The sequence below is a fragment of the Cibotium barometz genome, chromosome 14, assembly GCF_041138505.1.
Source record: "Cibotium barometz isolate CiBa-2024 chromosome 14, ASM4113850v1, whole genome shotgun sequence".
NCBI lineage: Eukaryota > Viridiplantae > Streptophyta > Polypodiopsida > Cyatheales > Cibotiaceae > Cibotium > Cibotium barometz.
Window position 1 is genome coordinate 20,312,371 of NC_141059.1, and position 144,179 is coordinate 20,456,549.

At 41.7% G+C, this 144,179-nt stretch overlaps 2 protein-coding genes and 1 long non-coding RNA gene across 9 annotated transcripts; 1 reads left to right on the forward strand and 2 right to left on the reverse strand.

Annotated features, from left to right (window-relative positions):
• The first annotated feature begins 35,232 nt into the window (after positions 1–35,232).
• On the forward strand, positions 35,233–40,100 carry LOC147631769 (uncharacterized). The gene is made up of 2 exons (XR_015267347.1): positions 35,233–35,398; positions 39,749–40,100. It is a non-coding gene; the product is annotated as an uncharacterized LOC147631769 (long non-coding RNA).
• A 30,806-nt stretch (positions 40,101–70,906) lies between these two features.
• On the reverse strand, positions 70,907–113,748 carry LOC147631770 (pentatricopeptide repeat-containing protein At3g03580-like). 7 transcript variants are annotated; one of them, XM_086808305.1, is made up of 4 exons: positions 113,611–113,748; positions 112,802–112,977; positions 73,988–74,181; positions 70,907–73,885 (listed from the first exon to the last, which is right to left on the reverse strand). In XM_086808305.1, exons 2-4 carry the CDS (start codon positions 112,826–112,828, stop codon positions 71,107–71,109), a joined length of 3,000 nt encoding a protein of 999 aa, XP_086664431.1. In that variant the 5' UTR covers positions 112,829–112,977; positions 113,611–113,748; the 3' UTR covers positions 70,907–71,106. The 7 variants fall into 7 exon arrangements, with proteins under 7 accessions (XP_086664431.1, XP_086664434.1, XP_086664432.1 ...); XM_086808308.1 differs by having other exon boundaries at positions 70,907–73,597; positions 73,988–74,199; XM_086808306.1 differs by having other exon boundaries at positions 70,907–73,880; positions 73,988–74,199.
• LOC147631771 (uncharacterized) lies at positions 94,472–97,019 on the reverse strand. Its single transcript, XM_086808928.1, has 3 exons — positions 95,605–97,019; positions 95,194–95,509; positions 94,472–95,063 (listed from the first exon to the last, which is right to left on the reverse strand). Exons 1-3 carry the CDS (start codon positions 97,017–97,019, stop codon positions 94,638–94,640), a joined length of 2,157 nt encoding a protein of 718 aa, XP_086665054.1. The 3' UTR covers positions 94,472–94,637.
• Positions 113,749–144,179: the final 30,431 nt, after the last annotated feature.

A 144,179-nucleotide genomic window follows, 5' to 3' on the forward strand; every position in this document is an offset into this window, starting at 1 on the left:
TTTATGCATAAATAGATGCATAAAAGAAATTCTTTTATATTAAAACAGTGATTTTCATCAAAAATAATTTGTATGCATAAACATATGCATAAAAGATATTTTTTATATTAAAAGTGGGATTTTCATCATAAATGATTTTTATGCATAAACAGATGCATAAAAGAAAATCTTTTATATTAAAAGAGTGATTTTTATCATAAATGATTTGTATGCATAAACATATGCATAAAAGATATTTTTATATATTAAAAGTGTGATTTTCATCTTAAATGGTTTGTGGATATAAAAATGGATGTATCGATGTGGATGTGGATGTGGATATGGATGTATGAATGTGGATGTGGATGTATGGATGTGGATATGGATGTGTGTGTATGAATGCGGATGTGAAATTAGATGTATGATGTGGATGTACAAATGTGGATGTACGAATGTAGATGTGGATGTACGAATGTGGATGTGTATGTAGAATAATGAATGCGAATGTGTATGTGAAATGATGTGTTGTCGATATGAGTGAATGGATGAGATGTAATGACATGTGAATTGGGATGCGAATATATGATATGTAGAATAATGAATGCGAATGTGTATGTGAAATGATGTGTCGTCGATATGAGTGAATGGATGAGATGTGATGACATGTGAATTGGGATGTGAATATATGATATAAGATGTGAATATATGATATAAGATGTGAATTGGGATGTGAATATATGATATAAGATGTGAGTGAATCTGAGGTGATGAGATGGAAAATGATGTGATTGGATGAGAATGAGTACATATATGAATGGAATGTGGAATAAGTAATGTGGACTGATGAGGGATAATGTGGAAAGACGAGAGTTCAATATAGAAACTGTATTTGTGACTTGTTTGTAAATGACTGTTTTATGTCAAGAATGCTGGGTAAGCATTTTGACCGTCTTGTGATTAAGGTCGTGGAGACCTAATAAAGTTGCAACTGCTGTGAGACGGAGAGTCAATGGAGGACGTCTCGCGTAGCAAGGTCGGCCGAGGTCTTGACCAGCCTCGGTTTGATTTAAATGGTGAGCTTCTGGTACGGTGGATGAGAGACCAAGGAAGGGGGCCTTGGAACTCTTTTCCCTCGTACACAGGACAAAACCTAACTAAATTCTAAATTGGATCCCATCACTACAGTGGTTGGGCGGTTGGCTAACCCATGGGACTAGGTTGGACTGATGGATCCGTAAAATGAGACTCAATTCTGTTATAATACGATAGATGAAGTAAATCTCGAATAGTAACTGTTCTATGTATAAGAATCAACGGCTGTGCCTCTCGATGGGGAAAAAAGGCGTTGATCTCTATGATCGAAGTGCAAGTTTCTTCCTTGATCTGACCAAGTGTTTTTTTTTGTTCAGTCAGATCAGTTTGGTCAGTAATAACCTTGACTACGTCAGGGAAAAGTTATCCTAGTGGAATCGCCCGTGCTTTCTGGGCAAAGGAAGTTTTTTGGGGTTCGGTTTTGGAAAAATCGATGGATTAGTCTCTTGTCCGGATATCCGTGGGCGAGGCCCCGAGTGTGGGACCCTACCCCGCGCAAGAAGTGCTACTTCTGCTGCTAGTACCCCTGAATTTGTTGCGCGGTGGGGATAGGGATCTTACAGTTGGTATCAGAGCGAATTGACTAATGAGGATCAACCAAAAAGCCAAAAATGTCAAAAATTTATGAAGTAGCAGTATAAGATCAGAATTGTGTGATGAAATTCATACAAATTATTATTTGAACTGAAATTCATAAATTAGTAATTGGGTCTTTAGATGGAAGTACCACAATTGTATGGAATCCCTGACTTGCTTGAGGCCTAGACATGATGGTCTTTACCTTATAATTCCAAGGACCATGACTACCCGTATATACCGAGGGTATAACTACAGCTCTTTACTGGCAGTATATATGAGTAAGTCTAAGACTTGAAATTATAAGCATTAATGCTATCCAGATGATGAATTCGAATGTGGTGGATATGATTTTTAAATTCTGGTTGTGAACTGATGAATTGATTTGGATTCTGATTGAAAAATGATGATTGTTGAAATTTGGTTGAAATGTAATAAGCCGAGCAAAACCACAATGAGGATGAATGGGACGAGTCCCTGTGATAATGTTCGTAGCTAGAATGACATTAATGACTTCAGCAAATCACTATAAGTTTAGTGGATTGTGTTGGCAAATTAATACTGTTAACTTTTGATCAGTGGATCAAGTTAAGGGTTGATAAATTAAAAATCCCCATGGAAGATTGTTTAGATAGAAAAAATCTGTCTGATGGACCATTATTGTGTTAAAGATATGAATGAGATAATTCTAAATGAATTGTTAAACTGATAATGCGTTCTATATGAGCATCTTTATCCCTTGACTCTGTGGGGAGCCGACCTATTTAGAGAACCCCGGAATCAGTTGAATCAAAAATCGAATTGAATCATAAATAAAGAGACTTAACAAGAATTTTCGTATTGATAAGAACATGGATCGAGGTCGTCATGGTAGAAATGTTAACCCCCAACTCAATGAAGAAGAGCTCGACCTGGACGTTCGTAAAACTCTTCATAGTTTGCAGCCTGGACCTTTCAAGGGAGAAGGGGAAAACTTGGGTGAGGCTGTGGAGAAGGGGATCGAATCAATGGAAGAATACTTCGATGTCACCAGGTACAATGAGAAGAGCAAAATGGCTCTTGCAAGGCTAAAGATAGTGGAGTCAGCTAGAGTGGCATGGAGAAATCACTGCAAGACAAATCGTCTCGACCGAAATACCCAAACCTGGACTGATCTCAAAATTTACCTAAGGACGAGGTTCTGTCCTCCCGGCTTTTTAGAAACAAAGATGAACGAATTCTTAGAGTTAACCCAGGGAGTAGAACTATTAAAGCATATCACCAAGCATTCGCCCTTCTCCTCAAATACTCGCCTCCGCTGGATGAAGAACAGCTGATGGCCAGGTTCATTCGGGGACTGAACGAACCTTTTAATATCCTGGTAAAGAATGCCAAGCCAGTTTCCATGGCCGACGCAGTTCGGATGGCGAAGGATTTTGCCAAGGCCTTTGATGTCAAAGTCCCGCCAAAGCCAGCACCATCACCTTTCAAAAGGTTTTTATTCTCAGAAGGTGATTCCAACCTTCCTCCACCTAAGAGATATCAGGGTCAAACCCAAGATATGGGAAGTTCCAAAATGGAAGAAATGTCTTTTTCTATCGAAAAGGCCCCTGAGTGAACAGGTGGTGAGCGTTTTGGTTGCCAATGATGTCATAGATACTCTGATGAAGGAATGATTGGAAATTAAGATTCAACCAGATACTTGGAAGTTTATGATCAGTAACACTGTGTTTTCATTAAATGACTGAATTAAATATATTTGAATCTAGGAAAAAGGCAATTTCATATTGGGTGTGTAAATCTGGAGTTAAATTTGCTTGAAAATCCAGCTAGGGGGCCTGGGAACTCTTTTCCCTGGTACACGAGACAAAACCTAACCAAATTCTAAATTGGATCCCATCACTACAGTGGTTCTGGGCGGTTGGCTAACCTACCGGACTAGATGGGGTTAGGCTGGACTCATGGATCCATAAAATGAGACTCAATTCTGTTATAATACGATAGATGAAGTAAATCTCGAATAGTAATTGTTCTATGGATAAGAATCAATGGCTGTGCCTCTCGATGGGGAAAAAAGCGTTAATCTCTATGATCCAAGTGCAAGTTTCTTCCTTTATCTGACCAAGTGTTTTTTTGGGTTCGGTCAGATCAGTTTGGTCAGTAATAACCTTGACTACGTTAGGGAAAAGTTATCCTGGTGGAATCGCCCGTGCTTTCTGGGCGGCAAAGGAAGTTTTTTCGAGTTCAATTTTGGAAAAACCGATGGATTAGTCTCTTGTCCGGATATCCGTGGGCAAGGCCCCAAGTGTGGGACCCTGCCGCCCTGCACAAGAAGTGCTACTTCCGCTGCTAGTACCCCTAAATTTGTTGCGCGGTGGGGACAGGGATCTTACAGAGGCCGTACAAATGGAGTTACGTAAATGGAAGCAAGCTTTAAAAATATTTTGGATCACTGACCGAAGAGATGTTCATTCAAGAACATCTTTTAAAACAATGAAACGAACTCAAAAAAGAAAAATCAAGCAAGCCCAAGAAGAAGCTAAGGCAAGAGAGGCCAAGGCCAAATAGATACCCAGAAGAGGATATTGCATGTGAACATGGCCTCACTAAACCTCCTTGATGAGGATGAACTGGACATTGAGCCAACACAACTTAGGGTGGAAGTCTCTACGACTAAAAGTCATACAACCAGCATTGCATTGATAGATACAAGATTAATTCTAAATGTCATTTAAATATTTCTCATAGATAAAATAAATTTATCTAAAATTTATCTTTGAATTTAAATAAAATATCCATTAATTCCAATATGCTAGGAATTTCTCTTTCCCATCTAAATGGTTGAATTCCAAATGTCATAGGAATTCCATTTTTACCATTTAAATATAATTACCATATTTTCTCATTTCTTAATTATTTAATTACACATAAACTTAAAAATTAGTGTTCCATTGAATGTGACAAAAACCATTTTTTTAACCTAGGATATTCAATCCTAGAATATGATAGGAAGTCCTCTTTTCACATTATGCATAAGAATGAATTATGCATCAATTTCTTAAAAAATTTACCATAGCTCCACTGCTATTACTCGTAATTTTTAATTTTTATGAAAAGAATAAGACAGTAAAATAATTATGATAGTATAACTATCTTTTAGCATTAAATCTAATTTATGGATTTATCCCATAATATTACCATATTTTTCAAGCATATAAGTATAAAAACCATTTTCTTAAACCTCTAGCTTCACAAACCTAGAGTTTGATTTGTGAATAGAGAATTTCTCCATGAGAAGCATTAATTGAATATAGAATAGGTCATAGGAATGACCATTCTTCGGGGGAGAGAGAGATATGCTTTTAAAAAAAATATTTTAATTTAAGCATAAATGAAAACTTTGTGTGTTTAATCACTAAAATCTATTAGAGAGCTTCAATTGCATTAAAGAGCCATTCAATTGAATACTTCTCAAGCTTGAGAGGGGTTGAGAAGTGAGAAACATTTAGAGATTAAGAAAAAGACCATAAATCACACTTTATCTCTTATTTTGTTTGATTCTTTAGTCTAAGGAGAGGCCCCCAACCAATCAATTGGTTTAGTATGTTGATGAAGACTCTAAAGAAGGTTAAAAAGAGAGAGAAACTCCATTCTCTCCAAATTGTAGAGGATTTTTAGAGGATAATAGAAAATATCATTATTTCAGTATAATACCGGCATGGTATGATTCATATATTTTTTTACAAAGGGCTAAGGATCTATTTATACGTGAGGGAGGCCTCTAACCAAGTCCAACTAGTTTCTAGAATTTTTTAGGTTCAGTTTGGCTGAATTTGGACAAGATTTGGACCTAGTTTGGCTCCTTTTTGATTTGGTTTGATCCAGGAGAGAGGAGAGAAAAAATATCTTATTATTTTTGAGTTTAAAACTCCTCCACACATGTGAAATGGGCGCCTCCTTGAAGAGCCCCCTTCTCCTTACCAAGGTGTCAAAAATGTATCATTATACCCAAAATATCTAATTTTTAGTAATATTCATAGTTTTTTACTAATAAACCTTGTACTGAGTCAACTCTTCATCTTATGTGGGCATTTACTCATTTTTGGGTATTTTTCTTTTATAAATTAGATTTATCTCCTCCCCACACTTGGATTGATCCTATTGGCCCATAGGAACCTTAATTGGACCATAATCCAAAAGTTTCTAAAAATCTAGACCCTTAGGCTAAGGTCCTTTATACTTATTTTCAATTAATTCCAATTGCACATTGGAAAGTTCTTTTTGAATTTTTGTTTCAGGGGAAACCATTTTAGACACTAGGAGGATTTTTATATCCAAAAATATCTCAATTTTGAATTACCTCCCTCTAGACATTTTCTCTCTCCAAGCCAAAACAGGGTAAAACAGAATCTTTCTTTTATTTCAGAGAGGGGAATAATTATAAGATCAGAAGGGGAGGTTCTTACACCTGTACACCTCAAAAGCTAGAGGGAGGAATCTTACAATATGCAACCTGTATTTGATGACACAGGTGCTGAATCACATAGCTCAGTGGCCTCTTCTAGATCCAAAACCGGAAGAATGGATGCAACTGGCAATACAGATAGCACCACCACAACTTACCTCCTCTTAAGAAATGCAGAAAGGACAAGCCATATTAATGGAAACAAAGGAAATCATGAAGGAGCTCAAGAAAGGGAGAAACAATAAAAGTGAAAGGAAAATGAGAGGAATTATGCCTGAGGTTGCTGACCCAGGAAACAGCATCACACCAAGAAATATTGGGGTAGCAGGAAGCAACAAGTCTCAGCTTATCAGCATCTCCAGAGGAGACGACAGCATCTCCAGAGGAGACGACAGCACAAACACATCATCAAACCCCCCCTCTAAGTCCAGCACAATTGATTTTCAAAACCTTTCCCCTCTCATAAATTCAACAATGTCAAACACATCTTCTTCTGATGAGCTTCATAATAAAGAGACTCAACAGGAAAAGTTGCCAAAAGCAGAGCACCAAGGCCATAAAGAAGCTGCGCAACTGGATATAGGGAAATGATAAATAATTGAAGAGACACCAAGCCCCAACAAGAGGCAATGTCTCGATGATGCAAAGGGGATTCCAGAGGTATCCTTCCTACATAACATGGAATACAACAAATTCTTTCATGAAATTGTGGAAGGCCTGGAAGGTCTCTTGCAATTGCCACACTCTGGACTGGAAGGAGCAGCCAAAAACAAGTGCTTCTCTTGGGAACAAGATCAGAGAGTGTGGCGATGCCATCTTCTAACAACTCATATGATTCATGATGATAGAAATGCAACGCAATAGAAGCAAGTCCAGGATGCAACCAATCAAGTTCAAACACTTCAAGAGCATCTAACAGCAGCATAAGCAACACACAAAGATGTAATCCTAAAAAGATTAAAGGCTGTCAAGGAGCAGGAAGTGAGATACCGAACACTTAAAAATAATAATCTTGTTCTTAGTCAAACCTTAGTACAAAGAATCAAGGAAAATACAGACTTGAAAGCGCAGCTGGAACAAGCAAAGGAACATATTCAAAGAGAAGTGGCACATAACAAGGAGCTCTAGCATACCTCCCAGGATAAGGAAGAAGAACTACAAGAGAACCTGAATTCACTATCCACAACCCTTAAGGAGGTTGAACAAAGAGTGCTCCAACTCCAACAAGAAAGAGAACAAAGAAATAAAGCAAATGCAAAAAAAGTACGAGCACTCAATGAGACCATCAGCACCAAAAACTTGGAAATGTAGAAGATGATGGAAACACACAGAGGCACTGCTACAAATTACACAGTAGCTCCAAGCAAGTCAAGACTTGGTCGCAGAAAGACTTCAAAAGATTGCATAGGCTTAAGGAATGGAAGCTGGCCAGACGAGCAAAGGAGGCAGCAACAAGTCAATTTGAAGAATTGGATACCAAAAGAATGGTATGAGAAACAAGTATATCAAATCTTCTCACCACCAAGGACTCTCACATACAGGAATTGGAGCACTACCTAGCAATCCAAGAATGAAACCAAAGACAAGAGCCAACCGACGAGCTATGACTACTCCTTGAGCGAGCCTCAAAGATAGGTTCATTTTGCTAGTAACTCCTCGGGCCCCTCCTCAAACTTTGACTCTCTTTTTGTCTACACTAACACTCTCTTTACTACAATATGATATCAATCTATCTGATGATCTGGGCCTAGGAGAATCAACACTTATTAAACAAAATACATAATGTGATGTTGACCCTACTGTAATCATGGAGATTTTTGGGGGGACCTAGTATTGACTGATCCTAAGGATATTTTCTTCTAGCCATTTCACCCCATTGTGCTCAACCTTCGTAGTTGGTATCGGGTGCTACAAAACTCAGACATCCTGGACAACAGTGTCGACAAATTAGACCTGTTTGTTCCAGATGATATTCCGAAAACACTGGCAAATTATGAGGTTGTAGCTCGCAGTCATCACTGGTGGATCATAATCCATGGGTGGTTAGAAGTATATAATACTCACCAACATTTAAATCTTTGTGAGTCTACATTATATCATCCTTTTGGCATTCTTAAAATATATCAAAATATCCACAAACATCTAGAAGCCATGTTGGCCACCGTACTTTACAATTTTGATAAAATACATATTGAGTATCCTAACATATCTCCGGAGGATATCACTGAGCTATAAGAATTTATGAAGCTCCACAAACCCAACCACCCACCCCCTAGTTCTGGAGTGGGTCAAGAAGAAGCATCAAGATCATCACCTAATCCAACTTACCCTGTATATTCAAATGTTGTAAGTAAATTACTTAATCCATACCCAAGTGCTCCACCTACTACTGACAACTCTTATGTGCCGATTGTATATTTTCTAGACTTCTTACTCAACCTTTAGATTTTCCCACTAACACTCTCGCCCTTGAGGAGTTGCCGGCACCCAACCCGTCTCCACCACGGCTAACTCAAGAGGTTAGTCACACACTACCACAAGATACTCTTGAGCCATTTACTGATAATTCTATTCTTGAGTCTTTGTCTGCTGCTGCAAAGTATGATGGATTAATTATAGCAGAGAATCCTCTACTCAAGCCAAAGTTAATGTTCAAAGTGTTAATACAAATAACACCTTTTGAACCTACTCAATGGATCCTGCCAGAAGCCTATTCGGATGTTACTCCAATGAAGCAGCCATATGTACATACCCTCTATGAGCACCAAAGCCAGAATTAGAAGAGTTATTGCCCTTGGCTAGAGAGGGCACGTTATGGTCAAATGTGGCATGACATACAAAGCTGGCAAACCCACACTTGGCACATCTACTTGAAATTAGATTTTTTACATTCATGATCAGTTACTACTTCCGCAGGTGGAGAAAGGCTAATCCAGTCCATGCATACATGCATGTCACATTCAAAGATATGGTTGACACTGGGTTTGAGAGATCACACGCTACATTCAGAAGAACCCTCAACAAAAAGCTTCAATCACATTGGAACTTCTACCGTCGAGGTCTTTAGACCTCGGTGATAAAGTAGGGGGGGATCTTAATCCCATTTTGGATTAAGAAATATGCTTCTCCATTTAAGGACATTAATAAGTGTCATGCAAAGGCACTATAAAAGTTGTACATTATGAGATATTGGCCACCCAAGGCCTTAGTTAAGCAAGTTTTGGGCGAACAAGTGTGAATAAGGGCCGATTGTATATAAGGCATTTTCTCATAATGAATGGACACAATCCCCCTTTGTGCTATGAAAGTTCTTTCTTTTACCTTGAGAAAGAGTCCTCTAGCACATGTGCCTTCTCTATACTTGTATGCTTGTATGCTTGTGTGGACGAGTGAGAGAGTGATTGCCTTGTGTGGTGGTGTGAGCAACTCTACGGTGAAAGCTTGGAGGATTGAGATTCTCAAGTGAGTTTGCAGACCTCAGGGGGGACACAAGCTCGAAGCATTGGTAAGTGTCCTATGACAGTTGTGTTCTATTGCTCTTTCCAAAGGTGAATGCATTGAGTTCCTTCTTGGAGGTGCAGTAGCCCATAACATCGTAAATGCAGCACAGTGAGCTGGCACTTGATGCCATGCTCCTGCAGTATTCATTGAATTCGCCTATAGTGAATTCTCCTCCTCGATCCCTCGAAAACTTCTTCACCTTATGTCCTGTCTCATTCTCCACAAATTTATGCCATTGTTTAAACTTACCAAAAGCTTCAGCCTTATCACACGAAGGAAATAAACCTACATCTTCCTACTGTAATCGTTAACTAACAGTGTAAGATTCCTCCCTCCAATTTTTGAAGTGTAAAGGTGTAAGAAACTCCACATCTGTTCTTGAAAATATTCCCTCTCTAAAATAGAAGAAAGATCTTGTTTTACCCTGTTTTGGCCTAGAGAGAGAAAATGTCTAGAGAGATACAATCCAAAATTAAGATATCTTTGGATATAAAAATCCTCCTAGTGTCTAAAATGGATTCCCGTGAAACAAAAAGTCAAAAAGAACTTTCCAATGTGCATTTGGATATTAATTGAAAATGTGTATAAAGGACCTTAGCCTAAGGGTCTACATTTTCAGAAATTTTTGGATTATGGTCCAATTAAGGTTCCAATGAGCCAATTGGACTAATCCAAGTGTTGGGATGAGATAAATCCAAAGAATAAAAGAAAATACCCAAAAATGAGTAAATTCTCACATAAGATGAAGAGTTGACTGAGTACAAGGATTATTAGTTAAAAACTATGAGATATTACTAAAAAAAATGAGATATTTTGAATTAATGATGCATTTTTGACACCTTGGTAAGGAGGGGGAGACACTTAAGGTGAGCGCCTAATTCAAACATGTGGATGTGTTTTTAATTCAAAAACATTGTGATATTTTTATCTCTCCTCTCCTCGATCAAACCAAATCAAAAGGAAGCCAAACTAGGTCCAAATCTTGTCCAAATTCAGCCAAACTGAACCTGGAAAATTCTAGAACCCAGTTGGACTTGGTTAGAGGCCTCCCTCACCTATAAATAGATCCTTAGTCTTTTGAAAAAAAATCTATGAACTATACCATGCCAGTATTACTTTAAAATAATGCTATTTTCTATTATCTCTTAAAAATCCTCTACATTTTGGAGAGATTTGAGCTTCTCTCTCTCTTCAACCTTCCTTGGAGCTTTCTTCTCAACATACTAACCAATTGATTGGTTGGGGGCTTCTTCTAAGATAGAGAAGCAAGCAAAATCAAGTGGTAAGGTGCAATTTCATGATTTTCTTTTCTATTCTCAATGATCTCACTTCTCAACCCCTCTCAAGCTTGAGAAGTTTCTAAATTAAGTGTTTATAATGCAAATCAAGCTTTTCTTAAGTGTTGTAATGAATAATTAAGAAAAGTTTACATTTATGCTTAATTAGGATGCTTTTTATGTTTATCTCTCTCTCCCCAAAAGAATGGTCATTCCTATGACCAATTCTCTATTCAAATGATGCTTCTCATGGAGAAATTCTCAATTCACAAATCAAACTCTAGGCTTGTAAAGCTAGAGGTTAAGAAAATAGATTTTTATACTTTTATGTTTATAAAATTATGGTAATTTTATGATTAAATCCATAAATTAGATTTAAGGCTAAAAGATAGTTATACTATCATAATTATATTACTAAGTCTTATTCTTTTCAAAAATATTAAAATTTATCAGTAATAATAGTAGCGGAGCTATGGTAAAATTTTTAAGACATTAATACATAAACTCATTCTTATGCATAATGCAAAAAGATGACTTCCTACCATATTCTAGGATTGAATATCCTATGCTAAAAGAATGATTTTCATCAAATTCAATGGAAAACTAATTTTTAAGGTTTATGCATAATTAAATAATTAAGAACAGAGAAAAATACGATAATTTTATTTAAATTATAAAAGAGAAATTCCCATGACATTTGGAATTCAATCATTTAAATGGGAAAAGTGGAATTCTTTGCATATTTGAATAATGGATATTTTTATTAAAGAAAAGAGAAATTTTAGATAAATTTGTTTTATGATAAAAGAGGAATTCTCACAACATTTGAATGTAATCATTTAAATGCAAAAAGAGTAATTCCCATGATATTTGAGATCCAAGAAATTAAATGGAAAAAGAGAAATTTTTAGCATACTTCAAATTATGAGTATTTATCAAAAGAGGAATTTTGAGCATTATTAATTCTATTGAGAAATATGAGTAAAATTGATTTTTGTAAATCCCATGAATTCTTTTGTTCAAAAGAAGAATATTGAATATAATTCACTTGAGAGAGAAAAGAATATGAAAATTAGCCGCCGTCGAGAAAAAGAACCTTTATCTAGGCCAAGCAATTGGGATAAATTTAGAAAAAGTCCCATTATCGATATTAAAGTAGAAAAAGCTACTAAATGAGAATAAGATGTGAATGGGATGTGATAAAATGTGAATGGATGTGATAAGATGTAAATGGGATGCGATAGGATGTGAATGGATGTGATAAGATGTGAATGGGATGTGATAGAATGTGCATGGATGTGATAAGATGTAAATGGGATGCGATAGGATGTGAATGGATGTAATGGGATGCGATAGGATGTGAATGGATGTAATAAGATGCGAATGGGATGTGAATGGATGTAATAAGATGCGAATGGGATGTGATAGGATGCAGTGTAATGTAAATAAATGTGGATGAGATGTGAAGTAAATGGATGTGGATGAGAATGAGATGAGAGGATATGTGAAAGGATGAGATGTGAAGTAAATGGATGTGGATGAGAATGAGATGAGAGGATATGTGAAAGGATGAGATGTGAAGTAAATGGATGTGGATGTGGATGTGTATGTGAAAGAATGTGATGTAAATGAATGTGGATGTGAATGATGAGATGAGAATGAGATGTGATGTTATGTGATAAAATGTGATGTGATATAAATGGATGTGGATGTGGATGCGATAAGATGCGTCCTCTTGTTTTCTTGAAGTGTGCTTCAAGGCCACGATCTATTATTGCAGCAACTGAGAGAGCAGGTTTCTCTTTATTTGAGGCACATAGAGCACATCAGACAGCTTCTTTTCTTCACATGTAGCTACCACAAATGAGAAGGTTCTAGACCCTTCGACTGGACATTTAGCATTATTACCGACAATAACATTGATGGATTCCTGTAAAGGCTGCTAGGAACTATACCAGTCCTTTTTGCTGGTCATATGTCGGGATGCCCCACTATCCAAAATCCATGAACAGTTAACAACTAGAGCCTGAGTAGATGAGCATACCTCTTCTATGGCGACCTAGAGTTCCAACTCAGCTTGGGCATTTTTAGCTGACTCCTTTCCCTTCCATGAAGTCTTCATGGTGCCATTCTTCTTATCAGCCTGCTTCTTTCTGTAGTCTTTGATAGAGTGACCCTTCTTGTCACAGTAATAGCACGTACTAGTAAACTCCTTCTTCTTGGGCTTTTTCTTCTTGTCTTTAGAAGTTGCCCCACCTTTGCCTTTTGCATTGGCCGTAAATACAGTGTAAGATTCCTCCCTCTAGCTTTTGAAGTGTAAAGGTGTAAGAACCTCCCCTTCTATTCTTGAAAATATTCCCTCTCTAAAACAGAAGAAAGATCTTGTTTTACCCTGTTTTGGCCTAGAGAGAGAAAATTCTAGAGAGAGATAATCCAAAATTAAGATATCTTTGGATATAAAAATCCTCCTAGTGTCTAAAATGGATTCCCCTGAAACATTCAAAAAGAACTTTCCAATGTGCATTTGGAATTAATTGAAAATGTGTATAAAGGACCTTAGCCTAAAGGTCTACATTTTCAGAAATTTTTGGATTATGGTCCAATTAAGGTTCCAATGGGCCAATTGGACTAATCCAAGTATTGGGATAAGATAAATCCAAAGAATAAAAGAAAATACCCAAAAATGAGTAAATTCTCGCATAATATGAAGAGTTAACTGAGTACAGGGTTTATTAGTTAAAAACTATGAGATATTACTAAAAAAATGAGATATTTTGGATTAATAATGCATTTTTGACACCTTGGTAAGGAGGGAGAGACACTTGAGGTAGGCACCTAATTCACACATGTGGATGAGTTTTTAATTCAAAAACATTGTGATATTTTTATCTCTCCTCTCCTCGATCAAACCAAATCAAAAGGAAGCCAAACTAGGTCCAAATCTTGTCCAAATTCAGCCAAACTGAACCTGAAAAATTCTAGAACCCAGTTGGACTTGGTTAGAGGCCTCCCTCACCTATAAATAGATCCTTAGTATTTTGAAAAAAAATCTGTGAACTAAACCATGCCAGTATTACATTAAAATAATGGTATTTTCTATTATCCCTTAAAAATCCTCAATATTTTGGAGAGATTGGAGAATATCTCTCTCTTCAACCTTCCTTGGAGCTTTCTTCTCAACATACTAACCAATTGATTGGTTGGGGTCTTCTTCTAAGATAGAGAAGCAAGCAAAATCAAGTGGTAAGGTGTAATTTCATGATTTTCTTTTCTATTCTCAATTATCTCACTTCTCAACCCCTCTCAAGCTTGAGAAGTTTCTAAATTAAGTGTTTATAATGCAAATCAAGCTTTTCTTAAGTGTTATAATGAATAATTAAGAAAAGTATATTTATGCTTAATTAGGATGCTTTTTATGTTTATCTCTCTCTCCCCAAAAGAATGGTCATTCTTATGACCAATTCTCTATTCAAATGATGCTTATAAAATTATGGTAATTTAATGATTAAATCCATAAGTTAGATTTAAGGCTAAAAGATAGTTATACTATCATAATTATGTTACTAAGTCTTATTCTTTTCAAAAATATTAAAAATTATCATTAATAGCAGCGGAGCTATGGCAAAAATTTTAAGAAATTAATACATAAACTCATTCTTATGCATAATGCGAAAAGAGAACTTCCTACCATATTCTAGGATTGAATATCCTATGGTAAAAGAATGATTTTCATCACATTCAATGGAAAACTAATTTTTAAGGTTTATGCATACTTAAATAATTAAGAAAAGAGAAAATTGTGGTAATTTTATTTAAATGATAAAAGAGGAATTCCCATGACATTTGGAATTCAATCATTTAAATGGAAAAATTATAATCTCTCCAGCAAAATGTCCTCTAGCTATCCCTGAGTGTGCTTCATCTAATATTGTGACGAATTCATCTTCCCGCATGTATCTCCTTACGACATTGTCCTTACCTAGCTTTCATAGTTCTCCCCCACAATTAATTGATAAGGCGCAGCTAGCTTGACAAGCCGACCTATTTTATCTTTGTTCAAGGGTCATTCTTGTGCGAAAAATCATAAGTCATTATTGCAGAAAACCATAATATAGATAATCTGATATTTCTTCGCTCCATTCCGGAACCATGTCCAGTTTGAACAAAAAAGCATCAGGGAGGTCATCTCATCAATACTAGTTGCCAGTTCCCCATTTAGAATTTTGGACATATGATCGGCCAACACATGTTGTGTTCCCTTTCTCACCGTAATTGTGAAGTCAAATTAAAATAGTAATAACAACCAGCGTGTGTGATTCTTCCCGTGGTGCAATTTTAAGGTCTTTAAAGTGTTATAATATATGCCACTTTTTGCACCCATAATAACTACCACTTAAAATGCTCAATCTTGTAGATCAAAAGAGTGGTAGATAGTGACATTAGCAGAATGTGGTGGTTAGTCAAAATTTCAAATCCAATGGTTAGATTTTTAATGATCTCTTTTCCAAATTTCTTCTAGGCTATCAGAAAGCCTGTAAATATTAATAATCTAATTTGTAAAATTACATTTTTGATGTAAATCATCTAAAACCTATAGGGACTAGTGTACTTGTAATGGTGCATCTATGAAAAAAAAATTCGATCACTTTAAGTATGAAAATATCATTTTATCAAAAAAAATTTATTAATTTTTATTAATTAGACTAATTTGTATTAATTTAAGTTATATTGGGTTAATTTGAGTGCATGTGTATTTTCTATTGGTTTCTTGATCTCATTTGAAGTACCTTGCTCCCCCAAATTTTCTCTCCAAGAATTGTCCTAGTCCAACATAAATAAACTAGACAAAATTGGACACCATGATCTTGCAACAACCCTTCTATACATCTTGATCTCAACCAAAGGTGAAGTGTCGTCACTCAGAAGAAAGCCTAAAGTTTACCTCCATTAGTGTACTTATTGGCTTGTAGTCTGTTATACCAAATGCTTCAAGATCTGTGTTTCATACTTCTGCTGAGACATGAAGATCTTGTCAGCAAACCTCGATCCCCAAAAAATAACAAGATCCCCAAAAAATAACAAGATCCCCAAGTCTATCATCTCAAACTCAGAGCCAAGCCTTTCTTGTGTTTGCTGAATCAAGTCTTCATGGTGGCTGCCAGTGAGATAATCAGGTCATCCACATAGAGAACAACTATCACATATTTGCCATCCTTTCTGAGTACATACAAGTTAGCATCATATGCACTTCTAGAAAAACCAATATTTTTGAAAAAAGTATCTATTCATTGGTACCATGCCCTTGGGGCTTGTTTCAGCCCATAGTATAAAGCCTTCTTCAACCTACAAACCTTATTTTCTAATTTGGGTAGCTCAAACCCTAGTGGCTGAGCAACATACACCTCCTCCTTGAGATGTCCATTCGAAAAAGCCGATTTTACATCTATTTGAAAAAACTGGCCACTTCTTATTAGTAGCCAAGGCAAGTACTGTGCGAATAGTGGCCATTTGAGCTATTGGGGCAAAGGTTTCACTGACATCAAAACCTTCAACCTGTGAAAAACCTTGTGCAACCAGCCTAGCATTGTATTTCTCTAATGAACCATTAGATTTATACTTAGCTTTCCACACTCACTTGGTGCAAATTACCTTTCATTTTGGTGGCCTATCTACCAGCTCCCAAGTGTTGTTTTTGATGATGCTGTCATACTCTAACTGCATTATTGCCTTCCACTTTGGATCTTCCAATCCTTCTTCTACATTTGTGGGCTCCTTCACTAAATCCATTGTCTCAGCCCATCAAGGCCATATTGACAATGTGTTCAAAAGACCTTCTCTGCTCCTCTATTCTTTTTTATCTACGTAAGCCATCTGTTGAAGTTTCTCTGCTCCTCTATTCTTTTTTATCTACGTAAGCCATCTGTTGAAGTTTCTACAACATCAGGTTGGGGGTTGCGATCATCAAAGAGCTACCTTACCTAGGTAGGAAGTGGTTGTCCTTTAGGTGCAGGGGCAGGCTGGTGTGATTTTTGAGAGTCTTCATCATCCAAAAACTCCTCCTCCTTCAGTTTTTCGGTGCTGCTTGGGCTAGGCACATGGTGGATTATTTCTCCATTTGATGATAAAAAGAATGGATTCCTGTCCTCCATTGAATGTGGATGCTCCACAAACACCACATCTCGGCTGATCATTATCTTCTTAGCCTCTGGATCAAATAGTCGATAAGCCTTCGACTCTGTACTGTATCTAAGGAAGATACATTTCTTGATTTTGGCAGCAACCTTAGTTCTATTTGCATTTGGTATATGCATGTAACATTCACAACCAAATGTTCGAAAATGAGAACATGAAGGCTTCTTACCCGAATAGGACTCATATGGTGTAATTCCTTTGAGCGGCTCTGTGTAGGATCTGTTGAGAATGTAATTTGCAGTGTTGACTGCCTCCATTTGATGATAAAGTGGACGGATCCTTGTCCTCCACTAAATGTGGATGCTCCACAAACACATCTCGGCTTACCATTATCTTCTTAGCCTCTAGATTAAATAATCGATAAGCCTTCGCTCGAGATGTGTTTGTGGAGCATCCACAAACACATCTCGACTTACCATTATCTTCTTAGCCTCTAGATTAAATAATCGATAAGCCTTCGACTCTATATTGTATCTAAGGAAGATACATTTCTTGCATTTGGCAACAAGCTTTATTCTATTTGCATCTGTATATGCATGTAACATTCACAATTGAATGTTTGAAAATGACAACATGAAGGCTTCTTACTCGAATAGGCCTCATATAGTGTGATTCCTTTGAGCGCCTTTGTGTAGGATCTGTTGAGAATGTAAACTGGAGTGTTGACTACTTCAGCCCAAAACAAGCTTTGTTCTATTTGCATCTGTATATGCATGTAACATTCACAACTGAATGTTTGAAAATGACAACATGAAGGCTTCTTACTCGAATAGGTCTCATATAGTGTGATTCCTTTGAGCGCCTTTGTGTAGGATCTGTTGAGAATGTAAATTGGAGTGTTGACTGCTTTAGCCCCCAGAAAGAGTCTGGTAACCCTTTCCCTTTCATCATGCATGCACCTTGCCATTTCCACAATTGTGCGGTTGTGGGGTCCACAACTCCATTTTGTTGAGGTGCAAGTGTAGCAGGTGAGCTGGCACTTGATGCCATGATCCTTACAGTATTCATTGAATTCATGTGAAGTGAATTCTCCTCTTCGATCCGTTTAGAACTTCTTCACCTTGTCCTATCTCATTCTCCACAAATTTACTGTTCAAACTTACCAAAAACTTCACCTTATCACGGAGGAAATAAACCCACATCTTCCTACTGTAATCTGCGACTAACAGCATGAAGTAAGGAGATCTCCCAATGCAACAGTAGATTCTTCTTAGTCTTTTTCTTCTTGTCTTCAAAAGTTGCCCCAACTTTGCCTTTTGCATGGCCATAAATGCGGTGTCACCACCATCACGGGTCTTGAACCGCATCTCCTCCTCAAATAGCATAGCACTAAATTCGTCAGGCGGTATTCTAACCTCGGTGTTTAGTGCCGTAACTAACCCATCATACTTTGGCGATAGAATTCAAATGCATCTCCGAGCCAACTCTTTGCTGGTCTTTATGATTCCCACATCAGCCATCTGGTCTCGTAGATTTTTGATCCAAGAGATAAACACTCCTGCAGCCTCTCCTTCAGCAAACTTTTCAGCAACAAGTTGATTCTCTAGGTTTTGAATTCTAGTCTGATTCAGGGTCTCATACTGATTTCTCAGTATGGTCCAAGCCATGGATGCCTTGTTGAATTAGAGAGTAAGAACATAATCACTTACAATGGCACAAAGTGCATCTGCATTGTGCCGCTTCCATGCCCTAAGAAGAGCAGCATCTAGTGGAATCATTCTTGTGTTATCATTGGGATCAATGGTTTTCATTGGTTCTTGGTCCGTTCCTAGATCGATCTCCAGCAGCTTATAGGAATCAAGGATGGCATTGATTTGAACTTTGAAAGAGTGTAATTTGTCCCATATAATTTTCCTTCAGTGAAGGCAGATGGACGGATGCGCAGCACACACTGGAATAGCCGCAGAGCACCGGACCCTGAAGGAGACATCACTCCAAGCTACTTCTATGCAAAGAAAGACTAGACTTTGTTTATTATTTTTGCTAAGAGCACCCAGTTCTCTGATACCATGTAAGAATATGGCACAACGAAAATAGATACAACAAGAGAAAGTACAGTAGACAATGCGAGAGAGAATAGAGAGAATTTTAAAGTTTTGTTTATACCAAACAAGAGATAAGTACAATATGATGGTGTTGTCCACCCGTGTGCTCTAGTGTAGAGCTTAGATGGTGACCTAGACAGACTCTGGATAGAGGACGTACTAAGTGTATAGGGAATATATGCTCACAAGCATTGGATGCCTTTGCTTGTGTGCCAACTATGTCCATTTATAGTGCTATAGGTAGTGCGGTGGATGTGACCAAGACGTGGGCGGCTACACTGCATTGAGACGGCTCATCGCTTGGGTATTCATAATGTGTCCCCACTACCCACTGCCCACTAATGATGAACTAAGTTCTCGAGGGAATATTCCAAGGAATATTACCTATACCATTTCGGGCCAGGGCTACACCCCAGACCCCAGTTAATGCTTGTACCCCCTGATCATCTCCTAACCACCATCAACGGTCACAACTACAACCCCTTCTAACATCTAAGCTAGGGTTCCCACTAAAGATATGTGCCCCAATGGCTTCTCCTCATAATAGGGGCCATACAAATTTGCACCACACATCAATGTGAGATACATACTGAGAGGCGAGCATTGAATATATACTAACACCCCCCCTCAATGTCCACCCGACTAAGAGTTTCTTGGCCCAATGCCAAGTCCATGAAGATGTCGAGTGAGCTGGTCCTTCCCAAGTGCTTTGCTAAAGATGTCAGCGCAGTTCTTCTCCATAGAAGAGTACTTGAGCTCCATAATCTTATCCTTGATCACTTGCCGCACATAATGATACTAAATCTCAATGTGCTTTGTGTGAGCATGAAACACTGGGTTCTTTGTAATGGCCATGCAACTCTAATTATCACATCCTAAGGTCGATGGTGGCCAACCTCACTAGAACTCCCATATCTACTAGTATTCTCCTCAACCATGCTGCCTCACAAGCAGCGAAACAAGCGGCCTTGTACTTTGCTTCAGTTGAAGAAAGTGCCACTGTGGTTTGCTACTTACTAATCCAAGAGAACACACCGGATCCAAGTGGGAAGCAATATCCAGAAACTGACTTTGTGGTGTCACAATGTCCAACCCAATCAGAGTCACAATATCCCACTAAGGAGTCACCAAATATGTATGTAATTTCATACTCAAGAGTACCTTTGATGTACCTGAGCACACACATTGCTGCATTCCAATGACTTTCCCTTGGTTTGTTAGAGAACTTGCTCAACACACCAACTACATAGCAAATGTTTGGTCTAGTATTGCACAAGAAAATCAAAACTCCCAAAAACAAGCTTCCTGTACATCTTGATCTCAACCAAAGGTGAAGTGTCCTGAGAAGAAAGCCTAAAGTTTACCTCCATTGGTATACTTATTGGCTTGCAGTCTGTCATACTAAATGCCTTCAAGATCTCTGATGTATACTTATGTGCTGAGAAATGAAGATCTTGTCAGACTCCTAGCCAAACCTAGATCCCCAAACAGTAATGCAAGAGTCCCAACTATGTCATCTCAAACTGAGAGCCAATCCTTTCTCATGTTTACTGAATCAAGTCTTCATGGCTGCTGCTAGTGAGATAATCAGTCTTCATGGCTGCTGCTAGTGATAATCAGGTCATCCACATAGAGAACAACTATCACATATTTGCCATCCTTGTGTTTGCTGAGTACATACAAGTTAGCATCAGATCCACTTCTAGAAAAACCAATATTTTGGAAAAAAGTATCTATTCGTCTATTTTGGTACCATGCCCTTAGGGCTTGTTTCAGCCTGTATAAAGCCTTCTTCAACCTACAAATCTTATTTTCTGATTTAGGCAGCTCAAACCCTGGTGGCATACACCTCCCCCTTGAGATGTCCATACAGAAAAGCTGATTTTACATCCATTTGAAAAATTGGCCACTTCTTATTAGCAGCCAAGGCAAGTACTATGCAAATAGTGGTCATTCGAGCTGTTGGGAAAAATATTTCACTGATATCAAAACCTTCAACCTATGAAAAACCTTGTGCAACCAACCTAGCTTTGTATTTCTCTAATGAACCATCAAATTTATACTTAGCTTTCCACACCCACTTGGTGCCAATTACCTTTCGTTTTGGTGCCAGTCTACCAGCTCTCCCAAGTGTTGTTTTTGATGATGCTGTCATACTCTGACTACATTGCTACCTTCGACTTTGAATCTGCCAAAGCTTCTTCTACATTTGTAGGCTCCTTCACTAAATCCATTATCTCAGCCATCAAGGCCATATTGACAATGTGTTCAGAAGACCTTCTCTCTCCTCTATTCTCTTTGATCTATGTAAGCTATCTGCTAAAGTTTCTACAACATCAGGTTGGGGGTTGCGATCATCAAAGAGCTATCCTTTAGGTGCAGGGGTAGGCTGGTGTGATTTTTGAGTCTTCATCATCCTTAAACTCCTCCTCTTTCATTTTTCCGGAGCTTAGGCTAGGGACATGGTGGATTATTTCTCCATTTGATGATAATGTTGACGGATCCCTATCCTCCACCACTAAATGTGGATGCTCCACAAAATACCACATGTCGATTGACCATTATCTTCTTAGCCTCTGGATCAAATAGTTGATAAGCCTTCGACTCTGTATTGTATATCCAAGGAAGATACATTTCTTGCTTTTGGCAGCAAGCTTAGTTCTATTTGCATCTGTATATGCATGTAACATTCACAACCGAATGTTCGAAAATGAGAACATAAAGGCTTCTTACCCGAATAGGCCTCATATGGTGTGATTCCTTTGAGCGCCTTTGTGTAGGATCTATTGAGAATGTAAACTAGAGTGTTGGCTGCTTCAACCAAGAAAGAGTCTGGTAACCCTTTCCCTTTCATCATGCACCTTGCCATTTCCACGACTATGCGTCTGCAGTGCTCCTCAACTCCAGGTGTATGTGCAGCAGTTGACTGGTGCTTGATGCCATGCTCCTTGCACTATTCATTGAATTCGCCTTTGAATTTGCCTGAAGTGAATTCACCTGAAGTGAATTCTCCTCCTTGCACTATTCATTGAATTCACCTGAAGTGAATTCTCCTCCTCCAGAACTTCTTCACCTTACGTCATGTTTCATTCTCCACAAATTTATGCCACTGTTTAAACTTACCAAAAGCTTCAGCCTTATCACGAAGGAACTAAACGCACATCTTCCTATTGTAATCGCCGCTTCCATGCCCGAAGAAGAGGAGCATCTGGTGGAAGCATTCTTGTGTTATTGCTGGCGGGGTCAATGGTTTCCACTGGTTCTTGTTCCGTTCCCAAAACGGTCTCCAACAGCTCATAGGAATCAAGGATGGCATTTATTTTGAACTTCCAAAGAGTGTAATTTATCCCATCTAATTTTCCTTCAGTGAACGCAAGTGGATGAATGTGCAACAGGCAGCAGCACGGACCCTGAAGCAAACATCACTCCAAGCTACTTCTATGCAAAGAAAGACTGGACTTTGTGTATTATTGTTGCTAAGAGCACCTAGTGCTCTGATACCATGTAAGAATATGGCATAATGAAAACAAATACAACAAGAGAAAGTACACTAGACAATGCAGTAGAGATAATGGAGGAGAGATTTTTAAAATTTTGATTGTATCAAACATTGGATGCCTTTGCGTATGCCACAGCTATGTCCATTTATAGTGCTACAAGTAGTGTGGTGGATGCGTCCAAGATGTGGGCGGCTACATTGCAGTGACGTGGCTCACCGCATGTATATTCATAATGCATCCCCACCGCCCACCACTCACTACTGATGAACTATTCCCTATACCATTTTGAGCCGGGCTACACCCGGGACCCCAGCTAATGCTTGTGCCCCTCATCATCTCTTAACCATCTCAATGGTCACCAACTACGACCCCTTCTAGTATCTAAGCTGGGGTTTCCACTAAAGATATGTGCACCAATGGTTTCTCCTCCATAATGGGGGGAGTACAAATGTGCACCACACATCAATGTGAGATACATGTTGAGAAGCGGGCATTGAACATATATTAACAAAGTACATACATAATGATGAAAAACTAAACTAATTAAGATTTAGATTAGGTTACAAGATTGAGACTTGTACTCATAGACAAACTTGAGAGCTTGCTTGCTTTAATTGGTTGAAAGTGACTGCTTTTATATGACATGCTTTAATTGGTTGAAAGTGACCGCTTTTATATGACATGCTTTAATTGGTTGAAAGTGACCGCTTTTATATGACATGATTTAATTGGTTGAAAGTGACCGCTTTTATATGACATGCTTTAATTGGTTGAAAGTGACCGCTTTTATATGACATGCTTTAATTGGTTGAAAGTGACCGCTTTTATATGACATGGGTACATCTTTAATTGGTTGAAAGTGACCGCTTTTATATGACATGCTTTAATTGGTTGAAAGTGACCGCTTTTATATGACATGGGTACATCTTGGTTGAAAGTGACCGCTTTTATATGACATGCTTTAATTGGTTGAAAGTGACCGCTTTTATATGACATGGGTACATCTTGGCTTTGTTAGCTCATGTGGGATATCTCCAGCTTGCTGATGTGGTAGCTTGCTCTTACACTCACTTTGCTCTTATAATGGAGAAATTATTCTCGTGTTTTTTTAGCAAGGGAAAATAAATTGCTAAAATGTACCATGTTATAAGGATCTCCCAAGTGGTATCAATGTTCTGTAAAGGCGGTGTATACTACACCTGAGGGGATCATGCCTCAGGAATATCCTGAAGTGCACACCTGAGGGGATCATGCCTCAGGAATATCCTGAAGTGCACACCTCTGAGCCATACATCTTTGCATAGATGATGATAAGATCATAATCCCTACCCTCAAAGAACATCTGTGGGCCAAAGTTGTTAAGATATGAGCTCAACTAGTGTGGATATGGATGATAGCTCCACACTTATGCCACTGGCAGGGTTGGTGAGGTTATGGTTGATATGATAGCAATAGTTTATAGGTTGTGTGGACTTTGGTTTACTAGAGTTATGGCATAGTTATAGCGCCAGCTTATATAGCTAGGCTCACACTATGGCATAGTTATAGCGCCAGCTCATATAGTCAGGCTTACTAGAGTTATGTGTGGACTTTGGTTTACTAGAGTCATGGCAATTATAGCACCAGCTCATATAGTCAGGTTCACACTATGGTCCCATACTTTCCCTTATTAGTGTGCATATCCACTCGTGTGTGTGTGTGTGTGTGTGTGTGTGTGTGTGTGTGAAGAAGAAATCTTGCAATGATTTCTTCAATCTACATATATGTGTGGAAAATTTTGGGTGTACATAACCCTCTGGTTGTTCCATAAACACTTCTTCTTGTAACTCTCCATTCAAGTGAGCACCAATTCATGATACGAAGATCTCAAGAGGTAAGCAAAGGAAGCGATACACAAGTATGGGTAATTTCATGGTATCTCAAGAGGCAAGCAAAGGAAGAGATACATGGGTAAGGTTATTTTTATCTCTTTCCCTTTGATTCCAAAGAAAATCTCTATAGATAGCTAATAGTTAGGGATAGTTAGGGACAACAATAGTCACACAGTAGGAGGGGGCAGTATCATATCTTAAATAAGGAGCCCTCTTCGGTGAAGAAAGAGTGCTATGTATAGTGTGCGTGCTAGCCGTTTGGGAATTCTAATAGCCTAAAAATCGATTCAGAGTCATTTTAGGACCTGTATGGGTCTATAAGGTTTTCACAGACACTCTATGGAAGTGTTGATAGTAACTATTTAACTTGTGTAGAGCTTTTATGCTTATTACACACAAATAATTAGGCATTCTATTAACGTAAAGTGCCTACAAAGAGTTTAGGATCTATATATTTATGGCACAATATGTTGATGTGATTGGTTCACATAAAGTGACTATATAATCAGTTTATAGTATTGTGTAGGTGATTGTGTATGTATTTATCAGTCAAATTACTGGAGATTGCATGAGTATAACTATAGTTGGTAGTCTATCTAACATTGTGAGTGAGAAGTTGGACAAGAGTAACTTCTAAGCATGGAAGCTCAAGATGACAAATTTCCTCGTGGGAAAAGGATATTGGGAGTTCATTATAGGTAATGAGAAGGAATCGGACCTTCCCAAAGAAAATTCCACTCCATAATAGGTGTAAGCCTTCAACAAGTGTGAGAGGGCCAGTAAAGTCACATATTGCTCTCTTATTAACCCCATTTTGGGTTAACTTAGCATCTCTCTATTACAAACGAGTGATAGCACATTACATGTCATGAAACGACACTATAAACGTTGTAATCATGAGAATAACTGGCTATGACACAAAACTATGTAACTTGGAAGCTTCTAGTTCATCTTTTATTAAGTTTTGGGTGCCCAAGTGTGAATATGGGCTAGTTGTATAAATAACATTATTCTCATAATGCAAGACATAATCCCCCTTTGTGCCAACTAAGTCTGGTCTTGTCTCCTTGCTCTCTTGTGTCCAAGGTTTATGAGAAGGAGAGTTGAGAGGAGATAGAACTACATTCTTGGTGCATGCTCCTCTTATGCTTGTATTCTTGAGTGTGAGAGCAGAGAGGAGTGAGTATTCTTGTATAGACAAAGGCAGCCTCATGGTGACACCTTGAGGAGAAGGCAAGAGAGTGGTTCTAGCTACCACTAGCAAAGCTTCGAGTCTATCGAGATACGGGCTTTAAAAATCGGTAAGTTCCCCATGACAAGTTAAGGTGAGCATCATCCATTGCACTAGGAGAGGGATGGTGTAGCTTGTAACATCTCAGATGTATGCCACAACTATAACATTATCCATTACACTAAGAGAGGGATGGTGTAGCCTATAACATCTCTATTAGTGTGTGGGACTCTATGATTAGTCATATTAGGATGTAGCGATACCTAAATATATGTAGGATACCTTGTAAGATGTAGAGACACCTAAAGATGCATAGAATACCTTGTAAGATGTATATCACAACTGGAAAGGTACAGTTAAATTAGAAGTTACATAATGTGCCAAAGGGAAAGCTATGCATCAATGATTGTTTATTGAAGGTTAAAGGGCTTGCTGATGCCCGCGGCTCTACTTGAGCATGACTTGGTGGTGTCAATTACATTGAATGGGATAGGAATAGATTATGAGTTGTTTTGGACTTCTATCCAAGGTTCTATTCCTATGATGGTTCTAGTTGTTCATGGGTTATACATAGTTACACCGAGGTGGTTTAGCCTTCGAGTCATTTCCAAGCAACCCCCCATCCATGCGATGGGGGTTTTTTTTTTGGCAAGCAATTGCATGTGAGTGGTTTCCAAAAAATGGTGAAAGGTTTTAAAATAATGGGGGGATTTTTTGGGCTACATACCTCTCTCTCTCTCTCTCTTTATACTTCTCTCTCTCTCTCTCTCTCTCTCTCTCTCTCTCTCTCTCTCTCTCTCTCTCTCTCTCTCTCTCTCTCTCTCTCTCTCTCTCTCTCTCTCTCTCAAAAGGAAAATAAAGTTATTCCAATAAAATGATACAACCCAATCAAAAGCAAAATAAAATTATTCCAATAAAATTATACAAACCAATCAAATCCAAAATAAAATTGTTCTAATAAAATTGTACCCCAAAACATCCTTGCACATCACATACACTTTGCAGTTAAACTTGTAACATGAGTTGTCCACCACTAAACTAATTCAAGGTAAGTCTGTTATCTATGTAGACATTTGGTTACCTCCCCTTTTGTCAAAATTGGTTGGTGGATGAACATATTTTCATTTTAGCTCAATCCCATGACTGTCATGTGTATAAAGTCTAAGTGCTATTTTTGCTTTCTGACCCTTCCCAAGAAGTCTAGACATGAGCATGAGGGATGCATTTTTATGTGCACATCATAACTTCCCACATGAGAACCTTCTCCAAACATTTAAATGGGAAAGCCTCATGTTTGGAAGCTTGAAACACTTGCACTTGTGTAACTTGTGCATTAATATCTTTTTAAAGGGTTTTTTTGAAAACATTATACTCATGAGTAGAGCATGTCCAAAAAATGACAAATAAACTCATAAATTTGAGATTTTTTTACAAAATGTTACTTGAAAAGTAGACAGCAAAAAATGACAAAATTTTGGGCATTGTATATAAGTTTGACATGATACAAAATGACAAATAAACTCAAAAATTTGAAAATTTTTGACAAAATGTTACTTGAAATGTAGACAACTTCTTGAATAAAAGTATAAACTCATGCCATAATTTGGAATCTTATATTAACGGTTGGAATGTCAATAAAAAACCATACTCTACTCAGTGGAGCTTCCACACTACTTATTCTTCACTACTACTGAGAACTCTTATAGCACAAAGGGGGATTGTGTCCATTCATTAAGAAAATGCCTTACATACAATTGGCCCTTATTCACACTTGGGTGCCCAAAAACGTACTTAACTAAGGCCTTGGGTGGCCAATATCTCAAAATGTACAACTTTTATAATGCCTTTTCATGACACTTATTAATGTCCTCAAATGGAGGAGTATATTTGTTAATCCAAAATGGGATTAACGACGCCTCAACAAAATAGAGTTGTGGAACGCCGCAACTGCACAGTCATGGAAATGGCAAGGTGCATGATGAAAGGGAAAGGGTTACCAGAATCTTTCTGGGATGAAGCAGTCAACACTACAGTTTACATTCTCAATAGATCCTACACAAAGGCGCTCAAAGAAATCACACCATATGAGGCCTATTCAAGAAAGAAGCCTTCATGTTCTCATTTTTAAATGTTACATGCATATACCAAATGCAAATAAAACTAAGCTTGCTACCAAAAGCAAGAAACGTATCTTCCTTGCATACAGTACAGAGTCAAAGGCTTATCAACTATTTGATCCAGAGGCTAAGAAGATAATGGTCAACCGAGATGTGGTGTTTGTGGAGCATCCACATTCAATGGGGAGGACAGGGATCGGTCCACTTTATCATCAAATAGAGAAATAATCCACCATGTGCCTAGCCCAAGCACCAAAAAACTGAAGGAGGCAAAGTTCTCAGATGATGAAGACTCTCAAAAATCACACCAGCCTGCCCCTGCACCTAAAGGACAACCACTTCCTACCTAGTTAAGGCAGCTCCTTGATGATCGCAACCCCAACAAATGGCTTACGCATATCATTTGAAGAGAATATAGGAGTAGAGAAGGTCTTCTGAACACATTCTCAATATGTCCTTGATGGTTGAGATAATGGATTTAGTGGAGCCGACAAATGTAGAAGAAGCTTTGGTAGATCCAAAGTGGAAGGCAATAATGCAATCACAATAATATAGCATCATCAAAAACAACACTTGGAGCTGGTAGATCGGCCACCAAAATGAAAGGTAATTAACACCAAGTGGGTGTGGAAAGCTAAATATAAATCTGATGGTTCATTAGAGAAATACAAAGCTAGGCTAATTGCACAAGGTTTTTCAGAGGTTGAAGGTTTTGATGTCAGTGAAACCTTTGCCCCAACAGCTCGAATGACCAATATTCGCATATTAATAAGAAGTGGCCAGTTTTTCAAATGGATGTAAAATCGGCTTTTCTGAATGGACATCTCAAGGAGGAGGTGCATGTTGCTCAGCCACCACGGTTTGAGATGCCCAAATCAAAAAATAAGGTTTGCAAGTTAAAGAAGGCTTTATACGGGTTGAAACAAGTCCCAAGGGCATGGCACCAACGAATAGATACTTTTTTCAAAAGTATTGGTTTTTCTAGAAGTGCATCTGATACTAACTTGTATGTACTCAGAAAGGATGGCAAATATGTGATAGTTGTTCTCTATGTGGATGAACTGATTACTAGCAGCCATGAAGACTTGATTCAGCAAACACGAGAAAGGCTTGGCTCTGAGTTTGAGATGATAGACTCATAATTGTTTGCAGATCGAGGTTTGGCAAGAGTCTGACAAGATCTTCATTTCTTAGCAGAAGTATACAACAGAGATTTTGAAGGCATTTGGTATGACAGACTACAAGCCAATAAGTACACCAATGGAGGTAAACTTGAGGATGAGATTGCGGAGCTGGAGTACTATTCTACGGAGTAGAATTGTGCCGACATCTTTACCAAAGCTCTTGCGAAGGACCATCTCACTCGACATCTTCATGGACTTGGCATTGGGCCAAGAAACTCTTAGTTCTTCGGACATTGAGGGGGGATGTTAGTATATGTTCAATGCTCACCTCTCAGCATGTATCTCACATTGATATGTGGTGCACATTTGTACGGTCCCCAATTATAAGGAGAAGCCATTGGTGCACATATCTTTACTACGAACCTCAGCTTAGATGCTTGAAGGGGTCGTAGTTGTGTGACCATTGATGGTGGTTAGGAGATGATGAGGAGTACAAGCATTAGCTGGGGTCCGGGGTGTAGTCCTGGCCCAAAATGGTATAGGGAATATTCCCTCAAGAACTAAGTTCATCATTAGTGGGCGCTAGGCAATGGGGACGTGTTATGAATACGCGGGCGGTGAGCCGCGTCAATGTACCGTAGCCGCCCACGTTTTGGATGCATCCATCGCACTACCTGTAGCACTATAAATGGAAAAAGTTGGCACAAGCAAAGGCATCCAATGCTTGTGAGCATATATTCCCTATACTCTCAGTACACCCTCCATCCAGAGTCTATCTAGATTGCCACAACAAAGCTCTACACTAAAGCGCACGGGTGGACAACACCATCATATTGTACCTATCTCTTATTTGGTATAATGAGAATTTTAAAATTCTCTCCATTCTCTCAATTGCATTGTCTAGTGTACTTCCTCTTGTTGTATCTGTTTCCATTGTGCCATATTCTTACATGGTATCAGAGCACTAGGTGCTCTTTAACAACAATAGTACACAAAGTCTAGTCTTTCTTTATATAGAAGTAGCTTGGAGTGATGTCTAGTTCAGGGCCCGGTGTGCTACTTTACTGCTATTCGAGTGCTACGCATCCATCCACTTACCTTCACTAAATGAAAATTAGATGGGACAAATTACACACTTTGGAAGTTCAAAATTAATGACATCCTTGATTCCTATGAGTTGCTGGAGACCGTTCTGGGAACGGGGACCAAGAACCGGTGGAAACCATTGACCCTAGCAATAACACAAGAATGATTCCACCAGATGTTGCTCTTCTTCGGGCATGGACGCGGTGCAATCGAGATGCACTTTGTGCCATTGTTACCAGTGTAAGTGATTCTCTTCTTACTCTGATTCAACACACAACCAAGGCATCCATGGCTTGGACCATACTAAGAAATTAGTATGAGACCCGAAATCAGACTAGGATTCAAAACCTAGAGAATCAGCTTGTTGGTGAAAAGTTTGCTAAAGGAGAGGCTGCAAAAGTGTTTATCTCTTGGATCAAAAATTTGCGAAACCAGATGGCTGTTGTGGAAATCATAAAGACCAGTGAAGAGTTGGCTCAAAGATGTATCCGAATTCTACTGCCAAAGTATGATGGCTAGGTTATGGCACTAAACACCCAGGCTAGAGTACCGCCTCTTCTTTTGAAGAATTTGGTGCTATGCTATTTGAGGAGAAGATGCGGTTCAAAACCCGTGATGGTGGTGACACCACATTTGCAACCAATGCAAAAGGCAAAGGTGGGGCAACTTCTGAAGACAAGAAGAAAAATCCCAAGAAGAAGAAGTTAAATGGAGTTGTGGAACGTCGCAAACCGCATAGTCGTGGAAATGGCAAGGTGCATGATGACATGGAAAGGGTTACCAGACACTTTCCGGGCTGAAGCAGTCAACACTACAATTTATATTCTCAACAGATACTACACAAAGGCACTCAAAGGAATCACACCGTATGAGGCCTATTTGGGTAAGAAGCCTTCATGTTCTCATTTTTGAACATTCGGTTGTGAATGTTACATGGATATACCAGATTCAAATAGAACTAAGCTTGCTGCCAAAAGCAAGAAATGTATCATCCTTCGAGACAGTACAGAGTCGAAGGCTTATCAACTATTTGATCTAGAGGTTAGGAAGATAATGGTCATCCGAGATGTGATGTTTGTGGAGCATCCACATTCAGTGGAGGAGAGGGATCCGTCCACTTTATCATCAAATGGAGAAATAATCCACCATGTGCCCAGCCCAAGCACCGAAAACCTAAAGGAGGAGGAGTTTAAGGATGATGAAGACTCTCAAAAATCACCACATCCTGCCCTTGCACCTAAAGGACAACAACTTCCTACCTGGGTAAGGCGGCTCTTTGATGATCACAACCCCCAACCTCATGTTGCAGAAACTTCAGCAGATGGCTTACGCAGATCATTTGAAGAGAATAGAGGAGTAGAGAAGGTCTTCTGAACACATTATCAATATGGCCTTGATGGCTGAGATAATGGATTTAGTGAAGGAGCCCACCAATGTAGAAGAAGCTTTGGCAGATCCAAAGTGTAAGGCAGCAATGTAGTCAGAGTATGACAGCATCATCAAAAACAACTTGGGAGCTGATAGATCGGCCACCAAAATGAAAGGTAATTGGCACCACGTGGGTGTGGAAAGCTAAGTATAAATCTGATGGTTCATTAGAGAAATACAAAGCTAGGCTGGTTGCACAAGGTTTTTCAGAGGTTGAAGGTTTTGATGTCAGTGCAACATTTTCCCCAACAACTCGAATGACCACTATTCACACAATACTTACCTTGGCTGCTAATAAGAAGTGGCCAGTTTTTCAAATGGATGTAAAATCCACGTTTCTGAATGGACATCTCAAGGAGGAGGTGTATGTTGCTCATCCACCAAGGTGTATGTTGCTCATCCACCAAGGTTTGAGCTGCCCAAATCAAAAAATAAGGTTTATAGGTTGAAGAAGGCTTTATACGGGCTGAAACAAGCCCCAAGGGCATGGTACCAACAATGAATAGATACTTTTTTCAAAAATATTGGTTTTTCTAGAAGTGCATCTAATACTAACTTGTATGTACTTAGAAAGGATGGCAAATATGTGATAGTTGTTCTCTATGTGGATAACATGATTATCACTGGCAGCCACATGAAGACTTGATTCAGCAAACACGAGAAAGGTTTGGCTCTGAGTTTGAGATGTGATAGTTGTTCTCTATGTGGATAACATGATTATCACTGGCAGCCACATTAAGACTTGATTCAGCAAACACGAGAAAGGTTTGACTCTGACTTTGAGATGACAGACTTGGGGCTCTTGCATTATTGTTTGGGGATCAAGGTTTGCTGACAAGGTCTTCATTTTCAGCAGAAGTATGCAATAGAGATCTTGAACGCATTTGGTATGACAAACTGCAAGCCAATAAGTACACCAATGGAGGTAAACTTTAGGCTTTCTTCTCAGGACATTTCACCTTTGGTTGAGATCAAGATGTACAGAAGCTTGTTGTTGGGAGTTTGATTTTCTTGTGCAATACTAGACCAAACATTTGCTATGCAGTTGGTGTGTTGAGCAGGTTCTCCAACAAACCAAGGGAAAGTCATTGGAATGCAGCAATGCGTGTGGTCAGGTACATCAAAGGTACTCTTGAGTATAGGATTACATACATATCTAGTAACTCCTTAGTGGGATATTGTGACTCCGATTGGGCTAGAGATTGCAACACCAGAAAGTCAGTTTCTGGATATTGCTTCTCACTTGGATCCGCCGATGTGTTTTCTTGGATTAATAATAAGCAACCCACAGTGGCACTTTCTTCAACTGAAGCAGAGTACAAGCCCGCTGCTTGTGAGGCAGTATGGTTGAGGAGGATTCTAGCAAATATGGGAGTTCCAGTGATGTCAGCACACGACCTTACGATGCGATAATCAGAGTTGCATGGCCATTGCAAAGAACCCTATGTTTCATGCTCCCACAAAGCACATTGAGATTCAGTATCATTATGTGCGAGAGTTGATCAAGGATGAGATTGTGGAGCTGGAATACTGTTCTACAGAGCAGAACTGCGCCGACATCTTCACCAAAGCTCTTGGGAAGGACCAGCTCACTTGACATCAACATGGACTTGGTATTGGGCCAAGAAACTCTTAGTTCATCTTCAGCGGGTGGACATTGAGGGGGGGTGTTAGTATATGTTCAATGCCCGCCTCTCAGCATGTATCTCACGTTGATGTGTGGTGCACATTTGTATGGCCCCCATTATGAGGAGAAGCCATTGGTGCACATATCTTTAGTGGGAACCCCAGCTTAGATGCTAGAAGGGGTCGTAGTTGTGACCGTTGTGATGGTTAGGAGATGATGAGGAGTACAAGCGTTAGCTGGGTCAGGGGTGTAGTCCCGACCCAAAATGGTATAAGGAATATTCATTAGAATATTCCCTTGGAAACTAAGTTCATCATTGGTGGGTGGTGGGCAGTGGTGGGGACGCGTTATGAATACGCGGGCGGTGAGCCGCGTCAATGCAGCATAGCCGCCCATGTCTTGGACGCGTCCACCGCACTACCTGTAACACTATAAATGGACATAGTTGGCACAAGCAAAGGCATCCAATGCTTGTGAGCATATATTCCCTATACTCTCAATATGCCCTCCATCCAGAGTCTATCTAGATCGCCAGCTAAGCTCTACACTAGAGCACACGGGTGGATAGCACCATCATATTATACCTATCTCTTGTTTGGTATAATCAGAATTTTAAAATTCTCTCCATTCTCTCTTTGGAATTGTCTAGTGTACTTTCTCTTATTGTATCTGTTTCCGCTGTGCCATATTCTTACATACTTAGGAGAGAAACAGCTAGCCATACTATACATATTCAGTCTATACGTCTATCAATTAATTAACCACGCTGGTAAGCCTGTTTAATTAATTAGAAACCTTAGTATAGCTAAGGTTTATAATCGTAGATACACGAAGGTTTCAAGATGTTGTCTCTATCTCTCTCTACAAGATTCCGTCAGACAAGATTTCGTCTCTCAAACACCGTCACACAACATTCCGTTTCTCTCTCTCTCTCTCTCTCTCTCTCTCTCTCTCTCTCTCTCTCGATTTGGAAAAATCCCATCACTCAAACAAAAAAACCAAAAAAAAAAGTTATGCCATCATCTCTCTCTCTTCAATGCAAGCCTTTCTCTTCATTTCTCATCTTCGCAAGCGTAACAACACACTTATGTCTCTATTGAACATATTCGCACTCTCTCTCTCTCTCTCTCTCTCTCTCTCTCTCTCTCTCTCTCTCTCTCTCTCTCTCTCTGTGGCTTAGCCCGAACTGGTAAATGAGAGGAGGTAGAGGCCTTTTAAAGGCCTCCATAGAAGTTTCCAAAACCTCCAGAAGCCTTGCAAAACCTCCATGTGTTGGGTTGGGAGGAGGAGTATTTCGAAACATGAGAGAATATATTTAAAACCATCCTAACAATTGAGTGGAATACATATAGCTACAAAATTGGTTAAAGCCCGATTTTCCACATCCCTTATCATCACACGCTCAGTAGGGTTTTTCTTTTTTGGTTTGGTGTTTTCTACCACAAATTATCTCAAGATGACCATGGTACTCATTATTGTACATGGTGGGTTGCCTGAAGGATGGTATAAGGATGATGAGTATATTTTGAAACATGAGAGAATATCCAAAACCACCCAAGTTAACTATAGCAAGACTTGGGCAAAGGGGTAACCATGTTGTAGTCACTTACGACACAAAGCTCAACAAGATTAGAATCCTTAAGTGGTCTAAGGCACAAAACGATGATGAATAGCCGAAGAGGTTACACCAACAGAAGGGAAGCAAAAGTGCTTGCACCACCAACACAAGGCTATAACATTGGCTGAAGTCCAGGTAACTAACAAGGTAGATGAGCAATGTTTCATGATATTGAGTATTTCACAATCCAAAACCATTAGAACCTTTGATTGTACCCCTCTGGATATGAAGTTGTGGGGAGAGAGAGAGAGAGAGAGAGAGAGAGGATCATGGGTTTAGCAAGACTTTATCTATAAGGGGCCTATCTATGTGTGTGTGTGTGTGTGTGTGAGAGAGAGAGAGAGAGAGAGAGAGAGAGAGAAACCCATGAATCTCTATAAGAGGACCTATCTATGTGTGTGTGTGTGTGTGTGAGAGAGAGAGAGAGAGAGAGTAAAAGAGAGAGAGAGAGAGAGAGAGAGAGAGAGAGAGAGAGTAAAAGTGGAACAAGGCTAAAAACACTAACATACTTGTTTTTGCAAGGTTACAAGCCTCGGCGTCGGGCAGCCTACCAGCAGTGGACTGCGGGAGGACTTCTTCCCATTGCCATGTCACCATATGAACGACCTCAGCGGAGAGCTCGACACCCATTGGATGATGACTGCAACTGCAATGGACAACTCTGTTGACTGTATTTCTCTCTGTTGTAAGGTCAGTACACCCGACTCTACGTGGGTTTTCAAGAGAGTGTTCTTTAACCTAAAGTCTGGAGCAGGCAATCATGTCAGTGTCCTTTCCAAATGGACCTCTCAATTCTGTATGAATTTAGTGAAGATTGGACTGAGAGTGGAATGCCCCTTTCTTCCACACAAAACGCAGCGGCCTATTACCCAAGGGATGCCCTTTAATCACAGTTCTACACCTTGAGGATTGGCTGCTTTTTTATCACACACCTTCTTTTCTTTCTTCTTTTTTTTTTGTCTTGATGATTGGGTGATTGAATATAACTGCTTACTTATCTTTATCATTATAATGAACTCAACCCTTAACTTTCAAGTCCAATGGATTTCCCATCTGGCTGTTGCGCCCTCTTATCAACATCATCATCACTGCCATCATCAGCATCATCATCTGCAGCAACGACAATATCATCATCATCATTATCTGTTTTGGCTTTATCTTCTCCCTGTACAACATGTATCCCTCGATCACATGTTGAGACACTGGCTACAGCTATGTATAGAAATGAGAAGTGGGTGCTTTCTGTGGCCTTTGGCATGGATCCATTCTGTGACAATCGACCAAGCCCAGTACCCAACACCTTGTATGAGATGTCGCCAACCTTGGGGAAACTAGCAGAAGACGATTGCAGTAGTTTGGAAGGCATGGAAGCTTCATTAAGCAAAAAAACAGGCCTGCCATACAATTCGGAGACTTTCTCTCAGCCTGCAAGCCTGCATGGACATGATGGATTGGATCAGCTGCCACCTGAGGCAGCGAATTATGCTACATTTGCTTCTATTTTGAAGCATTATGGTAAAAGGAAAAATCTTTCTCAAGGTAGGCTTTTGCATGCTCAATTAACCCAGCATAAACATGATCTTAATACATTTATTGGAAACTGTCTCGTTGAAATGTATGGCAGTTGTGGAAGTGTTGAGGATGCTCAAGCAGCATTTGACAATATAGATTCTCCTAATGCATACTCATGGAATATATTGATGAACGCATATGCGCAGAATGGGTTTTTGGAGGATACACGAGTTGTGTTTGGTAAAACACCAAATCCAAATATCTACTCATGGAATACACTGCTCAAAGCATATAGCACAAATGGGAGTTTGCAGAGGGCCAGTAATGTTTTCAGAGAAATGCCTTGTCGAGATGTCGTCTCATGGACCGCTATGATTGCAGCACTTAGCAAACATGGCCATAGCAAAGAGTCTTTGCAGCTTTTTCATGAGATGCAATCACAAAATATAAAGCCAAACAAGGTTACCTTTGTCTGTACTCTTGATGCATGTGCCGACCAGGGAGACTTGGGAGAGGGGCAAGGTATCCATGCTGCTATTATCGACACCCATTATGAGAAATATGTTGAAGTGGGGAACGCTCTCATTGATATGTATGGCAAGTGTGGCAGTCTTGATGATGCTCGAATTGTGTTTAGTAAGATGTCTCATTGTGACATAGTCACATACAATGCCTTGCTTGGGGCTCTTATTCAGAATGAGTGTAACAAGGAGGCGTTGAATTTTTTTTGTCAGTTGCAATTAGAAGGTTTCTTTGCAGATAAAATCACGTGTCTTTGTGGGTTAGATGCATGTGCTAGCTTGGCTGCTCTTGACGTCGGGGAAGAGATTCATACAATTATCATCACCATCGGATACGAGCAAGATGTTGTGGTTGGGAGTGCCCTTGTCAATATGTATGGGAAATGTGGGAGTCCATGCCATGCATTGAGTGTGTTCAACACAATCTATCAGAGGGATGTTGTCTCTTGGAATGCCATTATTGCAGCATTTTCCCAAAATGGGCAAGGGGCAGAGGCATTAGAGTTTTTTGATCAGATGCACCTTGAAGGGTTTAAACCTAACAAAATCACTTTTGTTTGTGCTTCTGATGCATGTGCCAGCCTAGGTACTCTAGATAAGGGGCACGAACTCCATGCCATCATCATTGACATGGGTTACCTGGAAGATATGGTGGTAGGCAATGCCCTTGTCAACTTGTATGGCAAGTGTGGAAGTCCGGCTGATGCTGGGATCATGTTTGAACAAATGCATGATCGGGATGTTATAACATGGAATGCCATGATTGCAGCATTTGCACAGAACAGGCATGGCAAAGAGGCTCTAGAACTCTTCCATTGCATGCAGTGTGAAGGTGTCAAGGGAGACAATGTCACTTTTTTGTTGGTTCTCTCTGCATGTGCCTTAGTGGCAGATTTTCAAGCTGGGCGAGAGATCCACACTGCCTTAGATGACACAGAGTACATTCATGACACACTAGTAGGAAACGCGCTTGTCCACATGTATGGAAAATGCGGAAATATGTCAAATGCATGGGCAGCGTTCCGTGGAATACCACAGAGGGATGTTACCTCTTGGAATGCCTTACTTTCAGCACTTTCTCAAAACAGAAATGGCCAAGAAGCTCTCGACCTGTTTCATTCCATGCAACTTGAAGCCATTGAGCCAAACAGCATTAGTTTTGTGTGCGCTCTAGATGCCTGTGTGAGCCTAGCTGCCCTAAAAGAGGGTCAATGTATCCATTCTGCCATTATTGCATCCGGACGAGAACAAAATTTAGTGCTGGGGAATGCTCTAATCAACTTGTATGTCAAGTGTGGGGCTTTGGGTGAGGCGAAAAGTGTTTTCAGCAGTATGATACACTCTGACACCATCTCTTGGAATATGATGATTGTTGCACTGTCTCAGAAAGGGTACAGTGAGGAGGCTTTTGATTATTTCAATAAAATGCAAGGTGAAGAAATTATGCCGGATACAATCACTTTTACTTGTATTCTGACTTCATGTGCTAGGATGACAGCCCCAGAAGAAGGACATAGGATCCATGCTACCACTATAGATACAGGATTTGAGCAAGACGCTGTAGTGGGGAATTCCCTTATGAGTATGTATGGCAAGTGTGGATGCATGGAGGATGCCAGCATTATGTTCAATAGAATGGCTGTTCATGATGTTATCTCTTGGAACGCCATGATTGCTGCGTTTGCCCAAAACGGACATGGCAAAGAGGCTCTAAATATTTTTCGCCAAATGCAGCTACAAGATTATAAGCCTGATGACATCACCTTTGTTTGTGTTTTGATGGCATGTACTCATACTGGACAGGTTGATCAAGGCATGCATTTCTTTCTTTTGATGGAAAGGGACTTCGGCATAACACGGACACATGCTCATTATGTGTACATGATAGACCTCCTGAGTCGTGCAGGACATCTAGATGAGGCAGAGGACTTGATTTACAGCATGCCATTCAAAGAGACAAAGACGGCATGGTTGCACCTACTTGGTGCATGCAAATCTCATGGTGATTTGGAACGTGCAGTACGCGCTGCGAGTGGGTGTTTAGAGACAGATGCAACAAATGCTGGACCATACGTGGTGCTGTCAAACATCTATGCTTCAGCTGCTAAATGGGATGATGGTGCTGTGGCAAATGTCAGAAAGGATTTGGAGAGTAATTTTGTCAAGGATCAGGCAAGCCAGACCTTAACTGAAGTTAAGGAGGCAGTGGATTGTCTTGTTATGGGGAATATATTGCAACTTCAAGTCTGCAAGTTAAATGAAGAACTGCAGAGGTTAACTAGAGAGAGCAGCAGGCAGGATGCTGAGTAAATGGCCTTGCCCTAAGCAAGAGAAAGCTAGGAGCAATTTGTTGCAGAATTGAGAGAAACAAGGATGATAGGCTCCAAGTAGGGCTTAACTAAGGCTAGTTACAGACTTGCAGCCTAGCCCCCATCCACCCTTTTTTTTCAGATAACTCCTCTGCAAAAGGGGACGATCTATCTCCCCCACCATCACCCTGCCCACCTGCACTTTCAACTGACACGCACAATGAGTGGGGCAAGAGTCTGTAACCAGCCTAATGCTGCCCACCCACAAAGCTGGCCAGGGTGATGTGGTGCTTTTAGATTGGGTTTCAGAGGCCTTCACATGGGGTGCCGGGGAATCCAGCTGGCCTGTGTCATCATGCCTAGTGTCCACCATCCCCACCAAGTCACCCATCTTACTTTTAGTGAACATTTGCCCCACTGGATAATTTGAGGTTTTTCTTCACTCGCTGGCCCACAGCCACCCGCTGGGCAGCTTGCGTGTGAAGTAATCCAGCCACCCACGGACTTGGCCACTGTTATTTTGTTGATCCGACATGAGATGCTTGATCTTCTTATTGAGTGACACATATGCCCTCCCTCCAGGAAACTATATACTTGAGTGACACTTCAATGCCACCAAAATATAGGTGACTCAAGTGGCACATGATTGTTGCATTCTAAACAAAGAAGCTGACAGAGTGATAATGTGTTTTGTGCAGAGTTCAAGGTTCACAAGGATCTCGCTATGTGCTCAACAGAAGACTTGGAAGCAAGTTTTCGATCAAAGAACTGGAGCTCAAGTGTGGTGTTTCTGTTATAAAGTTGGGTCTGCATTTTCGTGAGTGATGGATGGTTTACTTAGATGCATTTGGTGAGTGACAGGTGGTTTACTTGCATTTGAGTATCTAGATTCAGTCAAGAAGGTTGTGGTTGAGAATGTGTTGATGTGGACCTTTGTACATAGGTGGTATGCTAGGAGCCACTCATTCTTGTGGTAATTGGGAGCTCATTAGAGCTATATTATGGTGTACTTGGGATACATTTGAATATGAGTGTGATTTTCCAATGGAAGTTATGCTTTTACCTTGATTTTATCATTTGTTATAAGCCTAATTTTTGTTTCAGTGTCTAATATTGTTTGCAATAGAGTTTTGCTTGATGTAATCTCTTCATCTCCCTTCCTCATACAAACTTAGGCTTATACAGCCTTGAGAAAAGCTATTGATAGCTTTAGAAAGCAAAGTTCTTAATAGCCTACAAAAAAATCTAAATAAAACTATTGGAGCCTCTTTCCCACTTAAGCTTTACAAAAAACACCCCAATGCTTTAATAAGCTTGATCCCACAATTACAAGAGCATAGTCCCACAAAAAGTAATGCCGATAATAAACCTACCAAAAACAACACCAATAATGTGAAGACCCAAGAAAAAAGATTTCTCCATGGAAGCCCACCATAATCCAAAAAAACCTAGTATCCCTATCAATGTCGCTATAGATGACACATACAAATAGATGAAAACATGATGGATGCCCCAATACTTCATGGCACACACACGTGTATTCATCCCAACACGTGTGAAAACTTGAGCAAAAATTCCTCGTCACATTTACCACATCTCGACGACGACCAAACCACGCAAACATTGTGCTGCTTTTAACCAATGGATCATCAAATAACTCACTTCGATGCACAAGGCAGTCGAACATTGCATCTTGAACCACGTTGTCACATCGAGCCTTATATGTACATAATGAATGTGTGGGCATTATATCCTTCCGAATATCCTCATCTCAACACACAAGGGCTCTTGGTCTATGTACGAGCTACCGAGAGTGTGCATAGCCCCCAAAGTGTCCATAGAAATGTCATCACAAGTAAGGGATGATCATCAAACCCATGATCCATAAACCCATGTGTGATCTCATCTACATCCATGATATGAGTAAGAAAATCCCGAATGATACACTTGTCCTCCAAAACAATGTTAGCCCCAAGAAACTTATCTATATCTTAAATGTTATCAAAAACTCCCCATTAATATTCTCGTCCCTAGCAACCGCCGTGGCATTGCTAAGAAACCCATAGGCATCCTCATCCTCTGCAACAAACCATGTGAACCACACAAGAGTCAAAAGGAGAAGCAACCCCCATTTGCCTTAAGCACAAAGACACTTTCTTGAAGCACAAGCCATACAAATACTTGATCCTGAAAAGTGATCGATCTAACCACACAAGGAACTTGTAGGCATATGCATAATCCCAAATCTAAGGCCCAAGATCTCGTGTGACCAAATAAAGAACATGAGCCTTTTAAGAGCTACCATGCCATCATGTTGTCAAAACCATGTCGTGTTGAAGAAGAAAGAAACATACCATGCATCATCACTAGGTGTCGTATCATATACAATGTATCGAGATCACTTCATGAAATCCAAGAACTTGTGATGACTTCACAATATCCCATTTATAGAATCCATGCAAGTAATCATGTAGAAACGCATCACATGGCCAATCAATCCCTCTCAAAGGCTTGTAATCCATATCCACGTGATCATCAATAATAAGCATCAAGTCACAAGGTTCTTTGCCCTCCAATTCACCATCAGCATTGGGCTTCACATGCATACTATTCTTATGAACTTTCATGCACCCCAAATACCTCAATGGAAAATAGAGTAGACAAACGATCATAAGCATTGTCCTCATCATTAAATGTAGCAAATAAAAAGAGCAAACCATCACATGCTTATCTTCATTGATGTAGTTGAACTCTTTGCTCGATGGGTCTTCAAATAAATCCACTACTATGGAGAAAAGAGCATCAAATAGAGGATAAAATAGCTTTCCCGTTCTTCAACTAAACACTTCTGCATAATCATCATATCTTTATACATTTGCAAGACCGCCATAAATCATCATCACATGGATACAAATGGAAACATTACGGGAAAAAGATTATGGCCATAGTCATACACCAAATAGGGTTACACTCACACACAACCCATGTATGTAAGAGGCTTCACATCGGGTTCACCAAAGAATGTGAGGGCACAAAGATCACCACCAAATCCACCCTCTTGTGTACATGGAAGCATTACTCAGGCATTGTGCCCATGAGTGTAAAAATGGATAGACCTTTGAGTAAAGATCAATTTGATGAGTCCAAAATCAACCTTAAAGAAGCTCTCATCCTCCCAAAAAAAAAAAAAACTTACTTTATAGGTTTCTACTTTTATGGAAAATACTTATGTTTTTGTCAAAATACAAAGCCTGAAATGAAATTTAAAAATGGCTGTGGACATGTACCACCCCAGCCAAGCAGACCGCTAGCTAGCCAGCCGACCAAATCAGAATGGGGTGTTGACCACACCTCAAATGTGTGGTTTACCACACACACCAAAGGAGCAAACACAACACTGAAGGTCCAAACCATCACCATCAACCCAAAGCTCTATGGCGCCCTAAGGTGGCTCTAGGACTTTTCCCTCTCTTCTCTTCATAATAATCTCTTCATCCCCCTTCCTCATACAAAGAAGCCACTAAGCCTTATATAGCCTTGAGAAAAGCTATTGATAGCAAAGCTTTTTAATAGCTTTACAAAGGTCTAAATAAAACTATTGGAGCCTCTTTCCTACTTAAGCTTAATAAGCTTGATCCCATAAACTACAAGAGCCTAGTCCCACAAAAAGTAATGCCAAAAATAAACCTACAAAAAATAATGCCGACAATGTGAAGACCCGAGAAAAAAGATCACTCCATGGAAGCCCACCATCTAGAGCCAAACCCCGTATCCGTCGCGTCGACGTGACACACACAAATAAATGAAAACATGTTGATACTTCATGGCATGCACATAGAGTTCTACTTATCCTTCCTTGGTGCAACATGTCCTTATGGTGTCACATGCGGTCAAGCAAGAGTTTTCAACCCCTAGCTATCAGTTATGGTGCATTTTAAGTTCATTTGAATATGAAAACAATTTTGTAATGGAAGTTTTGCTTTCACATTGAGTTTATCATTGTTATTAAGCCTAAGCTTTATTGTTTATTATTAGCAATGCATTTTATCATATTCTCCTTGGTGATTATCTTAACACTAACACCACAAATCAATGATCATGGAGACATTGTCACTCCTTTGTAAGCAACAGGTAATATGGCACTCATTTTGTCACTTTCAAAATAGTTCCTAGCTTGTTCATGGGAACTTCTGGCTATTCTTTAGTTTTGGTTATATGGAGGGAGCTCAATGTGGCACGACTCATCCTCCCACTCTTTCAAGTTCAGGTTTAGTTGTGTGGCCTCTTAGATTCCTATTCATCCAGTCAAATATGTCTCTTTAAAGTTGAGAATTTTATTAGAACTCAAACTTTTGAGGACAAGAGGGCCGTGAGGCCTGCTATGTCCCATGGGCAATATTTGCACTCGCTTGGTTAGTACTCATTCTAAGGTGGGCTAGAACCTACCAATTTATAAGAGATGTGCACTAATTACTTCCTACTAGGAGATGTGCACTAATTACTTCCTACTAGGAGATGGTGCCCCTAAAGGGGAACGAAATGAAGTCATTACGACTCACCTCCGAGAAAATGTAACGGTGACTCTATGATGACCCATGGAAGGCTGACTTTCTCCTCCCACAAATTCCTTCTTTATTGCATCTAGCAATATGGGGTCTGGTTGGATTGGTTCCAAAGTCAAAGGCTCCAAAATTGGCTCTCTTTGTGGGGTCTATGATGATGACCCATGGAAGGCCAACTTTCTCCTCCCACAAAGTCCTCCTCTAGCAATATGGGGTCTAGTTGGATTGGTTCCAAAGGTACAAGCTCTAAAACTGGCTCTCTTTGCGGCCTCTTAAGAATAGTTATGGATTCAGCCAAGGCCTTAGGCATTAGGGCCAAAAACGGCTAGAAAAGGGCTGTTTGTTAATCTAAGGATTAAGAAATTGTCCAATTGTGAATTGACACGTATACAAAAGTATGGCATTCTTGTCTCCTCCAAATGTCTTCTTAACGGTTCTATTTTAGTGGCGAACGGCCAAAACGGCTAAATTTAGACGTTTACGATGGCTAACATTAAAGTTTGGGTCCAAAATAGTGACATCTTGTTCCATTTTTTATTTCAAAAAATCAAGCATGAAGATACGAAATCCTCTTTTCAGGCCTTGAAAACAACGCTATTAATGACAAAACACCAAATTTTTTCAAACGTCTACTTTCCACCTTCCCTTCATTTTGGCATATGGTTTATTCTCCTTTCTTTGCACTTTCAAAAGATTCACTATTTTTCTCTTATCTGTGAGCTTCTATGGCATCCTCACGTCGTCCTTCTCATAATATAACTTCTTGTGATTTTCATAACACGAGAGAAGATGGTGTTTGGAAACCCATGTCTTTTCGTGTGAATGATTGGGTAACAATGCTTCCCTCTTGCAAAGGTGCCCACAGGGTGAAAAGAACCAAGCGAAATGAAGTGAAATCCCATTGGAAAGGTCGTGTTCTTGCATTCAAAGTGACCGACAATGGCTGGCTTGCAAAAGTTCAACATGTCTACATGGCCAAAGACATGGTGTTGAACTTGGATGAACATCCAATTCTCCATTCTTACTGTAATTCAACAAAACTTTATCTATTTGATACAACACAATATTTCTCTTTCTGATATATTTGTTGTTTGTTTCATTTCAGTTATCTTTCCGTCAACAGCTGTGGAGTGGCAGCCTGTTGAGAGCTTAAGTGGCACATTCAAAGCAATTCACAAGGGGATTGCAAATGTCATGTACGCAGACAAACCACCTTCATTTTACAAATCAGTGGATTTATTTGTGTATTTTGCAGAATACAGGGTTCCATCAAGAGAAGGTGTTCATGGAGAATTATATGACATACCTATTCCCACATTAATGTCACTAGAATGGGAAGTTCCTGATCCAAATACCATAACAAGCTTCAAATCCAAAATCAAAGATGATATTCTTAAAGCAATGTCTCCTGGAAGGATTTCAAGAAGGATTAAAATTCAATGGTTCTTGCCTATACATGTCTTTGTGGCATGCTTCAAAACAATGGAATTGGAGAGGACAAGAACGATGTGGCTTAATAGAAGACTATCTCTGACTGATCTGGACACTGTACTTGGAGAAGGATGGAGTACCAAGGAAACGTTTCATATGGGGGACAATATCAGTTGTAGAGTAAGTCCAAATTCTTTGTCCATCTCATACCAACTGTGTCGCCAATCCCTAGTTTTGGGCTATGACTATAGGAGATGGAAAAGCAAGCTTGGTAGTTGGGTCCCTTTGGATTCTGAAGAGAATTTTCCAGAGTTTGAATTTAACATCATAGTCCATCCATTCATAGATCCCAGGAAACTCATAGTAACATCAAACTGGCGACTACAACATGTTAGAGAGTCGCTTGAGTTTCTGGACGAAATATCACCTGAATATAGATTCAAAGTAGATGATATTGTTGTCAGTACAAGGATGGAAAGTGTAACCTCATGCATCACATGTCTCCCCCCAAAAAAAGTTGTATTTGAGCCACTTGCAAGGGCAAGTTTGTAAAGTTGAAAAGGATTTCTCCAATCAATATATTTTGCTAGATTTCGTCTTGACTTCTTCACAAAATTGGTTAACAAATTGTTTGCGACACAGTACAAGGTTTAACAGTTGAATATCAAATTATTGATACTGAATTTAAGTACAGAATATTGTCCCAAAAAGGGTGTGTTCATATGGACAAAATGAACAAAACAAAATCCAATATGTGGAATCACTCTACAAAATCAACTTTCCTTTTGGCATGAGATGACCCTGCATCTTTAGAGAATCTTTCTCTCTTCTGCTTGCTTCGATCAAATTTTGCTGATTGAGGTTCAAGTTCTTGAGTTTTCAGCACTTGAGGTGTTGGAGAGGAAGACTTTAGAGTGAATTCCCCTAATGGTGGTAAGTTGGGCTCCTCTCTGAGACCTTCACGTGTTGGCGAGGGAGATTTGGCAGTGGGGTCTGGTTTTGGAGAAGGTTCTTTGGAGGTTGGCCTTGGAGACTTGGCAGTCTTCTTGGGGAACATGAACAAGAAATTTAATGGAGAGCCAATATTTGCCCTCTTACTACCTTTGTTGGATAAACAACGCTTCTGAATTTTAAATTTCACTGGTGAGTGAAAAGGAAGACCTTTAGTAGCACTCCTCTCTTTGACAGGGATCTTCTCTTTGATAGGTGTCTTCTCTTGAGCTGGAGAAGAGCTCTTCTCTTTGGTAGGAGGACTAGGGATTTTCTCTTTGATAGGAGTCTTCCCTTGAGCTGGTGAAGAGCTCATCTCTTTGGCAGGAGGGCTAGGGGTCTTCTCTTTAGCAAGTGGGCTAGGGCTCTTCTCTTTAGCAGGAGGGGTAGGGATCTTCTCTGTAGCCTGAGGGATCTTTCCTTTAGAATGGCTCTTCTCTTTAGAATGGCTCTTTTTCCCCTTGGAAGATCTGTTTTTAGTAGGGCTCTTCTTTCTCTTCTTCTTCTCTTTGGCAGAGGTTTTATCCTTTTTGAATGAGTCATCCTTGTCTTTGCTCTCCTTCTTCTCCCTTTTCCTTTTCTTTGAAGTTGTATCCTTGGCTCCTTTATTAGGTGGAAAGGGAGAATCAAGGTCATATGGATTGATGGATCTACTCAAAACCATGGACACTGCCTTCTCCCTTACCCAACTTACCCAAGAATCTGGATACTCATGCAACTAAGACAAAAGAAAATAAGAAAGTAAGAAAATAGGTCACTAAATGTATTCACTAAATCAATCAATGGTTTTCATTCATGAACTTACAGGAAGTGTTGTCATTCTAAATCTTGACTCAAGAAATCTCCAAGCATTTGCAAGTACCATCCATCCACAAGATGTTGAGTCTTTCTGCAAGGGAACTTCCTGATTGAAGTACTTAAAATCTTCAAGTTTGTAGTCTACATAGGTAGAACCTAGAAAACTCAAGATAAGTTTGGCAGCACTGCAAACATAAAATATTGAGGGTCAACCAAATAATTGAAATCATGCAAGAAATTGTTCTGGAACATAAACCATGGAAAAGTTGATTCTTACATTTTACTTCTCCCATGAATGGATGCCAAAGAGTTCATAAAGATCACATCTCTATCCAATAGATTGAAGATAATAAGACTCCAATGGCCTCTGTGATAATATGAATACTGAAATTAGTTATGAATACTGTCATGTCTATAATAGGCAAAAGATAATTGAGTATGAGTCTTACACTTCAACATAAGGGTATACAATGTAATTGCAGGTAAGCATATCAAAGTTTTTGAGAAAACTTGCAAGATCCCCTTGCCTATTGAAAAGGCACTGTGTAACAAGGGGATCAAGAATGGTCACTTGCACAGCCATTGATTCATGGAGATCCCTCATAAGACATCTGGAGACACAAACAAAACATGTCAACAAAATATGGAGTCTGAGAAATTCATCAAGAAAACAAAGGCATTTAAATCCACACAAACCTCAGACAGATGAAGAGGACTGTGTCAGATATCTCAATATTGTGATTCACAAGCATACTTGTGTCCTCAGGGGCAATGTCACAATAAACCTCATCCTCTCCATGCATGGACACATCTACAATCATTTGACCTGTCACATTCTGATAAAGCTCTGAATTGGATGCATGGAGAATTTCAGCTTGCTGAGAAAGAATGGCATCCTCTGAAATCTTCTCCTGCTCTCTCTCTTTTTCAACTTCTTCTTTGATATCCTGAGCTTTTCTTGTATCATAAGAATGAGAAATATCTTCAATAACAACTGATTGCTTGGTTTGCCTTGCTGGAGGGATATTAAGAATTTCAAAAGCTCTCATATCTTGACTTGGAATAGACTCCAAAGCTTTGTCAAACTTATATCTAAGTCTGGACACAAGCACAAAATCTTTGCTCATAAGAGTGATCCTATGAGCAAATGCAGCAGCAATGTAGCCATCATTCATAAAGTCGATTAGAAAATCTTCAGCAGCCTCTTGAAGACACATGAGGGCCTGGGTCTCCCATCGCACTTTCTGAAGATTTGTGTTTCTCATTTTGCCAACTAACCTTTCTGATATGTCCCTGACAACCCGAGTAAATGGCAGTCGAGGGATGAGAAGACTAGTAGATTTCTGTGCTACTCTTATCTCTCTTAAGGACTTCACCTGATAATTCAATCTCTTTCTTGCTGTCGCCCTCGCACGAGGCTTTGGAAGAGGCTTTTCTTGTTTGGAAGGTCCTGGTTTGTCCTCAGCTTTTTCAGTCTCCAATGGTGGGTAGACTTTCCTTGCAGTCTGTTTTGTCCTTGCCATTGAAGCTTAAAAAAAGAGACCAGATGAAGAGATTTGTATAATAGGACAAAAAAATAAGGTAGCCCGAACGAAGCGATAGAGCGAATCCAAAGATAATGGAAAGTGATAATCGCTTGATTCAAGAAATAAAAAAAAGAAGAAGTCCCGAACGAAGCGATTGAGAAAATCCAAAAATCTCAGATGAGCGTAATCGCTTGATTCGGGCAGGAAATAAAAAAAAGAAGAAGTCCCGAACGAAGCGATTGAGAAAATCCAAAAATCTCGGATGAGCATAATCGCTTGATTCGGGCAGGAAATGTGCAATCGCTTGATATGGGAAAGGACAGAACGAAATGTCCTGGAAATGTGCAATCGCTTGATATGGGAAAGAAATGAAAAAGTAGGTTTGGGAAATAAAAGGTAGTCTGTTTTCGCTTGATACAGTGTCAGAGAAAAATATGAATATTTTCAACAAAATTAACTTTTTATACCTCGGATATGTCGTACAAAGGACCGTTGGGTATACGTGTCATGTAATCATTATTGCCACGTGGCATAAACAATCACTATTTAAGGTGTTTTAATCACGCTACATATATTTTTCAAAACTCTCTTTCAATTTTTTTCCCCAGTTTTGGATCACTTATTTGCGTCAAATCAAGCTGTGCACCGTATTCTCTTCCTAGCCCTATTTTGCAAAAATCAATATTTATTTTGAGACCTTGGAATTGCCAAAGCCCGCACCAAGCGATAGAGGCATTCCAATTTTTTTGGACCTTTCATTTTCGCTTCGTTCTGGCTCATCAGAATTTTTCAGGCATTTTTCTCAAATATCTCAATGAGTAAAGGTGTTGCGGGTCGACATGAACTTGTTGAAGAAAGCCCAAGTGAGAAACTCTTGAATGCTATTTTGCAAGATGGTCATGATATGAAGATATACGTTGATGCAGTGGAGATATTCAATCCAAGGTTTTCTCTTTCAGATGTTTTGTTGAAGCTAAAGGACATTCTTGAACATGAGTACAAGCAATTTGAAATGTCAATTCAAGCTCATTGTTTTCGTATCGGAGACCATGGTTTTTGTCACCTTACAGATTTTACACAGCTGTCTGTGGAGAAAGCCAAAGTTACAAAGAGGTTCAGTAGATTTTCAAATAGAACCTCTTTCACATGCCCTTCATCCATTTCTTGTCCAATCCATAAAAAGCATTGCAACCTTGTTCCCAAGGATGTCTCCTTTCTTTTCTTCCTATTTTTGAAAGCAGAAATACAGGATAAAGAGCAACAACCAGAAATTGATGCAGAGAATGAGGAAGAAAACTTAAATGTCACCACAGTTTCAAAGTTAGAGAAATGTGAGATTTTAGAAGAGGAAGAAATTGATGTTCAAGCTGAGGAGAGAGAAAGTGCCAATCTTGATGTTGCAGAATTTAGGGCTTTCACTATTACTGAAGAGCCCTCAGAGGAAGCAAGCATATCTGAATCCTCTGTTACTCTTCCAAACCTTCCTTTCTTCTATATCAATGAGAAAGATTTTATTCCTCTGTCCTATCTTCAATGTCTCTTCAATATCAGAGAAGACTACTGTATTGCAGCAATTTCAGAAGCTTGTGAAGTGGCCAAAGACTTTATTGATACAGAAGTAGAGTCAAAGGAAGAGTTTTTGGCACTTGATTTGCAAACATCTGACAACTCATTTATCCCTGCTAATGATGCACTTGCCTTGTGCCTTAAAAAAGTGGAAGAGGGGAAACCTTCCTTGAGTGATGAGGATTTTGAGAACAGGCTTATTGAGTTAGGTATTGAGTCTTTTGGTAGAGATTTCAAGCTTCAGGCAGATTCTAATAAAGTGGAAAGGGTTGGCTCATGCAACTTGATGAAAGACAAAGTAGTAATTGAGGATGAGTTGCAGAAGGTAGCTTCCATTTAATCTTTTGTAAAATGTTATTGTGATTGTAATTTTTTTAAATTGAGGTTTTTGTCTTGCAGATTGAATTGCTTGATAAGGATGATTTTCTAGGAAGAGCTAGAGGCAGCAGAGTGAAATCTACACACACTAGGTCAAGAAGGCCTTCATTTGCTCTCATGCACTACTTGCCTACATTGGATAAGGCTGTGTTCTGTGCATTCCACATGAACTTCTCTGAAGATGCTGAGTTGCCAATATTTGCCTTGAAGGTGTTGTCAAGGTTCATGGGATATACTCCCCTTCAAATAAATGCTAACAAGGTTTTGCTTCTGGAGAGAGCTGCTGCTCTTAGAATCTTTGGATATGCTGCAGGTTTCAATGCCTCAAGAGCAGGATACTTTCTTTGCTACTCTAGCTATGCAGCTGCAGCTGAGGTGTCAGATATCAATCTTCTTGGAGGTTATAGAAGGAGAAAATTTTTGAGATACAGAGGTGACATGCCAAGTAGTCCCAAGAGAATCAAAAACTAATGTACACAATATTTTTCAAGGATCGATTTTATTTCAGCAAATATTTTGTTAGAGGTACAAATGTGTTAGTAATCATTAGTCTCTTTCTTGAGGTGTTGGTGTAGTTTCAGATTGCTGGGTCTTTGATCTCATCCTTTGTAATTGCCTCCTGTAGAACCAATTGAATAATTCTTTTAGTGCATTGCTTCTTCTTTGTCCACCTCCTCCTCTTCGGGTACATCTAAAAAAGGAAGTTCTCACTTGATAATGAGACTTTTCCATTCCTTGTGTATTCCATGTTGCAAGTGGTCCTTCTGTAGCAAAATATGGTCCATGCAAGTAAAGAATATGCCACAAAGACAATTTTTGCTAGTACATTTAAGAAATTACAAGTAATAAGTCTGGACACACCAATTTATAACTGTTTTGATAAGTCTGAACACTCACCAAGTAATAAGTTATGTCTTTTTCTCCCCAGGCATCTATGATAGCTTTGATCAAAAGCTTTATTGCGTTTTTGAAATCATCTGCATAAGTATTTGAACCAACTTGTTGTCTAAGGACTTTGAAAAAATTGTCGAGTTTTTTCCAAACTTCCATACGTTTGTTGGCTACATCTGGTCTACTTTTGACATTTGTGGTGATGACACATAGCTGTTTCCAACAGTTCCACATTGCGTTGACTTGTTTGGTGTCATGGTTGCTCAAAAATCTTCTCGCTTTTGCTCCTCCCATTGAAACATCTTGCAGAACATCACCTGTACCTCCAGAAAGAACAGGATCTTTTTTAAGATGCACTTCCCCACCATGAAAACCCATTTCAGAGAGCAAGGCTTCGCACTTTTCTATGCACTCATCTGCAAGTTTAGTCGGCTTAATAGAATATGCATAGTCCAGATAAAGTCTGAGCATTGTTAACCATTACTCTCTAGTTTGAATCATTAAGCAATGGATAAACTTTTGGTTTTCTCCACTAAGCAATGTTAACCCTTACTCTCTAGTTTGAATCATTAATGAGATGAAGGGAAAGATGCATTGTTAAAATTGAAGACTCATGCAAAGAGAGAAGAGTGCAATTTTGGTAATTCAACCCCCTAGTTTCAATATTTACTCAAGTTTGATTTTATTAAAGTGTTTATCTAGAAAATAAGCTCTTTTAATTCTCTTTCCATTCATGTCATTAATTTTTCAATTCAAAGTCTCATCAATGGCCAAAAATTCTCCCAAAATGGCTATCTTTTAGTTGTTTTGGATATTTTTATACCCCTATAGTAAAATGCTCAGACTTTTTTGAGTTTTGAAAAGTTTTTATATAGACATGAATCTCCCTTCAAGTTATGCACACTTATGTAATTTAGTTATGCACACTTATGTAATTTAGTTTTAATGTAGACATATGTATAAAGAACAGTTATGTTATATTTATGTTGTGTTTATTTTTATTTTTCTATAATTTTTGGCCAATTTATACCCCTATAATAAAATGCTCATAATGTTTTGCTGGATTATCTGTTTTAAAAAGTTTTTATATAATTATGAAGCTCTCTTCAAGTTTACACACCTACATTTGATAAATCATCATACACTATTTTTAAATAACTTTTATCATTATTTTATTTATGATTATTTTCTCTTAATCTCTTTATAAAATTATAAACCCCATGCATCTTATCCACCTGTGAGTTCCTCTAGTACCTTGTTTTTACTTTAAAATGTTCCATCTCAATCACCCAATTCGTACAGATGAACCATACCAATACTCCCCGCATCTTTACATTTATAATCTTGATTTGGAATACTTTCTTCCAATAAAGGATCTCCCTCTTATTTGGAGCAACGAGATTAGCAGAAATCGTTGCTTCTCTCAAGCCTTTTTATGTTTCCTTCTATGAACTATGACCTCAAGTTTGATGTATATATCTTTATTCTCAACTCTTATGGATAGAAAGAGAGGTAAGGAGGCTATGAGGTTTCATGCAAGTATGTTTTGGATTCCAAGAAGTGACCAAAGTGATCCCCAAAAATTTGCATCACAATCTCTCAAGTGCACAAGGATCCCAAATCCCATAATTCCTTGGTCACCCACTTCGAGACAAGTTGCTGGGAAATGCTTGCCAAGGGTATGGGTCATTGGGAAATGCTTCCTAAGCATGTAGGGTCATTTCCATCCCCTTAAGAGAATGTGCTAGGTCTTTCAAACCTATACCATATTAAAAATCAACCTCATAAGACCCTAAAAATGAAGAAAACCTTTCAAGGAAGCCATTGACCTCGAAAACAAAAAAAAAAAACTTTTCAACTAAGGAAGATGAAGACTCCGAAACTAATGCGTGCGGAGGTCACCCATCCACAAGTTACACCATCTACCTATGGACAAAGAAGCCATCACCGAGGACCACCAAATCGACCAAGACCTCAACTTGCTCAAGGTCAAGTTTCAAGAAGGCCTACACAAAGAATACCTCAACAATAAGGAGAAAATACTACCTTACAAAACACTCCAAAAGATCTAAGACTATTTAGAAGTCAATCAAACTCCTCATCCATAGAGCCCCATTTTCCCTCATAGTGTCAATGAGATCTTATATTCCTATAATAATATGGCTTTTCACATGTTGATGCCTACCTTGTAAATGATTTTTGAAGATGCTAACTTGTGCACTATCCATGCCAAGATGATAACAATAATGACCTAGGACATGATGCAACTAGCCCATAGGGGATTAGAGTGAAACAAAACTAGCCCATAGGGGATTAGAGTGAAACAAAACTAGCCCATAGGGGATTAGAGGGAAACAAAACTAGAGTAATGAAATATATCTTTTTCTCAATCTTGTCAAGTGTTCATTGTATTCTTGTGCCTGGCATGTCTTTGCTACTCATATGAGATTGAATGAATATTTAGATTTAATAATTAATTATATAATTATTCAATATTTTTTAATAATTAATTGTATAATTATTCAAGATTTCAAAAAATAACATAGCAAAAATATAAACTAGGATAACATGCACATCAATCATACTTGGACTTGTGAAGTGCAAGCACCAGAGATTTATGCAAAAACTAATTATAGCCAATTTAGTTTTTAAAAAACTAGGCTAAAGGAAACAAAATTTCCCAACACAGGATGTAAGAAGCCCTTTCAAAAAAATGTGTATGGCCTTCCTATGCGCCGTCATGGAGAATTTTACATTCTCTAGCTTAGTTCAACAAAAACTAGATTGGTTGTATACAAGGTTTTTCATCTGGTACCCTACAACCCCTCAAATCATTTGTTATAGTCTTGCCAATGTGCTTGTTATCCTCGCTCATATTCCTAAAGTGTGCATGTGAAAAACTCATAATCTACATTTGATCACCTTCTAGCTCTCAAAACAAGGTTTAGCTCTAGCACCATTAGTGTGCCATCAATGTACGTCTTATTTTAAAATTTAATAAAATAAATCAATTATACATGAATAGTTAAGAATTATAGAAATATAACACCTAATAAGACAACAATCAAGAATATATTTTACAAAAATTTACTTATAAACTAAATTGGTTGTATACATGTTCATGTATAGTTGACAATTATAGAAATACAACACCTCAATCAAGAATATATTTTATGAACCAAAGTGCACAAATATCATTTCATTAGTACTTTGTGACACATTGGTTTAGTAATGTTAAATGTAGCAAGCCATTGTATTGTGACTTACATTTTACGTAATACAACACAATTTCAAAAAAAGTTTTCCTTGTTATAGGATTATCAAGATTTAACACCTCTCTCTCTCTCTCTCTCTCTCTCTCTCTCTCTCTCTCTCTCTCTCTCATACACACACATACACACATCTAGCCATTTATATGTAGTGATGTGTGGACGTAGGTTAATAATGGGTCAAGGGAACTTTTTGCCTCCTTAGGAGGTTTTTATCCCAAGTGTGTGTACACACTCTTATGAGCTGTATAGTGACCTTCTTATCAAGTCACTTCACTTGTAATTCACTCATTCTCATCTCAATATACTTTGAGTGTTGTGATTCTCTCTATCTCTACATCTATGTGTGCATTGCTACCTTGATCTCTACTCCAACAATTGGTATTTGAGCAAGCTCTCTTGGCCCTCACCCCCTTGTCATCACCTGCTCACTACATCTATGTGTGTGTTTCTACCTTCATCTCTACTCTAAGAATTGGTATTTGAGTAGGCTCTCTTGGCCTTCACCCCCTCATCATCACCTCCTATCAAGGTGCTATTCTGATTGTCTTAAATTAAGCTATTACCTTAGGTGGAGAAGGTATATCATATATTGTTTATGTTTAAAAAAAATTACACTTTTTGAGCCATTTTTTGAGCATGTTTCAAGGATCAGTCATGTGTTGTAAGATTTTTGTAGACACCTTAGGGGAGTGTCATTTCGAACTATCTTTTTTAGATTTTAGGTTTGTTTCACTGTGTATCAGTATATATTTGGTGTGTAAATACAAGGCCGTCATCGTGGTTTCTCCATTGTGATTGACAACACATTTTTTAGCTCATTAATCAATAGCTTTATAAGCATTATCATCATTTTAATTGACCTTTGCATCCTTGCTAGTAATATTTTACACTCTATACTCATTTTTCATACATTTTGCAAGTTTCTTTGTCATCAAATCTATTGGTGGCACAACCATCTTGGTTGCATTCAGTGGGTATTGATAGTGCATGTAGGTTAGAACACTTACATTTTGTGTAAGAGATTTGTTATTTATGGGGGCTGAATGGTAGTTAATAATGAATTTAGGATGCCACTAAGGATAAGCTTGTTGATAAGACCAACTACCCGTTGTTGTGGTTATATAAGATACATCATATATTGGTTCCAAAGGGCTTTGAAAATGTTATTATTGGCATTGAAGCGTAGGATAATATAAATACTTTGGATGGTAATATTAGTTTAGATATAACTATACCACATCCACCTTCACACCTCTCATAGCAGAATAAGATAGTTAGGATGGCAAGGATGCACAGAGACATAGCAGAATAAGATAGTTAGGATGGCAAGAATAAGATAATTAGGATGGCAAGGATGCACAGAGACATTAGGGGAAATTTGGGCCCTCTAAGGAAATTTGGGCCCTCTAAGGAATGCCACATCATCAAAAATAGGGCCATGGTAAACTTTTTATAAATCAACTCCAATTTTTTCAGAAGTTGCGTATTTAGAATCTACTCTTCAAGATCTTTCCATTGATATATAACATGATGGGGTTTGGACATGACCCATGGAAGATGTACAAAAAGTAGGTTCAAAAGTGATGATGCGGACCATTATGGTAGCCTTTAAACTTGATTTTGAGGAAAATGGTATATCTTGAGCTTAGCAACTCCAAATGTTTCGGAGTTTGAAATTATAAGATCTACTTTTCATGATCTTTCTAATGATATGTCATATGATTGGGCTTTAACATAAGGTAAGAAATGTTCATTGCGACCCCCATTTTCAAGGCAAAGATGGCAAAAAATCCCTTAGAGGGCCCAAAAATAAGCCCAAATTTTTCCTAATGCATGCATTGGTGGCACTTTCTGTGAAAATGACCATTATAATTCCTCATACTCACTTATGTAAAACTACCAAAGAGGCTTGGGATACAGTTGTTACGCTTTACCATGTATGTAACAAGGCACGAGTGTCCTTCTTACACAAGTAGTTAGAGTTGGAGCATATGAATGAGAGACACTTAATGGATGAGTTTTTAAGAAGGATCGAAGATCTTAAAGAACAACTTACATGTATTAATGAGGCATATCCGAATAGTTCATTAGTGTCTACTATTCTCACAACTTTACGGTATTCATACCAGGGTTTTATATGCACACTTTGGTAACTCATTATGAAGGATAACCCCAATTCCCTTATATTTGATAAGTGCCAACAAAATCGAACTAGTATACATGTGGGATATCAGGCATTTGTTGCCACTAAAAAAGGTAGAGGCAAAGCTTTTGTAAAATCAGGCTAGTCTTTAAAGGATACCAAGAAGGGGCTTAATAAGCTTACAAAAGAAAGATAAACGCAACTATTATTGTGTTGGAATTAGGGTTGCAGGAAAGCACACAAAGCTTGGAGAAGAAGAAGCAAGAATGCACACAACACAAAAAGTATTAGATTGTGTCTATGTACAAAAGATAAGTTAGCCCTAGAAGGATGGGCGTATATACAAGCCGGGGGGAAAAACCTCCTAAAGAGGGAAAAAGTGCCTCGGCAGTCCTAAGTGTGTTCACACACATCACTGCCTATATATATATGGCAACAAATCCCCCCTAGGAGTGATGGTGTGAACGAGAGCTGGCACTCATGTATAGGGGAGTGCCATGCCCGAAGTAGATCAGTCCACAAAGGGGAGCAAGCCCAAAGCTTTGCAGAAAGCTTCGAACTTCTCACGAGGAAGCGCCTTTGTGAAAAGATCGACGAGGTTGTCTTGTGTTGGCACATAGGCCAAGCTGATCTCTCCTGCTGAGAGTCTCTCCCTGACATAGTGATAATGCACTTCAATGTGCTTTGTGCGAGCATGAAAAACTGGGTTTCTCACAACTACCAATGCGCTCTGACTGTCAGTGTAGATAGAGGTGGCAGACTCCTGTCCAACACCCAAATCAGCCATAAGCCGTCTGAGCCACACACACTCAACCGTAGCTGTGAAAGCTGCCCTGTACTCAGCTTCACAACTAGAAGTGGCCACAATAGGTTGCTTCTTGCTCAACCAAGATATGCATGAGCTACCGAGCATGAAACAAAAACCACTTGTGGACACTCTTGTGTCATAGCAACCAGCCCAATCTCAGTCCGAAAAAGCATGTAAATGTGGCGGCAACGATCCCCCCTTGGGATAAAACAACCCAAGATGTATGGTGCCACTCAAGTAGCGAAAGATGCGTTTAACTGCCTTCCAATGCTGAGACCCTGGGCTATGCATAAACCTGCTCACCTGTGAGACTGCAAACTGAATGTCCGGCCTCGTAATGCATACATAAATGAGGCAACCAACAGCTGTCTGATAGAGTGTGACATCAAAGTGATCTCCAGCATCATAAAGACTCAACTTCAAACCTGTCTCCATTGGAGTAGCAATAGGCTTGTAGTCTTCAAGGCCAAATCTCCGCAACAATGTCTCAATATACTTTGTCTGACACAAAGCAATACCTCCATCACACTGCTTAAATTGTATCCCCAAATAATGATGCGAATGCCCCAAATCTGACATCTCAAAAGAGGCATTCAAATCAGCCTTAAAATCAGCAATATGACTCACATTTAGTCCTGTGAGCAGCATGTCAGAGAGCAATGATTAGATGTACATCATCCACATGTTTAACATACAAAGTGCTTTCTGTTGGACTATTCTAAAAACCATGTACAGTCAAATATGCATGTATCTTTTCATACCAAGCTCGTGGAGCTTGCTTTAAACCATATAAAGCCTTTTTCAACCTGCACACTTTGTTTTCCTGCCCTCTTTGAACAAAACCACGAGGCTACGATACATACACCTCCTCATGTAAATCTCCATTCAAGAACGCAGTCTTTATGTCCAATTGATGTACATTCCAACCATTATGAGCTGCCAATGCACAAATGCTACGAATGGTAGTCATACGACAAGTGGGAGCAAAGGTCTCATCAAAATCAATGCCCTTTTCTTGAGCATAACCCTTTGCAACAAGTCTAGCCTTATAGCGATCAACACTGCCATCTGGCTTTCGTTTCAACTTAAAAACCCACTTACATCCAATGGCCTTTTTACCAATGGGCAAATCACACAGACCATGTACCATTCTTGATTATAGCATCATATTCACTTTTCATTGCCGCCAACCAATTTTCTGAATTTTGTGCCTCATCAAATGAAAGAGATTCTTCCTCTTCACACATACTAGACACAGCCAAAGCATAACAATCTGATGCATAAGAGGCATGCTGAAAACCTGAACGAGTACGGCTAGTCATAGGTGCATCAATCTTACTATCACGCAAGGTTTGCACCAGCCATTTAGGCATACCTCTAGCCTGCTCATTTTCAGCCCTATCCTCATGAATTACATCCTGTAAATCTGCATCAGAAATAGGCTGATCTATGATGTCGTTTGAAATCTGCATAGGCTGAATATTTGCCTCATTAGGACTTACATTTGAATTCCCACCTGTAAAGAGAGGCAACAATGTATCAAATACATCCCGTGAGCTCACACCTGTCTCTTTGGTACATGATAACAAAGACTGCACAGCATCTTCCACAAAAACAACATCTCGACTAATCAAGATACGCTTTGACTGCGGATGATACAATCTGTATCCCTTGCTCTCAGCACTATAACCAACAAAAATGCATCCAATTTTCTGCGTTGTTACATAGGCACTAAAGCATAGGCCAAGCAACCAAAGACACGCAAGTGACCAATAGAAGGCTTCCTGCCATGCCAAGCTTCGTATGGAGTAATAGACTGCAAGGCCTTAGTGGGACACTTGTTGAGTACATATGCAGCACACATGACAGCCTCAAGCCAAAACGCATGTGGCAAAGCTTGGCTCTTGACCATACATCGTGCCATCTCCATAAGTGACCTGTTTTTCCTCTCAGCAACACCATTTTGCTGAGGGGTATACGGCACTGTACATTGGTGTTTTATCCCACGATTAGCCAGAAATGCATCAAACTCTTTAGACATGTACTCCCCCCCCTCGATCAGAACGGAGGGTGCCCACAGTACAATTGGATACATTTTCAACCATAAGAAAAAACTGTTTGAAGCACAAAAACACTTCGGACTTTGCCTTCAGTGGATATACCCATGCATGCCTTGAGTAATCATCAATGAAAGTCACGAAGTACAAGTGTTTACCAAATGACGGAATTTGCATAGGCCCACATACATCACTATGTACAAGTTGCAATTTGCGAGTGGCCCGCACAGAACCATCCTTTGGAAACGCAGAACGCTGCATTTTGCCCAAAATACAGCCTTCACAAACATGTTTCAATGGTGCCTCAAGAGGGGGCAATGAAGCAACCATATCAAATTTCTGCAAACGCAGCAAACTAGCAAAGTTCAGATGACCAAAACGAGCATGCCATAGTTTTGCATCTGAAACTGCCTTTTCATCAGAAACTGCATTTGCTGAATCTTCCACACACTTGTCATAAGAATTGAGCCTATATAGCCCACGAAACAAGGTGCCAGATACAATAATCGTATCACCAGAAGTCAAATCATGAACAGTACATCTGTCATCCACAAATTTGACTACAAGTCCAAGTCTAGCAAGCGCAGAGACAGACAATAGATTCTTCTTTATCCCTGGCACATACAAAGCATCTGAAAGTGTGAAAGCGCTGCCATTTGCAGCAGTAAGCATAATTTTACCAATGCCCTTCACTGGGTAAGAAGCATTATTGGCACATGTGACAGTATTCCCATTAGGGACAGCGTCAAGAGAAGTGAACATATCACGATGCGAGGTAATGTGCTTTGTAGCACCACTGTCAAAATACCAAACATGAGAGTCAACAGAAACTGCCAAACATGCATCATGTACAGATGGGTCATACTGGCAATACACGCTAAACGCCCATTCTGTATCCTGCACAACATTTGCAGAATCTGCATTTGTAGAAGCATCCGCTATTGTGGCTGCATTTGACTCTTTCTTCTTTGCCTCTTTAGCCTTTAGCTTAGGGCAATTCTTAATGACATGATCATTTGCTTTACAATAGTTGCACCTGGTCTTTTTCTTGCCTTTATCAAGAGCCTTCTCAGACTTATTGTTGCTACCTGTGGAAGGAGAAGAAGTTGCAGACCTACTAATAGGAGAAGAAACAGTGGAAGGGGCTGCCTTACCACTTCTTCTCTGCTGCTGGGCAACAATAAATGCTTGATCAACTGTACGCTGCCTGGCCCTGTTTTGCCTGGACTGCGCTTCTTGCAAGAGCTTGTTGACTAAAGTATCATACTTGACAGCATCAGGTCTGTCCTCATTAAGAAGTCTCCACGTGGAAGCAAAAGTCTGATATGTCTCAGGTAAAGCATCAAGAACAATCTGCACAAGAGAATGATCAGGAATAATCTCACCTGCAGAAATCAACTGTTCTTTGAGATCTTTAATCTCAGCAAGAAAAACATTCATGTCATCATCTTCTTGCATAATCTTCAATTCTAGCTCTTTACGCAGGTAAGCGATTTTTGCCTCGTTACGACCTGCATACAAACCAGCTAGAATATCCCAAGCTTGTTTTGCTGTTTTAGCTGAACGAATATGTGGGGTGATGTTATGTTTGACAGAAAGTGCAATCAAGGCATGAGTCTGCGCATCTTTACCATCCCAACGAGCTTGTTCAGCAGTGGGTAAAACAGCAGCAATAATAGAGCTGCTAGAACCTGCAACATCCTCAACAGATCCTACATCCACAGAACCTGGACGTACATCTGTACCCTGCACAATGTTCCACACTCCTTTTGCAACCAAAACATGCTGCATCATGTATGCCCAAAGTGGATAGTTGCTGTCTCCATCCAGTTTGTCTTTAGCAGACAACATGCGAAATACATCATTGCTGTTATCAGCCATGGCCACTGACTGAAACTGATGCAAAAGCTACCTGTAATGAAGCAAAGACTGAACAGAAGACAACTTGTGCTATGTAGCACGGTCCACAATAGAACACGTATGCCTGTTTTGCAGAAAACTACACTGTCAAAATTTCTGCAGAAAATGACGAAAACACCTGTGCAGAACTTGAAATGCAAAAATGGAGCCCGAAACGACCTCAGATGCAAATTCTGAGAACACCAAGCCCTATGGGCTTATTTGCAGAGTATAGGGACCTGCAAGCGCTCGTGAAAACTCACCTCAATCGGAGAATGTGAGTCGGAGGGTGCTGGCGGCGTAGCCCTGGGAGCCGATGCCTGCTCTGATACCAATTGTTGGAATTAGGGTTGCAGGAAAGCACACAAAGCTTGGAGAAGAAGAAGCAAGAATGCACACAACACAAAAAGTATTAGATTGTGTCTATGTACAAAAGATAAGTCAGCCCTAGAAGGATGGGCGTATATACAAGCCGGGGGAAAAAACCTCCTAAAGAGGGAAAAAGTGCCCTGGCAGTCCTAAGTGTGTTCACACACATCACTGCCTATATATATATGGCAAAATATTGGAAGTCATGCCATTATATGAGAAGGAGAAGAAGAAAGAGTCAGGCATGACTGTTGTGTATCAGCACTAAGTAGTACTGGAAAGGAAAAGTCAATAAACTATGCATCTAGGATGATTAGGCACTATGATTATGACTCTTTTTTCCATGATGTATGCATGTAAGTGTGATAGATCATCATGTCTAGTATTTTGATAGTGGTGCTAACAAGCACCACTATCAAAATTGTCTCTTTTATCCATGATGTATGCATGTCAATGTGATAGATCATCATGTCTGGTATTTTGATGGTGGTGTTAGCAATCGCATTTACTTCTCATCTTGATTTGTTTTCCTCCCTTGAGTCTTCTCCTCAAGGAGGCATAGTCACATGTGCAAACAACTCCTTATATCCACCGAAAAGAGTTGGTAAAGATTTTTCTCCCCTACTACAAATGGTGGGATAATCACTCTCTCAAAAGTCTTGTTTGTTCTAGGCATTAAAAAGAACTTGAAGAACTTGATGTTAATCTTTTCCATTGCTGGGGAAGTGGTCATCTTTATAATTTGATGCAAGTGTACAATTCATGAACAGAGTGATGGAGACATCACTGTGGTACCTATCTAGTACTCTATGCTTTATAGGTTAGATATAGTATGAGATATTGGCACATACTACCTCTGCCCATTGATAGGGTAGTGGTCACATTTATTGAGATGATAGTGTACAGTTCATGAACAGAGTGATGGAGACATCACTATGGTATGTAGTACTCTAAGAAAAAGGCTTTATAGGCTAGGGCAATCATCAAATTTATTGATGAGACAGGTGTACAGTTGATGAACAGAGTTGATGAACAAAGTGATGGCGGAGACATCATTGTGGTATCTCTGGTACTTTAAGGCATAGACTTTCTAGGTTAGATAGTATGAGAGATTCAAACATAATTCTTGTTCAATTATGCTGCCACACATGCTATGAGTGATGAGGAGCTATGGTATGCCTGCTTTGGTCACATGAATTTCGGAAATTTGTTACACCTCAAAGGCAAGAGATGGTGCCAAAGTTGCCAAATCTTACGGCCCCTGTCAAACATGTATGTGAGGGGTGCACTTTGGGAAAGATGCAATGGGCATCATTCCCAAAGATGGAGATTAGTAAGGGCTATCTAGACACTATAGCTTCTACATAGTGATGTATATGGTCCTATGAGGACACCATCGATTCAATGGTGGGCATCATTTCCCACCTGAAAGATGGAGATTAGTAAGGGCCCTCCAAAAACTAGAGCTTCTACATAGTGATGTATGTGGTCCTATGAGGACATCATCGATCAAGAGATATCTCTACTTTGTGATTTATTGATGACTCCTCCAAGAACACCTGCTTGTACCCATTGAAGGAAAAGATAGATGTTTTTACATGCTTTGGACACTTTGTTTCTATGGGTAAAAATGTGTCTACATGCAAAGTTGGCACTCTTCGTTTGGATCAATATGTCAAAGGAGTTTCATGCATATATGGTTAAAACCGGCATAAACATCAATGCATGGCACGCCTCCTTACACACCTCTACAAAATGGTGTGGTTGAGAGGAAGAACAAATATCTCATGGAGATGGCACGTCGCATGGTTAAAGGCTAGGATTTATCTCATGTTGTTTGGTTTGGAGATAGTTGCGTGCAACTTATGTACTAAACAGATGCCCCACTAAGGCCTTGTAGACAATTATGCCTTATGAAGCTTAGAATTGTAGGAACCCCTGTGCGACTCATTTGTATGTTTTTAGTTGTCTTGCCTATGCTCTTGTACTTGAGAAACAATGCAATATGCTTGATAACAAGACGGTAAAATGCATTTTTTGTGGGATACGGCTCAGAATATAGACTCTATCATCCGGCCACAAAGTAGATTTTGGTGAGATGTTATGTTTGTTGAGATGTTATCTTTGGTGAGTAGAGATGTTATCTTTGTTGAGAAATCAATTCAACCCTATGTTTTTATGTAAAAAATAGCAAAATGTATGCTTAGACGACATCTTCAATACACTTTTTCCTTTGTATAATGCCAAGTAGCCATATGTGGAGCAAATGAATGCTCAACAAGGTGTTATAAATCAGTCCATACTGTCTAAATATTAACTCAAATTTTAGACCACATATCAGCCTAGCAATTATGGATGATACAATGAATGAGGAAAGGGCAGCCATGCAAGCATCCAAGAGTATGCCAACATGACAAAAACTCGCTACTCCTTTGGCTAGCAAGATATATGTCACTATATACTCTATTATGTGTTTTAGTCACTTCTTTGTAGACCTCTTTTGTTGTGTGAAGAAGAAGAAGAATTTTCAGCCTCTCACCTTGTGTGTTCTCTTCTAGGGTTTGTGTGAGTGTGTGTGTGTGCTTTGCAAGAGCTCAAGCTCTCTTCCCTCCTACATCTTTTTATGGTATATCAGAGCCTGGTTTATGCTAAGGGTTGAGAGGTAAGCAAAAGAAGCACAAGAAGCGGCAGGAGGGTAAGAGCTTCATCTACTCTTCCCCCTTTGTGTTGGCTACTACATCCTTGTCGGGAACTCTTCAGGAGGCATTGGAAAACGAACTTTGATTGAGGAGATTTCTTTGCAGGAGGAGAGCTACAGGACAACTATAGGATATAATTTTTTGGGCGCCGAACACGCGTTTTGGGTGCGTTTGGACCTCCATTTTTCAGTTCTCAAGTGTTCACAGGCACTGCGGGGGGTAAGTTTTGATTCTCTGCAGAACTCTATTTTTGGAACTGTAGGAAGGGCGTTTGGTTGTGCAGACATTGTGTGTACTGCAAAGAGGTCTCAAAGTTGCCATTAGGTGTATGATGCAAATTGAGGTGACTGGTTGTGACAATTTGGGTACAGTATAGTACCGCTGTGTGCAGAGAATACAACAGTTTATGCAGGTCAAATAAGAGTGCTGTTTTGGTAAATTTGTGTTGCAGAAAAGATGTCGAATGATGAAATAAACCAGATTGTTTCAGAGAATCTTGAAAATAATAACTTCCATCCTTGGAGGTTTAGATTGACAAATTTCTTGATGGAAAAAGGTTATTGGGACTACATTAAAGGTGAACATGAGGAGGCACCAGAGATACCGGACATTAATCCAACTGCTGCTGCAAATGTAAAAGAGTTCAAAGATTGGAATCAAGGAGCAAGTAAAGTCATGTATTGGCTTTCTATTAGTATACATGACACCATGATTGGGTATATACATGATGCCAAGTCACCTAAGGAGGCATGGGACACCTTGGTGTGAAGCTTTATGAAACTAACACCAAGGCACGAAAGATTCGTTGAAGAATGAGCTTCATACTGTGGAGAAGAAGAATATGTCTATGAATGATTATGCCTTGAAGATCAAGGGCTTTGTGGAATCCCTTGCATCAATTGGTATTTTTGTTGATGATGATTGATAAGGTGGAAGTGTGTCTATGTGGTCTCGGGCCACAATACAAGGCGTTCAAGATGTTTATTTAGATTCGAGAGAACATTCCCAACTTCACAGATTTGGTGTCAATGCTGATCATTAAAGAGAAGAACTTGGGTGAAGATCAACAGTCTTCACAAAACAAAACCAGTTCAGAGCAGTAGGACTTCTACACAAGTGTAGGTAGAGGACAAGATAGAGGTCAGGGACATGGCCGAGGTGGTGGCCGAACAGGTAATCATAATTATGGTTAGCACAACAACAATAATCCCAGGATTCATCACAACAACACACGTGGAAGAGGCCAGTTTAGAGGTAGGGGGAGTCAAAGAGGTCGTGGTAATTGGCAAAGGTAGCGTAATGATACATGAGGTTGTTTTTATTGTGGTAAGCCTGGCCATGTGAAGACAGATTGCTATAAGAAGCAGAGTGACATGCGAAATGGAGAAGTGCAGTAAAACAACTATGCATTCTCTAGTAGAAATAATGCGGATAAGAGGTTGTTTGTTATGCAACATGTAGTTAATGCTATGTCTAGAAATGATGTAGCAGTATGTAAAGATGATGTATGGTACGTTGATTTAGGTTCTTCGAACCACATGACAAGTCATGGTAACACGCTAAAAGGAGTGGGTAGATGTGGACTAGTCGATGTAGCCCAGCTGTAGAATCTATGGCGAAGATATGTTGGTGCCAGCTACCAAACCCACTAGTGATGTAAATGTCGAACGGTCATGCAAACGCTGTGTGAGTGTCAGCTTATGTTGAGCTTGACATCTCAAAAAATGCCTTATATGGCTTGAAGCACACACATAGAGCATGGTCAAATAAGATAAGAGAGTATCTTTATTACCTTAGATTTGAGATATCTAATGTAAATTTTTTACTTTATGTGAAAAAGGTAGATAGAGAAATCATGCTATTAGTCATTTATGTGGGTGACTTGATTATCACTACTGTGATAATTGTTCAATGTTAGGTAATAGCTTCTGCACTTATGCGTAATAGCTTCTGCACTTATGCCATTGGCATGGTTGGTGAGATTATGGTTGATATGCCACCACCAATGGGGTTGACAGGCTATGTGATAGCCATATTTGGGATCCTAGAGTATGGCATAGTTATAGCGCTAGCTCATACAGTCAAGTTCACTCTATGGATCCACCATTGTATGTTATAGTAAGAGAGTACTTTTCCTACAGTGTGTACTCTTATCTCTTTATGTTAATGGTTGTAGAGAAGAGAAAAAGATAGAACAAAAATCAGGCATCCATCTCTCTCGTGTCTTGCTCTCTCTTGTGTGTGTGCTTACTTGCTCTCTCTTGTGTGTGTGCTTACTTGCTTGCAAGGAACTCAAGCTCTCCCTCTGCCCTGCATTCTCTTTATGGTATCAAAGCTTGGGTTCATGTGAGAGCTAAGATAGTAAGTATAAGGTAAGCAAGAAAGTGGTACATAGGTAAGGGTATTTCCATCTCTTTCCCTCTTTGATTTTGGAGCAACACCTTTGGTAGTTATGGGAGCTATAAGCAAAGAGGGAAGTCATTGTCTCAAAATGAGGCATCCTCCTAAAGGAAGAAGACCACACTAGTGTGTGTAGTTAACTATGTTAACTACATTTTTACGCATTGCAACATGATTCCGACACGTCAGGCCCCGTTTTAGCTCTCCAAGTTTTTTGTAGGCACTCAATGAGCTGTTAACTTTGACTATGTGTGCCCAATTTTTGGTTCAGTGAAAAGTTATAGCAAAAATTTGGTTGCAGGATAGTTTGTGCAAAGAATCTAAGTGTATGTTTATGTGACTGGTTCACATACAGTGGTATTATAAGTTTACAGTACCACTGTTAAGGTTGCAAATTTGCTGCAAGTGTAGAAGGTTTTTTGCTAGCATTGTAAGTTGTTAAAAGCAAAGATATATGCACTCTATCACAGATTATGAGCAAGAAGCTAGATAAGAATAACTTCCAAGCATGGAAGTAAAAAATGAACAATTTCCTTATGAAAATGATATTAGGAGTTCATCACAAGTGATAAAAAGGAGCCAGAGATTGCTGAAGAAAATTTGAGCCCACAAGTATATAAAGCATGGCATGAAAGAGCAAAGGTGTTGTACTGGTTGTCTGTTAGTGTGAAAAATTCTATGATTGTGCATACACAAGATGCACAAATGCTTAAGGAGGCTTGGGACACCTTGGTGAAGATGTATAGCATAACACCCAAGCTCAAAACTAAAGCAAGAGCTGCATAATGTGACGAGGAAAACTGAGTATAAATGATAACTCGGTGAAGGTTGAAGGTCTTGCACATGCCCTTGCTTCTATCGGATCGCCAATAGATGATGATGATATGGTGTTCATGACCTTGAATGATCTTGCCAAGGAATATAACTAGTTTTAGAACTCCATTGAAGTTTGAGAGGACTTTCCTAATTTTCAAGAACTGGTTGCTCCTCTAATCGTGATGAGGAGATGAATATTGGGGGAGGTTTATCCTATGGAAATTCAAATGAGCTAGCCTTCTACTCTCAGATACAAGTAGAGACAGAGGCAAATCATCATCTAGAGGCTGAGGTGGATGATGTTTTAGAAACAGAAATCATGGGCAACAGGAATCAAATGTACAAACAAGTGGAAGAGGCAAGGGAAGCCAAAGGGGCAAGGAGCATTTGAGAGCACATTGTGTTATGTGTATGTGTGTGCTTCCTAGTGTTTCTCTGTATGGGAGTGAAGAAGTTCTCATTTGCTAAGTGAAAGAGAGAAACGATGATTGTCTCTTCGTTTGTATCAATCTTTGGTGTAAGAACTAAGGGAAAAGATTCCTTTATGCTTGGAGGGGGTCTTTCATAGTGACAACATCCAAGAGTTGCAAAATCAAGCGACGCATTCTAAAGATCACCAACGACACAACAAGTTAAGGTAAGTGCTATAACGAGTTAACACAAGTTTATGCTTACTCTTGATGAAGACACTACGATTGTGGATAGCACAAAAGAATGTGACTGCTCTACTTCATCTGAGGAGGAAGAGGACAATGTTCCAAACAATGGTTGTGTACAATGTTTCAACATGGAGGGGTTTCCCACCCGTCTACAAACCAATTGGATTGTCTAAGATCTTGCAATGGGCATGTTTTTTAAAGAAACAACTTGATCATTGAACGCCCGTGTTTAGAAAGGTGGTGCATTGATTGAAATAGAAAATGGTCTCAATGAATTGAATAACTTGATGAATACAAGTTTGATGAACTAGCTTATTAAATAAACTAGTAGGTCTATTCATAGAATAAGGATGTATGTAGGCAACTCATAATCAAGCTAGCTACTAAGGTTGATCACAAAAGATTCAAATTAGCAAACATAATATTAAGGCATACCTATTATTTTATGTATCTTTTGATAGAGGATCAGAAAAAAGTAAAAGCCTTACTATGTTAAAAAGCTCAAGCATACAAATAGATATAACAATATGGAGTTTTTCCCATTTCGCCTAGCAAAGAGAGTCGCTTTAGAATTGATAGATAGACATAGGAAGTTTGATGTCTAGTTTGTTAATTTACAGGTCCTTTTTCTAAATGATAAGAAATATAAATTTGATTAAGTCCAAGGGGAGACTCATGGCACAATATAGATTTCATCATAGGAGATGTGAAATGTGTCCTAGAAAGAAGAAAATGGTTCTATTTCCAAGTAAGATAACTTCCAACACCATACTAGAATCATATTGGAGATATTTTAAGAGGCGAATGTTCAAGCTATTTCCATTGCACTAGCAAGAGATGGTTATTAGCATACACCACCATCACTTCTTTACAAAAGAAATAATTGATTAGCATTTGTCCCAAATCATCCTACACCGTTTCATAGTTGAATGGAAAGATTATGAATTCATATTTGTTTAGACAGTTTCCCTAAGATGATTTTTGTATTGTGCTAAATTTGAAGATAACCACTTGCTTTTGGAACAAGATGAAAATGCTAAGTGTTTATGAGTGCATATTGTGAATCATCACTTGCTTGATTCTATGCCCGCCCAAAGAGAGAAAGGACACCACATTATTTTTACATTTCTTATGATAAAGAGCATGAAACATTCTTTGGCCCACATTATTCCTTAGCTTATTAGTACTAGAATGATGTACGAAAAAATATGGTCTATGGTCAACTCAGAAGACTATATGGAGGAGCAAATCAATACCAACAAATCCATTGTCGAAAAAAAGGTACAATTAACACTGATTACATATTAAATTATAATAATGATAATTGTCCATTGTCGAAAAAAAGGTGCAATGAACACTGATTACATATTAAATTATAATCATGATAATCGTGTGATATTATCAAACACAAGGCTCTATTCCATAGACAATCTATCATCAATGTGAGCTTCAAATAAACATGATTTTACAAACATGTCCCCTTATCTCTTAAAGTGACCTAATTTTCCACCACAACCTGTGTGGCTAGAGCCATGTGAATCCATATAACCATAACATCATCATCCTTTACAAAAAAAAAATTCCAATTACGATCACACAACCTTGGAAACAAGGTCCTTCAAACTTTGTAGGCATGCTTCTCTTTAATCACACAATGTGCATCACAACCAATTTTAACACGTGCCCTTGGTGATGCATTCCCTTTGGCATGTCATCTTCTAGTCTCTACATCTCAGTCTCTACATAAGTTAGTTAGACTCGTGCTAGGGGTGATAAGCACCAACCACACCCTTGGTGGATTGTACCTACTGCACCTATGAAGGATTTGGGTAAGCTGCAGTATTTCTTAGGCATAGAGGTGGTGAGATCACCTCATGGCATTTTGCTATTACAGAAGCAGTATGGCTTAGACATGTTGTCCAAGTATGATATAACAGGCTATAAGCCTATTTCAGTGCCATTGGAGTAGAATACAAAGCTTTCCGTAGATATAGGTGAGCTTTTGGAGGACCCCACTACATACAAGCGCATAGTGGGTAGTTTGATCTATATGACCATTACAAGGCCAGACTTGAGCTATGTTGTTGGACTTGTGAGTCAGTTTATGCAAGCCCCTAGGAAGCCACACTTGGATGCGGCTAGACGGATCCTCAGGTACATAAAGTCCACAACCATTGAAAATGTTACACCAAAGGTGAGAAAAACGTCCACACAGGGTTGTAGCCATTTTCTTTACTCCTTTTAGCACACACAAGGCACATCAGTGTCATAAATGCCAACTGTGGTGGCCTTAGACTGGGTAGATGGAGCAGCTGCCATAAAGTCATCCTCCCTTGAGGGGGCGGGGGGGGAACAATGGGTCCCTTGTATACTTTGAGGTATTTGAAGCAATGCGAGGTGAGCTTGTGCAAGGCTTTGAGCGCTTCTAATAAGTTCTCATAGGGGGGGCGGCGGGGGGGGGCGGGGGCTGCTGTGCAGGAGTGGAAGCTCCAGTTCTCTCTGATACTTGATAGCCTTTTGCACGCCTTTTCGCCCGAGTGGTTGCCAACTTTAGAAAAGGATGCATGTCTGGTACCATTACCATGCAAAAGAGGTGGAATCCGCACCTGAGCTGCGTGCCCCTTTCTCTCCGGGAGGTACAGCAATTCAGAGGTGCAACTCGTGTTTCAATGGTTCAGAATGCCCTGATTCACTAACTAGATCATCCAAACATACCTTTCTGGCATTAAATGCTCTATTTGCACTTTGTGCAAGTAGGTTTTGACACTTCAGGTGGTGCACTTTAGATTTTGTCAGCTATAATCTCTACAAGAACAAGCCCCATCTCGAAATTTATGTACACAGTACGTATCTGCAATTATGATCTCTCGCAGTTCGATCTTCGATATTGTCTTCGTTGCAGAGTGGCAATCCACACACATACGAAGATTCTTTGCAATTCTAATGGTAGTGCCTTGTGGTGTACAAATCAGCCCAAAAGCTATGGCCAATTTTTCACAATGTCCGCACAAGGCATCTTCTTTTTCCTGAGCAGATAATGGGCCCAACACCAAGTCCACACATGGCTTGTACCCTTCCTGCCTCATTTGCAAACTTAGCCTTTTAAGCTTTGCATGAATCTCCTTGCTTTGAGGATGAGCTTTCTCTCCCACAGAGAAATCATGTACGTGATTGTCAATCTCAATAAAGGCTTTTCCTGGCTTCTTCCACCCATTTGCATACTGTCTCAGCTCATCTATTTTTCTTGCGTTGTCCCACATACCAGCACGTGCATATATATTAGACATAAGCACATACCCAGCAGCCTTTGCAGGATCCACAGCAACAACATAATTGAAACATCGTCGTCCTAGATCAACACTGGCATGTGTTCGACATGAACTGAGCAGCGACGTCCACCCCACAATATTGCATTGAAAGGGAATAGTTTCAAGTAAATCTTCTGCTTCTTTCCATCGTCTTCTATAACCAAAAATGTCACCCAAAGAGTTCAAATGTTCGAGTGCCGGTGCGATGCCAAAATCCATGCTCATTGACTTTAAGTAGAGACAACCTTTATCCACTAGGCCCACTCGACTGCAAGCAGACAGAAGACAAAGAAAAGTGACTTCTTGTGGTATCAAGCCGGCTTGTATCATGCCTTTGAAATACCTGTCAGCCAAAAGATATTTGTTGTGCTGAGCTGATGCTGCAATGATTGCATTCCACGTCACTGTAGTCTGCAAGGGCAACAGGGCAAATGTGATGCATGCATCTTCAAAGCTCCCACAATTAGCATACATATCGATGAGAGAACTGCCAATGAATGCACCCAACTCAAGCCCGATTTGGATCATGTGGGCATGAATCTGTCGGCCCTTCCCTATGGCTGCAACATCTGAACAAGCATTTAGAATGCCAACAAATGCCACTTCATCTGGCTCTAACCCCTCTTGTTCATGCATTTGTTCACACAGACGAAGAGCTTTATGGCCTTGTCCTTGCTGGGTAAACCCTGTGATCAATGCACTCCATACCACAATGTTGCAATGATGCAATCTCTTGAACAACACGTGGGCATCCTCGAGACTCCCACATCTAGCATACATATCAATGAGACTGCTGGCTATGAATTGGTCCGATTCAGTCCCATCTTTAAGTATGTGAGAATGAATCCATCTGCCATGATGTAGGGTTTCCATGCCGGAACATGCCTTCAAAATGGAAGCATAAGTTACAGGGTCCGGATTCAATCCGTGCTGGCATTTCATTTGTTGGAACAATTCAAAAGCCTTCCTGCTGCACCCACTCTGTATGTACCCATCTATTAACGCACTCCAGATCACAATGTTTTGCTTTGTTGATCTGTCAAACACCCTGTGAGCATCCTCTAACCTCCCACATTTTGTAAAAGTGTTAACCAGGGCACTGGCAACATAGATGTCAGTCTCAAGCCTGCCTTCAATTATGTAGTTGTAAGCCCACATAACCTGATCAATAGATGCTATTCCCAAACATGCTTTGAGTATACTGACGAAGGTAAAGCAATCCGGTCCTATACCCTCGTGCATCATACACCCAAGCAGTTGCAAAGCCTCCTGGCCATTTCCATCCTGTGCATAGCCAGCGATCAATGTATTGAACGTCACAACATCCCTCTTTGGCAATCTTTCAAACAAAATATATGCATCTTTAAGACACTCGCATTTTACATACATGTCAATGAGACTATTACCCACAAATACACCAGTCTCCAGACCATGCTCAATAACATATGCATGAATCTGTGCACCCGGCTCAACCCCTATGGTTAAAGAGTTTGCCTTTAAGATGCTCATGAAGGTGACACGGTTTGGTTTTATTCCATCCAAAGCCAATTGTTCAAAAAGACACTGTGCCTCTTGAGCATGCCCGTATTGTGAATGAGCCGCAATCAAGGTGTTCCATGTCACAACATCTCGCATAGGCAACCTGTTAAAGACCCTATGAGCATCCTCGAAAGTTCTACAATTAGCATACATATCTACAAGGGTGTTGCCAATGTATACATCCGACTCGAGCCCACTTTCAATGATACAAGCATGAACTGCCTTACCCTCTTGTAACTCTTCTAGGTTTGAAAGCGCTTTCAAAACCTCAACAAAGATGTGCCCGTTTGGTTCCATACTTGACTTCAGCATTTGATAGTAAAGGTCAACGCCTTGCTCATTCTGTCCAAGCTTGATATGGGCTGAAATGATTGCGTTCCATGAAAACACACTTGGTTCAGACAGCTTACTGAAGACCTGGTTTGCTTCTGGTAGACTGTGAAAGAAAGCAAACATGCGAATGAGGTGGCTGGCAAGAAAAGCATGCGACTCGAACCCACACCTAATTATAAGAGAGTGAGTATCCTTTCCTGCTGCCAGGTTCTCCTCACTAATGCATCTCTCCAAAAGGCAAAACAATTTGTGGTTGGAAACAGTAAAGCTTTCCTCTTCTACCATTAACTTCATCACCAGAAGTGTCTCCGGCAATGATCCATGGCTACAGCCATCATATGCATCATCATAGCACACTACAGAGCCTGTGACGCCAGCATAAGCTGCTGCTCTAGATGTTTGAAAAACAATAGAAAAAACATTTATGTTAAGAATGAAAAGTAAAGGACAAAATCAACTACCCAAGACTTTCAAAATAAAACTTAATTGAAACCTGTGCTGGTTGGCATCCACCGGTGCTGCATCAGTACATATGTGATCGTGTAAGGATGCTCCATTCACTCCCCATTCAGAGTAAGGTGCTCCATTTTGGAGAGGAGGAAGTCCTCTATCCATTAAGGGAGGCGGCCACTGGCTATCCATCCATAAAGTGGTGCTATCAACCAAGTTCATGTGCCTTGAACTTGCCTGGGACAGCCACCCATTCTGTTTAGCATAGGCAGGAAAAAGTGGGCATGTCAATAGCCAGAAAAGCTCATAAATAACCCCCAAAAAAATGCACACTTTAAAGCAAATCTTAGAGATAACTCAACAAAAAGTCTGACAAAATAATACAAGAAGAAAAAGTCTTCCATTGACTCAATTCAGACTCCGTATGCTTCCAAGTTCTGGGTTTTGGCCCATATATAGAGCGTGTCTAGTGACGATAATGTATATAGGCAAACAAAGTGTTACGACCCTGTGTTTTTTCCTTTGGACAACAAGCAGGTGGGCACAAGCACGGGCACGGGATGGACAGTGTGAACAGGCATCAGTTTGGATATGAAAAGGAAATTCATAAGTGCCGGCCCAAGTGTGAAAGGGGACAAAAAGGATTATAAAGTTTATAAGGTTTAATAACCTTTGAAGGCTTTAAAATATTATTATAAGCATGCGTTTTGCTGTTGCTTTTGGTGTTTTTGAGAGAAAGTGCATCACCTCCTTATAAATCGAAGGGTGGTGGCGGCAGCTGCAGTTCAGGAGGCGGCTGTACGTTTGTAGGCTGCAGGCGCATTAGAGCACAAGAGGAAGGCCCAGTTGGGCAGTACAATGGGCATTTAATGGATGTTGACTGGCCGACTAGCGATCGGCCAGTTTACTATGTCTTGTGGAAGGCCTATAAATAGGCACAAGGGTTCCTCATTCATTTTATTCAGTCCAATAGGGATTGGATCCTTAGGGTCCAGATTTAGGTTCAGAATTTTGGTGTTTATCACCTTTTTAGGAAGACAGCCTAGGGCTGTGTAAGAGTCCCTTTTTGTACTATAATAATATACTGAACTTCCAGCATATCTCTCTCTCTCTCTCTCTCTCTCTCTCTCTCTCTCTCTCTCTCTCTCTCCATATCTGCGTTTTGCATTAGCATGTTTCCAGGAGTGTTTAGGGCTGAAAGAAGACTCTTAGAGCTTCCACACGTAACAGTGAAATCAGAGCCCACTTCAAGTACAAAGATTCAGCAAAGAAACCAGAATTTTTTCTCGCTCGTGTGGTTGGTGTTTAGACGCCGGTGGACTACCCCTTTGGGAGGGACTCCTGTCCCTCGAAGGACGGTTGGTTTTCAGCCTCCGGGCGTCTCCCACACAGATAGTGGATGGTCAGATTGTGTTCCGGAAAGGTAGTGCATTTTCCTACTATGGCGAGCTTCGACGACGAGAAAGACCACGAACCATGGGACCAGAGTGCACCACGCAGCCCAGCTAGGGCACCAGGCTTGAGTGTGTTAGACATGTTCCAGCAGATGATGCGAGCAATCGCAGAACAGACAGCCAAGTTGGATGAGCAGAAGGCGCAGATCTTGGCTCTAGAAGAGCGTACCGGTTCTCCAGCGTCGCGTTTTCCATCTCCTCGTCCCTCTCCTTCCGTATCCCCAGATACCACATCCTCGACACAGGGAACCTCTCACGGGGTCACAGCCGCAGCCAAGTTCTTTGCTTGAGTTGCAGATGCGTGCATTGGAGATCTGACAACGAGAAGACGAAGCCATGCGACGCGTGGAACACGAGCGTTACCTCACAGCTTTGGACGCCAGATTGACACCGGCGGCGCCCGCGAATCATTTTCCCGAGAAAATGAACTTCAGTAAGTATAATGGTAAACTCGACCCCACAACTCTTTATTCATGGTTGCATCAGTTTGAAGCTTACTTTGCCGCAGTTAGAAAAACAAATACTGACAGAGTGATCTTAGCCAGTTGGTACTTGGAAGGTGAGGCCATTCCTTGGTGGACTCAGTGGGCTCATGCCCACACCACATTAGGTATGGCAGCTTATGTGTGGGACGAGTTTGTCCGCAACCTTAAGCAGCGGTTTCTACCGCCCCACTACCTTGAGCGACTCGAAGACGAGTTCAGGGGAGCGCGTCAGAACGCGCAACCAGTCCTTCAGTTTGCCAATAGAATTTCGACTTTATGTCTGCAATTAGGCTTATCTGATACGGACAAGAGAGGGCAGTTTTTGTATGGCCTGGACACGCAAATCCAATGGGAGGTGCGTATGTTTAGGCCAACCACCTTTGAAGACGCACTCTCACTTGCGCAGAGTGCAGAAATGAACATAATGGTGGCAAGCCCAAGACTTCCCAGCCTGCTTCTCCCAGGGCTACCGCCTCGAGGGATAAAGGCCAGAACCAAACGGGGTCTTCCCCAGGACAGAGCCCGGGAGCCTCTGGCTCCAAGAACTCGAACAATGCGTCTAAGCTTACTCCAAACCAGAAAGCAGAGGCAAGCAAGACAGGTGCCAAGTTGAGTACTGAGGAGCTTTCTCAGTACAAGGAGAGTAGATGTTTCTTTTGTCATACATAAGGACATACTTCTCGGGATTGTCCGAAGAAGCCTCCAAATGTCCACAAAACTGCATTCAGGACAGCTTTTGGATTGTATGAATTTTTGGTGGTCTCACCAATGCCCCAGCCACATTCAACCGTATGATGGATAGGATATTCCAACCCCATCGAAAATTCACAGGTGTATTCTTTGATGACATCTTGGTTTTCTCCAAGAATGAGCAGGAGCATAGAACTCATTTGGCCACAGTGTTTGAAGAGTTGCAGAAGCATAAACTCTTCATTAATGCCAAGAAAAGTGAGTTCTTTCTTTCAGAGATACACTATTTGGGTCACATTGTATCCAAGGATGGAGTAAGAATGGATCCTGCCAAGATAGAAACCATTCGGAATTGGCCAGAGTTGCAAAATGTACATCAAGTACGTAGTTTTCTGGGATTATGTTCATACTATAGGCGTTTCATAAGGCATTTTGCTATGATAGCCACTCCTCTACATGATCTCACGAAGAAGAAAGCCACTTTTAAATGGACTTCAAAGGGGCAGGATGCCTTCCTGCAACTCAAGCATGCTATCATATGTGGACCCGTATTGATTGTTCCCGACTTGCAAAGGTCATTCATAGTGGAATGTGATGCTTGTGGTGATTGTATAGGGGCTGTCCTAAATCAAGAAGGTCATGCAGTTGCATATGAGAGCTGTCGATTGCATGATGCCGAGCTTCATATGGATATCTATGAGAAAGAACTCTTGGCTGTAATTCATGCTTTAAAGATGTGGAAACATTATCTTCTTGGGACTGAATTTGTAGTCAAGACAGATCATCAAAGCTTGAGATACTTTCTATCTCAAACAAAGCTTTCGAAGAAGTAGATGAGAATGGCAAACTTTCTTTCCATGTTTCATTTTCAAATTGTACATACTCCGGGAAAGAAAAATGTGGTGGCAGATGCATTATCCAGGAGGCCTTATGTGGCTGCAGTTTCAGTGGCCTCTCATGGCGACTTATCTGCCATGCGAGATTTGTATCATTTGGATGCTGTTTTTTTGCCATAAATGGACTAATTTGATGGCTGGTCACTCGCATGCCTCTTATGTGATCAAAGAGGGTTATCTTATGAAGGATAACTGCTTATGTGTGGTGAAGGAAATGCGTCCAAAGGTTACGGAGGAATGTCACGCTCCACCTTATGCTGGTCATAGAGGTATCATGCCTACTACACGCATGATTGAGAGATATTTCTTTTGGCCAAGCATGCGTAAAGACATTGAGGCATATGTACGTGCATGTCTTACTTGCCAAAAGGTAAAATTTGACAGGCAAAAGCCTCCAGGTTTACTTCAGCCATTACCTATTTCCTCGCAGCCATGGGAAAGTATTACTATGGACTTAATTATGGACTTGCCTAGATCCAAGCATGGGAATGATGCTATTTGGACCATTGTGGACAAGTTTAGCAAGTAAGCTCATTTCTTGCCCGTCAAGAAAACCATTAAAGTTGATCATATGGTGAAGCTTTTTCTTGCTAACATCTTCAAGCATCATGGTATGCCTAAGTCCATTGTTGGGGATAGAGATCCGAGGACTACGAGCCTCTTCTGGAGGGCTTTATTTGATAACATGGGCACTAAACTTGAGTTTTCATCAGCTTATCATCCCCAAACGGATGGCCAAAGTGAAGCTGCAAATTCAGCCGTATTGGATCTGTTGAAGTGTTATGTGGCAGATCAAAAGACTGCATGGGAGAAATATCTTCCACTTGTAGAGTTTGCCTACAACAACACAGTTCATGCCTCCACGAGAAAGGCCCCGTTTGAGATTAAATATGGCAGAGTGGTCTTGCCACCCATCCTTCGTACAAAGGATGAGATTTTTGCAGCTGATGAATATGTGTGCGTGACTTGGATGTAGCCTTTGCTCAAGTGCGGACAGCCATTGCGCGGTCACAAGATAAACATAAAAAGACTGCTGACAAGCATAGGAGAGACATGCAAGTCAAGTAAGGTGATTGGGTATTGCTGAAATTTGAGAAAGCTAGGCTTCGGAAGAGCCTAAGACGAGAGGAATCATATCCAAAGCTTTCTACTCGATATTATGGACCTTTCCAAGTGATTGACAAAATCAATGAAGTGTCCTTCAGGCTTGCTTTACCTAGCCATTGGAAGATTCACAATGCTTTTCATGTGAGTCTTTTGCGGAAGTATGTAGGGCCAGATCCATACGAGCCTGTCACAGAAGATCCGCCAAAAGTTGATGAGCTTGAGGAGATCCTTCAGCCAGAGCAGATTGTATTTCACAAGGAGAGAAAGTTACCCCATGGGAAGCTTTCCAGGAGATACCTTGTGAAATTTAATAATTATTTACCAATTGATGCAAAGTGGGTAGATGAGGATTATTTTGCTAACTACCCTCAGCTTCTACAGGCATATCTTGAGGCTTTTCAGTTCAGGTCAACTGTTTAAAAGCCCGGGGGGATGTCACCATTTGGTCCATCTCCATTTTTGGAGCCACTTCTATGGGACTGTCACTCCATAGAGCGGCCAAATTTGTGCCATGTTCACATGGGGCCAGGCTAGTGTTCCATGTGAAAGGGCCAGTTTTATGGTGTCACATGGATGGGAGCCAGATCACCGCCACCCGTGTGCGACCACTGCTGCGTCACATGGACAGGAACCAGTTTTGTGTCACCCGTGTGTGATTTGCTTCGTGCTGTATGGACGGAAGCCTGTTGGTGCCACCCGTGTATGGCAAGGATGGTGTCTTACCTATGGGACTGTCACTCCATAGGAAGACCAGGACATATTTATTTATATTTGTCGCGCCAGTTTTGTGACCGACAGGAACATCTTGTACAAGTTTCATGAAAGGGAGATTTCATCCACTATTTGTGCACAATGCACATGCATTTATGCCTGCATGCATAAATTTGTTTTTGCGTACCTTGTTTGCGTGTCTGCCTATTATGCCGTGCCAGTACACTAGACAGGGACGCCCTCAGTGTACCGTGGAATGATGTTTGCTGACTTGGTGGTATGGCGTGTGAACAGGTGGTAAGTATATTCATTTTCCCCTTTTTAAAAGGTGAAATCCATAAACTAAAGTAAACCTTAATTTGTTATAAGCTAATGCTTAAAGTTGGGCTGGACATTTATTTCCTAGTGTGGGTGTCCATAAGTATAAATTTTGTATTAAGGTATTATAACCTTGGATAAGCCTTTCTTTTGCATGGAACATTTCTTTAAATTTCCCCACATGGCGGGTTAGTGGTTCTTCTTTCTCCTTTGCCTCCTCACGGCTGCCCACACCTGAAGATAGCTGGCTGTACCCGCCTACTCTCCATCGCATGTACCCGCCTACTCTCCATCGCATGTACCTGCTGTCCACGGCTGTACCAGCCCAGGTGTACCTGCTGTCCACGGCTGTACCAGTTCCTTGTGTACTTGCTGTCCACGCCTGCTGGCTGCCCTGGAGTACCTACAGTACCTGCTGGCTGCCCCTGGTGTACCTACAGTACCTGCTGGCTGCCTTGGTGTACCTACTGTACCTACTGCAAGTACAAGTACCTGCATAGTACCTGGTTGGTTGTACTTGCACAGAACCTAAAGTGCTTGATTGTACCTGCTACAAATAGTACCGGTTGTATCTGGATTGTACTCACCATACCAGGTGCTCTCTTATTCTTTTTCTCATTTGAATAAATCTGAAAATTGCTAATTTAAATTCAGGAAATGCTTTAAGTTGTGTAGCGCAGGAGCATGGCATGTATATGCTGGCCATGTTCAGGAAAATTCTTCCTGGTGTGGCTAGTGTATTTCCCTGTGTGGTGTTGTTAACCGTGCTCTCAGAGCGTCTGAGAGCCAGTGAAGGTTAAACTCACCAGGGAATTTGGGAGCAAAGCTCATTGGGGAGAACCAGGCCACGTTCCCTCCGCGGTGTACTCCTTGGCCTACGTCAGTACGGGCATGCCTGTTGGTGCATGGTCCCGGAAGACCAGTGAAAGGCAGGTGTCCACCCAATGAAGGTGGGAATAAGCCTGTGATCTGGGGCTACTCTGCCCAACACCTCTTCATCGACTTGAACCCGTTCTTTTTGGTTGTTTTCACTCCCTTGTGGAGAAATCTGGCCTGTCTGGCCCATGACACTTGTACAAATATAAATACTCCAAGAAATACAAAAAGTATTGAGAGGGGGGGGGGGGGGGGGGCCTTTCCGACCCCAGTGCTGGTGTCATTTGTATTTTCAGTATTTTCAGTTTCTATGTTGTTTCCATTGTTTAATAACAGTTAAATTAAGTGTTCTAAATATGTATATATTGTCTTCCGATCTGTAGGCCTCCTGTTGGGAGCAATCACATTGGTATCAGAGCCCGGTCGTCTCTCTTTCTCAAGTGGAGACACGGAGTTTTGAGATCGGAAGCTAGCACGAACACTTGATTCAATGGACAGCCAGGGCAACCCATTGGAAGTGCCGAATTCGAGGGGCCCAAGTAAATGGGCAAGACAAATCAATCCCATAAGTCCAAATATCATAATCCATGTCCCATGTAAATGGGCGAGACAAAATAAGTCTCCTGCCAACAAGGCATCGGTCCACATGACCCTTAGCATAGACATAAGTCCCGTGCCAACCAGGTGTCATGTCCACTTTACCACTTGCACTCCGTGTTGGTACTCTTACCACACACCTTGGATGAGAGGTGGGCTCAAGTAACAAGATAAAACAATCACTCGCAGGCATAGATAACCTGGTGTTCCATAAGCATTTCTGCTACACATAGTTTATAGGCATTTCGGCCACCAATAGTTTATAAGCATTTTGGCCACCAACTCACACTACCCTCTCAAGTGCCCATGTTACCTTCCATCTGCGCTCTATTGTTCCACCCAGATATGGTAGAAACAATCTTCAAGAGAGCACGTAGGACAAGAGAACACTACACACGGCATGTGCTCGACACTACCCTCTGAAGTGCCCATGTTCCCTTCCATCTGCTCTCTATTGTTCCACCCACACATGGTATGTTGTGCTCGACACTACCCTCTAAAGTGCCCATGTTCCCTTCCATCTGCTCTCTATTGTTCCACCCACACATCGTAGAAACAATCTTCAAGAAAGCACGTAGAACAAGAGAACACTACACAGGGTATGTGAACCATGAGTTTCATAAGTCCAATGCATCCCAAATAAAGGGAGCCAAAAAGAATAATCCATAAACCTGAGGATAGATCCAAATCCCTAGAAAAGAAGTCCAGGAATCCATAGACCTGTATACCATAACTCTTATCACATACTCCGTGTTAACCACACACCTTGGAGTAGAGGTGGACTTTATCCATAAAAGCATCATATCCATGAGATATCCAAAGATTCCTTCTCTATAAACTCGGACAAATTCGTCCATAGAAATTGCTTGTGAAGCCCAATATGTATATAAATCTCGTCCAAGAAAGAAATCTCCATAGATATAATCCATCCCAATAAAGGGAGCCATAAACAATGTTTCCCTGAAACCATGTCAAGGCAAACAACACCACCTTTCTCCTTGCATGACTATACAAGGGTTAGTGAACATCAAAAATACTTCATAGTAAATAGCCAAGGCACCAACTTTGCAAACTCAAAGTATACTTAGCTTTTCTTTGCCAGGTTGGTCATGAAGCCAAAAGAAATATCTCCTCACCATATCCCGAGATATATCTTCATATAGCTTGCTTGTAAGCTTGATAATATAATCCACAATATCCATATGGAAAGAGTGCTAAACGTGTGCACATAAAGCCAACTCCACACTTCCAAGATAAAATTTTGGGAATTCATAAATCCTTAGATCAACAAGCTGTCTGCTGCTCATGCTCTTGCTTCATAAGCTATGGAGCGGCTGGCCATGCTTAACAGCGATGATGGTAAGTGTGGTCCCCACTTGAGATATTTTCTCTTCCTTATTGATAGAAGGAAGCCTCTGCTTCCAAGAAAGCCTATGCTCTGATACCAATGTAACTCGCGGCGGTAAGTGCCCGCGGGACTAGGGCCTTTGACACACTTGTTGCTACCATCAATGCATATTAAAACATTTAAACATTGGCCACAGCCTTAACACATATCCATCATCATCACTTTGCATGAAACATAAAAGCTAGACAAAACTGTTGGGTTTTATGCTGTGTATGCACCCAGAGGAGTGCTAGTGATCATCAGTAGGTTACTGGGGCACTTTTTACTTCAGTTAGTGGAGGTTTTTTCCCCCAGTTTAGTTCAGTTTCACTTATATGCAGTTTATAAGTGTTTTGGTCCACCCGGCACATTTATGGCCGAACATGTGAACACTTATCCTTTAGGGTCACTATCATGTGGCTTGTACTTGATTTTTTCTATCATTGAAGTATACAACAGTCGTGTTCACTCCTCCTCCTTGGTTTCCACGCCTGATTGCTTTCTGTAAACCCTAACCCTAACCCTGTTTGTCTTCAATTGGTATCAGAGCCTTGGAGCTCTACACTACCTACCCGTACACAGCCTGCGCCGCCTTCAGCAGAGCATTGAAGCTCTGTATAGCTGCTGCCCGTACAACAGTACCTGCCCGTACAAAGCCTGCGCAGCCTTCAACAGGTACACTGCAGGTTCCGTACCAGTTCGCCGACTGCGCCATCAGTACAGTACTGCACGTCGCCTTCGGTCGGAGCTTGTGTACCAGTCAGTCTGCGCCACCTGCCCGTGCCTAGTCGCCTCCAGTTGGCCTTCAGCCCGTACACCTGTGCGCCGCCTGCATCGCCTTCAACAACGTGTACCAGCCCCGTACAGTAAGCTCAGCCAGAAAATCGCCGCCTGCAGCTGTGCGCCGCCTTCTGTAACGTGGTCGCCTTCAGTCGGGTACTGCATCAGTCAAGCGCCGCCTGCGACTTGCTTCCGTACAGTCAGCGCTATTTGTCACCTGCACAGAGAAACGTGCAGCTTTAAGTGCTGTGTACCTGGCGACTGCACCTGGCGACTGTACCTTCAGTGCAGCATTCAGTGCTGCGTACCAGGGGACTGTACCTGCAGAAATAACACAACCTACACAGTCTACGAATCTGCACACTACAGTCAACTCATACCTATTGAAATCTCAGCTGGTAAGCATTACAAGTATTGAGTTTTGGGCATTTTTATTTTCTCTGTGAAAATATACAGGCACAACAGGCAGATTTTCTAGCAAGAAAATATACAGGTTTTTTGCACAGTTTGGGTGCAGCAAATTTGGGCATTTTTGGGGCATTTTGGCATTGTGTACGCCATTTGCTGCTCTACTCAGTCATTGGTGCATTGAGCTGCACATTCAGAGGATTGAGAGTGCAGGCAGATTTGGGTGAACTGTATTCAGTGGAGTACAGTTGTTATCAGGGTTTTTGCTATTGGGTTTTTTGGTAAACAGGTACAACATTGTGCGTAAAGCATAATGGCAAATCAACAGCAAAGTGATGTATTCACATATTTGTCTAAGGAAGACAAATTGGATGGCACGAACTACTCCTTGTGGAGTTTTATGCTGAAAAATGTGCTTGTGGCAAAAGGTCTTTGGGATTTTGTTAGTGGTGATGAACCACGTCCAGGTCCATTGGCTCCAGAGACTCCTCCCCAAGGGGGTGCTCGTGGACGAGGACAACAGGTACAGGCTCCAGGACAGCCATTGCCTGTTCAGAGAACAAATGCTCAAAAGACATGGGATGCCAAGGATGCACAAGCTTTGTCACTCATTGCATTGTCAGTTCAGAGGTCCATTATACCTCATATTCATTCAGCTGGCTCTTCACAGAATGCATGGGTGACTTTGGAGCAGATGTATGCTGCTCGTAATGAGGCTAGGATCTCATTTTTGAAAAGAGAGCTTGAAAATCAGAAAATGAATGAAGGAGATGATATGTCTAGCCACTTAAACAAGCTGCAGGATTTGAGAGAGCAACTCATCAATGTGGATGAGATTATTCCTGAGACACAGCTTGTGTCCACCATCTTGCACTCTTTGCCAAGATCTTACTTGGCTTTCAATACCTCTTTGAACCTCAGCATGAGGAATGCTGTTGAACCCCTCAAGTATCAGGAACTTGTTGCTCTCTTACTACAAGAGGAGCAAATGAGGAAGAATATGAATATGAACACAAATGCTGAACAAGCATTTACTACAGGTCAAAAGGGGAAAGGAAAATCTCAGCCAAAGAGTGCAAATCAAAATTCAGGTGATGGTGGTTCTTCACAGGATACCAAGAAAGGTGATGGACAGCCCAAGAAGAAGGGCAAATGTCATTACTGTAAGAAGCCAGGTCACTACATCACGGAATGTAGGAAGAGGATTGCCAAAGAGAAGGCAAAGGAAGCTGGGATGTCTGTTAATGATGCTCCTAAAGCTCCTCCAGAGACTGCTTCTTTTGTTGAGGACAGGGATTACTGTTTTTATACATGCAGCTATGATGCCTCTTGGTCTTCACAGGCACTCAGTTTGACAGAGCATGCATGTACTTGGTATTTTGATAGTGGTGCCTCAAAGCATATCACATCTCGCAGGGATTTGTTTAGTCATGTTGGCCCTGCCCCTGTTGGCAAAACTGTTCAGTGTGCCAACAATGCTTCATATCCAGTTTGTGGCATTGGGGAGATTCAGCTTACAGCCATTGATGGCTCTATTCTCCGCCTTACAGATGCCTTATATGTACCAGGGATAAAGAAGAATTTGTTGTCCATTTCTTCTTTAGCACATTGTGGAATGTAGGTCTACTTTGATGATGATTGTCATGTGCACAGTGGGTATCTACCGTGTGCTATACGCATGCAAGACTAGTTTCGAGGCTTGGGGAAGCTTGGAACTAGGCAGGCTGATTGACGAGCTGAGTTAGGGATATACTAACGGGCGGGCACCCAAGTATGGACGGGCGGGCGGCCAAGTGTGGACGCCCGATGACCGGCCAAGAGCCTATAAAAGGGTGGCCAAGGTTAGTTATTGAATATAGAGAGTCTCGCGAGTTTGTGAGAGCTCTATGGTCTTGGAGCCTGGATCTAGTGCAGACGTGCACCTGCTTTACGCAGCCGAGGCCGGCAGCAATCTCGTGGCCCGCGAGGGCAGCTTCGTGGCGGTATGGGACGTCACGAGGAGGAGATTGGTCGGTACGTCAACCTAGTTAGCTCAGCTCGTGGCTCGGTGGGGACAGCCAAGACTGTGGGCTTGCCCACGGCTGTCATGGTTGGGAGGTGAGTCAGGCCTGCACCCCCTTTGTTGTTTGTTGTTCGTTTGTTTGCAGGATTCGAGTTTCGAACCAAGATCGATCACGAGGGGATCCGTGGGGATTTGACAGTGGTCTGTCAAATCTCCACGGATCCCCCACCACTGTCAAATCCCCACGGATCCCCTCGTGATCGATCTTGGTTCGAAACTCGAATCCTGCAAACAAACGAACAACAAACAACAAAGGGGGTGCAGGCCTGACTCACCTCCCAACCATGACAGCCGTGGGCAAGCCCACAGTCTTGGCTGTCCCCACCGAGCCACGAGCTGAGCTAACTAGGTTGACGTACCGACCAATCTCCTCCTCGTGACGTCCCATACCGCCACGAAGCTGCCCTCGCGGGCCACGAGATTGCTGCCGGCCTCGGCTGCATAAAGCAGGTGCACGTCTGCACTAGATCCAGGCTCCAAGACCATAGAGCTCTCACAAACTCGCGAGACTCTCTATAATCAATAACTAACCTTGGCCACCCTTTTATAGGCTCTTGGCCGGTCATCGGGCGTCCACACTTGGCCGCCCGCCCGTCCATACTTGGGTGCCCGCCCGTTAGTATATCCCTAACTCAGCTCGTCAATCAGCCTGCCTAGTTCCAAGCTTCCCCAAGCCTCGAAACTAGTCTTGCATGCGTATAGCACACGGTAGATACCCACTGAAGGCACTGATGCCGATCTTTTTGACAAGTTTGTGTCAAAATCAGATTTCCAAGAGTTCAAAGTAGCTCTCGAAGCTTCTTCGACGGAACGTCAGGCACAAATCGCAGCCCAGATGCAGGCTTTGCAGAACTCCATCGCTCTATTGACCACTACCCTCTCTACTTTCTCGGGAATGGATACCTTGGCTTCTGCCTTAGGCCCCAATATTACTCCGGAACCGTTTGGGGGCGAGCAAAAGCAGCGAACCAAGGAGATCGTGGACACTTGGCTACACAAGTGGCAAGTTCACTTTCAGTTTCATCCATATGATGATGGAAAGAAGATACAGTTAGCAGCAGGTTTCCTATCCGGCAAAGCTTTGCTTTGGTGGAAGGAACTGAACCCAAAGCCAACGACTTGGGCACAATTTGAAGATATTTTCAAGAAGGAATTCCTCAAGAAAGAGGATGACTACGATGTTGTTGCCCGGTTTTCAGCTTTGACCATGACCCGCAGCACCTCACTTATGAGGTCTACCTCCAGAAGTTTCGAGACTTGCAGATGAAGGCTACAAAGATGGATCCCACTACTCTTTTGGGGTTTTTCGTAGCTGGTTTACCCGACTCGTACCGATTACAGGTTAAAAATAACAAATGTAAAACTTTGGACGAGGCCATTCATTCAGCTCGTATCTATGATGATACGATGGTCTCTTCCAAATCAAAACCCGTTACCGAGCAGGGGAACAAGCATAAAAGAAAGTTCTCCGCACCTATGGCTAACACGAATGAAGGCAAGTCTTCGGACCAACCTTCGAAGAATTCCAGTTCGACTCCAGCGAAGAAGAAACGACTCCTTAGGGCTTTGAAGCTCAAGAAGGAAGGACGTTGTTTTATCTGCGAAGAAAAAGGACACATGCGTAATGAGTGCCCGAAGCAAAAGGGTACCAAGTCAAACGCAGGACCCAAGCCAAAGGCAGCTAACCAGTTGTCTTTGACAGGTAAGTCAATTACTGTACTTTCTCGCCCTAGCACTTGTTCTGATTGTCTGTTCAATTCTAAGGTATTTGGCATGCATGATCTTCTCCGAGTTTATGGAGAAGTGAATGGCCATAAAATTCACATTCTTTTAGACCCTGGCAGTTTGCATAACTTTGTTAACTACAAACTTGTGCAGAAATTGAGTCTTGATACGACACTTAGCGACCATACCTATGAGGTACGTCTACCTGCGGGCAGACAAGTTTGGGATCGCAAGGTGGAGATGCTTCCAATCCAGATTCAGGACTACAAAGATACTCTGGAATGCTATGTTATGCATCTGGAAAATGTAGACTTGTTATTAGGGATTGAGTGGTTTAAGACTCTTGATGTCCAGATAGATTGGTCTAGTCATATTTTTTCTTTTCAGCATAGGGACACCAAGTATAGTATTTTAGGTGATTGTATTCATCCCTCTCAGGGACCTCTTGTAAATACAATTGATTTTGGAAATATAATGGATTCTTCTTTGTATACCGCTTTCCATTGTGTATTGATTCCACTTTCTTCTTTTCTCATCCCTTCCATGGATGTGAATGAATTAAGTGTGTTTGAAAGCAAAGAATTACAGAAGATACTTGATTCGTTTCAAGATGTATTTCCTAAGGAATTGCCATCGGGTTTACCACCTGAACGGGTAGTAGATCATCGTATTGACTTGATCCCTGGTGCTCATCCTGTGAGTATTCCACCTTATAGGATGAGCCAAGCTGAGGAAGATGAGTTGGCTAAACAACTCGAAGATTATTTAAGGATGGGCCAGATCCGTCCAAGTAAATCACCTTGGGGTGCACCTGTGTTGCTTAGGAGAAAGAAGGACAATACTTGGAGAATATGTATAGATTACAAGAGATTGAACAAGTTGACAATTAAGAACCGTTATCCTCTCCCTAGATCAGATGACCTAATTGACCGGTTAGCAGGAGCGAAATATTTCACGAAGATAGATTTGCGTACTGGCTACCACCAGATACGTATTCATGAAAGGCATGTCGAAAGAACCGCCTTTCGAACTAGGTATGGCCATTATGAGTTTCTCGTATTACCTTTTGGGTTAACCAATGCTCCAGCCACTTTCCAACAAATGATGAACGATCTTTTTCGTGAACATTTGGGGAAATTTGTGGTGGTGTTCCTGGATGATATTTTGATATATAGCCGTACTCTTGAGGATCATGTCAGACACCTCACGATTGTCTTATCTATTTTAAGACAGAATCGACTATATGCTAAATTCAGTAAATGTGAGTTCTTTATGACCGACATCATTTACTTGGGACACAAGATCACTAGAGATGGATTGAGCATTGACTATGACCGAGTTCAGAAGGTTTTGGACTGGCCTATACCGCGAACAGTGAAACAACTTCGTTCTTTTCTCGGTTTTGTTGTTTTTCTTAGGAAATCTGTACGGGAGTACTCTCAGCTCACACTACCGATGACCGACTTATTGAAAGGTCGTGGACGTAAGTCCAATCAGCCTATCACTTGGAATAACGATTTGGATATGGCCTTCAGACTTTTGAAAGATAAAGTCAAGGAAGCACCTATCTTAGCATTGCCTGATCCTAGTCGGCCTTATGTTCTTGAAACTGATGCCAGTGACTATGCTATCGGGGCTGCTTTATTTCAAGATGGTAGACCGGTTGCTTTTGAAAGTAAAAAGCTAGACGACACTCAATCTCGTTGGCCAACCCTTGAGAAGGAGCTTTATGCTGTGATTCATGCTCTCAAGGTTTGGAGACATTATTTATATGGCTCCAAGTTTGTGGTATTGACTGATCATCAGTCAATCAAGTATGTGTGTGATGCGGATGATTTGAGAGGCAGGAAAGCTCGTTGGGCAGAGTTAATGCAAGATTTTGATTTTGAGATCCGTTATCGGAAAGGGTCCATGAATAATATTGCAGATGCGCTTAGTCGGATTAGAGAGGTGAATACTTTGTCGTTCACCGAGATTTCTACTGACTTATTTCAGTCATTGAGAGGGCTTTGCAGGACTGATAGTTATTTTGGTCCATTTTGGCAGAAGATCCAGGACGGGAGCTCATTGATTGACCAAGACTCGGTGACTCAGCAGTCTACTATTCAGGCTGCAGGAGGTCAGTGGATGATTCGGAATGGTTTACTATTCCGTAATGACAAAATTTGTGTACCACAGATCCCGGACATTAGGTCCAAGATTCTGAAGGAGTGTCACGACGCACCTTCTGCTGGACACCCTGGGGTACACAAGACACTATCATTAGTGAAACACACTTTTTATTGGCCGAAGATGAAAGGGTATGTAGAAGATTATGTTCTCAAGTGTCAGATTTGTCAGGCAAATAAAGCTGAACGCTTTAGACAGGCTGGGTTGTTGCATCCTTTGCAAATCCCAGGTAATAAATGGGAAAGTATTTCCATGGATTTTATTACCGGATTGCCAAGAACACATCAAGGCCACGATTCTATTTGGGTTGTGGTAGATCGCTTGACAAAGATGGCTAGATTTTTACCGACCCGGAAGACTATTACAGCTACGCAATTAGCTCGGCAGTTTATCGAGCAATTGTTTAGACTGTACGGGTTACCGCAGGACATAGTCAGTGATAGGGACTCTAAGTTTACGAGTGACTTTTGGAAACTTGTTTTCGAGAAGTTGGAAACAACTTTGAATTTGAGTTCCTCAGATCATCCTCAATCTGATGGCCAGACTGAAAGAGTGAATCAGATTTTGGAGGATATGCTTCGAGCATATGTATCCAAAAGACAGAGTTCATGGGAGGATTATCTTCCTATGTTAGAATTTGCATATAACAGTACTAAGCATACGAGTACAGGGTTTAGTCCTTTCATGCTTATGTATGGTTTTCAACCAAGATCACCTGTTACAGTAGGATTCTCAGGACTTCAGCATGATGCAGCACGTAATTTTTTGCAAGATATGCAGGAAATGTTACAAGTTGCGAAGGAATCTATTAGAAGTGCTCAAGACCGAGACAGGTTTTATTCTAATAGACATCGTTCACCTAGAGAGTTCTCTGAAGGAACGATGGTGTATTTGCGAGTTCCGAAAGATTCCGAGACTTTACGGACAGGTAGATCTCCGAAATTATCCCCTAGATACTGTGGACCATTTCGTGTTACACGACGGATTGGTTCAGTTGCATATGAATTGGATTTGCCTTCTCATGTGAAAGTTCATCCTGTATTTCATGTCAGTAGACTTAAGGAAGTACTGGGTGGAGCAGATCAGTTAGTTACTCCTCAAGAAATTATCGATGTCCAGGACATGACATTTGTTCCGCACGAACCTGAAAAGATTCTTGGATTTCGTGAACGAAGATTGCGTCATACGCTTATCACGGAATACAAGATCAAGTGGAAGGATCGTGTTGAGGAGGACGCTACATGGGAGACATTGACTTCTCTTCAGAGAGATTACCCTGGCTTTTTAGTGAGCTCAGGAGTGAGCTCTTAGAGGAAGGGGAGTATGTCATGTGCACAGTGGGTATCTACCGTGTGCTATACGCATGCAAGACTAGTTTCGAGGCTTGGGGAAGCTTGGAACTAGGCAGTCTGATTGACGAGCTAAGTTAGGGATATACTAACGGGCGGGCACCCAAGTATGGACGGGCAGGCGGCCAAGTGTGGACGCCCGATGACCGGCCAAGAGCCTATAAAAGGTTGGCCAAGGTTAGTTATTGAATATAGAGAGTCTCGCGAGTTTGTGAGAGCTCTATGGTCTTGGAGCCTAGATCTAGTGCAGACGTGCACCTGCTTTATGCAACCGAGGCCGGCAGCAATCTCGTGGCCCGCGAGGGCAGCTTCGTGGCGGTATGGGACGTCACGAGGAGGAGATTGGTCGGTACGTCAACCTAGTTAGCTCAGCTCGTGGCTCGGTGGGGACAGCCAAGACTGTGGGCTTGCCCACGGCTGTCATGGTTGGGAGGTGAGTCAGGCCTGCACCCCCTTTGTTGTTTGTTGTTCGTTTGTTTGCAGGATTCGAGTTTCGAACCAAGATCAATCACGAGGGGATCCGTGGGGATTTGACAATGATAAATGCATGGTCAGAGACAAAGCAAATGCCTTGACCTTGATGCTTACTGGTACATTATGTCATGGACTTTATGAGTTGGATGCATTTCAGCCAGTGGATCAGTCTGCTTATCATGCATTCACTCTTACTCCAGCTATGGTTGATGCGGAGTTATGGCATGCTCGCATGGGGCATGTAAATTTTGGTAGTCTTATGCTTATGCAGCGACATAATATGTTTACAGATCTACCTCTCATGGAGAAGCCTCCAGATCACATTTGTGAAGGATGTATTTTGGGAAAAATGCACAGGTTTTCCTTCCCACGTGATCAGGCTCTAAGAGCAACTGCAAAGTTGCAACTTATACACAGTGATCTTTGTGGTCCCATGCAGACAAAGTCATTAGGTGGTTGCTTTTATTTTGCAACATTTATTGATGACTTCTCTCGTATATGCTGGGTCTATCCTTTGACACAGAAATCACAGGTATATGATGCATTTTTGGCCTTTGTAGCACTTGCTGAGACAGAGTCAGGATGCAAGGTGAAAACTCTCCGTTCTGACCGAGGGGGGGAATATATGTCACATGTGCTGAATTCCTTTCTTGGGAGTAGAGGTATAAAACATTAGTATACTACTCCTTACACTCCACAGCAGAATGGGGTTGCAGAAAGGAAAAATCGGTCACTCATGGAGATGGCCAGATGTATGCTAAAGGCAAAAAGACTACCACATATCTTTTGGGTGGAAGCAGTAATGTGTGCTTGTCATATTTTGAATCGATGTCCCACAAAGGCATTGGTTTCTATTACTCCTTTTGAGGCTTGGCATGGCCGCAAGCCTTCTGTATCGCATTTTCGTATCTTTGGGTGTCTTGCATATGCACACATACCCAAAGAGTTGAGGAGGAAGCTTGATGATAAAGCCACAAAATGCATTTTTGTTGGGTATAGCCGTGAGAGCAAGGGCTACAGGTTATATGACCCACTATCCAGGAAGATATTCATCAGTCGGGATGTGATTTTTGATGAAAAATCAGAATTATCCATGGCTGGTTATGAGGCAAATCAGGCTGAAAATGATGTGTTTGAAGGTCTACTACCCATGGAGTTTCATTCCACTGTTGGTGATCCAACTCATGAGGGTACTGGACAGCCAGCAAATGATGTAGGTGGTGCAGAAATTCAGCAGCCAAATGAGCCAGAAGCTGAACCAAATATGGGACAGCAGGCACCACAGGTCAGACATATACCTAGATGGTATTTGAGGACATTACAGGACAGCCATTTAGAGGGTCCTCTTGCTGGTCGTACTCGTAGGGAGACAAGGACCAATGAGCATGCACACATCATGGATTTGAATCTGGTTATGGCAGCCAGTTTACAGGATGATGATGAGCCTGATTCATTTGTGGATGCACGAGATAATGTGCATTGGAACAAAGCCATGCAGGATGAAATTGATTCTATTAAAAAGAATCAAACATGGGATTTGATTGATCTGCCCAAAGGCAAGAAAGCTATTGGTACTAAATGGGTCTATAAGTTGAAAAGACATGCAGATGGATCCATTGACAGGTACAAAGCCCGTCTAGTTGCAAAGGGCTATGCACAGAAGAAGGGCATTGATTATGAGGAGACATTTGCTCCTACATCCCGTATGTCGACACTTAGGTGTGTCATTGCATTGGCTGCACATCGTGGTTGGGTTGTTCACCAGTTGGACATAAAGACTGCATTCCTACATGGGGACCTCGAGGAGGAAGTTTATGTATTTCAGCCCATGGGATTTGCAGAACATGGTCATGAGGGGAAAGTATGCAGGCTGAAAAAGGCCTTGTATGGGTTGAAACAAGCTCCACGAGCTTGGTATGCAAAAATAGATGCTTTTCTACTCACTCAGGGATTTGTGAACAGTCCATCAGAGGCCACTTTGTATGTGAAGAAACAAGAGACAGATCTGCTGGTCATCAGTCTTTATGTGGATGATCTCTTGCTCATGGGATCAAATGATGACAAAATTGCAGCTTTTAAGGAGATACTGCAACAGACATTTGACATGTCTGACTTAGGCCTTGTACATTACTATTTGGGCATACATTTTGTGCAGGATAACAGAGGCATTGGGTTGTTGCAATCACGTTATGTTGCTAAACTTCTGGAGAAGTTTAAATTTCAGGATTGCAAGCCTATCAGTACTCCTATGGAGCCTGGGATGAAACTGTCACTACAAGATGACAGTGTTTCCTTTGATGCCACTACATATGCTCAGGCTGTTGGGTGCCTCATTTACTTGTGTAATACAAGGCCAGACATTCAGTATGCAGTCTCTCAGTTGAGCAGATTCATGCACAGCCCACGGTTGTCACATTGGCAAGCTGTGAAGCGTGTATTCCGTTATTTGCAGGGTACCTTGTCTCTTGGGTTGCTTTATCCTGAGGGGGGTGACGTGCAGTTACACGCTTACAGTGATTCAGATCGGGCTGGTGATTTTGATACCAGACATTCCACTAGTGCATAGTTGCCACACGTTTTTTGAAACGCGTTTTTGAAACGTGTTTGAAACGTTTCAAAAACGTTTCAAACAAATTTCCAAAAGTTTTTTAAAAGTTTTTTTCAAATTTTTTTTCAGGTGTTTTTTCCAGGTTTGTTTTAGGGGGGTGTCCATAAATTTATGTTTGGTACAGTTTAATGCTAAAATCTACATTCAACTTTCATATACATGAATCATGATACATCATGAATGATGAATCCATGATTCAAATTTCATACTGAATCCTGATTCTTAATACATCATACATGATTACAATTTACATCATACAATGATCATACATGTAACATGAATCATGATACATCATACATGATACATGGCAGTCTTCAGGAATCAGGAATTAGATCATAGATGGCAAAAACCCATATAATTATTAATAGCATAACCAGTTTGAAGTTACAAGTTACAACTTACAACATACTAAGCAACATACTAAGCACTAGTGAATAGTGTCAAATGATAAATCTGAAATCTGAAATACAGATGTCTGTACCGAAAGACCAAATACAAAAACTCTGAAAAAACAAATGGTCTCCAATGTCTGGAGTCTGGACTCTCAACTCTAGACTCAAGTGTCAAGAGTCAAGAGTCACTAGTAGTAACTAGTAACTACTCAGCATCATCCTCCTCTGAGGAATGTGAGTCTGTGTCGTAAGAAGATGAAGCCTCAGCCTCAGCCTCAGCACTCGTAGATGCATGATCTGCTGATGTCGGTGCCCGTGATCGTGTCATAGTAGCTGGTGCCATCATCTCCTCATATAGCATGGCATAGATGTCGCGCTCCTCAGCAGGGATCTCTGGTACGTCCTTCACTTTCTCTATGTCGATCTTGTCGACATTCACTTGGCGCGGCTCAATGGGATTGCCTTGCTGCTCAATTAAACGGAGGTTGCAATGACAATACACCAACCGTTCTAATTGAGCAGTGGACAATTTGTTCCTCTTCTTTGTATGGAAGAGGGCCCATGTGCTCCAGTTTCTCTCACATGGACCAGAGCTGCAATCCTGTGAGAGGACTCGTAATGCAAGGCGTTTCTGTCAAAAGATAACAGAAAACTTTATAAATAATAAGAAGAAACAACTTATATAAGTTGTAAGTACTAAGTTGTTACTTCAAAGTGCAAACTTATTACATGTAAGTTGTAACTTGTCAGTGGGCACTTACCAGAACTGGAGTACCGATGCCATATTTCTCCCACCAAGAGACTGGCTGAAGCTGAGTCTCTCTCAAAACTGCAGTGGCTCTCCCAAAGGCATGACTCCCATTCCGAAATACTAGGAGCTCATCCTCTAACTTCCTGAGGAGCTGAACATCACCTCCAGTCCAGGTCTGGATGTAAGACTGCCATCCCTCTTCTAGCTCCTCATTGTTGAACTGCTCCTCATTCCGCCATAGTGGGTGTAGTATATGGGCAACCGCATGGATTGGCCTATGAAACCAATCCCATCTACGGTTCCACACCTCCCTGATGTCCTGGATCCTGTTCAACGACACTTGGAAGCATGGAATTAATATCAATGTATAATGTGGCCACTGGCAACTAAAAGAACAACAATGACATACAATGATACATACCTCTCAGCTGATAGTATAGTGCATCGATCTAGGGCCTCTCCAATGCGGTCCATGAACTCATATAAGAGTCCAAGGGTGCTGCCCTCCATGTCCGTAATGCGAAGCACACTATATATAGGCTGAGTGGCCGTGACAAGTGCAAGGGCCTCAGCCCACCAAGTGTCTCGCATTACCGCGCGCACAAATGCTACTGCCTTGGGATGCTCTCTATCATCCCATGCCATCCACTCCTGAGAGACAACAGTGCGGAGTAAACCTGTACGGACCCGCACAAGCCTCTCAACCACAATGAGCATGTAAGCAAACCTGGTGTTTGAGGGCTTCAACAACTCCAAATCACTGTGTGCACGAAACATAGCTAAAACCTTTGGCCTCTTGGTGACAAACTTCACCATGCTCCGAGAAGTACTAAAGAGGTCGGCAATCCACCCAATTTTGGCCACATCCTCTATCAAGAGGTCCAAGCTGTGTGATGCACATGGAGTCCACACTATCTTTGGAAACTCATCCTCTAACATCCTGCCCATAGATACACAATTTGACCCATTATCTGTAACTACCTGCACTATGTTCTCTGGGCCAATCTCTAGCACTGCCTCACGCAAATGTCTCCATATGAATGCTCCAGTAACAACTGTACCTGGAACCGAGGCATCAATGGCACGCAAAAACATTGTGCCCTTACAACAGGACACCAAAATGTTATATACATTTCTCTTTCTCATGTCTGTCCAGCCATCACAAAGCAATGTGCATCCATATTTCTGCCAGGTTGCCTTCAAAGGCTCCATCTCAAGCTCCACTGCCTTCTTCTCCTTCCTTAAGTGGGTTTTGCGAAGGGACTCATAAGATGGACCCTCCCACTCATACCCAATGCGGCTGATAGCTTTAATGGCCTTCTTCCAACGAGGAGTACGCACGACGTGAAATGACAAAGCGCATTGTATAAACAACTTTGTCAATTCACGTGTGGCCTCCTTGACAGCTTGCTTTTGTATGCCTGCTTTAATGCCTGCCCTCTTTAGAGAAGGCACGGTGGGCAATGAAGATCTGTGGGCTACAGGAATGGAGCTAGACCCACCTGCTTGACTCTGCAAATCATCCTCTGTCCTAGCTCTTTTGGACACATCACCTACAGAATCTGTATCCTGTACATCATCATCAATAGGCTGAATTCCCTTTGCTGCTTCATGTTCTCTCTTCCATTGCTGAAGAGACGCTACAACCTCTCTTGGTACTTGACTGCAAGGGCCAATGCCTTCCCCTCTTACTCCTGTAAAATGGGCCTTTACCCTAATAATAGACCCACCTGACACTTTGGCACAAAAATTGCATTTCCACCTTTCTGTGCCTGAACCCCCATATCTGCTCACAGGAGTTACGTGGTTCCACATGGCATCCTTAGCCCGAGGCATGATGAATGAATGAAGAAATTTGGGCAACCTGGCAAGAAATGCCCAAATTTCAAATCTGAAATTTGGTCCAAAATCAGAAAAAATCAGCATTTAGGGTTATTAAAAACCTGAGAAGCAGGGTGCGTAGGGGCCGGAGGAGTAGGCTTGGTGCGTAGGCAAGGTGTGCATGCACCAATGTAGGCAACCTGGCAAAAAATGCCCAAATTTCAAATCTGAAATTTGGTCCAAAATCAGAAAAAATCAGGATTTAGGGTTAGTACAAACCTGTTACCTACGGTGCGTAGGGGCCGGGGGAGAAGGACTGGTGCGTAGGTAGGGGTGCAAGCAAACCTGGAAGACTTCAAAGGCTGGAAACGTCTCTTTCAAGCGTCACTTTCAAAACTGAAATGCCAGGAGATACTGCATCGTACGTTTTCTATCATAAAAAAAAACTGGCCCAGCAAAAAAACGCGTTTCAAACGTTTGAAACGTTTGCACGTTTCAAACGAGTAGCCTAAAGTTTGAAACGCGTTTTTTTGCAACTATGCACTAGTGGGAATTGTTTCTTCCTTGGCGCTTCATGCATTTCTTGGCTAAGCAAGAAACAGACCACAATGGCCACTTCGTCTTGTGAGGCAGAGTACAGAGCAGCCTACACTACTACTGTTGAGTGTGTTTGGCTGCGTCGTCTTATGACTGATATGGATATTTCAGTGGAGGAGCCTACACCTATCTATACTGATAGTCAGAGTGCCATTGCTGTGGCCAGGAATCCTGTGTTTCATGCTCGCACGAAACACATTGAGATTCACTATCATTTTGTTCAGGAGAGACTCCAGGCAGGAGATATCAGTCTGATCTACTGTCCTACAGATCAGAATGTGGCAGACATCTTCACCAAGGCATTACCACGTCCGAAATTTGAAGCATTCCGCAATGCTTTGAATTTGTTTCCTTTTGGTGGATGATGTACAGTGATCACATATCACTCCAGGGGGGTTTGTTGGGTTTTATGCTGTGTATGCACCCAGAGGAGTGCTAGTGATCATCAGTAGGTTACTGGGGCACTTTTTACTTCAGTTAGTGGAGGTTTTTTCCCCCAGTTTAGTTCAGTTTCACTTATATGCAGTTTATAAGTGTTTTGGTCCACCCGGCACATTTATGGCCGGACATGTGAACACTTATCCTTTAGGGTCACTATCATGTGGCTTGTACTTGATTTTTTCTATCATTGAAGTATACAACAGTCGTGTTCACTCCTCCTCCTTGGTTTCCACGCCTGATTGCTTTCTGTAAACCCTAACCCTAACCCTGTTTGTCTTCAAAAACATCCATAAATGCTGAAAGTGGAGCTTGCACGTGTGACACCGCATAGAGGCCGATCCCCCCTTGGAGTATTTTATTACCCAAGGAGAATATTATCATGTACAAGCTTTGAGGGCCTTACTCTCCCCACGGGAGATGCCGGATTATCCATATACAAATGCCATAACACAGCCCAACACAAGGCTACCAAGCCGGAACACAGGCTGTATAAATGCCGAGCCAACAATATAATCCATATACCTCCATGTGGGTACTAATTCTTAACCAAAAACCACGGGCCTTCATGCAATGGAGCTGGTACAGCAAGTACAACTCTCCATTCAGCCGACCCCCCCTTGGAGTATTTTATTACCCAAGGAGAATATTATCGTGTACAAGCTTTGAGGGCCTTACTCTCCCCACGGGAGATGCCGGATTATCCATATACAAATGCCATAACACAGCCCAACACGAGGCTACCAAGCCGGAACACAGGCTATAGAAATGATGAGCCAACAATATAATCCATATACCTCCGTGTGGGTACTGATTCTTCCCCAAAAACCACGGGTCTTCATGCAATAGAGCTGGTACAACAAGTACAACTCTCCATTCAGCCGGTACAGCAAGTACAATGGTTGGTACAGTCGGTATAGTGGTTGGTATAGCAGGTACGGTGGCTGGTACACCACTTTGTTGGAGTAGGTGAGCACAAGGGAACCGTTCTGGGTGAGTTTGTAGAACTCGTCTTTGAGATTGGTCATGCACTGCGGAGGTAGAAACCTTGTCTTCAGATCGGACACGAAGGTGTCCCAATCCTAGTTTCGTAAGCTAGTGTGAGGTGTGGAGCCGCCAGATGGACTTTATCTTGGGGGTCTGTGATCTTGGAAAGTGGAAAATGGGTTGTGGCTGGGGTTGTGGAGGACTGAGAAGGGGTGAAAGAAGTTACTAGAGTTCGTAGTGTTTGTTGGAGCTGGTCCCTCAAGTTTTTCGGGCCTGTTGCTCGTGGTTCACCTTTGCTTCAAGTTCTGCCCGCAGTCGCTCCTCTTTGGCCTTGCATTTGGCTTTCTCTGCCAGTTGTTCAGCCAGTCTTGCTTCACGGTCTCGCTCTTCTTTTTCAGTCATCCATCGACACCACTCCTCCATTGAGGAACTTTGGGTGTCTTTTGCTGGGCCAAGGTTGCCTGTAATTCTGCCATTTTCTTTTTCCGTTTGGACTCTTTCGAGTTGAATGTGGAGCTGTATTATCTGCTCCTTTAACTTCTGATTGTCTTCGTCTTCTTTTTGCAGAAGCGTTGGGGTCCAATCAGGTGAAGGGACATGGGGAGATGCCCATTTATGATGAGTAAAAAAGGAAGATCAGGTCCTGGACATTGAGTCTTGTCCGCCTCGGGACTTCAGTGAGTGTGAACTTGGAAGTGGTCATAATTTATAAGTGACTTTTGGGCGCCCAAACTTTAATAAAGTCACAAGTGGGAACGTACTCACTGATAAATATTGGCTAAGTCCTAAGGGCTATTTGAGCCTAGATTGGGTAATACTTACCACCTGTTCACATGCCACACAACCATGTCAGCAGACAGTTTCACGCGCACGGTTCACGGGCGGGCGTCCCCTAGCCCGGAACTACACATAGGTCATGCAGGCATGAAAACAGCATGCAATTTCATTTGCAAGCAAGCACATAAAGATGCTTGCAATTTCATTTGCAAGCAAGCACATAAAGATGCTATGCAATGCAGCATTGGCATGAGCAATTTCCGTTCATGAAACCATATAAGACCAGGCGTTTCCAGGCAAGTATATGCGATACCAGACCCAGTGGAAAGCCAATCCTCCAGGCGTTTCCGGGCATGTACACAAAGGCACAAGTCCCAGCGGAAAGCCAAGTCCTCCAGATATTCCGGGTATGATAACGTCAAGTCCCAGCGGAATATCATTTCCAACTATACAGTATGACACGTGTCAATCACATGCATAGGCACATTCCATAAGCCATGGACACCAATCCAATATGTACATAGTGTGAAAGCAAGAGTGAACCATTCGGGTGACCAAATGGTGACAAAAATCCTGTCCATCATTCTGTTAAATGTGGCAGGTGCATTTGTCAAACCAAAGGGCAGAACAACCAAAAACTCATACAACCCAAACGTGGTTCGAAATGCTGTCTTATGCTCATCCTCGGGTCTAATACGTATCTGATGATACCCGCTTTTCAAGTCAATCCGACTAAAAACTGTGGAGCCCTGTAAGTGGTCCAAAATGTCATCGATCCTCGGAATGGGGAATCGATTCTTGATGGTATTCTTGTTCAGCGCCCTGTAGTCAATACACATGCGCCAAGAACCATCCTTCTTTTGCACTAAGAGTACAGGTGAGCAAAAGGGTGATGAGCTAGGCTGTATCAACCCTTTATTCAACAGCTCCTGTACCTGACTCATAATTTCTTCTTGTTGGGCTGCACTAACACGGTACGGCGGTCTATTTGGTGGAGTACTACCAGGAATTAGATCAATGGCATGATCTTCTGGCCTCTCCGGAGGAAGTTCCCCTGGCAATGACTCGGAAAAACAATCTTGGAACCCACATAAGAAATCAGTCCTATCCTTATCTAACATAGACAAATTAGACTTAGACTCTTCATCTTTTGCATCCTTTACATAAATCAAGTACGTGGAAAGATTCTTTTTCATTACTGATGAAATTGCCGAAGCTGATACAATAGGAACAGATTTCCCTTTAAGTTTTACATCCAAAACATGTTCTTTCCCTCTATGAGTCAAAGTGATCTTCCTATTGTATGTATCCACCACCGCATGTACTCTGTGGCACCATGGCATTCCCAACAAAACATCACATCCATCAAGTGGCATGATGAAAAACTCTTCACTGTCCACATAACCCTGCAAATGAAGCCTGAGCTTCCCAATAATAGAAGTGACGGGTTCTGCATACCCTGGACAAGCCATGTTAGCCTCATATAACGGCCCCATCTCCTCTGCACGAATCCCCAATCGGCCAGCCAAATTCGGTGAAATAAAGTTGGCTCTAGCACCTGTGTCAAAGAATATCAAGGCATTTTGATCTCTTACTTTGCCCCATGCCTTGCACAACTCAGTCTCTTCACCACCTGGCTGTTCCCCAACAAGATCAGGAACTAACCCTACAGAAGGTTTTGGTTTCTTTGACTTGGGCTCTCCTTTATTGTCAGAGTCCTTCTAGGACTCTCTCTTGGGACAATTAAAAGACATATGTCCCTCTTCTGTACAGCAAAAACATTTTCGAGCATCTGCTATGCCCTGCAAAAGAAGAGTAGACCACCACTGCAATGCATTGCCTTTGAGAAAAGTCGCAGCTTTTCTCACCTTAGAGGACTCCGTGTAATTACCACCAGAAAAAGCAGCATCAAACTGCTGTAAGAAGGTAAGTGCCTTTAAGTTATCTTTGGCCCCACTGAATGTATCAAATTTCACAGCAGCTCCCCCTTCCTTATAATCCTTCGCCTTACCCATAGGCGTTAGATTATCGTAAGGAAGTGGCTTCACTAGATTGCTACCCCTAGCATTCATGCCCATCATAGGGTCAACATTTCCAATTCCCACACCTAGCATGCCATACATTCCAGCCATGTTTCCAAACATACCATTACGCATACCGGGCTGCATGCCCCCATACATATTTGCTTGCATTCCACGTTGCATGCCCCCAAACATGTTTCCTTGCATTCCGGACTGCATACCACCATACATATTCCCTTGCATACCAGGCTGAAAATTTGCTCCAAAAGTCCCTGGCATACCCATGCCTCCCTGAGGATAGCCCCCAGTCATGGATTGGAACACAGAGCCACCACCAAAATAACCTGGATGCATAGTCTGCTGAGGAATAGATGGCTGTCCGAAGAAAGAACTCTGTGAGTTAGCACCAAAAGCATGTTGCATGTTCGGAAACTGTCCAAAAGATGGATCCTGTGGGAAGGCAGCACTATGACCCTGAGGAAGGTTCTTAGAACGCACCTTCTTCTTCTTCTTTTCAAGCTCACAACGGGATCTCATAAATTCAGCAAACTTCTCACTTTGTGTGAGCTGCATAAACACATCCATTACACCAGCCAAACGATTTTTAAACTGAGCATCATCTTCCTCTTTACTAGGCATATCTTCTGGCTGTGTTACATCCTCATATTGCTCATCATCTGCAGCATGTTCTCCTGCAAGAATATCCTCAGATTCATTTCTCTCAGGAGAGGTCTCTTGCTCTTCCTCTTCATGATAAAAATACTCATCTTCTGTATCAGACATGTTGCTGAATTTTTCAGCGATGACTTTCCTCGAGTCAACCACGAGCTCATCCCCTTAAGAAAGTTGATGATGGGTCCCGACAAACGGAACCTTGAAACCGGCCTATGGTAGAAACCAAAGTGCGGTAGACTAGCAGTCACCCTTCCACTTGTAGTCCAAATATAAAAACAAATTTATTTGGAGCTAGAGTGTCCCAAAACTGTAATGAGAACGACACCTGTTGGCCCCAAAGCTTGGCGCCCCTTTCGGTATTTCTTTATTCAAATTCAAAAAGATGTAAAGCTGAGTATAACAAAACCAGCCAGGAGAATACACCTGTATGTCCAATCTGGCAGCCCACAAGACCTCTTAGCACAGAGGATTCACACAGATCTGTGTCCCACAAAAACAACACTCTGTGTTTCCCTCTGATCAGCCAAGACCATTCAGCAGGGCAACCTTGAGCACACATCTAGCATATCCCATGTACATGGTTCCACAATTCAGCACAAACATACATCCACTGTCCAATCTCTGTTTCCACCCTTTCAATCTGCCATACCCCTCTTCTCACAAGGGGCCAGATAACACAACTCTGCAACAGACATAGGCCAATGGAAAGAAAGAAAGATGGACAAGTTCAGAGCTTACCAAATCAGCACGTGATTCTGCACTCGTGAGGCCAATCGTACCAGTTTGTACTTGCAAGAAACTATCTGTACTTGCCTCCCTACAACCACTTGACTGGTGCACCAACTAAACTCTGATAAAGCACTGCCTGTAACTGCTACACCAGGAGATGCACCGCCTGCAGTCTGTTCAGGACTAACAATACGGAAGCCGGTACCTGTCCGTACAGGTCAGCATAATGTACCTGTCCGTACTATCTCTGCGCCTGCAGCGGCACAACCTGCAGCACGTACTGTACCCGCCTTCAGCTTCTATCAGCGCCGCCTGACCTGCAGCAGTCCGTACACCTGTACTTGCTGTCGTACAGCTCTGTACGACCTACAGCACAGCCGAAGCCAAAGCCTGCAACACAACATGCACCTGCTTTCAGCCCCTGTCAGCGCCGCCTGTACCTGCAACAGCTGTACCCTGTACGGAAAACAGCAGTCACGCTCTTCTATGCAATCGACCAGCCTTCTCCTCTTCTCCACGCTTGAAAACTTGCACGTAATCCCAAAAGCAAGAGAGAGAGAGATGAGAGAGGCGCGTAACTCCAAAAGTGGAGTGGCCTCTCTCCAAAATTATCCTAGGCCCCCAACTTTAATATTTATTAAAGTTCCCTAGGGGCCACCCATGATTCAAACATTAATTATATTAATGTTCTTGGTCCCCCTTCACACCTGGAGATGTCCACACATCATTCTCTTTGTCCGGGCACCCCAAATGTGAATCATTTAATATTTTTGCTCAGCAACCACGGTCCACCATGCCCACACTTGTGCTGTTCCATTTTCACAGGGTCATGACACAGAGGTTCTGAGGTCTTAACTGGCCAACGGTCGAAAGGCCGGAATAACAACAAGAAGGGCAAAGGGAAGGCTTCATCGGAGAAGTCTTCTGAGAAGAAGCCCGACAAAGACCGAGAGAACCTGAATGCCGAGAGGACTTGCAATGATTGTGGTGAGAAAGGCCACTATTGGAGGAAGTGTCCCAAGTGGACTAGGAAGAGTGCTGATTCTTTAGCATGGAACTGACAAGCCTAAACTAGGATCCCTGACAATGGGTTCCACGTCTTGGCCACACTACGGGTGACACGAGTCTTGGCCTCAGTACGGGCAACGCGAGTCCTGGCCTTAGTACAGGGGACGCGAAGCTGCCTGGCCTCCCGTACCTTGGCACGAAAAATAGAGGAAGACCACTTGGGCATTCTGTGTATCTGGTATGGTACCGGATACCAGATCACTGAGTAGATTATGTTTAGGACAAGGGGCCAACCCATAGGGCTACCCCGGATCTGAGTGTGGGCATGGGAATGGTGTAGAACCACCCCCATGAGGGCCAGGAAGGCCCAAGCTGAACCCACCAGCCATGGAGGGGCTGTAGGACAGCCCTAGGGCACAGATAAGGCAATCTCCAGGAGATTACAGCCTTTATATGGCTGTAGGGCATGTATGGGGCAGCCCATACAGGCTGCCCAGCCCTGGGATTGTGGACAAAAGTTGTGTCCAGTCAATCAGAAGCAGGCGCATCACTTTCAGCCTGTTAGGGAAAAAAAGCAGTATTTTTTGGGATTTAATTCAGCATTTATTGCTGAATTTCACCAGTCGTGGGACATTAGCCTGTTTTTCAGCTGGCCGATTGCTCCTGAGGAGGAGTATAAATAGTGGAGGCCATAATCCCATCATTCATCTCAGTTTTCACCAAGTGCTCAAGCCAATCAAGGGCCAGTCAAGCCAAGGAGATTGCCAAGCAAAGGGGTGGACTTCTGAAGGTCAAGGGCAAGATTTTCTAGCCAAGAAAAGGTCAAGTTTTCTGTATTTGTTTTCAGATTTACATCATTCTAATAAAGCAAATACACCATCCGTGGTGGGGGCCCTACAAAGGGTAATTGGGACCCAATACTGTGTCCTCTCCATCTCCCCCTTCTCTCTCTATTTTCTGCACATCCCCTTTCAGTTTGTGCGTTAATTTCCGTCGTGAAAAGAGTGCTGATTTCTGAGTTTTGAAGTACCGATCCTTCTCCGAAGCTTCCGCATACTACAACCTGTAATGGCATCATGGGCATCATGGAGAAGAGCTGCCCTGAATGACTTCATGACACATAGTTGGCCTTTGTAGAAAAGCCAACCATTGCGTATCAGAAAGTGGCATGGTCCCGTGGCGTCCAATGCCTGTTCCCACTGTGTACCGAATTCCTCAAAATCCGCATACGTGTGCTTCATGTCATCTAGTCCTGTACCAACAAGATCAAGTCTAGTGGTCTGAATCGTAGACACTTGTTGTCACCAGCCTGGACATTTCCCAGTATGAAAGGAGTCTGGTGGACTCCAGGATGTCTAAATATTTGGAAGGTACAAGCTTTGGGAATGGGAGATTATCCTAGAATACAAAGGACCACACTTCTAAAATTTAGGAGAGTTGCTATTTTTGGCCCGACTCCGATGAAAATTCTGTTCGCGGGTCATTACGTCTGGAATTGAGCAGATACCAAGAGTTGGCAAAGTGCCTATGATAGAATGTCTACTAGTTGGGATATTTTTAGAGGTAAAGATTATGGAAGGACCCATCTTTTAGATTGGGACATGTGGCAAGAAAGTGGACCAAAGTGAAACAAGTGGCCTGACACTTGTTAGAAAATGGATCAAAGTGAGACAAGTGGCCTCACACTTGTCACTTCAGCTATTGTGTGGCTCTCCACTTGTCATTGTAGCCTTCTCTTGCCATTTTAGCTCATGGGAGGCCCAAATCTATAAATTGGAGCCCTCTCTCTTCATTAATGGAGGCTCTCTTGCTGCACACTAGCCTCTATCACCGTTACAGGCTGCCCTAATGATGGCTACTCTCTTTCTCTCTCTCTTGAAGGCTGCCCATGAAGAATACCGGCTGTTGGAGACTGTTTTGGAGGCTTCCATCGCAAAGAAATATTGAAGGCAAGGGTATTTAATCATTTATTATGATTTCTAGCCATTGTACTTGTTGTACCAGTCCTTGTACCGATTGTACCAACTTCTGTACTTGCTGTACCACCCATTGTACCTGTTGTACTAGTCACTGTACATGTACCAACATTTGTACTTGTTGTACTTGATCACATCAACTTAGGAGTCGGGGAAGTCCGAGGAGGAGAAGCTAATCAGGGATTGGATCCAAACATTCGGTTCCCTATTCGAAACTTCGAATCCCAAAGTTATGATAGGGCTTTGACTCTTGCGCAGAACCACGAGATGATGCTCAATGGAGGCAAGCCCAAAATCGCTCTCCTCGCCCCCAAACCCCGGACCAAATTTTAATAAGTGCCTAGGGCCAAACTTATAAAGGGTGCCCCTTTTATGTGTGTAGGAGAGATGTGGGTGTTAGAAGTCATCTCTTGTCTTTATCGTACAACCAGGGCCTCTATTGTGGGTGTTAGAAGTCATCTCTTGTCTTTATCGTACAACCAGGGCCTCTATTGTGGGTGTGCCCGCCTTGTACAGGTGTTTTATCATTTTTCCTAGGTGTTTTATCATTTTTCCTTACTCCCCGTATTTTTTCCCCATTTTTTCCATGATGTGGGTGGCTGCCACAGGAGCCTCTGATGCTGGCCGACTGCACTCATGTGTACCAGGAGCTGGCCAACTTCATCAAGAGGGGTCATGATATTTTTCACTGCTGGCCGACTGGATGTGCCCAGTCATGAGGGCCACTAGTGCTGGCCGACAACATGATGGGGCCATATAAATAGGCCCCATTGCCCCACATTGTACTTATTCAGTTATTTCTCGGGATCTTGTGTATAGAGAAGAGTTATAGGCCTCTCTCTCTCCTTCTCTTGTGCTGTCTATTTTCTGCACTCTACTTGCTCTTGTGGTCTCAAGTTTGGTTATCATTTCCGCTGCGTATTTTGACATGGTACCAGAGCCCTAGGCTCTTGATAGATCTTGGGAGTTTTCTGAGCAAGAGGGGAATAGTTACGTTGCTGATTGGTGGACTGTTTGGACTGTTCGGGAAGAGAAGTTGCAAGAGGAAGGCAGGCTAAAGTGCTGGACAACCACTTGCAGGTTTAGAGTTTTTTTTTTCCCATCCACCCACCCTTTTTCAGTTACATCCCCGAGATGGTAGATTTGTTAGAGATGGCTGAGAAGCATGTGAAGATCCCGACTCTCCCCACGTAACCAGTGGACCGTCAGTTGGACGGGAACAATTACGGCATCTGGAAGGTGATGATGGAGTCTGTGCTGGAGTCATATGACCTTGCTGATTTCATCGTTATCGGGGTTCCACGGCCGGAAGCAGAGGAAGGGGAGTTACTGCGTCGATGAAGAAGGACCGAGAGGCACACGCACAGATGTGGGATCGTGTCAACGCTAGGGTCCGGTCATTTATTTTCCTCAATTGCACACCACAAGTGATCAATCACGTAAAGCACATGACGCTCGCCAGAGGCATATGGCAGCACAAGCTTCTCTTTATAACAGGGTATCACCCATGAAGAGGATCTCCTTGGAAGTGCAGATGCAAGTTATGAACCCTGCAAAGTCATCGACGATGCGGGAGCACATTAACAAGCTGCAGGCTCTTCAGCAGGAAGTCCTCCAGGCTGGGAAGGAGAGATCATCTGAAGACATGGCCATTACTTTGCTGTCCCACTTGCCTGCTCAGTATTCCGCTTTCTACTCTTTGATTACGAGTGGCAAGCTCAGCACCATTACTTGGGAGGAGCCTGTGCCCATGGTCTTGGACCAGGAGGAACGTTTCACGAACCCTCCTCACAACAGTGGTTCGGAGGCCTTAACTGGCCAACGGTCGAAAGGCCGGAATAACAACAAGGGCAAAGGGAAGGCTTCACCGGAGAAGTCTTCTGAGAAGAAGCCTGACTCAGAACGAGAGAAGCTGAAGGCCGAACGATCCTGCAATGATTGTGGCGAGAAAGGCCACTATTGGAGGAAGTGTCCTAAGCGGACTGGGAAGAGTGCTGATTCTTCAGCCTCAGCTGCAAAGACTCCTGCATTTGTGCACTTAGAGATGATGGACTCCGATGCTTCATCGTCTTCGAGCGAGGAGGCAGTTGGCTTCACCGCGAAGGATACCCGAGAATGGATTCTTGACAGTGGTGCTTCCAGGCACATGACTCCGTCCCGTGACTTCTTTTTGGATCTGAAACGGCAGTCAGCTCGCATCTTTATTGGGGACAACTCCACTATTCCGATACACAATGAGGGCCAGATGGAGATTATTCCCGACGGCAAGGGGGGCAAGCATGCTTCCCGTGTTCTTTATGTCCCTGCTCTGGGTTTTCATCTTCTGTCAGTGCATGAAGTATGCAAGAATGGCTTTCGGGTGGAATTTGAGGAGCATTCAGTTGCTCTACGGGACCGTGAGACTGGCCAGGTTGTTTGGGAATGCGGTGTGGAGAATGGTATCTACAAGCTCTCTGCACTCTCCTCGTTTACAGGTTCTCAAGTCGGAGATCTGTGGCACTTTCGTTTTGGCCACTTAAATGTGGACGCACTGCGGCGAGCTTTCCGAGACCAGATGGTGGTTGGCTTGCCAGATGTTGGCAGTAGGCAAGGACGTTGCAGTTCTTGCATAAGAGGTAAGCAGCACAGGGAATCGGCGGGCTTCGAAACCGTTGGAGTTGATTCACCACTGACTTGTGTGGACCTCAGCAGACACCATCATTGGGAGGATCTCTCTATTTTATGCTGCTTGTTGATGATTGTACTAGATTCACGTGGGTCTACTTTCTTTCACAAAAGGACCAAGCTTTTGCAGGGTTCAAGGATTGGCACGTGATGGTGGAGAAAGAGTCTGGATTGCAAGTAAAGACACTCAGGGCTAACAAAGGAGGTGAATTCTCCTCGACTGTATTTCTCAGATTTTGTGCAGACCATGGCATCAAAAGGGAACTGGCCAATACCGGATCGCCCTCAGAGAATGGAGTTGTAGAACGCAAAAACAGGACTGTGGTGGAGATGGCGAGGACCATGCTGGAGCATCGTGATCTTCCTCGTCGCATCGTGATCTTCCTCGTCCACTTTGGGGAGAGGCTGTGGCAACGGCTGTCCATACCCTCAACCGATCTCCGACGACTTCACTACCTAACATGACTCCGTTTGAGGCATACTTTGGCAGGAAACCTGATGTCTCGCACTTCCGTGTTTTTGGGAGTGATGCGTATGTACATATTCCGAAGAAGCAGAGGGGGAAGCTTGACTCCAAGTCCCGCAAGCTTATATTTGTGGGGTATAATTCTCTTTCCAAGGGATACAGATTGTATGATCCAGACAGGAATGAGATTGTTGTCGGCCGGGATGTGGTCTTTGATGAGCATGTTCCAGTATCCATTGTCGAGGAGCCGTCACTTCTTGGAGATCCAGAAGAGTCTGATGATGATTCCCAGACCATTGCTCCAGTTGATCACCCTCAGTCAACACAGGAGGTTGAGCCCGCAACTGCAGTAGAGCCCCCGCAACCGCAGGAGGCTCCACGATCTGTTCGAGTACCTAGGTGGTTGTTGGACACCCTTCGGGAGTCGGGTGTCACGGAATTACCCTCCGAGTGGACCACAAAGGACGGCCCTCGAAGATCACACAGAGTTCGAGACAAAAGCAATACAGCGGAGCTTCTTCAGGTAAACTATGCTCTGATGTCTCGTATTATGCGGGACAAGGAGCCCACTTCCGTCAAGGAAGCCCTCTCACAAGATACTTGGAGGAAAGCCATGCAGGTGGAACTTGATGCCATCGAGAAGAACAACACATGGGAGTTGGTACCGAGGCCGTCGAAACGGTCAGTCATTGGTGTCAAATGGATCTTTAAGACCAAATATGCGTCAGATGGGTCGGTGGACAAACACAAAGCCAGACTTGTGACTAAAGGTTATGCTCAACGGCCAGGCATCGACTACGAGGATACCTTTGCACCGACAGCACGGATGTCCACGATTCAGACCGTTCTTGCCCTTGCTTCTTCTCAAAGGTGGCCCGTGTATCAAATGGATGTAAAATCTGCGTTCCTTAATGGTGACCTGCAGGAGGAGGTGTATGTTGAGCAACCTCTAGACTTTGTTCTTCCAGGATCAGAAGGGATGGTTTACAGGTTACGTAAGGCCTTGTATGGTCTTAAGCAGGCTCCCAAGGCTTGGAATCAAAAGATTGATTCCTTCTTTGTTCGGACTGGATTTCAGAGATCGGTTGCAGATCCTAACCTGTATCTCTTTCGGGAACGCGGCATGGTTACGATTATCATCCTTTCTGTGGATGATCTCATTCTCACCAACGGTCATGTGGAGCACATTGGTGTGACGAAGGCTGCCTTGTCAAAGGAGTTTGAGATGATCAACTTAGGCTTACTCCACTTCTTTTTGGGATTGGAGATCTGGCAGACCCAGAGGGGGTTTTTTGTCTCTCAGCAGCGGTATGTTCATGAGTTGCTTGAGGCCTTTGGGATGGAGAACTGCAAGCCTATTACTTCGCCAATGGACCCCAACACAAAGTTAACCGTTAATGATCCTTGTGAGCCACTTGATGCCTCGCAATATCGAAAGTTGGTTGGTTCATTGATCTGGTTGCTGAACACCAGATTGGACTTGAGCTTCTCCGTGGGGCTGTTGAGCTCTTTTATGCAGATGCCATTGAAGTCTCATTGGGACGCAGGATTGCGGATCTTGCGGTATCTGCAGAGTACGAAGGATCTAGGACTCTTTTACACAGGAGGGGATGGAGTTAGACTCCAAGGTTGGAGTGACTCAGATTGGGGAGGAGATCCAGACACGAGGAGATCTACTTCAGGTTACAGTTTTACCCTCGGCTCAGGAGCAGTTTCTTGGAGCAGTAAGAGGCAGCCAACTATTGCCCTTTCTTCGACAGAGGCAGAGTACCGGGCTGCTTGTGGTGCTACTTGCGAGGTTGTGTGGTTGCGGAGGCTGCTAGGCGAGATTGGGTTTCCACAGAAGGAGCCCACAGTCATCCAGTGCGATAACCCGAGTTGTATAGCTATTGCTCGGAACCCGGTCTTCCATGCCCGGGGACCAAGCACATAGAGATACAGTATCACTTTGTACGTGAGAAGATCTTGGCTGGTAACATCTTGCTACTTTATTGTTCAACGGAGGACAATGCGGCGGACCTCTTCACGAAGTCTCTACCTCAAGCTACGCTCAGGCGGCACTCCAGCTCCCTTGGGTTGATTTCAAGGCCAGGAGCTGAGAGGGGGTGTTAGAAGTCATCTCCTGTCTTTATCAGACACCAGGGCCTCTGTTGTGGGTGTGCCCGCCCTGTATAGGTGTTTTATCATTTTTCCTCACTCCCCATATTTTTTCCCCATTTTTTCCATGATGTGGGTGGCTGCCACAGGCTGGCAGGAGCCTCTGATGCCGACTGCACTCGTGTACCAGGAGCTGGCCAACTTCATCGGGAGGGGTCGTGGTATTTTTCACTGCTGGCCGACTGGATGTGCCCAATCGTGAGGGCCACTAGTGCTGGCCGACTGCATGATGGGGCCATATAAATAGGCCCCATTGCCCCACATTGTACTTATTCAGTTATTTCTCGGGATCTTGTGTATAGAGAAGAGTTATACGCCTATCTCTCTCCTTCTCTTGTGCTGTCTATTTTCTGCACTCTACTTGCTCTTGTGGTCTCAAGTTTGGTTATCATTTCCGCTGCGTATTTTGACGGTGGGCACCCCTCATAGGCACCCAAAAACACTTAGGGTAAGTGTGTGGGGCTGGCCAGGCGGCCCAAGGATGACGGCAGGTTCCCTCCACTCTCTGTCCATTGTGTGAGCTAGGCAAGGACACTGGCATTCTCTCCTACACCCAAGCACCCCCATTGGTTGTACGACATGTATAGAACCCTAATTCGCACTGTACAGATGCATATGGACATGACGTACAACCTGTCAGAAACCCTAAAATCCAGTCTTTGAGCATTTTTAACGCTCAGAAATCTACCTTATGTATGGCTCACACACCTTATGGCAGTTCCTTTTCAAAAATGCAATACTAAAATTCTTGTTGTAAATAATGTGGCTGCTTTTGTTTCTGCTTACCTATCAGCTCCAATGTCATAAAACACTGGTTAGATTACCCAGCCTATGCCACTTAGACAAATGGTCATGGTCTATTGACCTTTCCTTTCACTTTCTTGCCCAAGTTTGTACTCCGGTTTTAGGTCTCATATGCCATATATTGATTTGAGTGATTAGAACCTCACTCCCTCCCAGCCACATGTGTGTGTGGTTACATGTCTGTGTATGTGTTGCATGTGTGTGTAGATGTGTGTGCATGCATGTTCAGGTGCCATCATTGTTTGTTTTGCAACCGTTACCAACAAAGCTCTAGTTGTGCATATGCCATCATTCAGATTCATTGCTTGTTTTGCAATCATTATCAACAAAGCTTTACTAACAATGTGTAATCATAACAAGTGTTCCTGCATGTGGGGAGAGGCGTCAATGCTTGACAATGATGTAAGGGCAGTAAACGTGACAGATACCTCAACTATAAATCATGTAAAAGTTTACAACTGATTTTGATTGGTAAAAAGGACCAACAGAGGCACTCACAAATGGCAAGAGGAGGACATGGTCCATTGTCGTTCTGTAGAATGATTGGGACAGAGCAGCTGAGAAACTCCACAACCTTTGTCTTGTAAACTATTTCAGCCTCCTGGTTCACATTGTCATGGGAAGCAATTACCATGCGGCAGATGCTGAGCCCACCCGCTGCCCTGGCATGATAACTTCAAGATGAACATTTGTGAATAAAAATACAGAATTCAATTCAATCATTATTATATTTGGCAACACAGCCAGATGCACTGCACATGTTCTACGGTCTACCCACCCCCCCCCCTAACACCACACCACACGTGCACCCTGCCTCCACAGCACACATACATGCACTCGTGTGGTATTCTATGGCCAATCTGATGATTCAAAATGATTAAATTTTTTGGTGAAATAACCATCTTTACAATTCTGTACTAGTCTTTGACCTCAAAGCTATGTTCAAAGGAAGTTTCAAGGGTCTCCAGATGTGTGGCTTCACGTTGATGGTGGCCATGATAGCATGTCAGAGCGCTCCTAAAACATTTTGAATAATAAAGTAAAACTTTGCATCATTTTTAAGAATTAATTTATGCTTAAATCTGGATAAATTATCTTAATCTCTGTTGAAAACAAATATTAACAGACTGGAGATTAACCTTCGGTGCGCGGTTGTTACCTGGAACCCCAAGATTAACAGACTAGGTTAATTTACTTAACAAAGATTAAGATTCGGCGCCGGATTACGAGCGATGCAATGTCACAGTTTAATGTTTTGAATTAGACGGATGTAGAGTCAATCTGCTAGAGTTAGGATTAAAACGCACCTTAAGAGATCAGAAGCCGGCGCTGCGATCGGATTAACGAAGCTGGTTAGCGCCTTTAGGGTTTGTTAACGCGCGGAAACATGAAGAGGATAAAACAGGAATGAGCAAATACAAAACCCACGAACTTCGAAGCCATCAAAATATTATTACGTAATAGAAGTCATTAAATATGGTTATTAGTTATTGACGGGGATTTAATTAATACAACCTTGATTCTTGGAATGAGCCTTTTATAAGAATTGTGAGACCTTAAATAGCGATTGAACGTCACGACGCACAAAAGGTCAGTTGACCATAGTAAGGTATGTGCAAGAGTCTCTTTCAAGTCATATTGTTTTGCCTTGGGAGACCGTCAAATAAAGCAGACTTAGGGAAATGATTACACGAGGATATCTTTCATGAAAAGGTGGTCTCTCAGATATTCTATTTTGGTAAAGGATTTTTTAGCGCTTTGTTTACGAAAGGCCAATCTGTCTCTGATCTGTTTTCGAGAGCTCCGCTATTCATGGGGCAGAAACTAGGACATGATGTGCCCTTTGGCCCTCTTTTCGATGTGAATAAGAGCGTGCAAGAGGCTTGCCTTGTTTGGGTGGAGATTTTAGGTCTGCCACCTTGGCTAAGGTCAGTGTGCTTGGAGAGCTAGCCAGTGCGTTGGGCCCTGTTTTGTATATACCAAAGGCAGAGGATAGTGGACATCAATCAAATAGTGTGTGCATCACATGGAATACTTTGGTAGAGACTCTTAAAACCTTGGAAGTGGAGTTAGGTGAGCTAGGGAAGATGAAACTGAATTTGAAGTTTGGCATATTTCCCAAGGGCCTATTTCAGGTATGGCAGCTTTGGACATATAGCCAAAAATTGTGGAGGAGTGAAGCATGCAAAACTTGGTTGTGAGGAGAGGAAGGAAGGGGAGTCCAACGGGGGTAGTAAAGCCAAGGATAGGGAGAATAATGAGAATAAGAAGAATGAGGGAAGGAAATTCTATAACGTGAGGGAGAGGGGCAATTGGAAGGAGTTTGGACTAAAGTTATTGACAAAGCAAAGGGGAAAGCTATCTTTAGACAAATCAAAGAGCAAGCCAGAAAGACTCAAAACAAGCCAATGCCCGAAGCAATTGGGGGTAGCAAGTCTCAGAGTAACTCAAGCAAAGAGGAAGCTAGAAAAACTCAAAACAAGCCAATGGCCCAAGCAGTTGGGGGTAGCAAGCCTCAGAGTAACTCAAGCCCTTTCAATCCATTAGGAGGGGATGACAATGAAACTTCCTCTATGGGGAAATTCAACTGCCAAGTGGTGGAATGATATTCAGCGTAGAGCCTTAGAGCCTAAAGGGGAAAAGGAGGTGGATATGGTCCCTGAGACTACCTTAGGATGACTAGGAGTAAGAATTTTAGAGGATGCACCTATAATGTGAAGGGGCTTAGAGATGAGAGGAAGAATGCTACTTTTGGGGGTTGTCGATTATGGCTATTCATGAGCATAACCTTTTTGGCTAGAAGACCTATAGGAGAGATAGATTTGGGGACTAGGTGGTTTTGTATGGAGGGGTGGGTTCAGGCTATAGTGGGGTATTGACCATCATTAAAAAGAATTTAAATATGTCAAATCCCCTATGGTAGGATTTTGGTAGTTGAGGTCCAAATAGATGGGGAGAGGATGTGGGTGGTTAATATTTATGGGGCTCATAATAAGGTGAGAGATGATCCACTCCGAAATTGGATATTCAATGTCCTTGTATTCTTTTGGGGAGATTTCAATATTATGGTGGAGAGACATATGGATAGGTGTGGAGGGATTACCATTTTAATGGGGCAAGAGAAAAGGAAATGGGAAGGTCTGAGGGGGAAGTTAGGGTTAGCTGATGGATGGAACTTGGGAAGCAGGGGCTCCGAACTTTAGTCTTTAGAACTTTGGGTCCTCTTCTAAAATTGACAAGGTTTATTTTAGTCAATAGGCCTCTTGGATCCCCCACACTTTGAAGGTTGAAATTGACCCATATTTAGCTCTATCTGATCACATGCCTTTGAAGTGGGGATGGCATGTGACTGATTAGGAGGAGGACAAACTCAATCATTAGTCTTTAGAACTTTGGGTCCTCTTCTAAAATTGACAAGGTTTATTTTAGTCAATAGGCCTCTTGGATCCCCCACACTTTGAAGGTTGAAATTGACCCATATTCAGCTCTATCTGATCACATGCCTTTGAAGTGGGGATGGCATGTGACTGATTAGGAGGAGGACAAACTCAATCATTATCCTACAAGGAAATTGAGGGTGAATAACCTCTTACTCAAATATGATCTGTTTATTGCATGTACAGAAGAAGCCATTGTCAGACTTAGAAGGAAAAAGGGGCAACGAGGGGCAAGGCATCATTAGGAGAGTGGGCAAATTAAGAGCTGAGAAGAAAAGGGAGGAAATGAGGAGATGGTGTGAGTGTTATGGAAATGTGAATGTGGTATTTATAGTACGCTCATTTGTATTTGATATTTTATGTGGTATTTATAGTACGCTCATTTGTATTTGATATTTTATGTCGTATTTATAGTACGCTCATTTGTCACACGGTCGTGACTGGCTACGCATGAGAGCGTGGAGCAGTGGTCGCATCGTGATGGGTGGATAAGCGAGCTTTAATGTGTTTTAGCGAGCTTTAATGTGTTTTGTGTTTTTGATGAGTAGATTAGTGCACGAAGTAGTGTGGGTGCAATGGATTTTGGCAAGGCTAGGAGGAGGATGTAAGCAAATCAAAATAGCTATCTCTCTTTAGCATGGCGCAGGTTTACAGAGAAGAAGCTCTTCTTTATATATTAAAATAAGGCTTTTCCAAGAGTATTAAAATAAAGGCTTTTTTATGTTTGATATATGGGGCTTTTGCCTTATGTAGAGAGTATCTAGGCTATATATATATATATAAAGGTCAAAACCTAGTTCTCAAGTTGAAGCAGAAGCTCAAGAGTAAAGTATAGATGATGGAAAACCTTGGGTTCCAAGAAGCTTGATAGAAGAAACCTTCAGTCTCAATAGAAGGCTTTTGCAAATTTCAAGGAAGAAAAAGACAAATTGGGAAATTGACTGAGGAGGAGGTTAGCTTGTACATTAGGTGAGTCAAACATTCCTAAAAAGAGAGGATGATAAGCTTGCTGGGAGAGAGAGAAAAAGGAATGACATGGAAATCCTGCAGTAACAAGAAGAAACCTAATAGGTCTCTTTTTAGTTTAGCTGAAGAAAAATGTAATAGGGAAGTGGTGGGGCATATTAGGGATGAGAATGGGCAGGAACTAGGGGATATTGATCAAGTGGTCAGGAAGTGGGTTGAATTTGTTGGCTCTACATTGAGTCTGAAGGAAGGCTACTCTCAAAGAAGGTTCCAAGCAAAGAATAGACTCTTAGGACTGGTCAACAAAAGAGTGGAGCTTACAAGGCCAAATGGTTGAAGAGGGAGGTGGAAATGGATGAATGTTGGCTGGCTCTACAAAAGCTTGGGAAAGACAAATCTCCTGGTTGGGATGGGTTATCAGTAGAGCTTTTCATTGCATTCTGGCCCTCTATGAAACGTACCCATATTCTGTTCCATGATCTATGCACAAACTTTTCTCAAAACTTACAGAAAAAATCAAATCACATCATATTTCAGAAAACGAAGAGATTTCAATAAACCATAATTGTTGAAAATCCAAAGTAACAATCATAATCACCAATACAAAATCTCAAAATCAAAGAGAGAATCACCAACAAAAAAAATCTAGCTAATAGGGCTTTCCTCCAATGCCCATCCACCCAACCACCATGTCGAATGTCGCAGCTATCTCGGGTATGCCTCTTCTAAATCTTGTTCACTCTGGGTTCTACCAAATGGCTCTCATAGGGCATAAATCACGTTCTTTGTCCCGCATTCCCTGTCTAAGGACGGCCGGCCTGAATCTCTCTCTCTCTCTCTCTCTCTCTCTGTTGCATAGAAATCAACCCAAGGCTCTAGAAGAAGCCAAAAAAACAGCCCACGAGAATTAGTAGATTATCATGCACGAAAATGATAAAGATAGAAATCCTTTCTTAAAACATGATCTTGAACCAAATTAGAGATGATACGTTAAAAAAAAACACTGGAAAGTGGTGTCAGTTTTGTTTCACGAATATCGGCCACCCCATGCGGAATCTTCCAATTATCTGAACATGGACTTTGTTCTTCTTGTGAATGAACTAACTTTCTTTAATACGTCTCTGTGACAAATAAAGTGATCTACCCCCTCAGTGCTGCTCGAGCCCTGTTTCAGATGCCCGTTGCGGTTATATTTACTATGTAAATCCCCCTATGAGTCTCCTTTAGGCTAAACTACTCACTATGACCCTCTTATACATTATCTAACATGGTTAAGTATAGAATAGAAATCACTTACAAATGACACCACAAAACATGCATAAAAAATCCCAAAATTGACCAAAAATTGACGTATCTAAAATTACTAAATTAATTCCTGCCAAAAATTTGAAGTGAATTGAGAATCTCGATCCGATACTATACTTTTAGGCATACCATATAACTTGAAGATATTCTTCACAAACACATTTGCCACATCCATAGTGGTATATGAACTCTTGATAGGCACGAAATGAACGGCTTTTGTAAGCCCATCTACCACCACAAAAATGCTTTCATAACCTCCTCTAGTCCTTGGTAACCCAGTAATAAATTCCATTGATATACATTGCCACTTCATCTATAGCACATCTAATGGTAACTTAGATCCTGGTTTCTTTACATGCTCAGCTTTCACTTGTTGTTATTTTAGACATTTTGCCACATAATCCCTTACATAAGCTTTCATTCCCTTGGCCAAAAGAAACTCTTTCTAGTCTTAGATATGTCTTCTCAAATCCCGGATGTCCTACTATGGCAATATCATGAAGGTCATGCATCAACTTGCTCTTTTCTTGATCTCCACAACATCAGGTATGCATAACCTTTTCTCATAATATAATATTCCATCAATTACTTCATACTTTACGAATGCATCTATTTCCTCTTGTGACTTGTATTTCTTTGTCAAACTTGCAAAAGCTGTTTTGAAGAAAGAATCTCTTGGGATTTCACTCTTTACCTGTTCTCGCAAACTATTATGTATAACAGTGATTGCACTCACTAAAACAACTTCTGGTTTTCTGCTCAATAATGCATCGGCCACTTTGTTTACTTATCCTGGTTTATACATGATTTCAAAGTCACATTCCTGTAAAATTTCTATCCACCTTCTTTGCTTTGCATTCAATTTCGCTTGCTAAACAAATGCCTCTCAAAGCAAATTGATCAGTTTGCAACTTAAACTTAACTCCAAGGAGATAATGCGTCCATACACGCAATGCATGCACAACATCCAATAATTCCAAATTATATGCTGAATAATTCCTCTCATTAGGTTTCAGCTTACATGGCTCAAATGTAACCGGATGCCCATCTTGCATCAAAATCCCACCAAGCGCTATAATACTAGCATCCATTATAATCAAGAAGGTTTTTCCAAGCTCAGGCAGTTTAAGCACACGGGTTGTAGTCAATGCATGCTTCAAAATCTGAAAACTCTACTCACATTGCACAGTCCATATGAATATTCTACCCTTCTTCAAAAGGTCCGTCACTCATAGGACTTGCTTTGTGAGAAAACTCAAAAATGAAGATTCGGTAAAAACCTACAAGTCCCATAAATCCACGAACTTCTCTAACAGAAATGGGAGTTGGCAATTCCACAATGGCAGCAATCTTCTTGGGATCCATTGAAATACCTTCTTTAGATATAATGTGTTTCAAAGTACTCCACCCTGTCTTTAAAGAATTCACATTTGGACCTCGTTGCATACAACTTATGCTCTAGCAGTGAGACACTTTCCATAAGTGTTCTTCATGCTCTTCTTTACTTTTGGAAAACACCAATATGTCATCCAAAAATACCAACACAAAGTCATCCAAGTTCTCCTAGAAAATGCGATTCATCACATACTGAAAAGTAGCAGGCGCATTTGTTAATACAAATGGCATCACAACAAATTCATAATGCCCAAAACGCGTTCTAAACGCAGTCTTTTCTATATCATTATCTTTGATGCAAATCTTATGATAACTAGATCACAGATCAATTTTATAAAATATGCAACTCCCTGCAAGCCGATCAAAAAGCTCCCCCATTCTTGGCAATCGGTACTTATTCTTGATCATTAACTTGTTGAGCCCCCTGTAATCAACACACAGCCGCATAGTCCCATCCTTCTTCTTTAAGAGAACAAGAGCACCTCATGGTGACACACTAGGCCTAATAAATCCCTACTCAAGCAATTTCTGCAATTGCATTTTCAGCTCTACACTTTCCTCCACAGAAAAAAAATAAGGAGCTATACATATAGGTTCTGCACCAAGTATGAGCTCTATTTCATGATTTGCAAATCTATGCGGAGGCAATTCAATCAAATCATCAGGAAACAAATTCTAAAATTCTTGAAGCATACGATCATCACCCTTTTTCTGCTCCTTAAGACTTTTTGTCAGCAATTCCACGGCATATACATGACAACCTTTTCTTGCCGCTTTAACAAACCGCTTTAACAAATTGTATATTAGACATCATTCTAAATTCTACATCACATCTTTGACCGTGTAATAAGCAATAATCTTTACCGTCATCTCCAATCATGCAAACCCGCTTCTCATGACACAATATTGTAGCCTTTCTCGACACTAACCAATCCATCCCTAAAATGGCATCATACCTTCCTAAAGGCAACACATGGAAATCTGCTTTTGACTTGAGGTCACCTATGACAAAAGGCTGTCTATTGCTTTCCCCAAGCAAGCTCTACCAACCATAAGCTTCTTTTGATAAAACTCAGTTATTCCTAACTGTTTTGTCACGTGGGGTGATAGAAAACTATGGGTGCTACCCGAGTCAATCAACACTTGAAAAACATTATTCACAATCTTGATAGGAATTTTTATATTGAAGCTCAGTTTTTGGCCTTATCTGTATGAACAACAGCATTGACATGTGCATATTTTTCAATCTCTTCGGCCACAGTTGCAACAGCTTTTCCTCTTGCTCCACGAGCATTATCATTACTTGTTGAAAGTCCATGTACATTCTCCTGCACATTTTGCCTTGTTTTCTGATCTCTTGTAATTAATCTCTCACACGTTCCTCACGTGATGTTAGTTTATTTTTGCACCCATAAGTTCTATGATCTTTTTGTAAACAACAAAAACATAATTATTCACGCTGCGCATTTTCTACCATCTCTGGGGACAAATATGTGAAAGGCTGATTACCATTTTTCTTCTCACCAGTCTGCATTCTCCTATTTTGCATACAATTTCCCTTTTCATCATAAAATGGATTTGATCTCTTTCTTTTATTTCCAAAGCTTTCTTCATTCTTTCCCAGCTGTTCATATGTCATGGCACGCAGCATAGCATCTTGGATTGTAGTTGGCTTGTTACCCTTAAACCAGAAATTTAGTTTGCCTGTTTAAGCTATTCACAAATCGAGAAGCTCTTTCCTTTTCTGTTAAAGAGGACTACAAGTCCCAAAATTTATCATGATATTCTGCAATAGTAAGTGCCCTCTGTTCCAAGTTTAAAAAATCATTCATTTTTTCCATGCGGTATTCTGTGGACAATAATGCTGAATCATATGCCTTTTTATTAGAGGCCATGTGATGTCCTCATTCCGTAAGTCCCTGCTACACATAATAGACTTCCACCCCATAATTTTTCAGAACCTTCAAAAAGAAGTACTGCCGTCTTTGCCTTAGCTTCCTCACTGAAGTTACATGTTTGAAAATAATCTTCAAGCTACTCAATACATGCTTCCACTTCTTTACTCCTCTTCCCCTTTTCATTAAAGATTAGTAGTGACCTTTTCTTTGTCGTAACTTGTTTGAGGGCAAAATCATCTACATGTCCCGATTTAAATCTTGTGCCCATAGTAGTTTTCATGGCCTGCACTGTATCCTGCAACTCCTTAATAGCTGGATGTACTGAAAGATCAAAACCAACCTATGTAGCAACTCTTGGTTGAGGGCTTATAGGAATTTCACTAGGTTCTTCTTGCTACTCGCGTCAGAATTTCTTGCTCCTTACCCTTCTCGTTGACCCTGTTTATCATCAAAATTTAGACGATCTTACATCTCTCCATCTTCTCGGTCATCTCTGTCTTCTTCATTTAAATTCATGGAAGCTCGAGCGTGCATGGCTCTCATTCTTTCCTCCAATTCTTGATTCCTGTCAATAAGTCTAATAACTTCCTCTGGAGTTACACCCACATGCAATAATCCTTGTAAAGGCTCCTCTTCTTGCCCCCCGAGTTCATTACTAAATTTGTTTGATGTGCAGTCATCTTGTGACTGTACAACAAATTGCAAAACAATTCTCAAAAGAAAGAAACTCCAGGCTGTATCACAAAAATAAAAAATAATATTAGTCATCCAAGACCTACAATATCCACAATCAAGCGCGGATTGCCCAACCTAGGTTTTGATATCAACTGAATTGTACCCATATTCTATTCCATGATCTATGCACAAAATTTTCTCAAAACTTACATAAAAAATCACATCATATTTCAAAAAACGAAGAGATTTCAATAAACCATAATTGTTGAAAATCCAAAGTGATAATAATAATAATCGCCAATACAAAATCTCAAAATCAGAGAGAGAATCACCAATAAAAAAAAACTAATCTCATCTTGGGTTCTACCAAATGGTTCCGAGAGGCCATAAATCATGTTCTCTGTCCGACGTTCCCTGTCTAAGGACAGCGGCCTGAATCTCAAAATCTCTCTCTCTCTCTCTCTCTCTCTCTCTCTCTCTCTCTCCTGCATAGAAATCAACTCAAGGCTCTAGAAGAAGCAAAAAAATAGCCCACGAGAATTAGTAGATTATCATGCACGAAAATGATGAAGATAGAAATCCTTTCTGAAAACATGATCTTGAACCAAATTAGAGATGATACGTAAAAAAAAACACTGGAAAGTGGTGCTGGTTTCGTTTCGCGAATACTGACCACCGCATGTGGAATCTTCCACTTATCCGAACATGGACTTTGTTCTTCTTGTGATGAACTAACTTTCTTTAATACGTCTCTCTAATAAATAAAGTGATCTACCCCCTCATGCAAGGCCGCTACTGAAAATTAAGGGTCAAGTTGGTGTTCGGGCCCTGTTTCGAGTGCCCATTTGTGATTATATTTACTATGTAAGCCCCCATATGAGTTTCCTTTAGGCTAAACTACTCACTATGACCCTCTTATACATTATCTAACATGATTAAGAATAGAATAGAAATCACTTACAAATGACACCACAAAACATGCATAAAAGTTCCAAAAAATTGACATATCTAAAATTACTAAAATTGTGACCAAACTTAATCTTTTATATCTTCTAAGTATTTCTTACTTTTCAACATTAAATATAGATGCTAAAAATCACCGAGTCAAATAGACCCAAAAATACGTACATATAAGTACGTTACACTTTATCAAGGATTTGGTGCAGGATATATGTAAGGTTGCCTTTGATACTGGGAGCATGGATAAGGATTTGAAAGAGGGTGTGGTGAAACTCATCCCCAAGTAGACAGCTTATAGCAGGTTTAACCACTGGAGACCCATTACTTTCCTCACTATGTTATATAAAATACTAGCCAAGGCTATTGCTTTGAGGATCACTCCAGTCTTACAAGAGGTTATATCCTGAAAATAGTATGGCTTCATTAAAGGGAGATCTATTTATTATTACATCTTTGCTGCCATGTTGGGTAGAGAAGTGGCCCAGAAAACAGATAAAAAATGCATTTTGTTGTAGCTTAACTCGCAGAAAGCCTCTGACAGGATTCATTGGTTCTTTATGGGGCCAAGGTCATGGAAAGGTTGGGGTTTGGGAATATGATGGCTACCTGTATTTATGGGTGGTCAGTCTAGATTGTTGTTAAATGGAAGATTGGTGGGGGGGTTTGAGATTAGAAGATCTATGAGATAGGGGTGCCCCCTTGCTATTTTCTATTGCTTCCCATCCCTTGATTGTGGTTTTGGAAGATGCATGTGACAAAGGAAGGGTGACTGGGTTAAAGTTGAGGGGTGGGGAACAATTAGTTATACATCAACATGAGCTGACACTTTCACGAGGCGCCTGCCTGACCATTCGACATTTGTATCAGTGACGGGTTTGGTAGCTAGCACCAACATATCTTCGCCAGAGATTCTACAGCTGGACTACACCGAGTCCACATCTACCCACTCCTCTTAGCGTGTTCACATTATGGACCGCTTGTATATACTCTATTATGTGTGTTAGTGTTATGTGCACATTATATATGCATATACTAGGAGGCTAACCCACATTAGGCTTGTGAGTATGGGAGCATGGGAACAAGCTCTAGTGGAGCATGGATTAGGACTAACCTTAAGGGTTGAGGTTAGGGTCAAGCATCCAAGGGTCACACATGGGAAATGGAGAGTCAAGAGTCACTTGAGAGCCCTCCTATATAATAGGGGCACACTCAAGGAATGGAGACTTGAGGGCGGGGCATGGGGCACACTCAAGGAATGGAGACTTGAGGGCCCTCCTATATAATAGGGGCATGGGGCACACTCAAGGAATGGAGACTTGGTTATGTTATGTTCTCTTGTATAGAGGATTGTATCTACTCTTATGCCATTTCACTCTACAGCTACATGCTGCTGGATTGGAGTCATACCTCTTGGTGGTATGGGACATCAAGGTTAAGGTATGAGGTACATCATTGTATTCATGTGTGCATCCCTTGGGCTTAGGGGTAGTTGGGTGGATGAATTTATGCCTGGTTTATGCATGACAATTATCTAGAGAGATCTTAGGGTTTTAACAGTTAGTCACTTTATCTTCTTTGTAGACCTCTTTTGTTGTGTGAAGCTCATCTTGTGTGCTCTCTTCTAGGGTTTGTGTGAGTGTGTGTGTGCTTGCAAGAGCTCAAGCTCTCTTCTCCCCTGCATCTTTTTATGTTTTGCAGATGATTCATTGCTCTTCTTAAGGGCAGATAACAACTTGAGGTAGGCTCTATGGATTGTGTAGGAGTTTGTAGAGGCCTCTGGCTCTAATATCCATAAATCTAGGATCATTAGCTTGAATGAAGATAATGACTTTGACCTAGAGAGATGGGGGAGTGATGTAATAAGGACGGGTCAGCTAATCAGACATTTGGGTGTTCCTTTTGGAGTGGAGGTGTCAAATAAGTAGCTGACTAACTTGGCTATTGAGAGATTCCTTAATAAGTTGAAGAAGTGGGAGGGGGTCAAGGTTCCATTTCATGACAGGGTGGTCATCTATTTACATTATGTTTTTATGCCATGTTCTTGATTTTGATAAATTTCACTGGAAGAAGATTGTAGGTCTTGTAAGGGACTTCCTATGGCAATGTGCGCTTTTGCCGCACAGGTCGTAGCTGGGGACTTGCCGGACACCGTATGCGAGCCACGAATGGCTGCAAGCATACAACCAGGGAAGGAAGCTCAAAACAGAATGCAAAAAGGTGTGTCACTCACCGCTTAACTGCCGCCTTGAAGGATTCCCGCGTCGCAGCCGTGAAGGAGGAGCCGCCGTCGCCGCTCTACCGCCTCTCCGCCGCCGCCGTGCCGCTACACAGTGCTCGATCGCTCTCTCACTCACTCTCTCTCTCTCTCACAAACGCAGGAGAAGGAAACCAAAGAGATAAGGCAAGAGCACTCTTGTATTCACAACACATGAGAATGAGGATTTTAGGGTTACATTTGACTCTTATAGGTGACTTGGCCGTTCACACTTGGGTGCCCATACATGGTCGGCCGACCCTAACCCTTATCCTACTGATATCCAAGGTGCGCCTCTCATCGGCGATCACCCAATCCCTTTATCCTTAACATATGGTGCCGACAAGCCCGGCCCATGACTCAGAATATTTAAATTAATGACGTAAAACATAGTGCGTCCGCCATGGGTTAACATGCCCCCCTTCCTGATGTAGATTCCGTCCTCGGAAGCTATGGTATGGTAAGCTCGAGAGGGTTGTTGTGGTAGACCGTCTGCAAAATAGGGAAGTAGAGTGAAAGTATGCTAGAATTCAAAAGATATAAAGTGTAGAAATTCAAGCATGCTAGACCACAATGGATGATGAGAACTTAGTTTAAGGGTTACATGAATGAGCTAGTGTAGTAAATTAACAGGAGTTTAAAATTATTGAAAGTAAATCAAGAGTTAGCAAGGTGTCAAAGGTTAATCAAGGTTTATAACTGGCCTAAGTCAAGGAAAAGAACCAAGCTTAATAAATAAACAGATGACCACACTGTGTTGACTCTAAGAACAAGTTTATACCACGAGCCTAGGGACACAAGAAACATTAGAGTTATAGGAGCCTTTTGCCTTTATTTCTTCACGCACGTGACAATTTTTATACACAATGGCGACCTTCCTGAGGCAAAACTAACATCGATCCTGGTACCATGTTTAACACAAGGCATTATCCAGGAATCTATTAGCTCACTTTAGGCAAGGCTACCCCCTACCAACCAAGGCATCGGTCTGGAGTAGAATACTCCTCGCCTACCAAGTATCAATAAGGCGATAGGCCAACATTAAAGCACATCATAGACTTGTATTGCCATTTATTGTAGGCTTGTTTTTTTTTTAATATAAAGTTTCTTTTGATCTTCGCTCCTGAACTAAAATGTGTTCTTACATCCTTTCGACAAGGGGTAAAAGCTATGTCCTAGAGGTCAACACACACACAGCCAGGTGTTTAAACATTAAGATGGTTTGACCTTAGACCTAAGACAATCGTATTCCAAGGTTAACTAAAGACGTCATGCTGCCTAGGAATATTTCCAATAAAGTTAAGCTCATTAATGATTTACACTAGCATGCAAGCAACTTCAAAAACTAAGTAGTACATTGACAATTTCCATGTGGTCATGCCTTATAGTTTATGAAATTAATTGAACAGTAAAAACGAAAGAGAGTGGGTATGGAAGAATTACACCTGTTAATGGAGATCTCCTTGATTTGACGAGACAGCTTGCAATTTGATGTAGATATATTTTGATGAACGTTGCGGCAGTCTCAGGACTTGAAAGCGAACCCACCTCAAACCTTTTAACCTGTACAATCAACTAACAAGCACTATACCTCGAGAGGCACATCAGTGTGGAAAATTTCAAGACTCGTTTAAGGAATCTAAACTAGAAAAAACTTGAAAACACTAACCTACCTACCAGTCACCACACTACTACTGAGGATACGGTAAGAGGATGTTGTAGAGTCCTGGCTCTATCCCTAAGGCTAAGCCTCTATCCGCATCATCCAAATAAATAAAATCAACCTCAGTAGTGCCATGAGTTTCATCCGTCCATTCATCATTGTCAGATATTTCCTTTTCATTTTCCCATCCACATAGACTCATCAAGAATGTAACCATGCGAGGATAGTCGTCTTGTGGAAAAGGAAAACATTGGGCTATCGGGGATATGTCCTCTACGGAGTAGGGGTCAGTCATGGTCAATAGGCGAATTAGCCATTCTAATTCCTCAACATTTTCCTCATTGGCTAGTACATCTATATGATCCCATTCAGTTTCAATTACAGGATAGCACATGTGGAATATCTGAGAAAGGTACAGATGATACCTCTCACCAAAGGTAGGAGTGGATGAAGTGTATGATGATCGTGCATCTGCCATATCTGCAAACACAGATATAGCATCAGTAGGTTTGTGGTCAATCTAGTTCTTGATTGTATACGGATATCTCTGCTCTTAACGTGCTCTTGCTCTTTTTACTATTTTTTTATTTTGTTTTCTTTGTTTTGTTTATTTATGAAGCTATATATATACATCCCCTTGAATTTGGCAATTACATGGTCAGGGGAGAAGGTTAAGGAGGAAGCATTAGAATGTCGAGCGTGAGTACATGCTCCCCCTTTCCTTGGGTAGATCATATTATTTGCAATGATGTTGCAGCCTCTTGGAACCAATTTGTCCAGCGGGTCATAGGTTGTGATGTGGGCAGATAGCTTTTTATGACCCTTGTGGCCACATCCAATTGTAGAGATGGTAGTGTACGCTCCCATTGACGAATGGAGGAAATGGTTTCCGACGATACTATTACAAGGGGAGACGTAGACTCATCGGTTTTTTGTTGGGTGTTGACAAGAGTAGGTGTAGAGCATGTAGAAACTTCTATATGATTGTGTGCCTGGCATGAGGAGCTAGAAGCTTCATGTGGCTCCCCCCTTCCTGAGCTAGGTGGTAATGATCGATATCGTTTGGGAATCCAAACTAACTCTGGAAGTGGTGCGGAGCACTCTGTTACCTTTCCCTTACCACGGTCTTGAATTGTCATTGGGGTGGCAACAATTAGTTTGCAAGGTTTTATAGGTGATGTAGAGGGATTCACCTTATGTTTAGGGACCCAAATCTGGTCATTCCCCTCGTAGTACCCTTGGGCTACTAATAATTTTTTAGGGATCCATCGCGATGTTACATTGCCCTTTCTCGGCGGGTGGGTAGCTACTTTCCTTTTACGAGGCTTCTTGGTGGCTGAACGAGATTGAGCAGGGGAAGTAGCTGTTAACGAAGCTTTGGGGACCCATTTGTATGTACTCTTTGGCATAGTGAACGAAGCTTTAGGGACCACCTTGCCTGTTTCCACTCTTGGCGTTGAAGCGTTAGAGGGGTGGCCAACAATCGAAGATGGTTTTGCCATTGGACTTGGTGATTTTTCGTTATCCATCATTTTGTCCAGAGTCGATGGCTTAGGAGCGAGATTTTGAGCGGTCAGACCTAGTGTTGGTTCTTGCGTCGTGACTCGTCTGGTTGCCCAATCGATATTGCATTTGGTGGCCATCATCCATTTGCGCCCTAAGTTTACAGTCCCTTCCATGGTACCAGCAGGCATAACCAAAAAGCTTTGAATTATGGTTCCCTTGTCATAAGCAACCGGAGTGTGCAGAATTCCTGAGACAGGGGTTTTCTTCTTGTTGATTCCTTGAACTTGGATAGAACTCTTGGTTAAAGGTGGTTTTCCCAGTTGACACCACACGCCATATGATAGCAAATTATGTTGAGCTCCTGTATCCAATAATGCATTATACAGCACCTCCCCGTAAGGACTCTATAACTCAATTGGGTATCTTAGAGGTGGGTCAGATTCCAGTGCATCCTCCTCTGCTTCCTCGAAAAATACTTGCGTAATTTCCAAGTTGGCTTCTCGTTGTCGCCTAGCACGCTGTTGACGTTCTTTGGCTTCGACTCTTGCTTGTATCTTTTTAAGCTCAGCCTGTTCTTTAGCTGCCTTCTTTTGATGGATTGCGTGTAACTCCTCCTGGCTCAGGGGGTCATAGTATCTTTTGAATTTACTCCCATTAAGGAATCCAATGGTTTCAACTCCGTCGAGAGTCTCCACTCTGATGGTACCTTGCGGTGTAATTTCACATACTCTATATGGTCCCTTACCAGCATATTTGAGCTTCTTCTTTTCGTTTCGCACCCCCAACCTTGATGTCCTTGTCCTTTAGATGGCGATCAAACCATTTTTTCCTTCTATCCTTCTCCACAAGGGCATTGTATACAGCCAATTGTCTTTCTTCGTTTAGCCGCTCAAGGATATATAGACGCTCTACTAAGGGATTACCATCCCAACCCTCTTGAGTAGCAACACGAAGACTAGGAATGACAAATTCCCATGGCATGACTGCTTCTTGGCCATATACCATTTTGAATGGTGTGCAATTAATAGCCACTTTGTACGCAGTACGATAGGCCCATAAAGCTGTCGTGAGCTTTAGATCCCAATCCGTGCGATGAGCTTCAACTGTCTTTGTCAAAACAGAGATTAATGTCTTGTTTGTACTCTCGGCTTGGCCATTCGCTTGCGGATAATAAGGAGTAGATTTATGATGGGATATCATGAAATTTGTTGTGAGCTCCTTAATCACTTCATTTATAAAATGCGTACCATTGTCGCTCACAAGTTCAAAAGGACAACCGAAGCGTGTGATTATATTTTCAAAGAGGAACTTGGCTGTTGTCCTCGCATCTGCCTTACTCGCTTTCGCTTCAGCCCATTTGGTCATATAGTCAGTGGCCACAATAATATAGCGAGATTGTGTGTTTCGGGCCGCTGGGCTAATTGGACCTACAAAGTCTAAACCCCACTTTTCAAATGGTTGGTTTACTTTGATTGGATGTAGGGGCATCTGATCTTTCCTCTGGGGTTTCTTATATCGTTGGCATTCATCGCAACCCTTCACAAAGAGTGATGCATCTTGGAACATAGTGGGCCACCAATACCCTGATTGTAAGATCTTTCGCGCAGTTAAGTCTCCTGAGAAGTGACCACCGGCTACGCCCATATGTGCCTCTTGTAAAATGTATAGATACTCATCCTCTCGAGCACAACGCCTAAGAACGTCATCCTTTCCTCTTTTATAAAGAGTCCCGGCTATCAGGCAATAAGGTTCGCATTCTTTGATTAGCTTTCGAGCTAGATCTTTACGAAGCTCCTTGGGTGGAAAGCCATTAACCAAAAAGTTAACAATCTTCTCACTCCATTCAGGCATTGTCTCCACCATGAACAGGGAAGTGTCTGGTAAGTCATCATCAACCCCCGTAGAGGAGCCTCACCATTAGGTATGCGAGACAAATGATCAGCCATAACATGTTTTTTGCCAGGTCTCACAACAACAGTGAAATCAAACTCAAGAAGAATCAATAGCCATCGTGTGATTCTTCCTGTGGAGCATGGTTTGTTTACCAGATACAACAATGCTTGATGATCCACATAGAAAACAAACTTGGTGGCAAGGAGGTAATAACGAAATTTCCTTACTGCATATATCATTGCCAACCCTTCTCGCTCCGTAGTGGTGTAGTTCATCTTAGCATCATTCAACTGGCGACTGGCAAAGCTAATGGGGTAGTCTAGCTTGTGTTCTCCAGGTTGAGTTAACACACACCCAATAGCAAAGTTTGATGCATCAATATGCACATGGAAGAGTAAATCCCAGTTAGGCATTCTCAAGATTGGAGCACTCGCCAAGGCCTTCTTTAATAGCTCATAGGCACGGTCACATTCTTCGGTCCAAATAAACTCGATGAGAAGCTTATACAATGGTCGAGCTATCTCGGCGAAGAAGAGAATAAACCTTCGATAATAACCAACGTGGCCCATAAAGCGTTGGACTCCCTTGTAGTTGGTGGGTGGGGGTAATTCCAGAATGACCTTGATTTTACTCTCGTCAGTGGAAATCCCATCTTTGGACACTATATGCCCTAAGATAACTCCGTGTTTAACCCAGAATTGGCATTTGAAAGGATTCAAGGAGATGCGATATAATCTACACCTTTCAAATATTTTTCGTAAACACATCAAGTGCTCATCCCAAGAGGAATGAACACAAAGATCGTCTAAGAAGGCTTCACAGAAGTCCCTTAGATATTCCTTAAAGGCCGTGTTTATCAATCGTTGGAATGTTGCAGGTGCATTGGTCAAGCCAAAGGCCATGACGCGAAAGGCAAACACTCCAAACTCCGTGATAAATGCTGTTTTAGCTTGGTCCTCCACTGCAATTGTGATCTGATTGTAACCCGAGTACCCATCTAAAAAGCTATATGCCTCCTTGCCTGCCACTCTTTCAAGCACATGTTCAGAATACGGCAAGGGGTAATGATCCCTTCTGGTGGCTGCATTAACCTTTTTGAGATCAACGCACACTCTGAGTTTCCCATTCTTCTTTGGTACGATGACTATCGGAGAAACCCATTCTGAGTGCTCAATAGGGTATATGAATCCACATTTTACAAGCTTTTCAATTTCCTCTTGTACAATCTTTGCGTACTTAGGATTCATTGGGTAGGGACGTTGCTGGACTGGTTTAGTAGTGCTAATTATTGGAATAGTATGTTGCACCACCGAGGGTGGAACACCCTTCATATCATGATATGTCCATGCAAATATGTCCTTGAATTCTTTAAGAAGCTTCGTAAGTGCAGCTTCTTCCGCCTTGGTGAGGTCTTGAGCAATATAAATTGGTTTAGACTCCTCACCCGGATCTGCTAAGTCTATCTCCTTAACTACCGCAGGGCCATCGTAGACACCGCTACTCCCATTGGTAGGCGTTCATTGGGCTTTTATGTAGACTACTTTACGTTCCCCTGTGGTGAATGATTTGAAATGCTCGGGTGCGGGGTGTAAGTCTACTGGTTCTTGTTGTGCCCGGTTTTTTTCTTTTAATTCCGCCTCCTTTTGTTGTTGAGCCAACTCTTGGTTTTGCCGCCTTCTTGCAGTACGACTTAGTTTCGGCTTCTCTTCGATTTCTAATTGGGCGACATCATGAGGTTGCGGAATACACCACATGACACTTTGGAGGTATTGTCCCCAATTATCCGCTATCTTCCGATGAGCATCAATGGCTCCTACATAACTAAGCCATTCTGCAGTGGATCTTTCCTTGTTTATTGCAGTTCGTACATTAGCTCGATAGCGTTGGCGCTTATGTCTCGTTTTCTTCTTACCAAGTTTTTTATTTTTGTTTCTATCCGATTCGGACTCACTTGGTCGATCTTCACTTTCGGATGAACTGCAGGAGGCCACTGTCCTAGGCCTTGAGCACCTTGCTTCCACATTTGGGTGAATATTTGATTCATTTTCCCCATCAGGCTCAGGGTCAGTTTCTTCTTGAGATTCATACTCAGAGTTGCATTGGTCAGAGTCTTCGCTACTTTCAGTGTCGGTGGAGTTTGCCACTTTCTCGCCAGGGGTCAAGTGCATAACACCTATCATGTTTATTGGCACTAACGGTGGCATATCTTGCCCCTCAGGTGTTACCCAACTTGTGCCTCTATTTCCCCATGTGTCTATGGTTGCCACTAGGTGTACCCAATCCACGTTATCCGACTCAGTCATACCCGGTAGGACATCCATATAAGGAGAATCTTTCCCATCATCAGTCTCTTTTTTGCATGTGTAGCAATACCTTAATGGGGCAGAGTGAACAGTGGTATCCGATCGATTATCAATGATAACCTTGCTTCCTAAGGGATGCGCACGACCATTCTCAAGATCAACTCGAATGACAGAGTCCTGGAATTGTAGATAGACATGGTTTTTCGACCAGTCATGCACCATTTGTGCTTCCCTCATGAAAGGACGTCCTAAGATCATTTGATATGACATAGGATGCTTGGAGAAATCCATTACAATGAAGGTATGTTTTACCTTGTATCCCAGGACCTTGATCTTAAGGTCCCTTAACATTCCAATAGGTTTAGCTATGGTTCCGTTTGCCATCTTAACCACTATGTTTGTGACTTCGAGGTGAGGCCTTCCCATAGATTCCCAACAGTTTTTAGTCACAATGCTCACTCCAGCACCACCATCAAGGATTCCCTTTAGAGTTAATCCCTTGGTAGTAATGGGGAGGGTGGCATTAGATTCGTCACCTTCAAAGTACTGTCCCAACTTGTTCACAGGTATTTCCACGACCGAATCTTCATCAAAGTTGGGTTGTAGATCCCAATGTTCCCCTTCATCTTGAAGCGTGTCGGGTCTATCCATATTTGCAAATTGTGGTAACCCCGCCTTTAGTTCTCCATTGAGAAATGCCCGAAGAGCTAAGAATAGCTCAGGATCTCCGTATAATTTGGATATGATCGTGGTTCTGATCTCAGAGGACATGAAATCCATTAGCTTAGACACATTCAATGGTACTTTTCGAGACATCGCCCCTTGACTAGGGACTGGTGAAGATGGAATCACTTCCTCTTCAATGGGGTCAGGCAGTCCCTCACTAAACATTCTTTCCAGCAAGAAGGGTGTTTGCCCACTTCCGGATGTCCTATCCTCGCTTTCTTCCCGAATGATACTAGGTATAGCTAACGGTTTATGGGTCCGGTGAGGCTGAACTTGCGTAGGAAACACTGTGTCTGGAATTTTGATTTTTCTCGGGTTTGGCTCCAGTTCTCTTTGTGTTTCTTCCACCAAACCCCTTAAGTGTTGCACTTGTTCAATCTCCTCAACTGGGTTTGGGTAAGTACCAATCTTTTTCTTGAGGGTTTTTGGCCCACGTGGCTTGTCTTGGGGAGTCTCAGTCAGTTTGGGAGGTCGAGAGGGCATTAACTGACTTGGTTGTGGGGCCGAGGAAGTTTCCTTTTGTTTCCCCTTATTTATGTACTCGCTTGATTTTCCTTCGTTGAGCTCCCGAGTGGGTTCCTCCCTTAAGGTAGTGGCTTTGGTCCCCATGGTTTCTATTGAATCAGAATCATCTTCAGGATCATTCATATACACGGGGTCGTCTCCTGTCCCTATGGTAGTCTTTGAACTGGGCTTGGAGCTCGTGGCATTAAGCGATCTCTTTCGTCGTGTTTTCTTTTTCTTTGCCTGAGTGATTGATGCAGTATCCCTCTCTTCAAGAATGTAGTTTTGATTTTGAAGCATTGACCGTGTAACTACATTCGCGGGTACAACGGGTGTGGTTCCTCGTGCTTGGTTGGTGACCTCAACCAAATTCAATGGCGTAATCTTGGGTGCATTAGGATTATGTGGACATTGAGCGATCAAATGATCTATGCCACAACGATTACATGTAAGTACCGGCATTCCCGATGTGCTCTCTTGATTTGGTCGCATTTGAGTAGTGATCTTCTGTAGCCTATTAGGGCACTCCGCTACACGATGCGGTCCACCACAATCATAGCATTGAAGAGGTGGTCTCCTCGCCATGGTATTAAGGTTTTGCCCTCTTGTGGCAAGAGCAGCCGCTTGATATACAGGCTTGACTTGCCCGAAATGATCCTCCATGTAGTACTGGGGAATCATTTCAAACGTATCAATCCCGTATGGAGCAGTAGGGTCTATCTCCTCTTCATAATCCCCACATGCACTATGTGACTCACAACCCATCTGGTTTATTGGGATAATCCTTGGATGTGGAGGTTGTGGTCCTAGCACTGGCGGTGGTAACGGCACAGACTGGACTACATTCGGATTCCTTGGAACTATGTGCTGTGACGGTTGCTCGATAGGTTGTGCAGGCATTAGCGCGGGTACTTGAGGTGTGTTTGACCAAGCTAGTGGTGCCTGGTTTGCCAACATTCGCTTAAGTGTTAGGTAATCTTTAGATTGATGGCCATACTTACCACATGCATTGCAATTCCCATTGAATTTGACTCTAAATGTGGGACATTCACTCGTGCTATGTGGTCCTAAGCACACCGAACACCATTGTTGCTCTCTCCTTGGGTACATGTGGCTATTCTGAGGAGCTCGATTACCCCTAAAGTATTCTTGGAGAGCCTTAGTAAGGTCGGTCACAGACATTTCAGATATCTTGGGCTCCTTGGCAATAGGTTTTACCGTCATTGGCTCGTGCCCAGATACTTGCGAACTAACGGATTTTGTTTCTGAAGACACCTTTTTACCTGCAATCATCAAGTTGTCTTCTAACTGGATTGCATTGGCAGTGACTGCTTCCCACGTTGTAAGACCTCTAATGACTAGGCCATTGTAAATGTCCTCGTGGCGCAATCCTCGGATGAATCTATCGAGGAGTTGGTTGTTATTGAAGCGTTCATCGGGAGTGCAGCGAGAATTTAGATGCTTCAATCGACTTATAAAGTCTCTCACTGACTCCCCTTCCTCGCGTTCAGCTTTTTGGAGTTGAGATGCTACTCCCCAAAGCACACCCTCGCGTATGTATTCTTTCAAGAACAATCTCTTGAGAGTGGGGTAGTGAGTGCGCTCTTCAACCCTTAAGGTTCGATACCAATCTCCGGCCTTCCCACTCAAGGTTAAGCCTAAGGCTTTACACTTATGCAGCTCATTGTGCTCTTCCAAGGAATCACACACGTGTTCAAAGACTTCAATGTGCTTCCTAACATCCTCGTTACCACTGAAGTTTTGAGTGAGCTTAGCCACTTGTACTGCCTTGCTTCTAGGTTCTCTCTCAGGAATACCCCGCATGTTTTCTGCAATGGATCGTCCGATCGTCTGAGCAAATGCTGCGAGATCACCTAAGTGAGCAGGCATAGTTGGTGGAGGCACTTCTGGGATAGCCTGGCTGATAGGAGTTGGCGTTGGTCTGAGTAAGTTGGCAAATGACGTAGGATATGATATGTGACTAGGCCTAGCTCCCCTTGGATAATGGTTATGATAAGGCGGTCGTGGAGCATACGCCATTGGCATACTAAGAGGCGTAGGAGCTACCTGAGCATGAGTAGCGATAGGTACATAGGGTCGATAGGTACTGGCACGCACTATTGTAGGTACTGTTCCACTAGGTAGCGGTGTCGTACTAACTACAGCGGTAACAGGTGCACTTTCAGCTATGCTCATCATTGGGGTAGGCATTGCGGATTCCTTAATGGAAAGTTGAGCCAAGGTTGGAAAACTAAAGTTACTGCTCGTGGGCTCAACCTGCATTGAGACTCCAGGCAAAACAACATACGAAGGGTCTATGGGACTCACCGAGGGAGTCTCCAATTGTGATAGGGTTGGTTGTTTGGCCTTGCCCGTATCCAAAAACCTCATAGGGCCAGTGGAAACTAGGTCCACTCCCCTATTTTGCCTCTCAATTCGGATAATTCTATGAATCACCTCACATATCATGTGTTGTTGCTCCTCTAGATTAGTGGCGCTAGATGTAGATCGTAGGACTTCTAACCAACCTACATGGTATGTGTAACCCGTGTATAGGTCCGTTAGAGTCTCTGTGTGTAGATCATATTCCCAATTTTCATTGAGAAATATCCCATCTAGACTTGGTGTGCCAAACGGTTCTCTTGAAGTGGACGCAATGTCACTTCTTATGGATTGGCTTCTAGGGACCTCTACTTTAGGAAGAGCATCGGAATGTGGTAGCTCAGTAGGGCCCTCATTAAACGAAGTGGGTAGAATATCCACATGGACACTCTTTGGGAGGGTAGGGTCTACATAAGATGTGAATGGCGAATCTACTACCCCTCCTTCCTCATTTACTTCGCTTGTCGCATGTTCAGAGCGTGTAGCTCTACTAAAGGTCTCTATTAGACGACTAAACATGCTAGATCCGGGTTGTGGGGCCCACACTGGCATGTTTTGGCTTGTCTCCTCAGGGTTCTTGGTAGGGTGTCCTTCCATGGCTTCTGAGTCAGAGGACGAGTCACTATCCACTATTCGTGGATCTTGGGTTGCACTCCCTTGGGTTCCAGCCGAAGGCCAAGATGCCAACGTGGAGGGATGGTGTGAGTCTGCGTAGACTGAAACGCTTTCTAGTGGTTCAGGCTCTAGCACCCGACCAGAACGTAGATGCATGTGACGTGGGTACCCTACGTGCGTTGGTAACTACCCTTGAAGCCCACACAAGTGGTTTCTTGGGTATTTTGCACCTCGTTTTTACTTGTTTTTAGATTGTTTTTAACTCGTTTTTGACCCCCTTACTTATGATCGAACTTGGACTAGGGCGTGTGATAGCTCGAAACGAGCGTATCGTTTAAAGGGTCCTAGTGTGCTTTACAGCACCGTGTTCGCCTATCTAGAGCTCCTGTAGTCCTCAAAATAGTCCGTTTCCTTTGGGGGGAAGGGGCAAAAGCCTATTTGCTTGTGGAGGAAAGGGTGAGGGCTTTATCCCACATGCTCACTTTACTCCTTGGGGAGTGGGCTACATATAGGGCACGACTTCCCATAAGCTCTCACTTGAGAGAAAGCTATGGAGGCTCACTCTCCTATATATATATATCAAAAGACCGAGACCGAGACCGGGGTCGTGGGTCGTGGGTCAATTGGGGTTCTTTCTTTTCAAATTTTTTTTCTCCAATTAGAAAATCTTTCCTCTCCACATGTTCAGTTCTTTCTTTGAAATTAAAATTTAATTTTCTTTTTTATTTTTTATAATTTTTTTATTTTTTATTTTCTATTTTTTTTGTGAGATAAGTTTTCTAGGGTTTCCTTAGGGGTTCAGCCTTGGCCGCGGCGCAGTTCGCACACACAGCACAGATCTGGGGATTCAGAAATCCCTCTCACGCGCAGAAACCAGATAACAGAACGCACGCCCACACGCGGAGCGGAAATATAACAAAAGAAACAGAAATGCAGAAGACAAATTGCAGAAACAGATTGCAAAACACAGAGACACCTCAACAACAAACACACAGTCGCTTTCTTACAGTGTAGATTAAACTTCACGCAGCAGCCGAGCTGCAAACTGGAGCTTGGTGCAGGGCAACTCCCCGGCAGCGGCGCCAAAAATGTGCGCTTTTGCCGCACAGGTCGTAGCTGGGGACTTGCCGGACACCGTATGCGAGCCACGAATGGCTGCAAGCATACAACCAGGGAAGGAAGCTCAAAACAGAATGCAAAAAGGTGTGTCACTCACCGCTTAACTGCCGCCTTGAAGGATTCCCGCGTCGCAGCCGTGAAGGAGGAGCCGCCGTCGCCGCTCTACCGCCTCTCCGCCGCCGCCGTGCCGCTACACAGTGCTCGATCGCTCTCTCACTCACTCTCTCTCTCTCTCACAAACGCAGGAGAAGGAAACCAAAGAGATAAGGCAAGAGCACTCTTGTATTCACAACACATGAGAATGAGGATTTTAGGGTTATATTTGACTCTTATAGGTGACTTGGCCGTTCACACTTGGGCGCCCATACATGGCCGGCTGACCCTAACCCTTATCCTACTGATATCCAAGGTGCGCCTCTCATCGGCGATCACCCAATCCCTTTATCCTTAACATATGGTGCCGACAAGCCCGGCCCATGACTCAGAATATTTAAATTAATGACGTAAAACATAGTGCGTCCGCCATGGGTTAACAGGCAAAATGGAGGGAATAATAGAAAAGCGGCAGCCTCATTAGCCTGGGATAAGTTAAGCTTGCCTAAGAGGGAAGGATGCATTGGGATTCTCCACTTACCCACTCATGCTAAAGCTAAGATAGCTATGAATCTCCCCAAATGCTTACATCAAGAGGAGACTCGAACCAGGTTGTTAAGTCAGCTAGTTGAGGATTTTGATGTGCTACTTAGGTGGATGGAATCAGGCTGGAAAGATAGGCTTTTATCTTATGCTCCCCTAAAAATTACAAGTTCTCCCTTTTTCAAGCTTTTATGTGCTGGGGCTGGTGAAATGGGATGGCTGTACCAAAGCCACAAGAAACTCTCTATTTAGTCTAGGGATATGGTGGACTCATAAGTTCACTCCTCCTTTGGCATTTTTGGACATCAAATTAACCAAGAAGCTAAATAACAAAGATATGAGGAGATTGGCTGATTGTTGGGATGGAAGGAATTGGGGTAGCTAAAGGATGAGTTTAAGCTCCGACTAGGGGAATTGCAGTTGGTGAGACAGGTAATGGTGGAAGTGGAAAGGGGATGGATGTCTACTGCAGTTGATGAGACTTGTTGGCTAAAAGATTGGGCTTGGTGTAATGGAGTCAAGTTAGATAAAGGGGTAACCACTAGGACTCTGTAGTATGAGGAGTTGTGCAGGAGTGAAGTGAATGTGTGGTATTGTAATAAAATCTAGAGGGTGAGCTAGAATTCCAGTATTTGGATGAAAAGATGGAAGATGATATGGGAAGTGGGTATTCCTGTGAAAGCTTAGATTTTCTTGTGGAGAGTGTGTATGTGGGCTTTGCCTATTGGGTATAAACGTTTACAGAGGAACTTCACCTCTGGGATTTTCCCTAGATGAAGATCACTGATCAGCATTGGAGGATGGGAGACATAATTTTTGGGATTGTCCAGCCATTACGGGGCCTAGGGCAAGATTGGGAAATGGGTTTCAAGTAGCATAGGATGCAAGGCTATTGGGGGGACTAGGTGTCAGGTAGATTGTTTTGTAAACTGATGAGGCTGCTAATTTGGTTTTTAGTATTATTAGATATTGTTGTCTCTGGGAGATATGGAACTCTAGGAATAGTATTATATTTTAGAAAGAGGCTTGCTAGGGGGTTGATGTTATAAGAGTTGATGCATAGATGTGTACATAAGTGTTGGTTTGTATATTATGTTAATAAAATGAATGATGGTGATGTGGTGTAGCTGATCCATGTCTTATAGTCTAGGATTAGATGATTTAATCTCTAGTTAAGGAGACTCTTGTACATACTAGGTTTTCCTAACAGATACTGTCATGTGGCAGGGTTGTACAGGTCTGGATTTGAAGGCAAATTTGCCTAAGTGTGGGCCAAATATAAAGAGATGGTATTTAAAGGAGAAGCAACCAATCTACACATTTGTTGTCTTCACTAAGAACCCTTTGGGTGGTGAAATTATGGACTAAAGGAGAGTGCATGGAGAAGAAATCCCCAAAAGGCTACACCTCAAAGGCTATGATTTCTGCTTGCATGCAACTAGGTTATCATATTTCTTGGGAGAAATCCTCTTTTTTTTGGGAGGATGAGACATGGGATCTGATATGCAGTTTGTTAAACAGTGAAATGGTGGGAGTTTAGGAAGTGATATATTTGAATCTTGTATATAACTATTGATAAGTTCCTAATATAACTATTTTATGTTTTTAAAAAAAGGGCAAGGAGGGTCATAATTTCATTGAAATGGTGGGAGTTCAAGAAGTGATATATTTGAATCTTGTATATAATTGTTAATAAGTTCCTAATATAACTATTTTATGCTCCTAAAAAAGGGCAAGTAGGGTCATCATTTCATTGATTTTTTCAAGCATTAATCATTACATACTAAACTGAAACCTTAGAAAAACACTCTTATTCTTGAAAAACTCATAGAATATATTTATAGAAATACAAAACAACATTTTGGTGCCCTATGACGTGTGTCTCATTGAATAATTTATTACTTTCTTTAAATACTAAAGAGAGATTTTTATTTTAATGTAATGGCATGCCATCACTTTCCACTATGGGAGTGGTGGGTAGATTCAACCCATGTACCTCTCCTCTAAAGAGGCAAGGGTGTTACTATTGGGAACCAGGAAGAAAAAATATTATGTCCTAACAAAGGTCCATGAAAAAAATGGCTATAAATTTCAAACTCACCCCCCATCTTAATAGCATAGTACAATAGCCACTCAGGCAAGATCTCACTTTTATTTCATCACGTAGCAATAACAAAAATTCATATTTGAAATTATAATAAAAATTTAAACATACATAATATCATTGATAAATTTTTTTGCATATTTTTTTTGTTATAGAATTAAAATAAAATTACATCATAAATGTTCATTTCATTATGTGGCAATGATATTTTTTTTGAGATTTTGGGTACACTCATCCCACTTCTAAGAGGCTTTTCTCTGACATCCAAAATTGGTAGACGACCCTTTATTTCATCATGTCGCACCTAGCTGCAAAACGAGCATAGGTCAAACCCACAATGTGCACATTGGGACTTTGATCCCCTAACCACTCAACTACACAATAGGATACTAATAACAAATTTCCAAAATTACATCCAATAAATAAAAAATATGAATATAATAGGTAGGATAAAGATCACCCCACTAAGGTATTTAGCTTTAAGTCTTGTAAAAATGAAACTTTGTCTTTATTGTGAACTTTATTGTTTGCTTTTATGCATATGCCACTATGTGATTTTTGTGCCACATGGTGCTTTCAATAATGCTCAATATAGCGCGCATTTCTATTCAATAAAAGGTCCTATTATCATAACTAGTTACTCCTCTGATGTGATAAACTTCTACTTTTGTTGCCAACTCTTGAATTTTGGAAATGGCTACACTTTCGGTGTTTCATGCTCTAAGTCAAGAGATAAATAAACAAACTCCCTTTGAAAATTTTCCACCCTTTGAAAAGTTTCCACCCCCATTTCCCAAAAGTCTCCTTCTCAAATTGAGAAAAAGATGTGTTTTAGATAGCCTAGGGAACTTCAAGAAGGAAACCCTTGGAAGATTCATCATTGAAAAATACGTCTTCTATCATGCATGCCTTTAATGATGGTAAGCATGGGTTTCATATTTAGAAAGCCATGTACCACCTTGACTTAAGGGACTAGGAAATAAACTCTGCATTGTGAGGTATTTACATACACACCTCCACCTATGCTCTTATTTATTGTTGATTCTTGTCTCTAGTGTCTCATTACTACTGGGAATTGGGTAGCACAATAAAATAGTTGAAGATTAAACTTGTGTTTTATATAAAGTTCCAAATGTTATAAGTTCATGCAATAGGGAATGGGATAAAGAGACACCTTACATTAAGATGTGATGGCATATCATCTTCATAGGACCTCGTGATGGTGGGTATATTAGGACTCTCTCTCAATCAGACTCTTACCTTAGCTATGGCCTCTTCTCAAGTAATCTTCTCAAGCACCCACATGAGCAAAAAGATAATGAGCTATCTATTAAGCAAGAAACCCTAGCATGGCATAGATTGTTCAGCCTCCAATCCTTGTATATATACCTTAAGAGGGAGTGCCCTTTTGCAGTGACACGTTTGCAAAATATCATTGTCATAAAATTTTAGCAAGTACATTTTGTTAAATATAGATTGCTTAGCCTTCCATCCTTGCATATATACTATAAGAGGGAGAACTCTTTTGTAGTGACACATTTACAAACTATCATTGTCATAAAAATTTAGCAACTACTTTTAACAACTACTTTTAACAACCCCATAAAAATTTAGCAACTACTTTTAACAACCCCATAAAAATTTAGCAACTACTTTTAACAACCCCATAAAAAATTTTGTTGCATTTTTTTTATAAAACCATACCATTAGGGGAAATTCAGGCTCCAAATGGATCATTTGGAGCCCATTTGAAAAATATAAGGCCAGCCAATGAGAGAACTTAGATTCTAGATCCATGTAACATGGATGTTTTTTGTTAGAGTAGGCCCCAAAGGTTTAAGCTCAAAAAAGAGGAATAAAATAAATTAGCATAAAACTTAAAAAATAGAAGAATATTAGGCCTAAATACCACCTACCAAACTTTAAAAACAACATATGTCAGAAGGAATCTCAGGAAAAGAGGCCAGACTAATTGAAAACTAGTCTAGAGACTAGAAGAAACTCGAGTTTTCACTTTCTCCACAATTTGAACTTTGTTCTCTTGGTTTCCTACCTCTCTTGTGCGTTACTCATATCTGCCATATATCTGCTTCATTTCTTCTTCTTCTTGTAGCCTCTTTTTTCTTCCATCTTCAAAAGTATAATTTAGGTCACATGACACTTACTTTTCATGGTAGGTTATTACAAAGGTTTGGGCTTGGTCCAAAATTACATGCCTAAACCATGGACATACATCCATGTAGGAAGTCTCCTTTGAAACTAGAATAGCAAATATAAGAGAATTTAAAATGTACACTCTGTGTTGAGCTTCCCATGGGACATTTTAAGGGGAAGTATTGAGGAGTGTTTCGCACTCGAAGCTTCACAACAAAGGAGGGGCCCAAATACCTCAAAGCTTCAACATTGGCATTATGTAGTTCTAGACAAGTAGCTTCATTCCTCGCCCTTTCAATACTCTCCCTATTTCTAGCTTGGTTCTTGGTCCTTTGTGTGTTGAGCTATGTGTCATGTGAATGATTAACCTTTGTCTCTCTAGTGATAGTAACTCTTTCCCTTAGGGAAGGGATTTCTAGGATACCTTTCATCTTTGTATCAGTGAGTTGAAATGGCTCTAATCTTGTCATACCTAAACCTAAGCAGTTGTAGGGAGTACATGTCCTTCGGCATTACTGTCACTTTGTGTACATGGGCAGCTAGAATGCAGCTAGAATGTAGTTGTTCTAAAAATACTCAATAAGCCAATCCTCGGTAGAATCCTATAAGTAACCTAGTGCTAAACCCTACCCCCACCAACGTATACCAATGTGGTTCCTTTTACAAATGGATCTGACAAGGTGCTGGAATGGGAGCTTTGGAATTGTGCTCTGCATGTGTCTCTGTACCTTTCACAATTCTTGTAAAAGAGGCCTATGTTGCTTATACCTCCAAGTCCTCATTGGCCAAAGGTTAGATATGTATTTGCCCGGTCTAAATTTTTGACCTATTTTAGGATCTTTGGATGAGGAGGCCCTCGTGGTCTGCTTTGTTTATGCCATCTATAACAAAATCAGATGGATGGCTCAAATGACAAGGAAATTTTTTTAGATAAAAATCACTGCAACGTGATAGGTAAACATTGAACACATTTAATCCCCCACACTACGTTGTACTGAATTCACAATCAAGGAAACTTTTTGGATAACTACAATGCAATTGGTAGACATCCATCACATTTAATCTCCCACATTACATTTATATGGTGCTTAGACCTTGGGGGGATGTACCCATTTGTACATGCTCATACATGCCTTTTCATAGCATAACCTCCTCCTGCTCTTTGTAATGCAAGCAATGTAACCATCTATCATCTTTTTGTTGGCAATAAGCCCAACTTGTAGTCCCTAGTCTTTTTTATTATCTTGCATTAGATATCTTTTAGTCTAAGATCAAAGGTTGAAATCATGGATCAAGCTCCCTAATCAACTACTTAATTAGATCTTAATCCTAATCTAATCCTATACTAACGACAACACTAATCTAAGGTGGATAAAAATGA

Bases quoted from the DNA above. Each gene is read 5' to 3' on its own strand.
- LOC147631771 (XM_086808928.1), bottom strand. From the start codon at position 97,019: ATGCCTCGGGCTAAGGATGCCATGTGGAACCACGTAACTCCTGTGAGC. The intron at 95,510-95,604 runs GTATGTATCATT...GTCGTTGAACAG, and splicing joins ACTATACTATCAGCTGAGAG to GATCCAGGACATCAGGGAGG. The intron at 95,064-95,193 runs GTAAGTGCCCAC...ATCTTTTGACAG, and splicing joins GCATCGGTACTCCAGTTCTG to AAACGCCTTGCATTACGAGT.
- LOC147631770 (XM_086808302.1), bottom strand. From the start codon at position 112,828: ATGGACCATGTCCTCCTCTTGCCATTT. The intron at 74,200-112,801 runs GTGAGTGCCTCT...TATGCTAAACAG, and splicing joins ATGTCCTCCTCTTGCCATTT to AATGGGTGGCTGTCCCAGGC. The intron at 73,886-73,987 runs GTTTCAATTAAG...TCAAACATCTAG, and splicing joins GTGGATGCCAACCAGCACAG to AGCAGCAGCTTATGCTGGCG.